Here is a 122,565-nt window from a genome sequence, read left to right as displayed (position 1 = left end):
ATGAAAAACCACATTGAACACATTGCTTCCAATACGCGTAACGCGCGCGCCAGCCTCCAAGGCCGCAAACACGACAACTAGCAGCACACCAGAAAACACCTAGCTCGGCCGGCGGCCATAGACCGTCACAGACACTTTCGACTAACCAGAAACAATGAAAATGTGGGATTACATACCAGCAGAGGCGTTGGTGGCACTGTCCTCGTTCCATGTGCGGGTTCAGTCAAGATGGGTGTCCGTGGATCCGATCTTGAGCTCCATTTCTGCTGAGAAATATAAGGCCTCACTCCAAATCCAAACTGTCACCAAGAGGAGGGACGCTTGCCCGTTGCACACAACGAGTAATGAGTAAGATCCACGGGCTTCTTTTCCTGCTTGCATTTCTCATTTCCATGTGAATCCTAAAGGCGCACGGTGGCATCAAACGAGGCACATATAGCGAAATGAGCGAATTTCAAAAAGCCAGCTTCAAGTGCTATCAACGAGAAAGACCTGTCCACTGTCACTGTCCCACCAAGTCATTTAAACCTCCTCCTCCGCCTCCTTTTTCTTCTTCTCGGTCGGATGGCAAACAACAAAATGGCGCATTTCCGCCCTCTACTGGTAAAGACTGTGGACCGGAATATCTACAACTAACACTTGAACTGAAAAATAAATAAGTAAATATAATTGAATAAATTGAGAAAAAAGTTTGGCATTTTTTTATAAGCTGGGTTTTTTTTGAGGTACTGAAGTTTATAAAATATTTGTCACCGACATGCCACCAACTTTTTATGTGGAGTTTCTCTCCGCATAAATACCTTATTTGGAGCAATTGAGATATCTAGTTCAAAAATATTTTTATTTTTCCAAGTTGATTTGCTGATGGTATTATCCTTGATAAACTGTTATTTAATTCAGAAGGGCTTTTGATGAATTATTCTGAGTTCCTGTCTACCTGTAACCCCAAGAGAATTTTCAATTGTAATGGGTGCAATTCCTAAAGGTGTAATAATGTTCCAAATTCTGATGAACTAAGTAGCCTGAGTCACCTTGTTCTTTTCCATTAAATGAGACAGTGACAAGTAAGTTATTTTCTAGTCCTCCAATCGGGAAGAATAGGGGAGTTCTCTGTTCTAAAAACATATTGCCACTGTTCCACAATTCTTTAACTTTAACTTATTATACAAAAATAAGCTTTTTGTTTAGTATAATTTCTGTGGCTCAGATAAAAAACAGTACCATTTGATTTATCTCCTTATCTTTTTTTTTACTAAATTCCATATTCATAAAATTAAATTTGCATACTGAAAACCAGTCTTCAATCTTTACTTTAGTGAACTGAGGCAGTACATGGAAACCATTAACCCCTTTGAGAATCCCAAAGCCCAGAAGACTCTACAATAATGTTATAATGTTATTTGTATATTTAGATGATCCTTTCATTTTTACCCTATTCTTTGTTTTTACTTGTACCAACCTCTGGTATGTTCATTAGTTTCTAATCTGTAACATTGTCTGTGTTTATAATAAGGCTTAGAAAATTACAACACTAAATGAAATACATATTTAAGTTTTGCACAATTGTACATATTCTACTTTCTGGTCTCAAGTGACGCGATATTTGTTTTGCAAAAATAAACTTTTTTCCTTTTGAATGCAAATCTGTTATAGTCTATTTTAAACATGTTACAAAAGAAATGATATCATCATGTTTAATGTGTTGTAAAGGAAGGGACGGGTCTTGTCTAAATGGAAAAGACGTACAGAGAACATGTATTTATTGTGGGATGTTTGAATTATTCTGACTTAATCATATAACTGCTACCAGTGATCGTTTCCTGGATAAAAACGAGCAACCCGGGTTGACTCCGAAGAAAAATAAGTATAACAACAAATCGGTCTTTTGAACAGCCCTCCGAAAGGAACGGCTCTTTAAACGCCCAAAACCTCATCTCCACAGTCACCGTGAAAAAAAAGCCGACATAAACGTCACTTCCGGTTTGTTGACCGTCAGACTACCGCTGAAGTTCGCAGTTTGACTTGCTATGCCTGATACAGAAAGATAAAAGTGAAAGAAAAACCTATTTGACATTTAAAGGGACGGGGGTGTATCTTGGATAACTCCACGGACGTTGGTACCACTGAGAGTTAAAATGTTTTCGTTCTCTGTCCAGCCACAGGTAAGAGAAAGATAGAAACGTAAGGCCAAGCTAACATTAGCATTGTTGTTGTTTTGGTTAGTAGCTCGTTCATATCAACCTTGTAGCATGCTACCGTTACCTTAGCCTGTTGTCGTATTACGCAGACTGCTGGGGACCTTTAATTGTTGTGTCCTTGATTAAATACACTTTAATTTACATCTCTTGACATATATTCGTTGATCGCACCTCTGCAGTTAGCCGTACTTAACCTGAAAGTGACTGCGGGCCGGTTAGATAACTTTCAGCTAGCTAGCTTGCTAATATTGCTGTTCTGTTAAGTACTCTGTGTGCCTTTAGCTGTCAGACTGGAAACTACAAAAATACAGGACTCATGATGACTTCCACCACTATTCACAAACCTCTGTTCAATATTTTTAATATGCGTAGGATCATATTTACCCAATGGCAGCATCTACTTTCCTTTTATCTGTGACTGACAACAGTCCTTTTGAAATCTGCATTTGGATGACTTCATAAGTGTTGCATCTGCTCTGTAACTATCTCAGGTGACTGTGCCACTCAGCCATCTCATCAATGTTCTCCACTCCATGAAGAGCTCAGTGGGAAGCAGCAGTGTCACCTGCACATCACGAAAACACAAGGAGCATGTCTCAGACTCAGAGCGACACAGCACAGAGGTGCATGTTATTCTGACAAAATCTGTATCTGCTTTACAAAGTGTGATAAAAAAATGATGTATTTGCTTTTTATTTTACTATTTGGTGTAATCACTGTTTGCAGCCCATGTGGAACCTGCGTGAGCTCGGCTTATCAGACCTGGGGGCACACCAGCTGGATGACTTGATGAAAGATGTGTTCCCATGTCTAAGTCCACAGGAGGCGCCACCTCCTCTGGGTGGACAGACTGCATGGAGGACCTCATATATATCTACACACTCCTTTTATTACAATAAGCATGGTGAGGATGCATGTCTGTATTGAAGGTTTTTAGTCCATGCTGTACTGTACTGATCAGAGTTATCAAAATTACCAGAGGATAAACTCTTGAGTCACCATTATTGATCATAAAAAGGACCTAACATGCCAGGATTTGTAGTTTTGTACATGGTGTGTCCTGTTCTGTACGTTCTCCCAGTGAAACTTGTCCAAGTAGCTTAGCTCAGCTTTGTTACCAGTTGACCATAAATTAAGCAGTAAGAGCTGACCCTGATTTTGTAAGATTTCAAAGAGATAGTATTTTTCTCACACTTTGTTTTTTTCCCAGGCTTTTCACATGGTCTGATGCCTGCTTCAGCTCAAGTGTTCTCCAGGCAGCATCCCTCACCTCTTCAGTGTGTCAACACAGAGCTACAATTCTGGCCAGGTAACCGTGGTACAGAAGCTTTAGTTGCGGATCAAAGCTTCCTATTTCAGAAAAGTTTACAGTGTTAGGAACGTCAAAACCATATAATTTGGAACATCAGCTTGCAAACTTTTTTTTTACCCTATGTGCATTTTTAGTGCTGATGCAGAGCAGAGGCTTTAAAACTTTAAGGAGCAAAACCAGACGACTGCAAACAGGCCTTGACCGCCCCCTGGAACCTGAGGGCTTTACACCATCTTTTATGAAGGTAGGGTTACAGACAAACCTGTTTAACCACCATCACATGCTTAATGTAATAAGCATTTTGAAAAATACACCTTTATTGTTTTGACATGCAAGTGTTGCTTTAGCAGCTACAACTTCTCCTAACAAGAGGCCTGTTCAGATTTCTAGATGAAAAGCACACTTTTAATCACTACAGGTTTCACAAAACATAACTAAGGTCAATGATATACAGTTTGGTTGCACCCCACAAGAAGTGGCAGCTGAAGTACGTCAACTGCCAAGTACCTGCTGACCAGTGCAAAAATAAATTCTTACTGAAGCTAATCATTGAAGAGGTATAACTCCATGCTTCACCATCAATGGATTAAAAAACCTGTACTTAAAAAAAAACAGAACCTTGAGTTATCAGACCTACAAAGAGAGCCCAGTGTAATAAACTCAAATAGTCTCCTGAATATGTAAACTCTGCTGACGAGTCTTTAATTGTAACACAGGGCTTTCTGTCACGGGACAAGGGTTTTGAAGTGGAAAGTCTCGACAGCATGTTGAAAACAAAGAACATACCTGATGGACAGCAGGATGCTTTTAAGAGGGGCTTTGCTGAGGGCTTCCTGAAAGCGCAAGCCCTGACACAACGCACACAAGGTACGTTCTGATACGATCACACATTAATAGAACTGTTGGGAATATTTCTTAACCTGGAAACAGTTCTGATGTGAAGTTTTGTTGGTCAGACTCACTCAGGAGGACTCGCCTCATCCTTCTGGTGCTACTTCTTGTGGGGCTCTATGGGATCTCCAAGACCCCTTTCATATCGGGTAAAGGCTCCTTTTCTCCTCTGAAGCTACTTTGTTATTTCATGTAGTGTATAAAATATCAGGCATCATTTTAACATGTTTTAACATTTTTGTAATAATACAGTTGATGCTTGCTTGCTGACTCGTTTGTGCAAATTTAAAGAATAACCCTTATTAGTAAAGAACAAAGCTTGGTGTTAAAGGCAGACAGTAGCAGCCTTTTCTGACCCATAGAGTTTTAACATTAACATGCAGTCTGCTGTGGTTCTCAGATAACTCTCAGTAACAGGCAGCATCTATGTGAGAGCTCATTAACCTAACCATGCAGTGTGATTTCGAACTTTAATCTAACCATTTTGGACAGTGCGGTTCCGAACCACAACAGGCCTGGACTCAGCTGTGGACCCCGTCCAGATGAAAAACGTGACATTTGAACATGTCAAAGGTGTAGAGGAAGCTAAGAATGAGCTGCAGGAGGTGGTGGAGTTCCTGAAAAATCCACAGAAGTTCACTGCTTTGGGAGGAAAGCTGCCAAAAGGTAGAGTGGTTGACATGATGTTATAATGACACAGTTTGATTCAGAGTTTTGTTTGCATTCATCTTTCATTTTACACCTCCGTTTTTACTTCAGGTGTTCTGCTGGTCGGCCCTCCTGGGACTGGAAAGACTCTCCTGGCCAGAGCAGTAGCTGGAGAGGCAGATGTGCCGTTTTACTATGCCTCTGGGTCTGAGTTTGATGAGATGTTTGTTGGAGTGGGAGCCAGCCGCATAAGAAACCTTTTTAGTAAGATAGGATAACATATTTTCAAATATATAAACGGTGCCAAGAGTTTATCAACGCATCAAAATTGATATTTTGTCTCTGCTTTTTTAAAGTTAGTCGAGTTGTGAATAGCTGAATATTGGTATATTGATGTATCACCTGTTTGCCTTTATTTTTTTCCAGGAGAGGCTAAAGCCAACGCTCCCTGTGTGATCTTTATCGATGAGCTTGACAGTGTTGGTGGGAAAAGGATCGAGTCCCCCATGCACCCTTACTCCAGACAAACTATCAACCAACTGCTTGCTGAAATGGACGGGTAAGCTGTCAAGTTATCTTTTTGCACCTGCACTTGACATATGTCTGCAAATATTTGGCCTCCTGGAAGTGTGGAAAGTTTTAGGTGCTTGAGTATGAAAAGGACGTTAAAAGTAGCAACATAAACTGTAATACAACTTAATGAATAAAGTAAAATAAAAAAATAAATCTTAGACATTGCAGAAAAGTTTTCTAACTTGCATATTTTCTGTATTATTTCTGTAGGTTTAAAACAAACGAAGGTGTGATCATTATCGGAGCAACAAACTTCCCAGAAGCTTTGGATAAGTATGTTCTCCCCCTGCATCTCTTATGGCTTCCTATTGCCTGTTCAAATGTCAGTGTTGACTCTGCTCATCTGCAAATACCATGGTTTGCAGTCAGCTCTCACAGTCACATGTGTTTTGATGCTGACTCAGAGTTGTATGATTACACAGTGTCAATATTTTGAACACTATCTGATCCTCTCTCATAGTGCCCTGATCCGCCCAGGACGCTTTGACATGCAGGTGACCGTCCCTAAACCTGATGTAAAGGGACGCACGGAGATCCTCAACTGGTACCTGAAGAAGATCAAAGTGGATCCAAGTATGTTAATGACTACATAGTGTATTATTTTAAACTGTAACTGGTTTGATATTTTCGACACATTGAACACTTTGGCAGAGCACAAAACCACAGAGCACCTGTGTTTTTCTTAAGATGACATCATGAGCTGAATGTGTGCTTTGCTTAACCGGTGGTCCGTTTCTGCCTGTTTTGATAACTCTGGGATATCTTTGTTGATGTTGCGTGTCATGTCTGCAGCTATTGAGGCCAATATTATCGCCAGGGGCACGGTGGGCTTCTCGGGCGCTGACCTGGAAAATCTTGTGAACCAGGCTGCCCTGAAGGCAGCAGTCGATGGTAAAGACATGGTCACCATGAAGGAGCTGGAGTTCGCTAAGGACAAAATCCTCATGGGTGGGTAACCTGAAAGATGTGTAAGAAAAGACCTGTTTATTCCCACTGTTGCCATTATGACTTCTTTATTTCTTCATGATGTTTGTTTTTACCCTTTTTATGTTATCCTTTCACAATGAAACTATTTCATTCCTCCTCCAGGTCCTGAGAGACGGAGTGCAGAAATAGACAAAAAGAACAAGCAGATCACAGCGTACCATGAATCAGGTCACGCCATCGTAGCATACTACACTAAAGACGCCATGCCCATTAACAAGGCCACCATTATGCCCAGAGGCCCCAGTCTGGGACATGTAAGGAAACTTCAACTAATCCCTGTATATCAACACTTTTACATCTTCCCAGCCCATTTATAACCTGCTCTACGTCATCTGCATTGTTTCTCGTTAGGTGTCGATGCTTCCTGAGAATGATCGCTGGAGTGAGACTCGCTCTCAGCTTCTGGCCCAGATGGACGTCAGTATGGGCGGACGTGTAGCAGAGGAGATGATCTTTGGCCACGAATACATCACAACAGGTATGAGAATTCTTAATGAGCCAAAAATGCTTGTGATGTTGGATTCTTCAACTTCACTGAAAACTGGACTTTGAAAAGAATCAAAGTCATGAGTTCTTTCTGCCGTTTAGGTGCATCAAGTGACTTTGACAGCGCCACAAAGATCGCTAGGATGATGGTGACCAGATTTGGAATGTGTGAAAAGGTAAGCTGGCTAAAAAAACTGTCATTAGTATGTTGATTAATGCTGTCGATAATGTTTCATATTTTATTCTCCCTCTCCACAGTTAGGTGTGATGACGTACACTGACATGACAGCGCAGAGCCCAGAGACACAAGCAGCTGTGGAGCATGAAGTCAGAGTCTTGTTGAAGGTTTGTGTCTGTCTTTTTTTAAAATCTGCACAAGGAGAAAATAAATGAACAAAGACTTACATCCATCATTTTCATTCTCCCCTGCTTCTACAGGAGTCTTATGAGCGCGCCAAAGCCCTGCTGAAGTCTCATGCCAAAGAGCACAAGAACTTGGCCGATGCTTTGCTCATGTACGAGACTTTGGATGCCAAAGAGATCCAGCTGGTCCTGGAAGGGAAGACCCTGGACACCAGGTGAAAGTAGCGAGGACACCACCGGTCAGGGGCAGTGCGGGGTCACATTCAAAGAGCTCAGGGGTTGGGTCAGAGAGATGGACTCAGGCTATTAACAGCAAACCAGAGGGGATACTTTCATGCTGTCACCTTTGTGTGTAATCATTAATATCCCCAACAGGTGATTAAATCCTTTTTTCACAGGGTAAAGAACATAACACCTGAATGTAGTTATATAACTCAAATGTCTAAACAGCATCTGGAAAAAAAATATTTTTTTAATTTTGATTGTTAGAAAAAGAGTTGATTATTAGTCAAATTCTTACCTGCCTGGTCCTTTAGGATTGTTAAAGGGAAACACTAAGTGGAATACACCTTTAATCCAAAGACGTTTTGTTTGAAAGACAGTAGGATTTAACTACATTTCAACTCCTTTGCAGAGTTGTTTTCCATTTTTATTTTTCTGATAGCCTTCAGCTTGTGTGTTTCTTGATTAGCACATCACCAGAACTGAGTGCTCCATTTGGACTCCCTCATCTTATTGTTTGGTCTCTCCTGCCGTACCCTTGCCACACATCCCCATTTTTTGTTTTTAAAGGTGGCCTTTTAGGAAATGTACTGTAAGTGTAAAACTATTCTTTTCCATGTAGGAAGTGTTTAAACTTGTGAACTATAATGTCTCAGCACTTTAGGTAAGTGTACAGCCTGAAAATGCACTTTTCAACTCCTTGTGTAATTTATTTCATTTAACCATTAAATTCATACAGATGAATCAGAAGCTGCTGCTCAGTCTCAAAAAGCATGCAAGAAACACACGCTGGGTTTATGTAAGGACAGAGCACTTGAACTTAAAAGAAATGTCAGCATAATTTATTTTAATTGTCTGAATACAGCTCATAAAAAAGTATTTCTTTTCTTGTAAATGAGAGGATTGAAGGATGCTAGAATGCAGTCCTGCTTCTTGTCCTCTCTTTGTTCATCATTTCATTGCAGAAAGGTTACACATTTATCAGTCAGTATCACTGTTTTAACACGTGAAACAGTGCTTTGCTGGATCCACTCTGTTTAAAGGAATTCAAACTTCAACATGTCTCATTTGGAAAAATATCCCCAGGATTCTAAATTTTAAGTTTTTGGCGAATAAAAATTAAATATCTCATGTTCGTAAAATGATAAGTTACAGTATTTATTAGACAAACATGCACTGAAGCATTTTGAGCATTTTGTGCATGGTTTTCATTAAATTGAAGCTCCTTCAAAATGTCAACCAGCACATTTGATACTTCCTGATGTGACTTTTTCAGACACTTGCTTCAACATAAGACACCACTGCTTCTGTTTATCAGACTTATACCATTGTAAAGCTGTATATATGACTGTGATGTAGTGGGAACATTGTATATAGGCCATGCTTTTATGCTGTGAACACATTGAACTGCTGTCTGCTGGCGATTGACAAAGTCTCTCAACAAATGTGATGGCATTGGTTAATGAATGTTTGTGCAGCTGAAATAAATAAAAAAGGAAAAAAAAACAGATCATTGTAAGGTTTGTAAGTTTACCTTTAAAGTGTAGAGTGCACATTACATGAAGTTTGGGCAAAAATACAAGACCTTGAGAAAATAACTGAGGTACATTTTAAATAAAAGTGTCAAAAAAAGAAGAAAAAAAATCTCATAGCCAACTTTATTTTTTTATTGAATGAACAAGATGTATACTTTACTTTAACTTCCAACACGCTCCACACAGTGTAAGAAACACTGGAATAAACACCAAACCATGCAGCAGCCCAAATGTAATCACCAGAAACACAATCTTGAAAAATGTCCGAAAGATGTAACTCCCGGACACGGACAGCACCACCACCCCTAAGATAGTGGACAGTGCTCCTTGCAGTATTGGATATCCTAAGTGAGCCAAAGCTTCCTTAGCTTTCTCATTGACATCACTCTTTGGGCTGGACACCAAAGAGTACGAAATATGAGCAGAGAAATCCACAGAGAAACCGATGCACATGACGAGGTTGATCATAGATATGGAGTCCAGGTTTACACCCCAGAGTGCCATGAACCCTGTCACACCAACAATGACAGAACAAATAGCGAAAGCAACCCAAACAGAACAAAGAGGATTGGGTATCAAGAGCAGTGAGATGACAAGCATCACGATCACAGCGATCAGGATGGTTTGGATGGTGTTGTCCTTGATGATAGTGTACTGGTCATAGTAGATAAAAGCAGGATGGTACACCAGCAGGTCTACGGTGCAGTCCTCTGCAGCTCTCCTCAGTCCTATCATCAGGTCTGTCATTGGGGTTTTATTAAGTGTCTGAATGAAGAAGCGAGATGCCTGAATCTCATCATCTGCCGTCATGTTGATGTCTTGTTTGAACTTGGAGTTGAGCGCTAAGAAATGGTGTAAATGGGTTTGAAACGTTTCTTGTGAGCTTATGTTGAGCTTAGTTGCATCTGTGTATTGTTTGAAGGATAGAAACCAAGCATAGGTGCTGTTCACAAAGTTCAAACCTTCAAAGTTAGAAATGCATTTGCACAGATGCCTCAGTCCCTCTTCATCCCAGTATTTAAAGGGCTGCTTCACTGCTACCATCACATTGCAACTGTACTCAGAAAAGTGTTGCCTTTTATCGTTGTAGTAGTTGATGACATAGGAATCATCCAAAGCCAGGTTTTTGGTATCCAGTCCCTGCTTTAGGGAAAAGCAGCCGTAGATACTAGCAGTCAGATAAAGCACATAAATTACAAATGCACAAACCTTTATCATTTTATGGGTCAGAAATGGGCCATAGAACCGCTCAAAAAACAGACTCATGGACTCAGTCTCCTCCTTTTCCAAGAACCGGTTATAGCTCCCTCCAACACAGCAGACACTGAAGACCCTGGAGTTCTGGGATGATGAGTCTTCAGAGATTTTAGCACAGGTGAACCAGTGCTTGTTCTCTGCTTCCCTTAGTCCGTTCAGAGCCATGCACGCTCCCAGGAAAGTGATGCTGTACAGATAACAGAAGCAGATAGATACCCCTGCGTAGACGCAGAAGGACCTGACTGAACCAAAAGGTGAGCAGCAGCCCAGGAAGAAAGCCAGAGCGTCCGTCAGAGTGGTGATAGTGATGGAGACAGCAGCTTCCTTGTAGGTTTCAGCAAGCCGCTTTGGGACACTATCCAGAACACGGGTCCTCTGCCAGCAGGAGATCATGATGAACATGTCGTCTAATCCAATTCCTGTGAGCCAAACATTAGAGACGCTAGGATTTGAGACAGGAGCATACAACTTTGATCTGTTGTGAGCAGCACTGAGGCAGAAAAATGCCAATAAAAAATGTCTTCAAGAACTTGCCTTAGTAAAATACATTGTCAGTGGAGTTAGTAACTATCTGGTCACTGTTATAAAGGTCCTTCTTCATGGTCTACTCTAAAAGTATATTGTGATTTCAATTGCCTGCTAAAGATTTAAGGTTTTTAAAAGTAGCTATGAAGAACGTATGTGTCTGATGTATATTGTGAAAAACATTGTGCTCCAACAAAAAAACTTTTTATTTTATAGCATAAAATATATATATATTTTTTTTTTCTCTGGCATGGCAGCAGTATGTTTCAGTAAGATTCAGCCTTGGACTGTGAGACCATAACATTTAAAAAGACTTACCTAATATCAGAAAAGGACAGGAGGCAACTGTCATCACAAAGGGTTGATTGAGCAATAACAGCAACCCAAAACCACTCAGGACTGCCAGACCCGTTGAGAACACCCCACAGAAGGCCACCCACACCTTGGTCCTCACATTATCCAACCTAATGGACACAAAGCAGAGATTTAGAAAAAAAAAAAAGCTATGTACGCAAAAGTCAAATGTGCAGCAGATGTTTTACCAACCGCCAACAGGATAGAAGTGAAAATGTGATGGCGATGGCATAAGTGATGGAGAATAAAGAAATAACAGAAGCTGGAGTTTTTTCAAATTCCCACTGCATTGACTCGGAGGTGAAGTATGACACCTGGAAAAATGATAAATGAATTGTAATTATTAAATTAATTTTTATTAATGTTGTTTAGATAGGTGCACATAAAAAGTTGTGCTTACCTGAATTGAAGTCGATGATAAGTTTGAGACCAAATCGATGAAGCTTTTCAACCAAAGGTCACTTTTAGCTTTATTGTCCTCACGCAAATAGTAATAGAGCTGTACAGCCTTAGCACCTACAATGACTGATCTTTCTTGGTGCAAATTCACTCCCCCCAAGCTAACATATAAAGGAAAGCTCTTAAAACCAGAGTAATACCATGGAAATGTCAGATCGACTGCCTCCACATTGTTTGCATTGTATTCTATGATATCCAAAATGTCATTCGAGTAGCAGGATCCCACCACCTGAGCACAAATATCTTCATATTCAAATGACTGGTTGTCATAATGCACTTTTATACTCCTGACTTTAAAATCCAAGTCTAAGATGTGCTGGAGTGACTCCACAGTCAGAATATTGCTGTCACTTGCAGCTATCAAAGTTGCGTAATTCCCATCTGTGCTCAGTCTCATTTGTGAAAACATGGAGTCGTTTCCTGGAAAGGTTTCTTGGATGTATTTCCTCTCCGTCTTGGCAGGTCCGTCCACAGGTGTGAACTGCTCTTCGATGTTGTTTGACATGCTGTCCTTGAGGAAATAAAATCCACTTCCAAGACTCAGGGAGAGTATAAGGGGGGCAGTCAAGAACAACCAGGGATGGGATCCAATAAAATGACCCAGCATCTCACAACAGATACGTAAGGGTCTCTCTATGCAGTCTGTGTGGAATCTGGCCATAGCTGCAAAAACTGTTTTCAATAAAACCCAGGACTCTTATAGAAAAAAAGATGGATAACACACTTTTAGAAGAGTATCAGGGCTGCTCTTTCTCTCACAAATTTCAGACTAACATCTTCGAGTGATCACGACAGCAGTATTTATGGTGCTACAGTCTCTTTAACTCCTGTTTGAGATCAGATTAGCATAATAACAGGGTCAGTCCTCTGTAATGAGCAGAAACAGCAGAGGTTTGAGGAAAGGCTCAGTCAGAGAGCTCATTGAGCTCAAGGACTGTAGATGTAGTATGGCTCACTGGTCTTCAATAGCACAACCCCCAGGTGATTCCTCTTCATGGTTGAGCTAAGGTTAAAATTGTAGGTCCCATAAGACTAGTGGAATGGGGCAAAGACACAGAACAAAGAGGAATTCTAATGTGGATCTTTATTTTAACTCATGACAGTCTTTATTCCTCTATGTGCGATCCACTTCTCTTAAAATGAATAATATTTTATTATGATCTTTTTATGTATCCTCTCTTGTTTTTTTTCTGCAGATCTTGTGGAATACAGGTGCTATCTAGAATATGTTGTCATTGTTTACTAATAGTATACATTTCCCTGCTTTCATATGGATTGTTGTATTTTAATGTTATGATGTATAAATTACACTGTAGAGAAAACTGAATGCGCACAATTCAAATTTTACAGAGGGAACCATGAAATTAATGGCATCATTTGGTACAGTATAGTGTCTTGTCATGTTGTATGTACCTACCTACCATACATCTCAGTTACAGTCGCTAGGCTCTAAAAAAAGTTTTTCTTAAATCACTTTATTTTGTTATTTTTTTTCCACATTACTAAATTGTTTTTTTTATTTTTTACTTTGAAGTCAAAATTCAGACTTTTGAAAATTTGGCAGCCTGGGTGCCAGTCCATCTCTCTCCTTATCTGGTCAAAAATGAAAATGTATCATATTTTGGTTTAATAGAAAAGAAGGATTTAAAAAAAAAAAGACTTTTATCTTTGCAAAATCCTCAAAAATCATGATATGACATGGAAATAGTAAAAAACTTGTATAACAAAATCTACTTGAATGGATTAACATAAGCAAAGGAATCTTTGTAGTTGACAATTCCGTTTGTAATAACCAAAGGAACAACCTTTGGGGGAAAAAGAAAGTGACTCTTCTGTCAAAAAAAAAAAAAAACAAAAAAAAAAAAACAGTGAAATAAAATTTTAAAAAAGAACAGCCCAGACTGCTTTTGAATCACTCCTTCTCCTCATTATTATTATTATTATTATTATTATTATTATTATTATTATTATTATTATTATTATTATCATCATTATTATTATTATTATTATTATTATTATTATTATTATTATTATCATCATTATTGATTTATCTATTTTTACTGATTTTATTGAGATGGACTGAGAGATACAAAAGACACTGTACAGTTAACATATTTAGCTTTAATTATTTAATCCAGTGATTTAATTTATTTTATTTTGAAACCACGTTAACCTCCATGACGTCACGCGTCGCAGGTTGGGCGGAAGTTACGCGAGCAGCAGGTTGTCACCGGAGCCGTTAGCCGCCTGCTCCTCTGAAAACTAGAGAAGTTTATCGATAAAGGTTTGACAACTGATAATCAAACCAGCTCAGCACGTCAACATGGACGAAGACGTGCTGACGACCCTGAAGCTGCTGATTATTGGAGAAAGTGGAGTCGGAAAATCCAGGTTTGTGTGTGTTTGTAGCGAGCTCGTTAGCTAGCCTGTTGTGAATGTTGATGTTCTTCTTGTTATGTAAGTTTAGTTTCCAGCAGCTGCTGCTACAGCTAGCTGGTAATGTTCTTATCTTCGAGTGCAGGGAAGGCACTTACTGTTCCCAGGCGAGTCATGAAGAGAATAACAACGTCAGCTTCATGTACACATCTGTAAAAATTTTAAAGCTACCACTATTTATGACTGCTAAAAAGACAGACTCCATCTATTCATCTACAGCCAGCTGTCAACATTAACAAAGTGCTGTCGGTTTTGATCCTTCAACAGGCAGAGGGACAGTCTTACAGAGTTTTCTGTTACTACAGAGGTCTCTTTGTGTGCCTTTTCCCTGCTTATTTCCATATTATCTTTATTTTCCCTAACAGCCTCCTGCTGAGGTTCACAGAAGATACTTTTGATCCTGAGCAGACAGCAACAATAGGTGAGACATACATACACACGCATTGACAAATAAAGGTACAGTGGGAATCTACTGATCAGTTAATCTGAAATGCCTTTCTCTGCCTTCTTTTATGACTAACCAGGTGTGGATTTCAAAGTTAAAACACTCGCAATAGATGGGAACAAAGCAAAGCTGGCCATATGGGTAAGACTGAAGACATTAAGCTTGACTATTGTTTATGTGTGTTGGCAAGAAAACATGCTGGACTTCAGGGTCTCCCCACTAGATGGCAACATTATGCAGCAAGAAAAACAAAACAGAAACAGATTCTAGTTTCTCTCAAGAGGCAAAACGAGTCAAGATTCTGAAGTGTTATTAAAACACACAGGTCATTATATAGTCTGTCTGTAAGTACTGAACTCCCATGGACTTGATCCATGCCATATGCAGTAGGGTGCCATTACTCAGTGCACTTTGTAAGCACATAACTTTGTTTTAATATATAATTTATATTTTAGAACCAAATTATGCAATTGTTTTGCCTTTTGCATTGTTAAACAAAAAGAACATAAATATCACTACTAGCTCAGAAAATAAAACTTCACAGCGGCATTGTGGTTAGATTTTATGTTTACTTGTTTACTGTATGCAAGTTAATTCTGTTATAAATATGAGCTATTATATACACTTGACACGGTGCAGGAAATTGCCAAGAATTTTAGTCCTTATGCAACAATTTAGCCAAACTGTGTGAGTATCCTGAGACCTTGTAGACTTAAAGTAAAGTATTAGATGTGGATGCAGAAACTTTTCAAATGTACTGCAGGCATTAAATCTTTGTTATGAAGTAATAATTGAACTTCGACTAATCTTAAGTGTCTTTACTTCTTCAGGACACAGCCGGACAGGAGAGGTTTCGCACCCTGACCCCCAGCTACTACCGCGGAGCACAGGGAGTCATACTTGGTAAACAGTTGTTACAACATAAATCCACTCAGCAGTTCTAATAACAGACCAAGACAAGGTTGCTTTTCACTAAAAGAACCGTATCCACTCACTGCTATGTAGCTCTTTTTTTTATCACACAATCCTTTAAAGAATCCAGATGTAAAGGGTTTCAGCCTCATGCTCATAGCTAGCTTCTGTTTTAATGAGAATTTCTCAACAAGAATCAAGCATACTGTAGGGAACAAAGGTTAACCTTCATGGATACACACAAAACATTTACCCGCACTGGAAAGCAGCCATTAGATTAATGAAATTTCATGTTAAATTTCCCATTAGTGAATTTGTGAAGCAGTGCACTCTTGAAATGTTTCCCTTTTAATGTCATGTCTTTGTTTCTGTGGTTTCCACAGTGTATGATGTCACAAAGCGCGACACTTTCACAAAGCTTGAAAACTGGCTGAATGAACTGGAAACCTACACGACACGCAACGATATTGTAAAAATGCTTGTTGGTAACAAAATAGATAAGGTGAGTCATAACCTCAAAGTTTTTAACTCTTTGTCACTAATTAATTAACACAATCCTGTTTGGGATTTAGTGTTGCAACATTTTTTTGCTCTATGTTTTCTTTTCTTCATGTAAAATAAAACAAAAGGATATCTGATTGTTTTCAGGACGACCGCGAAGTGGACAGGAACGAAGGGTTGAAATTTGCCAGGAAACACTCTATGCTTTTTATCGGTAAGTCCTCCTGTTAGAGTGAAATCAGACAAGTTCAGGTAAAAAAATGATTCACGCACAGCCCAAGGTCCATGGTATCTTAAGAAAGAAAGCAGCCAGTTAAAAAAAAAAAAGCATGTTTATTTAACCACAATGTTTTGACAGTCCAGTCTCCCTCAGATGTCAGACAGCTGTTTGAAGAGTGGAAGTCACACCCTAATGTTTAGATTTCCACACAAACGAGAAGCCACACTATGGTTGGTATGGTCTAACCTGCAAAACTCTTCAGGGTGAAAAACATAGACAGTCAGCACAGTCCTGTCATAGTTGGGGGCAGGAAATCTCGTAGAGGAAAACAGTCCTTTCCGCCCATCTGGAAGGATGCAAATGTAACACATTTTGAACTCTGATACTGACGCAAACAAGCTGTCATATCCTTCATTACTGTCAATAATGAAAGAAAGAATGAGACATAAAACTAAACAGAAATGGGTCTGATTATTGTTGAAGTGATAAAAGAATATACCCTGATAAAAGAATCAGGGTATAAAGCTGGATTTTATTCCAGGCTGTTAACGTGTTTTTCTCTGCTTTAACACTCATTTACATACAGCTCTAACAGGATTTTCCTGATTTTTTTGTCAACACTTGGGGAACTGTTTCTTATTTTTCTTTTCTGCATTCACAAAACCCTCAACCAGCTGTTGCTTGATAAAAAAAGAACAAACACCTGGCAAACCAATGAGTACAAAGGTGTGCTGTATTACAAGCACTGAGTAAGCATTCTGGCTTGTCTAGATTTTCTCTCAACCATTTTAACTAATAGAGCCGTAAAATGTCGCTCAGAGTCATGAAAATGACCTGTTTTGTTCTTAAAAGTCAGAGCTGTTATTGCTTCACTGGAAAAAGTCAAGGCCTCCCTCAGTAAATCGTGCGTTCACTTTTTGTTTATACTTGTTTGGCATTTTTGAGTCGTACTGTCAGATGTGAGCGAAAAGATGCAGCCACTCCAGCAGAACTGAATTATGACTAAAATCAAGCGAGCTTTCATTAAACAGATCCATGTCTACACGTGTTCCTGATTCTCATCTCCAATCTGCTGCTCGCTGGGAAATTAGGTTAACATTTCTGTGGAGTTTCCATTTTAGATGGGCTAAATGAAGGGCTTTTCAAAAGGGTTGGGCAAGAAGATGTTGTGGATTTAATCTGCAGTGAGGATGTCTTCATCCCGCTGCCTCTTAAATAAAGTCATTTTATACTTTAAATGCCACGTTTGTCACCACATTGGTGTTTTAAGTGTCTTGTGTTAGTTTTACTGTACTTTAAACTCAACAAGGTTTGGAATGAAGATGCTGATGTGTAGATTTCTGTTTTTTTTTTTGTTTTGTTTTAGAAAGTGCTCTACTTATTTAAAGGTCCCATATTATGCTCCTTTTCTGCAGTTTATTATGGATCATTGACGTCTTCACAAAATGGTAGTCAAATGTTTTGGTCCAAAAGCTAATAAATCAAGCACAGCAGCATTGTTTCCAGGCTCTCATAGCCCCTCTGTTCAGAACGCTCTGATGTAATGGGCGTGGCCTTCATATGTAAATTTACATTCACAAGCACTACTAAGTACAGGTTTTGTCATTAAATATCGTAAAAATCACCTCTAACTCGTGATTTTTCTGGTGCTTTGGTCTTTTGCACAGAGGCCAGTGCAAAAACCAAAGATGGTGTCCAGTGTGCCTTCGAAGAGCTGGTGGAGAAGATCCTCCAGACTCCAGGCCTGTGGGAGAGCGAAAACCAGAGTCCGAGGGTCCGTCTGGGAGACCAGGAGAAAGGCCAGGGCGGAGCATGTGGAGGATACTGTTCCATACCCTGAAACTGCACCGAACCAAAACGCACCAACCTGATAGGAATGACTACGGACCAGAAACAGAACCAGGAAATGAAAGAGCGAGAGGTGGAGCACGATGTGTACTTTTTAAAAGCTGGAGTAGTTCTGTCGGTCAAAAGAACTTTGCTGTTTGCACACTTCATTTTCAACCATCATCTGTCACTTCTTTCTATTTAACACATAAATGAAGCAAAGCACCATGAAGAAAAAGCCTCCTGTTTCAGAAAGTGAAGCGTTTTAATTTGACATAACCATGCCAAGAGTACGTCATATGAGTGTACGTCTGGTTTGAATTGATCTTATCGGCAGCAGTGATTCTGCTGCACATTAAGGCTTCAGGTCAATAGCATAGTGCCTATAACATGAACCAATTTGTAGGTTAGAGTGCGTAGCTTGTCAAACAAAGTGATTCAACATAATCAATAAAGATCACGTTTAAAAAAAAACTCCAAGAAAAGAATAGTTCTCTGACATGTAGCTGCAAATATTGAGTATTCTTTTGAGACATGTTTGTTCCCAGCTCTGTTGCATATAAAACACAGGAACAGGATGGAGCATAGGGCTGGAGGAGACCTGTTATATGTAGTGTGTCTGCTTCTGTTTGAAGTCTGTAATTATGCACCACAACACTGTGAGAGCTCCAAGTATGACATTTCACATCGGACCCCAGTTACTGACTCTGTACTCCTTCCTGTTTGATGAAACTTTCCATTAAGTTCCATGTATGTCTAAAGGCCTTCAAGTGACTCATTTACTGTTATTTTTTTCCTTCATCTCATGTATAAACACCTGAGACAAGTAAAAGTCTGTATTCATGGATTTTTCTGCAACCAAACCTGTTTTTGGTTTTCTTTGCATGTCTAATCTGGACCGTAGCCGCTGCGGGTGACAGGTTTATTATATTGACAGCTACAGCAATAGGAGTGAATCTGAGAGTGTTAGCTTCAAGCTTGAGTTCTCCTCTTTATTTAGCAGATTCTGTGTAGTGTGATCTTTATGACTTGTAATTGACCCTCATCTTGAAGACATTTCTCACACCTAGTATGAGATCATTCCTTGTATTATTTGTTTGTATTCCTTTCATTTCTTCCAGTTAAGTTGACTCTGTCCCCCTTCGTGTCTGTACTTTTTCCTGTTGCTTTTGCTGTGCATCTGTTTGAATTAAAAAAAAAAGCAGAATGGTAAATTGCCTTAACATTGACAGACGTTCATGAGGGTTATGGTCCAGTAACGCGTGTAAGATTTCAAACTCAAATAAATGACAACCTCGAGATGACTAATTATTGTGTAATTGACATCTTTGGTCGTGTAGCAGCTCATTTCAATCAAAATCAAGCAAACGTTGGAAACAGGGGTGAGCGTCTCTTTCCATCATACTTTGTTGATGACTCTTCTTTTATAAGACTGAAAACATACTGAATGTCAGAAAGCAGACCCAAACTGGGACACGAGTGGAAAATTCCTGTTAATCATGTTTTGTAAAATAGTCCCAGTGGCCAGCTGATTACAAGCTTATGTTTGGTGTTAGGATGTCCCCACATGGAACTGGATGCTCCCCACAAGTCTCTGTGCAGAGGCACAGCACCAAACGTTCCCCCGAGGCTTATTGAGTCTCCTTGTTTCCAATAACATTACTTTTCTGGCAGCTGATGCAAAGTTGAGGTTTGGAAATTCCTTAGATCTAATTTGGCACTCACGCTGCGTTTTAACATCAGAAACAGATGACAGTCGTGTTTCTCGTCTCTTCTAATGAGGTTTGCTGTTCAGGGAAATAGAGCAGCAGAAGAATGGTTTGTTCTTCATGCAGACACATTGCAGCTTGTGTTGTTAGAATGGATTCATTCATGTTCAGTTAATTTTCTCCTTTCAGCGTCTGAAAACAAGACATGATGCACACTTTTTTTTTTTAAATACTGAAACACTGTCTGAAACATGATCAAACAGGAGCAGGAAGTAGTGGTGGGCGAATCGAGCCAAATATCCACAATATCAATACCAACGTTGGTTTTGTTATCGAATGATACCAGTGTAAAGATTTATATTCTAGTTCAATTTTGTCTCCTGCATGCACTGACTGCTGCAGTTTTATAAAAGTGGCAACCTGGCTGTGTCTGTGTTTGTGCAGATCAGAGGTCACCAACCTTTCTGAGGCCCAAGGCTACCTTACGGCTAATAAGTGGCTTTCTGAACAAAACTGCCCACATCACTATTTAATGATATTTATCATATTAATAGTACTGGTAATACTATGTGGAGAGACTGCTCAATGTCAATTATTTCACAATTATTATTAATAATACACAACAATGATGGTAGGAAGGAACCCTATTGGGATCAGTGCGGTTTTTTGGAACATGCCTCACGGCACCTTAAGTGTTTCTTGCGGGCACCACGTTGGTGACCCCTGGTGTAGATGCTGCTGTGCCAGAACACGGATCAGCAAGCGCGTGATAATTCTTTACTTTATACATATTCTTTATATACTTTATTATTTAAAACAAAAAAATGAGGGCAGTAATGGGAGAACTTGTATTCATTTTTTTGTATTGTAGTCTTCAACTCTGTACCTTAAAAAAAGATTTTGTTTTAATTTGACCTTAAATTGATAACTTTTTGCACGTTATTTTCTTAAGAAAATAATTCCACATAACAATGTTTTGGGGAAAATTAGTTTCGCTACTGTTGTATTTTTTTCTTAACATGAATATTTATCATCACCAAAAGTATTTTGTAGAAATCTTTAAACTCTGCCCAAAATCTGTCCTGTGTTTTAACAACATAATCAAAAGAACTAAACCACAAAAACACCTTAAGGTCAGCAGTTTGATGATACATCAATCTTAGATATTAAAAAGTATCAGTATCAGTATCGGCGATATTTACTTTGTATCGGGTCGATACCAAAATTCCTAGTATCGCCCACCTCTAGCAGGAAGAAATAATAATAATAATAATAATAATAATAATAATAATAATAATAATAATAATAATAATAATAATAAATTTAATTTGTATTGCCCTTTACATCAAAAGATCTCAAAGGGCTACCAGTTGAAAAGAGAAAAGCAATTAAACAAAAAAAAAATTTAAAAAAATGCCTTATCCAACTTACTCTTCTGTTGATACCCATATGGTTAACTCAGGTTAATACCTTCTTTTTACACATCATAACATTACATTTATCAATCATAAACATACTCAGTAAGTTCGCAATTCCCCATGACATTTGCCTTAAATTACTCTGAGTATAAAAATATTTCAGCACAATTTTTAAACCATTATCCAGACTTCCACACGTTTACTCCACAAACTGAAACACACATCTGCTAAAATGAAGTGAGTGTGTGTGGCCTTTTAAATTTCTATTTCCATCTCTTCCCTTCCTTATAAGATCCAATCACAGTAAAGTTCTGATTTTCAGCTGTTAATCTTTCTCTGGCGTTTTTGGGGTAACAAGGTCTTTAAATTATGGCATGAGCTGCTAACAGGCTATACATTCTCTAGCATCTACCTTCATTTTAGACCTGATTTCTCTTTTCTGTTACATATACAAAAGTGTAGTATGAAAACATGAAGCTCTCATGAGGCCTAAAAGACTATATCCTGCACTGGACCAAGATAAGCACAATAAGTTGAAAAAATTCTGGTATACCAGTTGTCTAATAAATGAGTAATCCATCATGATAACTTGTGTTGAGTTTTTTTTTCTGTAAATAAAATAAATTAAATGTCAAATCGATTAAAATTAGTTGGACTAAACAGTAAGTCCTGAACCTGATGTAGAAACAGTGAATGAGGTCGAAAAGCACAACTAGTGTGACTAAATATGTCAGATCATTATTACCTCTTCCACATACGCACAAACTTTTCATCTTGAGTCTAAATTATTATTAATGCCCAATCTTTGAATCAAGAAACTGAAACCTGTCCCCTGTGAACTGTTCAGTCTAGTGTTTTTTCCCCCTGTGGATCTATTCTCTATTGAAAGACTTAACTCAGTGTCTCCAGCTTGAAACACTGCCTCCCTGCTAAATTTATAATGCCAAGCCTTTGCCTCAACTACAGCCTTTGAAAAGCTATTTGAACAGATATAATGAAACTGGAAGGCCCACATTTACAAGCATGAGAGCGTGCACTAAATACAGCTCTGTGAAACATCTCTGTGCCTCTGCTTCAGCCGCAGCAAACCTTTGATTTAAAACAGACAACTGGTCAAAAGATTTCACATTAAGTTTATTCAAATAGCTGCTGTCAACTTTAGCATTGGATGATGATCCAGTCTCATGAAGTTAATATAACTTACTGCAACAGACGGAGACAGGAAACATTAGAAACATTAGAAACTTTACAAAAACTGTAGAAAAAAATTCAACTGCTGGGTCAGTTTTTCCATTTCAGAACATAAAAAGATGACAATGTCAAAGTTTATCTGCTTTCAAAGATAACAAGGGGCTGTACATGTAATTCAAGGCACTTAAACATCTGGTATTCTTATACAGAGCACTGTTCATAAACCAGATGCTTTGATAAAGTCCCTAAACACTGTTCGGCAGGGCCACGTTGACGGTCTGGACCTCAGAGATGTGAGAGGACTTCTGGATGATGCGGCTGGTGAGAGCTGGCCCAGGGGTGTAGCTATGTGTCAGGGCAGCTGTGGGCCCTGTGATGCATGAGCTGTCTCTGATAGTTGTCCTGCTAAATGAGAAAGGCTCTCTGTTGCAGCTCTGCCCTGTGGCAGCACTTGGCACGGGGACACAGCTCTGGTCTGCAGCGCTGCTGGGACCCTGGGCCAAGTTAGTCAGAGCGACGGCGGCGTGGATCTCTCTCCAGCCCTGATCTGCCCGCTTCTGCTGGACTCGCTCCTGCTGCTGAACACTGTGAAAAGAAAATCAGCTGTACTGTGTATGAGCTTTATTATTACATGTCATGTAAAATTGTAATTTTAGATCCATTTGACCAAAGATTTCACTGACTGCTTCTTGTTTTAGTGACTCCTGGAGCAGAATACAGCACAAAATGCATGTTCACATTTATTGATGTTGGGATTGATCTACAGTGCACAAACCAACACCATTAGAACAGCATTGATGATAAGGTTTGTTTTTGTTGATTATCCACTAAAATACACACCTGATCAAAATTTTAAGACTGGTTGAAAAACTGCACAGATTTACATTTTGCACTGTGGGATCTTGAAATGTTCTCAGTGGAGCTTAAAATGCACAAACAATAAATGAGAGTGAGACAGAAAAAAAATGAGTGAGAAATTTTTTGAAAACAACAATTTAACAATTTCTGGAAAGATCCTGAAGGTTATGAAAAAAGAAGTTAAGTGGTAGACCCAAAAAACTTTCACCTGCACTGAGCCAGAGGATCTGATTGGCTGTCCATCAAGACCAAAGACTGTGTATTGAGTGGACAGCGTGGCTCCACCATTTATCATTGAACGGTTTTGGAGCCAAAATACCTCCGTCACAGGCACGTTCATTTAGCCGTTGTGCAGCCAGAGTTTGTGCAGTAGAGACTGTGAGGGATTCTGGGAGAATCTGAGTGGAGTTGGGTGACAAAAATATTACTTAATTTTTTTTCTTTCGAGAATCTAATCACTTTTTGACTTTACCACCCCGAAAAAATACACAAGAACGGCAGCTGTCAATCATCGTTAAACGTTACGTAAAGCCTTGTTTTTAACCTTGTATAACCAATGAAAACAGAATTTTTCAGAAAAAAGAGGACTTTAATACAAGGCAACCAAATAATATCTTCGACTCACTACAACAGTCGGACATGGGAAACATTTCAACGAGGATTATTCATTTTTTAAAGTTTGACCACAGCCCATCTGGAATGACTGGAAAGACGGATTTTCTGACCGATACTACAGCCAGCCACTAGAGGGAGCAGTTTTTGTGGAGACCTCACTTCTAGCCAAGCAAGCAGACATCCATTTTTTTTACAGTCTATGATCAAGACATGGGATGATAACCCTCAGGTGTCAAAAAATGTCTTCAAAGGCCACGTCTCCTTCAATACCTCAAAATGTCCCGTTTAGACTTGGCACGAGAGCACCAATCATGAAACACTGAAAGGTGAAAGAAAGTTTTATTTTCTTAAGGGAAAAAGTTGAACCTTGATGGTCCTGATGGCTTCTGACGGTACTGCCAGGACAAGGAGATCCTACTTTGCTATTTTCAAAGTGATGTCATGGAGAGGGCGCCATCATGATCTGGGGTGCTTCAATGGAACAACAAAGCTTCAGGTTGGTCGGGGCTGTGAAACAGCGGGTGGCTATGTGGAGATGTTGCAGGATTTTGCATGCATTTTTATGACTGAGGGTCCTTGTCTGTGTCATAATGACCAGATTTTTCAACAGGACAACACTGCAGTGCACAATGGCCGCCTGACAATGGACAGTCCTTCGTGTTCCCCTGATCTAAATCACATTGAGAACATTTGGGGTTGGATGGCAAAGGAAGTTAACAAAAATGGACATCAGTTCCAGACAGTGAGTGGCCTCCATGAAGCCATCTTCACCACTTGGAGCAGTGTCCCCACTAGCCTCCTGGAAACTCTTGCATCATGCATATTTTAAGGAGATCAACAATAATGGTGGAGCTCCTCATTACTGTTGAAAACTTTTATTTCTATTTACGTTTTTTTTTTTAGGTGGTTTAAGCCTGTTTCAGTGTAATTGTTGTTTGCAATTTATTGCTTTTTTTTGTCTCACTCCCATTTCTTCTTGTAGCATTTTGAAACTCCACTTACAACTTTTCAAGATCCAACAGTGCAAAATGTTCCTGACATTTTTATAACTGCTCTTAAAATTTCAATCAGGCATGTATGTGTAAAATCAACCAGCATCAAACATTTATCTTATTATTCATCAGAATTTCTCAAACTGTTGTTTTTACCCCATCAGGGCAACAATTTTAAATCTGAAAATAAAACCTCATGTTAAAAAAAGTCCAGCTCTGTCTTGCATTTCATTTTTGCTCGTTTCTACTCCGTTCTGACTGAATTTGTACTAAATGTTGCTCTGTAATGATCAATTTAGTAAAATGAAAGTTGATTCATTCATTGGTTGAGCTTGTGCCACATACAGCTGAGGTAAAATCATCTGAAGACCATGTTTCAGAAAACTAAAGTAAGAACAAACCTTGATCTGAAGCCAGAGTGACGAATCAGAAATGAATGTTCATTTTCAAGAAGAAAATCCAAAATAGATTGTAAATGGTTTTACTTTTCAGTGTGATGAGAGTTGAAAAGAGAGAACAGCTGATTTGATTTTGAAATAACACCCACCTGTCACATCTGGTTGAGGAATAGTCCATGGCATCTACAGGAGAGAGGGAAAAGACGCATGTGAATATGTAACCCATCAGTTTACTTGATATCTGTGAAATCAGAGTATGTTCAATCAAGGCTGGACTGGGCTTCAAGCTTGTGATGTATTTTAAATTTATGACAGCTTGTGTGTGTGTATCGCTGAGTGTATTGAGTTATTTCATGTCTGTGTGTCTCTTTGGATGTTTCAGAAACCTCTGACTCAGTGAAGTGTCTCCGCTAAGCTACACTTTCCAAAACAAACACAGCGGAGCGTTCTTCTGGAGCTCTTCAGAGGAAAAAAATCTGATATCTGCATCGTGTCATTTGGTCCACGCTGTGTTTCTGTGCTAGCACCTGTTGGGTTCACTGCATGTCACTGCATTTCCAAAAACTGTCCCCACACAACTCCATCATCTTGACATAGGCTTGAAAAGTACTTAGTTAAAGGTCTCGATGAGGGATATCTGGAGGTCTTTCACCCTGAAATGAGTCTACAGTATCTCTGTCTGCATCTTAAGCAGGAGCAGGACTTTCGGGTAATATTATATTGCTTGTGCAATTCCTGTTGTGGTCAGTGCATAAGCGTGCATTATATGTAAAGCATATTTTCCATTTGGGTTTTGGAGTACAGCCTTCATCCATTGGAGCAGATAGAAGCTGGTCAAACTGGATTTTATCTTCAGAGAGCACCAGACGGGGAAATTAAAGGCCCTCAGTGAAACACAGTCTTTCAACGCTAACAGTCCGAAACATCCCCGTCTCACATTTCTTTGGCCCAGCTGGAGCCAAAAGCAACTACTTATTGATAGTAAATCATTTTACTGTCTTATGCTATTTTGCTACTGAGAATTTTTCTCTTTAGCTGCATGAAAATCTGCCAAGAAAGTACTTTGGTACTTCTGTTGTGTTTTTATTACCAAGAAAAAACATTATTCTAACTCTGGTGAGTCTCAAATTTATAGCTGGGAAAAGATTCAACAAAATTTATAAGGCATGATGAGGCCGCCTGTTTCTGATATTAAGGGTTTGATCGTAGTTTGGACATTTGAGACATGCTTTTTCAGAGAGAAAAAGATGAGAAGGTTTCGTGTCTACACACAAACACAACATGCAGCTGGTTAGCCGAGTGTAGCAGGAACAATGAAAATAGAGGAACAAAGTTAGCCTGCCTCCTTTTCTGTCCTGCCAACAACTTCAGATATTACTAAGCAAAGGTTTTGTTTCATTGTTGAACAGCAGTCAATAAAAAGTCCAGTACATAACTCTTTATAAAACTGCAGCTTGTTATCATTATACTTTTTTTTCTGGATGGACTCAACAAGCCAGATATGATGTGACAGTTGGTAAACTTGACATGCTCACAAGGAAACATTTTTACCTTCAGACTTTGCCAGACAAGCTGTTTTACTTTATAAAAATATTTCTAGTCCCAACACCAAACTAAAGGCTGGCACATGTTAAACTCTTCAGTGATTTTAAAATCATGAGATGTCTCACACATGATGAAAAACGATGACAGGTTTCACACATGTGTGTGGTAAACAGCATCAAGGTAAACACAGCACATCACACACAACACCAGATCCCTTCTCCCCAGGAACCAGAGTCAGGACAGGAGAGTCCCTGTGTTCCCACACTTCTAACACTTCCCACATTTCAAAGATTTGTTTCCTGTATCTGTTTTTGTTTCTCTGTCTTAAGGAAATGAAATCAAGGGTTCGGCATCTATAAGCTCTGCTTCAGCTAAAATCCTTTACTACCAGATTTCTGCTGCTGGTCTCATTCATTTATTAATTCACTTGCTATAAAGTGTTTCCAAAAATCTTGTGGGAGGATAGGCATCAAATTGAAGTGAAATGTATAAATGTGAGACCTGATTTTGAAAGTATCTTAGAAATACAGGAACACAGGGCTGACCTGGTCCCAGCCAGCACATCTCAACTTATGAGTACATTAACATTGTAGACTACATGAGCTAGCTGTTTCTTCTTCTAAGCTACTGCAGTAACTCCTCTCATTGTCAGTTTGATTGCAGTGTATTTCACCTAACACAGTGTGTTAACACTCATGTTGTTGCCAGAAATCAACGAGTGGGTTCTTTACTTCTGAAGCTTCATCTAAAGTTGTGCGTAAAGTCCCTGTTTTCAAAAGATTGCGTTTTCACTGAAAACGCAACGTGGTCTCATCTAAACGGAAGGCCAAAACGCAACAAAATGTTTGCGGAATTGCCGTTTTCGGCGTCATGTAAACGGGGCCTAAGTCAGGGGTGGCCAACCTGTGGCTCGCGAGCCACATGTGGCTTTATGCCTTTTGGTGTGTGGCTCTTTGATCCATTCCATATATATATATATATATATATATATATATATATATATATATATATATATATAAATAAATATACTGTTTTGAGTTGTGGTGTGCCAATCAATCTAAAATATTGATATATTGATGCCAATGTTGGGATCAGTATTGATCAATACTTGGATGAATAGATTGATACTTAAGTTTCAGTTTCTGTTCTCTACATGTGCTCCTCTCAATCACTCATATGCTTATATGCTCATATGCTCATAGCTATCTATCTATCTATCTATCTATCTATCTATCTATCTATCTATCTATCTATCTATCTATCTATCTATCTATCTATCTATCTAGATAGATAGATAGATAGATAGATAGATAGATAGATAGATAGATAGATAGATAGATAGATAGATGGAACTTTGTCTCTTCTGCAGTAAAAACAGAAATTACTCTTTGACACGGTTCCAAATACAAATTTAAACACACTTACACACACAATAAATCTCGCATTAAAAATTGGGAATGTATTGATTTTCATTTTATTTCATATGTGCGAGAGGTAGTGCATTTCTAAGACCACCTGTGTGATGTGGCTCTTTGTAGTACCATGGTAATTTTTGTGGCTCTTAGTCTCTGACTGGTTGGCCACCCCCGTTCTGAGTGATCTTAAAAAAGTCTCATCTTTATACATATGCCTGTTCATAATCTGCAACATAAACAGAGATTTTCAGTGCCAAAATAGGTTATTTATAAATTCTAGTTCCAGTATCTGTGGTTGGGTTGTCCAGGACTGGAGTAATTTACGGCATGAGAAAGTCCCTTTGACGACACTTTGCCAGCCGTCAAAGTTTAGCAATCAGGAGCAAGATCTGTGTTTTTCTCTGCTGAAAAGAATTTCTCTGGTTTATTTTGTAGTGATGGTGGACACTGGAGCTGGACTGTCAAAAAGAAAAAGGACAGAAGAGCAGAAGAAAGCTAAACAGGAGAGAGATAGAGCACGGGCGAAAACATGGGCTAAGTTGTTTGTGATAATGTTTATTCCAACCCACAGTCAGCAGTTATTCTGCAGTGGTCTGTTCAAACTTGAGAGTCTATCAATAAAGTAAAGAGTGAGGTCACGTTAGCTCTGCTTGGTGGGGTTGGAGTTGGTAGATGAGCTCTGGTAGGACAGAACTAGGATTCACTAATGCTAAAAGTTACATACATGTCACTGCGTTACTGGGTTTCTATACTATGCAACAATGTGAGTTTACAAAGTTTGATTGTTATAACGTTTCAAACAATAGCGCTACATAACGAAAAATAAATGTAATGAATAGCCTCATCGCTTTGGATCCTGGAAAAAATTGTCTTAAATAAAGAGAAGTAGATTTAAAAAGATCTAATCTCCATTCATCTGCTTCAAAACAAACACACGCCTATAGAAGAGTCATGTCCTCACAACAACGGGTCTATATCCCAGAAAACCCGTTTTTTTGGGGGGGGGGATTGTACTCACAGCCCCTTTAACATCCTAAATTGTCATCATTGCACATGTTATGCCAACAGGAGTTGCCAAAACTAACAGAATCCTTGATTCCAAATAGAAGCTTTGAATGAAGGATTAGGGATTTAATCTGTCATGTACAGATTGATGGGCGCCAAAAATACTTAACATAACGTTGCAGTTTAGTATGATAGGAGGCCCACTATTACCCAGAGTCAGTGATATTCAGGCATCAAGATCAGCACAAGGAAAGAAGTCTATAGAGAGGAATATTGTAACTCGTTACTTCCTCCACAGAGAGGCGTGTTTGTGATGAAGTGAGTCCCCTCTGAGCATGCTTGTTTTTCTTTGAAACACAATGCAGTGAGGTGTTTTCCAGATATGTTTTCCGCTGCTTTGCGTCCAATAAAACACATTTCTGGTCCCATTTATGGCTCTCCAGACTTTCAGAGGAAACACTGAAATGTGAAGCAGATCCCATGTATACATATGTTATATGTACCACTTCACATTTCTGTACATTGACTGGTCGTTTAACCAACATGTACTATTCCATTACACTTTTACTGCCTGAGGCGGTCGGGCTGATATGTTTAAAGTTTCCTGTGTTGTGGCATCACTTATTGGTCCATCAGTGCTACTTTAGTGACTGCTAAAGTCGTCTCCCGGGCGGTGTTCAAACGTGTTAATAGTGTCAGTGCCTGTGATGAATCTGGCAGCTCGACTTTCCACTTCACCTCCACCGAGCAGCCGGGGTGGGTCACAAACACCCCTAATATGACCATCAGGGAGATATTAAAGGTTTGAACAAACATCTCAACACTGTGTGCTGCCCACGAGGAGTGATGATGACATCAAGAGAGCTTCAAGTTCTCCAAAAGAAATAATAGGAAGTGAGAGACTAATAACATGTCAGGAGGACAAGTAAAACATTTTGGGAAGTGTGTGGATTTGCTTTCTTTTGCCGAGAAGATGCCAAGACTGATACCTCTGATACCTCAAGGCTACATCCTGAATAAGAGGCAAAAGCTAGCGGACGTTTCTCTTTGGCCTTTAGGGAAACAGCTTACTTGGATTGATGTAAAGGAAAGAAATGAGGCTAAATCAATCAAACACCTCAAAGGGAAATTATCAGAAATAAGTTCCACTTGTTGGATCTAACTACTGAAGTAGAGCCAGATAACAAAAGGCAAAAATCCTCAACTTCTCCAGAAATATTCGGAAATATTCAGTGGTTTACTTTGAAATGCTTCTTTGCTCAGTCTCCCTGTCTGTAATGAGACACGGCCGCCCAACACTTTAATTGTCTTCAACTGCATGAAGGTGCAAGATGGAGGCATCTGTGGAAGGTGATCAGCCTTTTATTTAAAAAAAAAACCCACTCTAAGCCAATGCATGAATTAACTTTTAAATTCAAACTACAATAAATACTTATTATACTCCATTTTTACCAAGTCTGTTTGGCTAAATGCTGCTTAACACGACTCACTGTGCCTTTAAACACATAGCAAAAAACAAATCAGCTGAAGATGTTTCTAAATCTGCCATAGAGATGCTGGGCAAATGCATCATTCAGATAGCTTTTTAAGCACAAAGCTAATCCAATAGTTGTAGATCTAGATGGTTGACACAGAAGATATTAGTTATCTTAGCTAGCTTGCTTTCAGACAGTAACAAAGTTCACATTTCTGGAATTATGAAGTCAGTCAGTAAAAATAATTCATGCATCAATTACATTTTCTGTTTAAAACATAGACTCAATCTCAGTGATATCACCAACCATTTCCAAAGAATACTTATGAAGCCAAATGATGATATTCACCACATTAAAAATGCTGACTCATCTTTAGGTTCATCTAAAAATTAGCAAAGAGATGGAACTGAGGTGGGCTTCTGGCCTCCTCTCTGCATCTTCAGTGCTTCTCCTGTCAGCCAGCACAGCCTCTAATGCCTCTAATGATGTAAATTATACCTAGTCTTGATGTCATCAAAACAAGTGAGATAAAAAATTATTTCCTCAGTTTGTGAGTATTAAAACAAGCCTGCGTTATGTATCAGCTGTAAAGATGTTTGTTGAGTTGTTAGGAAAATACAGGCATCTTAAAGGTCCCATACTATGCAAAAATCACTTTAAGTCTTTTAGTGAAATTTGTGGGTCTTTGGCTTTCCTCCCAGCCCACAAAATGTGATATTTAATGAAAATACCTGTACTTAGTAGTGCTTGTGAATGTAAAATCCTGACCTAAAACGAGCTGTTTGGATTTTGGGGATTTGCTGACGTCAGCGATTCTCTTTTTTGACCAATCAGGAGCAAGTCTGACCTGATTGGTCCACCGGAGACAGAAGTAAATAAAACAAGTGAATAAAACCCCCGCTTCCAGCAGCAGGGAGGAGAATGCTGAAGTTGAAAGGCCACCACTGCTCTGTTTTTGGCTGTAAACAGCCACATAGTTCCATGCACAAACTTCCCATCTTGGAAGAAGACAAGACTAAGTGGCTAGAGTTCATTTATCAAGGAAATGTGCCTGCTACACTCAGTAAAACTGTGCATGTGTGTACTAGTCATTTCATGGCCGAGTGCTTTTCCAACTTTGGACAGTACAGCAGAGGGTCAGCGAATAGACAGGTCCTGAATCCAGGCGCATTACCAACCATCCACCAACAAACCTCAGACCCTGGAAATGTGAGTATTTTAAATGCTGTGTGCTGTGGAGCAGATGTAAGAGCTTTTCCTCAGTGTCCCCCCTGTCTCTGTGTTAGCTTCAGGATGCTAACTTTAGCTGTGGTTAGCCTGTTGTTTTAGCCTATAATGTTACGGTAAACGAGCTTTGCTATTTTCTAAACATTGTGCTCTTGGAGCTCATGACGCTGCTCTCATTGACGTGTAAGAGCAGGGCGGTATCAGCGGTGGCTCATTTACATATGAAGGTCACGCCCACTAAATCAGAGCGTTCTGAACAGAGGGGCTATGAGAGCCTGGAAACAATGCTGCTGTGCTAGATATTTTGGCTTTTTGGACCAAAACATGTTACTATCATTTCATGAAGACATCAATGATCCATCTTAAACTGCAGAAAAGGAGCATAATAGGGGACCTTTAACACATATTTTTCCAACACAGAAATGTGATCCCTCAAAAATGTAAACATAAAAAATGTGATGATATGCGCTCTACATATGAAGTGATGCTAACAACCTCAGTCTGGATCATGATGTTTTTGTTGTTTCTATTTCAGAAAGAAACAGCTCCCCAGGAGATGCAGAAAATTCAATATAAAAGTTTCACTTCCCAGATTTTATTTGCAAAAAGAATAACCAATGTTATCTCTTATCTCTTATCTGGTTTCAAATCTACCAGCAATCAAAACTTGATATGCAGAACAGAGTGCCAGTGCTCCACTTGGCTTTATAGGGGTAAAGGATGACCTCATCAATTCAGCAAGTCTCATGAGGATGTCGTGCAATTTTAAGAACAGAAAATTTTGAGTATTTCATGCACAGATTTAGGGAATTCCACAACATACCTATATGAAGGTGTTTGGAAAACCTGCACAGATTTGATACAGACATTCAGCATTGATACTTAATATCCATGTTAAAAATATGGAAAGGCATAAAATCCCCTCTTCAGCATTTTCACTAATTAAAGTTTGACTTGCGAGTCTCCCCAATAGAACCTAAAGTTTGTTACAGGTTATAAAAATATAGATTAACTAACCATAAGACTGACCAGAATTGAACACTTGTCTGGAAAGTGGTTGTGAAATAAAAAACTTTATGCACACATTTGTTTTATAACTGGAGGGAGAAATTTATCAGCTATGCTAAAGAGTAAAGTCAGCCCCAAAAATCTTTTCACAGCTCTTATGACATAATGTAAATTTAGACTGATTTCCAGTCGCAGCGTTACACTTGGGAGTATCCGGCTGCCAAAGCACACCAGTGAAGGGAGCAAAGCCTCAAAGCCTCAGCCTCAGATGGATACTAGAGATCTCGCTCTGTGTTTCCTCACAGCTGAGTGGCAGCTCTGACACTCCCTCTATACGAGACGTCTTCAGCGCTGCACTGACAGGCTGCTCCATTTCTACGTTTGGCTGAGGTTCCCTCTTCTCACCCGGGGAAGAATAAAGTCTCAGACATTCTGTAATTGTCCTTGAGACTGGACTGGACATTTCCACCATGGCAAGAAGCTGAAGCGGAACAAATGGCACACTCTCGTATATGGAAATGATATTTGCGGTGAGCAGCGGCAGCCAGCATGAGCTCTATCCAATTTTAAAATGAGGGATTTCAGCGTCTGCATGGGTCTCTATTAGTAATGTTTGTAAAGGTTTGGCTCCTATACCTGAGTGGATCTGAGGGATGACAGCGAGCTGAGCTCCCTGTAGGTCTGAGAGGGCACCCAGGTGTCAAGTTTAGCTGTAACTTTATAATTGAATCTCGCTTAGCTCCTGACTTCCAGTGTAGTGCCAGAGATTTATTAATGTCAGGGAGCTCTGAGGAGCCATGTGGAAGTTTCTGTACAGTCTGTTCTTCTTTAAGTGTACACTGCGGTGTGTTAAAAATGAACGAACGGGAAGCAGGGTAGTTAAAGTGTCATTTTAGCTAACATTCAACATAAATCTGCAATTAACAAGGAAGCTGCTTTCATGATGTCTGTGGACAGAGGGTGCTGTCATCTATCTGCCTCCACGTTTTCCCTCCATGTTGTATTTACATTACCTGATGTTCATTTAGACACAGTAACAGTGTTTGTTCATGTTTCCCTGATACTGTTTTGAAAGTACACTTAGTGTAAAAGCAGCATTTTAAACCCAAATTTGTTTACAATGTGTCGTACAACCAATGTTTCTCACCCATGTGGTAGACGAAGTTGGCCTCTGTTTCGTACGAAGACGCCGGGGAAACAACATCTCGGTCACATTCGTTGGAGCTGAAGGACTCAGAGTGGCTCCGCCCCCTGCAGGCCGAGGTTACACAGCCAGTCTTGGCTGCCATCATGTGTCGCAGGCTGTCGTTCAGGTACCTGTTCAGTAAGCTGCTCTTGTACTTGGATGGAGGCGACGTGCTGTCATCGCTGTTGGCCGAGTCCGCCATGGCGATGACGTTGCCCTGTTTCTGGAGCACACCTTTGTGGGAGGACGACCTGCCAAACTCTGATTGGCTGATGGGAGCTTGCGAGGGACACTCTTCATCTGCAGCAGGGGTAAAGAAAAATGCATGAACAATGTAATTGTCAGCTTTTAGTCCACTCAAACACAAACAAATATTTACTTGAGTGCAGAGAAGAATGACATGCTGTACCCTCTGAATGTGTCTCATCACTGCACACGCTCAGCCTCTCAGCGTTTCCCTGGATGTATTTATTGTAGAGTTTGATCCTCAGGGCCCAGCTCAGGTCTGGCTGCCTCACTGTGTTCTTCAGCCTCCGCCGTGCATTTGCAAACCAGTTTGACACCTGAGCACATGCATCTTGTTATTGTCATTTAACCAGTAACAAATCCAATATCAAGCATTCCTTACTTTTAACCAGTATAAAGACTTCAAAATAAAGTCAAAGATCTCAAATGTGAAATAAGATCTAAAATTCATCTGTCGCACCGCCACAGCTTTGAGTTCAGCTCACCTGGACCAGTGTCATGTGTGAGCCCAGAGCCAGCAGCACCTTTTCTGTCTTGGTTGGATACGGATTGTCCCGATGTTTGTACAGCCAATGTTTGAGCGGTCGAGCCATGTCCTGCAGCACCTGTCTCTTATGGCGAACTTTGACCCCAGCCAGACGAGACCTGGAGGAATCAGAAGCCGTCTGATAGAGTCACAAAGATGGCTTACAAATACTTTAACACAAAATAACGTGATGCTGAAACACTGTCTCATGTGTCCTGAAGAATAAAGATATTATTCCCCTTAAAAAAGCAAACTAGCTTAAACTGAAAAGTACATTCGAAACAGCAGTTTTTTGTCTTAGTGACACTCTGGTTTTTGAACCCCTCTGGACTCTTCTGGACCCATGAATAGATATTTGGTGTGTGGTGAGCTTGTTTTGAGCTAGGCGTATTATTTTTGGATGATACAAAAAAATAGTGCAAAAGTCTTACCAGATGTGTTTTGTCTTATTTCTAGACAAAATAAAGCCAGTAAAAAGCACATTTATCTGATAAGAAAATTAGATTGAATAAGTTTATTTTAACAAGATGTGGTGTGTTATTTCAAGAAACTTCTGAACGAACACATTTGAATTGCTGGCAGCTACTTTTACTCAGCCATTTAAGCCTTATTTTCTGGCTTTTCCCTTGCAGTTTCTTGAAAAAAAAAAACACAAAATCTAGAGATGTAAGATAGATGTGGCCTTAGATCAATTAAAAAAGATAATATTTTGGTAAATCTGTCAAATAAAGACTTGTTAGAATCCAAGTTTTTCAGCAGAGCACAGTATAAATCAATTTAATTACAGATTAAAGTTTTTCTACACACAAAAACATCAAATCTGTAGTATTTTTTCATTTAAATATCAAAGGAGGAAACTGCTCACCCATATCTTCTGTACTTGATGGTGGAGCTGTTTTCAGAGTTGTCGTTGCATCGCAGCAGGTCTCTGCTCTGTCCGTCTGTAAAACTGCTCTGAGGTCCACAGCTCAGCCTGCTCCTCTCCTCTGCTCTCCTCTCATCCTTCAAATGCAGCACAGCACCGGACCTCACCGCAGCTACTTTGTTCATTGTTAAACACAGGAGGTTTTCTAAATCAACAGGTGCATCAGTCCAACAAGACTGAAGTAACACATTTCCATCCTGGATGAATTTGAAGCAAAAATGTTTAAAGGTTGTTTTCAAACGTGATCCTTGTGCTCTTTGGGAGAGAATAATGTTAGAAAAGTTAGAAGATGTTGTCTGGTTGTGTTGAGCTGTGTGAGGAGAGTTCAAATAACCTGCTGCTCTGCCTACCATTGGCTTTCCCATCGTCCAATCATATCTCTCCAGAGCTGTGCGAGGGAAACCTTTCAGAGCTTCTGGAGCACCATTACACTCTGCTTCTGGACAGTCTGCACATGTTGGAATATCAGATGTGGTTGAGTGATTTGCTCATGCATTTTTTTCTTTAAATTTGGTGTTTTTGTAGCCTGTGCTTAGAAGTTTCATATTTTCAACATGAGGCATATAAAATTCTTCAGCGGTTTCACAAAAAAAATCATGTCAGCAAATAATGCCTTTTACCAGGGGGATTTTGCAAATTTATGGTGTAATTACACGGTTGCTAATAACCAGCAAAACCACCAAACTGTGCCTCGCATTAAACACTGAATCCTGCTGAGCAGATATGGTTCTCAGTACAAACTGGCTCCTTATAAACTCAATACAAAAAGTGGAAAATGTAATAGATCTATGCTGAGCGTTTCACAGATTTAAATGTGCTAGCATGTGCATCTAAGCATCAGAATTGCACATCCTACTCTGTCTGCAGTTTAAGCTTGGATAATCCAGCTCTAATGCTCACATTTGTCAGTGTTTGCGTCTATTTTGGAGAAACTGCGGCTGTGAACTATTAGGGAAATAAGGTCTGACAGAAGCTTAGCATCGTCATTGTCTATACGACAGCGTGCGGGCAGTGGGCCCAGTTTAAGAGGACTCTGAGTCAACTGTCATCCACCACTGTTTTTCCTCCTGTCATCCAAACACTCTTATGCAACACTGTTTGGTTCCACTGTAACGACTTTAATGCACAATAACTTAATAATCTTGCCAACATAAATGGATGTTTCTTGTCAGGAGTGGAAGCTGTAAATGTTTTGGCTGAAGTTGGTGCGGCACTTGTTCACTCGTTGAACATATTAGAGGAGTCCATAACTCTGCTCTCTGTTCATAACTCAGCTGTATCAGTGGGGAGGTTCAGTTACGAAGGTTTCAAAGCTGAAAAACACATGGAGCAGAAGCATCCCCGTTAGGTGCAGTAAATTCCTTGCTCACATTCCTCTGCAGCAGTCAGAGAATGCTACATGCTATCACACACCATTTAGCGCTGTCCCTCAGTGATACGTTCACCGGTTCAACTGTTGATATTAGCTGAAACACACCCTCATTCAGCAGCCAGGAGAGCCGTAAAAAACACAGAGAGAGGACATATATCTCCTCTTGTTTGGATTGTTCGGCTCTCCTATGTGTGTGTGTTTGTGTGTGTATGTAGGTTCACAGACTCAAGGTCTATGTTGAGAGCCAAGTAAGTGTGTGATGGAAAAATGATGTTTTCCAAATCCTGGTACATGTTGCTGCTGTATGCAAAAAAAAGTCTGCTGGACAAAGAAAACTGTGACTAATGTGTTTCAGTTAAACGTCCTTCTTTTCATTCTCTTTATACTGGCTCTGGGTCAAATTATAAAAACCCACCAACTCTATCCTGAGGTATTTTAAGCAAATTTACCATCTCTTGTCTGTTTTGGTTTCACAGTCTAAAATACCTACTGTTCCCTATCTTTTTTTTTTTTTAATACTTTTTATTGTCATCATGTTTTACCTTCAATACAAATCTTTTTAAATTCAACCAAAGGATGAAAATATTTTCCATTTTTGTAATTGCTATGGTGTCGAATAAAAACGTTTTCCCCCACTGTGACAATAAATAAATTGGTACATAAATAAGACAATAATAAAAAAAAAAAAGACGCAGCAACAACAGCAACAAAAAGGGAGAGAGAGAAAGAAGAAAAAGAAAAAAAAGATGCATTAATAATACAGAATACAACGATACATGCATTACCGCTATTCAAAATAGCATAACTAGAAGTAATATTCAAGTATCATGGCTCCGTGTTACTAAAGAAAAAAATAAAATGAAATAAAAAACAGAAAAATTTCATCATTTTTTTTCCTTCACCAAGATCCTCTTCCTTTTCCCTAAAGTATTTGATATCTTGCAGAAAAACAAGAAATTTAGTTTTAAACATTGAAATAAGGTAAGACTGGAAGGAAAGGCAAGATGAGTCAAATTAGGAAGAAGTAAAAAAAATAAAAACAAAGAAGGAAAGAAACAAGCAAGAAAGACAAAAATACAAAACAGAACAGAAATTAACCTATTTACAGTCTGTTCGAGAAACAGCTCCTGTCTAAATTGGTAATTTCACTATCAACCCCCACAGTAATTTTTTTTTAACCAGACAGCTTCGAGGATGGTAAGATCCCGAGCTTGCCCAATCAGAGGCACAGCTCAGCTCACGTGACTGATGGGCACCCAAAAGCTGTACTCAAAGCCCCCGTCACTGCCAATATGGCAGCACAGCCATAGCCGATCTGCTTCAAAAATCTGTTTGAGAAACAGACAGGTGACGTTGGGGGGACTACCTAACTGCAACATTATTTAAATTCAGACTATGATCCTGTGATAAGCTGTACTAAATAAATTGTGCTGTTTAGAATTGTATTTCAATTATTTAATTAATTATTATTTTTATTTTTCACATTATTGTGTTAAGTTGCGTATATTTCCCCTTGTGGGGAAAATTTAAGGTCTTATCTTATTTTCTTATCTTATTAATGACTGATTTTGGGAGTGTTTTCTTTTTTTAAGATGAGTTAGTTGGTCAAAATGTAATCTTCTGTTTTAACAACTAGAAGATCAGTCAACTCTGGACATTCATAGTGTCTTCAGTTGTGGTAACATCCATAGTGTCAAGAGGAGGAGAAGGACGAGAGGGAGATGACCTGACTGACAGGCTGGGCACTATAGCTGTTAGCAGGAGGCTCAAAGCCCCCCCTCAACTCTGCCTCTTTATCCCAAACTGACTTACATTAGGCTGAGTTTAGCTTTTTCAATATGGCTTCTGACAACGGTGGGCTCTAAAACCCCACTTCAGGAACACATGGTGATGTCACAGAGCATACATCCATGTATTACTCTGTCTATGGTCTGCACAGGCCTCTGGTTACAGGTGATTTTTCTTAAATGAAGTGGTCAATAAGTTTACTAGTTATCATACGACCCTAAAAGATAAACTACTTGAATAGAAACATAGAACAGAAAATAAGGATATTCATATGTTTGGTGGTTTATTTCCTTTTTTTTTGTAAGAAGGCTTCTTGGAACTAAATGTTTTGCTGTTGTAAAGCTGGTTTATTTACCTTTTAAATGAAGCCACAGTTGTAAGGAATATGCATTTGTTGAAAGAGCAGAAGAGCTGAGTATGTGGGTTGAGCCCATGAAAAATTAGCCACATCCTCTCTGCCAATACAAAACAGCTCATTCTGCCATTAGCTAAGACTTTCTACGTTCAGTAAGGAAAGAATATGAGATAGAGTCATTGCTGGAAAAAATGCAGATTTTTAAACCAAAGACTCCTACAGTGGTAAAATAAGACACCTTGAGCTTCTGTTCACACCAAACCATAAGAGGCTGCACCGACAAAATGCCTGAGTGCACTGAAATGAACAAAGATGTATTCGGTTAGTTATAAATGAAGGCTTGTATCAGTTAGATGGAGACACTCTTTCTGTGGCACGTGTTCTGGCTTTTATGCGTCAATATCAGATTATAGGGGTTATTTAATGATCCTTTTGTTTTACAGTGCTCTGTAAAAAGCTGTAAATTTTTCCCCTCTCCTGCTTCAGGTTTGTATAATCCTGTCGTATACTGTCAGCATGTGGTTCACTGTATGGGCTGTTTAAGTTATGGCTATCTCATGCAAAGATGAAGCTATCGTTAAACGCAGGTCATATTTGTTTTTACATCCTTCAGATAGACAGGTACATGATCGAGCCAAATTATCCAAGAGCAATTGACATCATGCTCCTGTGTAATGTTTGAAGCGGGAGCTGCAGCGAACATAAAACGTGGGGTTTTCATGGAAGCACTCTGGTGTCTTAAATGGCATGGTTATGATCTCAGAGGGCGCCTGCAGATTCTCAGCGGTGTGATGAAATTATACTGCCACACTTTGGCAGAGCTGGGACTTCAAGCCTGGCAGAAGTGTGACTGCTGTCCTGACTGTCTGGACTTTACGTTTTATAGCACAGGAGACATGTAGACACACAAATGACTGCATCTGCACTCATCCATTTGTGTGTGGATCTGTCGGGTCTGTGTAAGCGGTTCTGTTTGACGCTGACAATAAGCCTGTTAAAGTGAAATGAAACAAACCAAAGGGCATGCTCTCTATCCCTGCAGCCTCATTCACCGCCACAGCCTCGTTGTGCTTTTACAGTAAGCTTTTATGTGTGCTCGTAAGTCTCTCCCCGACCGTCTGCAAAGGCTGAAAAATCCCTGGAAAGCCATTACTGTCTCCCCACATCATGCAGTTCCCACTTCCCCCCAAACACGACATGATAGACACATTAACACTCCTTCACACCCAATTGAGCACAGCGTCCAACGAGAGGAAGGAAACGGTATGAATGTAGAGGAATGCAACCGATCAGAAGAATCAGACTGAGCTGCTTGTGCAGAGCAGATTCTTCATCCAGCACTAAAATATAACAATGAGTGTTGCTAATAGAAAGCTTCTTTCAATTATTTTTAATTTTCCTTTAAGTATAATTGATTTAAAGGTGATCCAACAGGTTGTTAATGCCCCGAAAACCAGCAGAAACTGAGTTCCTGCAGTGTCTACCTTACAGTAAATAAATCAAACACTTGTTAAAACATCCTTGTCTTCTATACGTTCACAATCCAGACACACACGCCATGGAACAGGTTTTCCTCCTCCTTCCTCTCAGTCTTAATCGACCGTTATCTTCTGTCTGTCCTTATTTTGTTCAGCTTGTTGTTGGCAGCGTGTCTCTCTGGCTGCTACTAATAATATTTCTCTGGTGTACATTACAGTTAATTGAAGTGCAGCAGCTGTCAGAATAATTACATGCTGATGTTTGCGACTTGGCAAGGAAGGATTACACTCAGCCACAAGCTCTGGAGAGTTTCCTTTTTTTCCTTCCTTCTTCTTCTCCCGTCCTGCGAGCCGACGTTATTGCAGCCTGATGCCAACAGAGAAGCTGGCTCTGAGACAGACAGAGGAAGACAGGGGAGATGGATTCTGTTCGCCTAATTAGATACACACTGGGGGACACTGTGGAAAACTGTGGTCGTCACAGGACTCATTTACAAGTGGAAAATAAAATCTGTTAATGAAAATAATGTAGACATTATTTTGTTATTCTTTCTCTTCTTTCTTCTTTTCTCTGCTTTGTTTTCTTCTGGCTCGGAGTTCAAATCCAGCCGTCCAGATAACCGCAGCTTCTCCGTGCTTGTGTTGGAGAGGCAGGACAAATCCACTCTGCAGGAATCCACTGGACTTCTGCCTCTTCAACCTTCTTGAGGTCGGCTTTCAGCTCCCTAAACGCCACGGTGATATCTCCGTTAACAATCACTTTGTCAAACAAGTGACCGCACTGGCTCTCCATGGTCTCAGCTGAGGCGATCATGTCCTCAAAATCCTCCTCCTGTGACAAAAAAGGGATGGATGAGATATAATGAGAGCATCCACTGACCTGTGTCATTTATTAATGTGGGTATTCCTTACTTTAACAAGCAAAAGATGTGGTTATATTCAGACTGTGATCATGTTCCCATGTGTTTTGTGCTCACTTCCTGTTTCATTTTGTAATCCTGTTGTTTTTGTGTAATCCAGTGTTACTGTCTTCCTTTTCACCCGTGCCTCTTTTGCTAATCACCTGTGGACCTTTAATTCCTCTGTTTCCTTATCTTTCTTTCTAACCTTTGGAGCTCTGGTTTCTGATTTTGTGGATTAGCCTTTGCTTGATTTGTCTGCCTTCTCTGATTTAACAGTTGTGTCGGGTAAGGAACCTCATCTTCTGAACTATATTATGTGTCCTGGACTTTTCTCTTTCCCTAAGTCCAAGTTTTGTCCTGAATCATCAGTGACACAGATGAACAACTTAACTCAGAACACTTTTTTTATTGATAGCTACTAAATGTAACACATTGCTTTTCACAAATCCCACTCAGAGCCCTGTGTAAACGTATGGATTCTGCACTGATGCTACACTGTAATGTCTAACACGGTAATTCGTGCTTAATACTTGTGTGCTGTGTGTTTGATTCGCTGTGCAGGCAGTATGTTCAGTGTAATCCTCCAGCAATGTTTTCAGCTTTCTTTTATCATGATTCCAAGCAGATTATGTTTAAATTGTGTATCAAGTATTGTTACAAGGACAGCAGAGAGGAGACATCGAAGGCAATGAAATGTGTCGCCGATGAGCTGTGATTGTGCAGCCCAGCGATCAATCATAGGGCTTATGGTCATTGTTACGACTCAGTTTCAATCTGATGCTGAAGTATAAACCAAATTGTCTTATTGCCTCATTGTTATTAGTTTTCCTCACGTCTTCCTTGTTCTTTGTTAGTCTTGTGTGTGTTTTCCATGTGAAGTCTTTGGTTTGTTCCTGTTTTACTTTGTAGTTCTTGCTCAGTGTGTGTTTTGTTTTACCTCCTGCACTTGTGTATGTTCCTTCTTTATTAAAGACACCCTGATTATTTTCATCTCCTGTCACACCTGAGTTGAATAACCCTCTGGTTATTTAGTCTCTGTGTTTTTTTCCCTGTTGTATGATGTATGTTTCTAATGAGTCATCAAGTGTCCCTCCTGTGGATTTTGTTGAAGTAAGTTTTTGTTCAGTTTTGGCTTCAGCTTTGCTTTTGATATTGAACCCTTCTTTAAAGCTACATTTCAGGTCCTCCATCTTTGTTATTTGCCTTATCCATGACACAATGCTGTAATGGGGTTTTGAAATCCCCCACTGGGACACTATTATTACACTAAATGCTGGCAGAATTTTGTTGCTGTTGCAGAACTGGAATGAGCAGGAGGCTCTTGTTCTCTTTACTGTTGATCAACTTATAAAATATGTTCAGATTCATTGTGAAATTGTGAAAAAATGTAGGTACAAAGTTTCTATATTCTCCATTTTTTCTTGTACTTTTTCACACTTTCTGGTGAAGGATAAGGAGCATGTATAGTGGGGGAAATAAGTATTGAATGCGTCAACTTTTTTCTTATTTCATTTAGTTCCAAAGCTGCAATTCAAAGGAAATTTCTTCCAGACATTGGTATTAACTCAAATAATCCACACATGAAAAGAAATCATGACATTCAGGTCCATAAATAAAGATTATGTGGAATTAAGTACGATAACACAGGAAAAAAGTATTGAACACACCAAAGGCTGTATACTTTGGCAAGGAAATGCACCATACTGCCTGAAATCTGTCAGCAATTATTACTTGAACTTCCAATTAGTGCAAACCAACATCAGCTGGGCTAGAGCAAATTGATGGTCCTATAAAAAAGGTTGTTTTTCACCAAGCAGTTAAATACGACACACCTCATGATGGGTAAAGGCAAAGAGCTCTCTGAAGACATTCACAACCTGATTGTTGCTCAGCATCAGAATGGAACTGGTTACAGACTTATATCAAAGCACCTGAATATTCCTGTCAGCACCGTTGGGGCCATTATTCACAAGTGGAAGAAGCACCACCTTACCGTCAACAGGCCATGCACAGGAGCTCCTTGCAAGATTTCTGACCAGGGAGTCAGAAAGATAGTCAGAAGAGTACTCAACAAGCCAAGAAAAGTGCTCCAAAAAGACTTGGAGGCAGCAGGTACAATTGTTACAGAGAAAACAATAGGCAATGCACTCCACCGCCATGGCCTCTATGGACGCTCAGCCTGCAAGACTCCGTTCCTCAAGAAAAGGCATGTTGAAGCTTGTTTAAAGTTTGTTAAACAGCATCTTGACAAGCCTGTAGAATACTGGGAGAATGTTGTCTGGTCAGATGAGACCAAAATTAAACTTTTGGGCTGTCATACTACATACCATGTTTGGAGGAGAAATGGCTCTGCACATCACCAAAAAACACTACACCAACAGAGAAGTTTGGAGGTGGAAGCATCATGGCATGGGGTTGTTTCTCATCTCATGGTACTGACAAACTTCATAAAATTGACAGAGCAATGAATGGAGCCATGTATGGGGAAATTCTCTATATGAATCTGCTGCCATCCACCAGGATGATGAAGATGAGACGTGGCTGGACCTTCCAGCAGGACAACGATCCAAAGCACACGGCATAGTTGATTCTCAAATAGTTTTAAAAAAAGAAAATCAATCTGTTAGAATGGCCAAGTCAATCACCTGACCAATTGAACATTTGTGGAAAGAAAAGGGTTCACCAGAGGGCACCAAAGAATATTCAAGATTTAAAGACAATCAGTGCAGAGGAATGGGCCAAAATCACACCTGAGCAGTGTGGGCGATTAGTTAAAACACACAAGAAGCGTCCGGAAGCTGTCATTGCAAACAAAGGCTTCTCCACCAGGTATTAGATGAGTCTCAGTTAGCGTGTTTAATACTTTTTCCTGTGTTATCGCACTTGATTCCACATAATCATTATTTATGCACCTGAATGTCATGATTTCTTTTCATGTGTGGATTATTTGAGTTTTCTGGTAGAAATTTCATTTGAATTGCATCTTTGGAAATACATGCAATGAGAAAACTGTTGACACATTCAATACTTATTTTTCCCACTGTAGCTTCATTAAAGTAGCTTTCGAGGGAAAAGTCTGTATAAAGTATGGGGTGATTTGGCTGTTTATGTTCACAGCTCACTCACATGATGTAGGGAAATATTCAGGAGTGCAGTGCATGTGTGAAAAAGGCTGAGCAGTCCTCCTGACACATCGCTAACAGAGTGGCTAAGGTCTTACCTCAACAGTCTCTTTATGATGATGTGCACATACTGTATCGTAACAGGACATGGAACGGCTTCCCACGACCGTTCAACTGCACAGACCGAGGCGTAACACACGTCATTACACGCTCAGAGTCAAGGAGAAGAGGCCGTTTCACACCAGCTGTAGTACATGTTTAAGAAAAGCCTGAACTATCAGTGGCGCTCAAACTCCATCCAGGCTGAGACACAGGTGTGTGACCTGGTGGGTTTAATAAGGGCAGCACAAGCAGCCAGGGTCAGACTACGAGTGTGAAGCCAGATGGAGATCAGGACCTGGCATCTTTTCATCAGGTCTGAAACACTTCAACCATCAAACTTACAAACTGTTACTTTGAGACACCTGAACAGGATATTCCCCTTAATCCATCGCAAATACAGGCAATCAAAGTCTTCACCTGCAGCTGTCCAAAAGTACAGACACATAAATGAGTTGGTCTAAAGAATTAAAAAGGATTATAAAAGTGGGTTATATCTGGTAAGCCAGTCTTTGTTTCTCTCTGGATTAAACCTCCAGTTTGTTTTGTTCACTACTTAAGAGAAGATGAAGATCACTTTGAAAAATAATTTAAGATTTATACAATTTTCACAAGACTTTACCTGGATCTGTGTCTAGTTCAGCTCTATTTGAAAAACTGAGACAAAAATGAGACATATTATCTGATCCTGGATTTCCAGATCCTAATCTCTCTGATCCAAACTAAACTTTCTGAATGATGGAGCCCTGGTGGAAACGTTTCCCCTCGTACAATTGTGGAACAAGAAGCCACCCACAGAGCAGCTTGTAACTCCCCTCGCCTCTTAAACTCCTCTCAAATGTAAACCTAAGGGTCAGCCATTGGGTGTGTTGAGGCCACGGTGTTTGACCTCACTCCGCCCCGCATGTTACAAGACATGGAACAAGCACCTGTCCTCACACGTGTCCCCAGTATGCTCTGTGTGTTTGTTCCTCTTACCGAGAAGATCCTCACTGAGTTCTTGTCCTCTTCGTCGCAGATGAACTTAGCTCTCCGCCTGGTGAGGCGGAGCTCCTCGATGCGTGGGGGCTTCACGAACACCACGTATGGTTTAAATTCAGACGTGTAAACATACTTTATTTTCTGTGGAGTACAAGAAAGAGAGGAAGCAAGTCCCTTTTTATGGTAAAATAAACTATCAAAACAACATTTTGGAAAATGATTTCACAAGATGGAAAAACAAAATACTAAAGGATATCCCTTGAGATTTAGGAATGATACAGACCTTTTTCTCCTATAGATATTTGTTGTTGTAATATCAAAAAATAGCATACAAGAGCACTTCATGTACCAAATATCAAAAGTGATTTTTAGCACAACATCCATCACTGCAAAATACTTTAAGGTAGGCTCTGCAGAATTCTCCTGAAAAAAAAGCCAACTTTTACATGAATAATCCTGCTCACTTGTCACTTTCTGGGCCTCTATACATGTGTGTCAGTGTCTGTGTCTGCCTCAACCCTCTCCTCAGCCTGTAAGTTGATGTGCTGGTTGTATCGGGACGTTTCTGGCCGGGGTGTTAGCGTGGTTACATCAGCCAATCACAGAGCGCCAAGTGCGCAAGTGACTTTGCATGTTGATGATTATTTTTACAGAAAAGCTCTTATTTTATGATTTTACCTTATTTTTATCTATTTTATCTGGATTTTATTCTCTTTGCTCTAACTGAGTTCACAAGTCTCTCCTACAAAGAAACCTGATGCTACAGGTGGTTGCTGGGCTAGTGAGTGTATTCAGGTAGCTACAGTCAGAGGTTGTGGGTGTGCGCTGCTGCTGGCACTGATTCAAGGAGGGGGAGCCCAGTTTTAATCTATGTTTAATAACGACAAGTGAAAATTCTTGTGAACTCTACCTTTTAAAAAATAAAGGAAAAAAGTAACTGATAACATGTTGCTGTTTCCTTATTTTTTCAGTTATTCATCGGTTTCACCGACAAAAATAAGTCCCACATCCTTTACTGCTGCTGGATTTCCCTTCAAGCAGCTCAAACATTTTCACCCAAATCTTCTCCAGTTTTATCTTCCAGATTTTAGAAACTGAGCATGCTCAACCTTTCAAGATTAAAAACCCTCTGGTGTAATGTTTATAAACTGTAACCAGAGCACTGGGCTGCGGAGGAGTGATACATGAAGTGAAAAGTCCCGTGCTGTTGTCCTGTAAATCACCCCTAATGAATGTGTCCTGTCCAATCAGATTAGGAGGTTAGAGTCAAATGATCAACAGAGTTCAGATAAACTCAAATGTTGCAGCTGACTGATGAACATAGAGGACGAGTGAAACTGGCTGAAAGAAGTTTTCATATTTTGAACCATGATGCATTACTTTCCAAGCTGTCTAATAATATTCAGACTGTAATGTGCAGCAGATTACGAGACCACAGAAATATTATTTTAATTCTACTTTGTTTTTCATTTTATCCCCTTTTTCCTCTCGATTTGTGACTGTCACTAATTCCCACTGTCGAAGGAACACTCAGTGCCTCATATCAAACACATGGGATTAGTTTCCACTGTTGGCGTAACTGGTTGTATTAAACGATTTTTATAAAGCTTGGACAGCTTAAAACTGCATAAAATGTAATTTCTGATGATCAGATCCAAGTCATATTTTGATGTGTTTGAAATGTGTGTCCAGTTGGATTAAAACAGATGTCCCTGATCTGAATCAAAGACTGAATAAGAGATGGATAACATGACAGCTCTCCAAAAGTGAAGCTAAACATTTGGAGCTTTTCTTATGGACAGGCTGTGATTTAGGTCACAAAGCACGCCTTCTCCTTTCTAACAGGAAGGACAATCTGTGGGCATCAATTTAACAGAGTGCAGGAAGAACAATGTGAGGAAATGTAGTGACCACTCAAACTACAGTAAGTGAACTCGTTTTTTTAAGTGTTGGTTTAATGCAGCAGGTAAATCATGCACACCATATAATACTACTACTACTACTACTACTACTACTACTACTACTACTACGACTACTGCTGCTTCTCTGACTTCGTTTTTTTCTGGTACTGAAACCTGACTCAAAAAAAACTTGGAGAAATCTTCAGATAATGGTTTTCCCTGTTGAAAAGCTGCAAAAACAAGCCTTTGGGGTGACTGACACTTGTATCTTTACGACATAAACCAGCACAGAGAGGTTAAAATCTGGGCAAAGAAAGTCAACCAGTTTCCTCACAAAGGCCCTAATTTATCAAATGTGTGTACGCCTGAAAAATGGTGTACGCTCCTTTCCACGCACAGATCGACATTTATGTATCTGAACGTAGGCGTAGGGTACGCTCAAATCCCATGCCAGGTCTGAGTTCGTGTACGCAAGTTTCATGTCAGTGGGCAGCGAGGGAAATTCGTCTGTTGAAGAGACTTTTAAGATCATATGAGCACAAAATATTTTCAGAAATAAACACTGATGTTCTTAGATTAATATTTAGATCCTTGAATTAGAAATGACACTAAGAATGTTTCTAACATTTCACTGTTCTTCCGCCAATCTATAAAATACTTTGCTATGAAAGAGCAGCGCGAGCTGTCAGCTGATTTCTCCCCATAAAAAAACATGTTTCATAGATTTTTTTAAGGAAGCTGTATTGATTACAGGATTCACTGTGAAGATTATAATTTCCCTTCTCATGTTGTCATATAAATGTGAACTGTGTGCGAAAAAGTGACTGTTTCATAACAAAAGACTTTCATTTACATGAGATCATAACCTGTGCTCGTCTTGTGGTACAAATAATCATAAAACTCCGGTCTACCCGTGCATAACTGCGCACGATCGACACACTTCAGCTCCACTCTCTCCTCAGTCTGTGACAGGTTCAGGCTGGAGTCTGCAGCTTCTTTCAGAGCTCAAACACATTTTAAAGACAACTTTCCATGTTTCTGAAACTGAACGAAAACAATTGATAATATTGTAGCTTCTAATGGTCAAATATCACAGATGAATTAATCAAGATATAAACTAAGGATGTGTAAATTAAATGTTTAAAACTCTGCTGTATTTTACTTTTTCACATCCACGCTGCTGAATAACTGAAGTGATTTCCGTGCAGTTGAGTTTTTTTCTGATTCGCTCTACTTTTCCGACTGCCAAACAACACGCTGTCATTTCCTCTCTACCTCTGTTGCTATGGCGTTGTCGATTACCAGCATGGAGAAGTTTGCGTCCCTGCATGTAGTAAATTCTGTGGGTTTGGCCAGCCGAACCTTGAATAATTAAATAAATGGATTGAACCTCCCATCTTCAATTTCATTGTACTTGTTACAATGACAATAAAGTTCTATTCAATTCTATTCTATTCTATTCTTTTCTATTCTATTGTAATATTTAGGGGCGTGTTATGTAAATTACAATTGTTTTCAGGCGCCACATTTATCAGCACTTGATCAGGCATACGCCGTGATTGGCCCTGGTACACGTTTCATACGTTGTCGTAGGATCATTTTTACACCCAGATCTGTGCCAATTCCCATGCAAGATTGATAAATGAGGGCCAAAGTCACTATGAAGACCGTCTCTTCTGAAGGTACAGTTAAAGTGTGAGGTCTGATACAATCCACCCAGAGCCATGAAGTCACCACCACCAGTCTTACCTTTAAATCACAGACCTCATTTTAAAAAGCGAAACAGTTGCTATCCATCCTCACACAGTCAGTTGAACAGACGAGAAGCATGCAATCCTTCATCAGCTTCCCACACAAACACACACACACACACACACACACACACACACACACACACACACACACACACACACACACACACACACACACACACACACACACACACACACACACACACACACACACACACACACAATCTGCCAGTCCAGTGTTCAATGCAGTGCCTGGCCAAGTGAGAAAACTGCTGCCAGGAACTTAACACTGCAGTAGTGACACACAGCGGCCCTCAGAAACTCAGCTTTTATTATTTCAACATTCACAAGTCGTCGATAAAAACGATTAAGTTTCACTGTGGCCTTTTTGGTGCTGTATGAAGCACCAGCTTGAATGATTTAACAGGGACATGTGAATAGTTCTGGCTCTAAAGTACCCTCATTGGTCACTCATCCAAAATTAGTCAGCTACATAAAAACGAATCTAATTATCGTCTTTTATGGAATAATACTTACACTAGGATGCACATCCAGGAGGCAAACCTTGCCCTCAGCCATCACTTTGTGCACAGAGTCCAGACTGGTCCCATAGTAGTGTCCTCTGTGTCTCCCATACTCTATAAACCTGGAGGCAGAAAGACACAGACAGGAAAGACGACATCAAATGGCACTCAGACTCTGCTTTTCTGTTAGAAAAGGAGGACATTAATCTCATAAAAACTGAGAGAGAGGAAGAGTGAGTGAACAGATCACCAGAGGGACTATTTTAAACATCCTGGGAATGGAAACCTCAGAAACACTACCTCTGGTTGAGGATATCCTCTTCAAACATGTGAATAGACACAAAGTGATAATCCACTCCTTCGTTTTCCTGCCTCCTCTTCTCACGTGTGGTGTCTGAAACAGAAAAAAGAAGGGCTTGAAAAGATGAGAAACCCTAACTGGAAGGACAGGTGATGCTTTTACATGTCTGTCTTACAGGGCACAGTGACGCCATAGTGGTCAGGGTCGGATATGAGCAGCCTCCTCTTCAGTTCGGTTACGCCGACGCCGCTGGGCCCTGGGGACAGAGATTAGAATCACAAACATTTTCCTTTAAGATCAAATAAGCTCAGTGACCTGGTAACACATCTGTCTGTGTCATTAGGGACGGAGAAGGAGGGTCAGACAGACAGAGCTCTGATTTCATTGTGATTTCAGCCTAAAAATGATTCTCTTGAACCTGAAACGCTCCCATACCCTCTGGAAAATCCATAGCATCACATCTAAATGTGACATCTGCAAAGCCACACAGTATCAGTGTCATTTAGTGTAGGATGCACAGGATGGAGCAACAACACACACAGACAGACAGACACACACATACACACATACAGCAGCATCTGGGATTTTCTTTCAGGGCAGTTTTCTGCACCATGAGATTGCATCAGCCTCTAATGGAGCGCTGTCTGAAAGTAGGATTCCTGACATACCTGCCTTTTCCATCACAGAGCTGCATGAGCTCAATACATTACAAAATATCAAGTTTATTGACTCCCCGCTCCTACACCGCTGATGTCTTCCACAGCTGCTCCACAGACCCAGAGAGGAGCATCATTGGGCTTTTTGGATACTCTCTGCTGACCTTTATTTTTTCTAAAGCTACATGATCTGCATGGCTTACAGAGCCTGGCAGTCACTATACCAGCATTTTCTGGGGCATAAAGGTCTTTTTGTTTCAGCTGGTGAAAAAGAAAATGCTTAATTTCCAACCTGGTCAAACCTTATAGTGCTGCTCCTGCTTAAGCTATCAGCATTTCAGTTTCTCTGTCTCCAATGATCACTGCCAACACGCTATAGAGTATATTCCTAATGATGAACTCTGGTCAATAAAGAGCCGTCGCAGCAGACAGTTAAACGTAATCCAGAGTCAGGGTGAGCTCAAACTCAATTAGGGAGCTTTAAATGTAAATCCAAGCTGTCTTTACTGTTCTAGTTTGATGATGGAGAACTTGGCTGACATTACAAGAGATCTTTTCCACAATCCTCTCGTCCCTTTCGTTCTCTTCATCTATCATTTATCTCTTCGCTATCTGAGCTTATTTTGAAACACTCCAGTTTAATGTCTCTCCCTCTCTCATGTGCCTCCCACTTTCAGTTTTATTTCTTACATCTCTTCTTGTTATTTATCGGTTCCCTTCAGTCGCAGATGATCTACATTCACATCATAATCTGACATTAAAAAGACTCAATGCAGAACTCCTCAGGGAGAGATATAGCTCAGAAATACATAGAGCAGGCCTGCAGGGTTGGCAGAGGAATGAATCTAGGGTGGGCCGCTTGGTAACTTAAGAGAAGACGATATATTCTGACTCTGAGTTTTCTGACAGTGTTTACGTGGTTCTGATGGTAGATGATTGTTCTTGAACTTAAAAGTTGGGACATAAATCTTCATCAATGGGTTATTTTTTGCTTTTGATCAGCAGCTGCTTCAATAATGTCCCGTGTTTGAACGGGATCAGATTGTTCTGATTTTTTAAGCAGACAAGGAAAACAGTGCGTTAACATAAAGCAGAATACAACCGAACAAAACATGCAATCCTGTACATATCACAACCGCATGTTTGACAGTGTGTGCTTTTGATAGTTTCAGCACTGTGCTCTCAAACCAGCCTTCCCACATGAGATGAGATTTTTTATTCCACAAGTTGAGCTCATACGTACCCACCAGAACGACCAGACGGTGTTTGTCTGTGGGGTTTCTGTGGTAGGGGATCACCTCGATGTAGGTAGGGGCAGTTAATGTGTTGTAGACACCTGCGCTCCACCTCCTGGATCGAGCCGCTTCCCTGGTTCTGCTGCTCTTTCTCCCCAGTCGGAAACTTCTTCTTAAACCGGCTAATAAAAAAAGAAGAGAAAAATTTGAACATTTGATACTGAAAACCAACCAGAGAGGATTCTTCTGTTAACAGGCTGATACCTGAGTTAATTTTTCAGCTTAAGGCGTATTTAAGCAGAAGGTCCAGGAACTTTTTGTCTCTAGTAAAACATTCCTAAGGTCGAAGACCAAGGTAGATCTTCCAAATCAGGCCATGAAAGTATGGAGAAAAAAATAAAAGGAATTGCAATACACCTCCAGACCAGTAGGGGACAGTTAGCCATTAACAAAAGCTATCTACAAAAATGACACCATAGAAGGTGAAGACAAGTCTCATGTGTAGAACGGCAGTTTGCCTTTAAGCATGAAGGAGTTTCAGCCTGAGCTGATTTTGATTGTGCTTTATTGCACTGCAGATGGATTAGTTGAATCAACAAAAGTCATTTCAAAAAAGCCTGAGTCAGTTTTGGGCGGTGAAAAACTGGACAAATCCTCAATCTAAAGCATAGAACAACAGAAAATCTCAGGCGGGGTTTTGACTCGAACCTATTTCTACTTGATCTTGTTTTGGTTTTATAAGAAGACCCGGGACATGTAAAGGACACAACTACTGGGATATTTCAACAACCCCAATCCCCCAAATTGGGAGGCTGTGTAAAATAGTGAAAAAAAAAGATGGTTTGCAAATCATTTCAACAAATAAGTTCAAATCTACCAGTTCTGCTAAATTCCACTCAAACACCATCATGTGCAATGTTGATGGATTGTTTGCCAGAAACAGGAAGTTGTTTTTTTGAAGTAAATAAAATACTTGTAGAGTCAGATGTTAGACGTTTTATAATAGCTCAACAATAGGTGGGGCTTAATGGGTCATTAAGCCCCGCCCAGCCATCCAAATTCAGGTTCAACTTAGGATCATCATGATGAGACCTATGAAAAAGTTTCTTAGTATTAACATAAAACCAGGAGTCTTTGATTTTTAGTGTCTGTTAATCTTCTGAAAATGTTACAAACCAAAATTTTAACTTTTTGCCAAAAATGTAACAACTTGTATAATAGATTTTTGATTCATTACATTTTTTAATTACATTTTGGGCACAGAACTTTTGTTACATTATCGGCCAATTATTACATTTCAGGCTTTATTACTTTTTTTTTTAAATAAAATTGTGGGTCGTTGTTACGCTGTTTGGTCTCTAACAGGGCCTGCTCATCACCACTTGGGGTTTTAATTTGGCTGCAAAAAACAAGTGATAAAAGACCAGACACAGACTATGACATGCGAAGAACAGTAGAGTACAACACCATTTGAAAAAACATCAACACCCAAACTCTGGTGAAAATCTCACGCTGAACAACTCGAATCTCAAATCAGTCTGTCATGCAACACTTGTAGGCTGTCTGACAGAAACTGACTGCCATGCGACTGTGGTCTGGCCTGGTCTGGTAGTCTCCTTCTCTTTTATGATGTTAACTGCTGCTAAGTGTTGGTGCCAGGCTTTCTTTGACGTCAGCTGTAATTTCACTTTGTAAGCGTATCTGTCCATTTCCTCCCCAGGCTCATTCAAAGACACAGGGCAGCTTGAGTGCAGATTAAAAGCTTTTGTTTACATGGGAGTTAAAGTGATGATTTCACTCAGAAAAAAGGTAATACCACTTTAAGAAACCAATGTTACACAGTTAAGGAAAAATCCTCCTTTCTTCCATGAAATGAGGTCTGGAGGAAAACATTGTCAGTCTTGAGTAATTCTGGCAGCAAGGTGCTCTCCTCTCTCACTCTGCTCTCATCCATAAAACCAGTTCTCTTTTTGGAGACGCTACAACAGATTTCTGTCTCACAGGAGTGTATGAAGTCAGAGCAAGATGTGAGATAAAACTGACATGAGAGCAATAACATGCAGCATAAAAAGGACCTAAACACGTCATGTTAAGATATAAGATATGAGACATAGAAGTCAGTTGTCAGCAAGAACGTCCTCCATGAATTCATCACGAGTTTAAAAAGATCAAGTCTCTCATAAAAAAAAACCTGACAAAAGAAAAAAAAACAGATTCCTCTCCAACTTTATGTGATACACTTTAAATGTGACCACTTTTGTGTTTGAATCCATCTTTTTATGTATACAACGTACTTTTTGGTTAGCGACTGAAGAAATGTCTACGCAGAAGACAGTATTGATGTAATTGTGCAGTTTTGATTTTGTAAAATACTCTTAATTAGAGTGTAAGCTCAGGTGGAACTTTTGGCGCTGGAACAGTTGTGCTGGGGTCGTTTGTGGGGAGCGCTTCTGGCCACAGCTCAGACTGTATTTCATAGGTTTGTATTTTGTTTAAACTTCACAAATTTTAATCCTCGAAACACTGAGAGGAATTTCAAATTGTTTTCTGTCCAATTTGGAAGTTGTTTCGAATATTTACGGAGTTACTGAAAGTTAAAAACTAGATCGCTACACTAAACATTTACTCACAGGTGAAGAAGTGTTTTTTGAATTACTTCATCTTGAAATATGGACTGCATTTTCAACATTAGGATTTTTTTTTTCATATTACAAAAGACAATGGGCCCTAAAAAGTAGCTGACCAGCCCTGGCTAAATTGTGATTGTAATCCTGTAGGTTGACTTTATTTCCCCTCTTTCTTTCTCAGCACTCTGAGTTCTCTGCATGAAGTCATTTTGTTGAACAGCATCAATAAGGGTTTGAATGTCAGACAAAGAGGAAACACAAAGTCTGTACTGCATCCTCAGGTGGAAGCTGACCTCAGATAAAATAAAACGTATTATTGAAAGCACATGAGTTTGAACTGATATAATGCAACATTGGTAATTACCTTGTCTTGAATAGAGAAAAAAAGCTGTTTTACAATCAGTCTGAGGTGCACGCTCTCATGTGAACATCCTGCACTGCTCATGTGCACATACATCATATCCAGTCTCTAAGATCAAAACAAATAAAATAAACGGGGAAGCTAAAACCACATTTGCTGGTCCGGTTTCTGTCCCAGAAATCTGCAGCCCATAAAACATCATCATAAGGACTAGTTCATACTGTAAATATATCTAGTCCCCTTTTTAGCTGTTTTGAACCTCTTAGGTTAAAGAAATGCTGTATTTTTACTATATGTGTGTTTTGGGCTGTAGAGTCAGATTTTACTGCCTTGAATCCAGACGATGTCTTTACATGCATAGATGGAAATGGATTTAACTAGTCAAACATCTTACCAATGTGGAACCCTGTGATAGCTCTATAGTCCACATCCTCCATGACTGAAAAAAGGAAGAGAAAAGAGAAAAAAGTGAGGAGATTGTGGACGCTAACCACAACGTGTGCTGTGCCCATACTGTAGATTCTGTACCACAGGTTTCTGCAACTGTCCAAATTTGCACAGGAAAATTTAATAACAGTTTTATTTTAACATGATATCCACATTTTAAATAATAACTACCCACTGTACTCTAAAGGGGGATTTTTAGTCAAATCTACCATACAGCAGAAGGTCAGATCCCTTAAACCTGCTTGGATGTAACAAAGGAACATTTAACAGAGACCTGTCAGTTTTGGAAATGTGATGCATGTGAGGAAATACACGATTATTATTTCTGGACAACACACCTCCTTAAATCTTTAAAAACCCCAAACCAAAGCTTCAAATATGCATGTGTTTCATAAAATCTGAATTATGCTGAAGGTAAGTTTTCCAGTACCTTCCCCCTCATCTGTGCAGCATGTGGAGAAAACAACAGCAGTGAGTACAACAGCAGGGCAGCAGAACTCAAGCATGACCGTGATCTTCAGACATGACCTGTCACCTCTCAGCTCAGCACTAAAGGACCCCAAATGTGTTTATTGGCATGTGTTAAAAGCTTTTATTCTTTTCAGGTGGGCTGATTTTATTGGTTTGCTCATCACCTGGTGGTTTGACTCGTCGAGGCTTGAACAGGGCTTTAGGTCGCTGCAGTGCGACTCTCCTGCCGACAGACAAAAAGAACAAAACTAATCCAAAAACAGCTTATGTAAAACAGTTTAAAGTTATGTATAAGTGAGATTAACCACCTCTCATGAAGCTGCTTGGAGGGAATGAGTCCTGCCCGAGTGCTGCTGTCCCCGAGGTGACAGGCCTGCCACCAGGTGTCGTCCTCCATGCTGACAATCTGCAGGATGTCGCCTCTCTGGAAAGCTACAGCTGCATCCCTACAGGGAGCAGCAGGATCCTCTTTTGGGTCGTAGTCAAACAGAGCCCGCAAAAACAGCTGAAAGGAGGAAGAGCTTACTGCTTCTGCTCTCGGCTGACAAAGAAAAACACAGTTTTATCTGTTGATCCAGCCTCCACTTTGTAAACCTCGTCTCTGCCTGGCGATGGACATAACATTTCTGTCCAGTGCATTTTAACATATGCTGGTGTCATAAATGAGAAATGAGCACAGTGAAAGAGATAATTTGTCATAATCACTTTCAAATGCTCCCTGCACAAACTGTTCCCAACATCTTGGACATCCACTTCATGTTTGTCATGGAGCTGTCCTAAACAAAGAGGATTATGGGACGTGGATGTTTCCACATGAGGTGAATAGTTTGACTGTTGCTGTTGAGTTGCCAAACGTGATCTGCATGTAGGTTAAAACATACCTTTAGATTATAAAATGATTCAAACTGTACTGTTTGAGTTTACTGCTCTACATCATGTTGTTGTAATGACTGCCTTGTGGCAAACACATGAAAAACCACTGATTTCATCTCCATGTGAGCAGACTTCCACATACTTACATTAACTGTACCCAGCACACAGTAAACACTGACTTTACCTTCTTCCTCTTTGGTGACATGTCCTTCTTGAAGGAGGCTGGGATGATTTTGAACTTCACTTCCCCGCGAGAATGAGCCTGCATGAGGATGATACGAGGAAGAGCTTTTGGAAAAAAATATTTACTTCACACTTTCTTTTGGTGATAGTTTGATGAACAGAAGGATACACAAAATGAAAGCTTAGCTTCAACATATAGCTGTTTTAAGAAATGGTTTGCTTGGTTTGGTTCTAGGGCAGGGGTGGCCCACCAGTCAGAGACCAAGAGCCATAAAAATTACCGTGGTAATACAGAGAGCCACATCACACACGGGATCTTGCAAACACACTTCCTCTCACACATAAATGAAATGACATAAAATGAAAATCAATAAATTTTCAATTTTCAAAGCAAGGTTTATTGTGTTTGTAAGTGTGTTTAAATTTGTCCTCGAGAAGAGAAACTGAAAATTAAGTATCAATCTGTACACCCAATTATTGATCAACATTGAACCCAACGTTGGCATCAGTATATCAACATTTTAGATTGATTGTCACACCACTACTCTTATCTATATATATCTATATATATCTATATATATCTATATATATCTATATATATCTATATATATGTGGTGGAAAACTATATATATATATATATATATATATATATATATATATAAATATATATATATATATATATATATATATATATATATATATATATATATATATATATATATATATATATATATATATATATATATATATATATATATATATATATATATATAACTGTTCATTTGCTTTACCTATTTTCCAATTGATATGTTCACCTGGGCATTGTCTGACTCCAACCTCAAATTGCTGCACATGATGAAATGTTTTTTGGTTGTTTTTTCTTTTTCTTTTTCATAGCATAAATTCAAATTAAATTTTTAATTTGATTTTACCCACAAGCCCACCCTGGGCAGCCAAATGTGGAGATGTTACTGCATCACACTAGTGTTAAAACAACAACAAACATTTAGCTAATTACTACACATTTGCGCTGACCCATACAGCTGAAATGTTGATTAATGAGCTTTGTCCTCATTAAATCAGTTTACTCAAACTGAAAACATATATTTTATTACTAGCAAAGGGATAATGGAAAATTATGAAATCTTGTTATCTGTTTATTATCTCTTCTCAGGTTTAAAAGGAGCAAAATCAGGCTGGTTGGAGCTGTAGGTGCTGAGGTGATGTGACCTGATGTGATTTTATGGGCCCAAAACCTTCTAGCTGCCCCTGTAGGTTAGTGCAACCTCTGGTCCTTATTTTCGGGAATGAGGAGCAGGTTTCATATCTATTTGAAAGTTAAAGTTTCAAGTTTACAATCAGTTTAAGTCATTTTGATGGCACGCAGTATGGTGATTTTAAATTTGATTTTTTTTTTTATTTTTTTATTTCACAAAAGAAAAACGTAAATCAACATCCTGTCAAAATCATGTGATTGAATGTAAGAGGTGCCACTGACCAGTAAAGGAAGGATTTCTTTTGGCTTCTTGTGCTCCAGAGAGACACCATTCAGCTCTTTAAGCTCATCTCCTTCATGGATCAGGCCTGAATAGAAATTTAACAGACGGTTAAGACTTCATCAGAAAATAAAGGAAAGTGGACACGACAATAATGACAAAGTTTATTAACTCACCGCTTTTATGAGCTGCGCCTCCTCTCATGATTCTCGCCACGACAATGGCTCCAGTGGATTTATCCTTCTTAATCGTTGCCCCCTTGGGGATGGAGGTTGTTGAATGAAAGATTGATAAACAAACAGAGAAAAGTGAGTTGAAGTTATGGTCAGTAAAAATAACATGTTGAACGCATTACAGTCCAGACATCCAGAGTCACTTCAGTCCAGAGAAGCTTATTTGTATCAGGACGGGACCGTTCAGCCAGCTGCCTTCATGTAAAACACAAAGTGCTGGAAAAGGTTAACCAAATCAGCATTATTTTCAACAGATGTTATTGATGTGAGGCAAATCGCAATGGAAAGAGCATCTTATGTAGAGGAGTACAATCAGCTCACGCTCGAGTGTTACTCTGTTGTCTGGAAAACTGGAGCATGCTGGATCAATCAGAGAGACCGTGTCAGAAAAAGGTCAGCACGCTGTCCAATCTAGTTTTGGGATCAATACAAAAGTATGTTCTCCATTATTGGTCCTGTGCACAATCCCCTCTAAAAGCCCAAACACTGACACACAAGCATATACGTCCCAGCACTGAGTTAATTACGCTCATATTCTATTAAATCATATTCTAGGTAATGAAGATGAAACTCATCTTGCTGCGGGGCTTATGGTGGTCTCCCTCTGTGAGCAGGATATCTCTGAAATTTCAGTTGAATGTGGTGGAAAACTGAGGTCACATGCAGAGAAATGCATGCTTACACTGTTGATGTGGGTCCAGGAATAAAGGAATTGTAACTTTGTGCGTGAGGGCATTTCTGATTATTTCTGATATATTCTAATGAACTGGACCTGCTCGAGTGGAAAACGGTCTGTCATGAGCCTCACATCTGTCCATCACGACATGAATTTAATGGACACCTTGATCCAGATGCAGGTCAACATATCTTCAAAGTTTTTTTTTTTATTGAAATAGCAAATTTAAGGATTTAGCTCCCTTGGCAGAAGTATATAGCCTTTGTACTTTGATAAGTTTCCAGCCCAGTTTCTGGTGATCCAGGAAATTTGAAGAAATAAGGGACAGTGGCCCAAATTAAGGTGGAATCAGACAAATCAGTCAGGTAGTATCAAGAAAATGAGAGATGATTTATGACCTTTAAATCAAACGGATTTACATATGAAACAGTAGAGAAATTATCTCAATCCATTTTAATGTGATGGATGTACGCGCACACACCCACACACCCACACACACACACACACACACACACACACACACACAAACGCACACAACAATGATGAAACTATGCTGTGCTTTAAAACAGATATACAGCATCAAAGCTGTGGAAGAATTGACTCTGTAAATTCTTGAGGAAAGAGCGCAGCAGTCCAGGCACAGAGGTGATCCAGGCTGCTGCAGGCTGCTGCCTTTCTTATGTTTCGTGTCAGTTCAAGAGCAGCAGAGCTGCAACACTTTGGCAGACATGACTCAAGCAGTCACGCTCTTTGACAGCATGACATAAATCCAACCAAGAGAGCAAGAAAACCAACAAGATATGTTTACTGCTTTGAGCTGCCTGTGCGTGTCATGGACTGTGGCAGGACAAATTGCACATATCAGTGCAGTTGCCTTGTTACATGGTTGTCATACCCCAAATAACTGCATTCATGTATGTTACATGCACATTACAGAACAAGGTAGACTGGATGAGAAACAGACTTACATGAAGTCAAACACAGTTGTAGTTCTTAACATGTTGTCTTTATCTACAAAGTTGAAAATGAAGTTGATGTGGAAAAGCCAAACCCTCAGTTTCTCAATAGTCCTGGGGCTGGCTCCTTAGCTGTTTAGTCCCATGATGAAAACAGTTTCTATATAAAAAAAAAAAACATTCGATAGCCTGATATAAAGGTTTGGGGTATGTAGCTTATTTATTTATTCAAGGATGCTGAGAAAGAAGGAGGTTTTACTTTGTTGAGGTGTTTCTAATAAAGACTAAGAGTGAATTCATTCATTTGTTTTATATATCGTTTTAATGTCCAATCAGTGACACAGCTGATTGGCACGCTGTAGCTGTTAGAAAGGAAACTCACAGCCAGCGTCATATCAAACATGGCTGCGTCTGCGGATTGGCTTCATTTCACTGTTTCAGGAACAGATGGGTGACGTTGTGGAGACTAAGTCCATGTTTTATACAGTCTATGTGCAGTACCCATCCTTAACATACAGTTTGTAATTCATTCATTCATTCAATCAATCAACCTTTATTTAATCTCGAAAAAATCATTGAGGGTGTTCCCTCATTTTCATTGCTGTCGAGAGTACAGACAACAACAATAGAACAACACAGTTAAAAACAGTTACATTCAAAAGCAGCGTAATTCATTATCAGTGTTCTAAACTGACCAAAAGAAACAAGTTCTTGCAGTTTAAATGTTTGTTGTAAGATGTTCCAGGTGAAAGCAGCAGAAAAGCTGAAAGCAGTTCTTCCAAATAAAGTGTTTACCCGTGGAACTTCAAGCATCAGAAGGCCACTGGATCTTGTTGGATATTGATTATAACATTGATTTAATAGAGATGTTATGTATGATGGCATTTTACCAAGTACGGCTTTATAAACACATAAAAACCAGTGCCTGTCATGTCTTACATTCAGGGGTGCCCAGCCCACTTTTTCATAGAAAGTGCAATGGTGGGTGGAGTAACTGTCACCAGTGATGAATCTGAGAGCTGAGTGATAAATGGAGTCCAGGGGTTTAAGAATAGAGAAAGAGGCATTTCTATAAACAACATCACCATAATCTAAAACAGATAAAAAGACAGCTTCATTAACACGCTTTCTACTTCGCAGTGGGAAGTTAGTTTTGTTCTTGTAGAATAACCCAATTTTTTGTCTTAGTTTGCGGGCCAGGGAATTAATATGAAATTTGAAGGTCTGTCAATGCTGTGTCCTGTGAGCGTGGTGATGTGAAAACTACTGTCAGTGATGTCTGTGGCTTTGGAGAATACCATGTATTTAGTTTTACTTGGATTGAGAACCAGTCTTATGTCAAACAGAGCATGTTGTAGTTGATCAAAACTTTGCTGAAGGGTTTGAATGGCTGATTGGGCAGTATTGGCAAAACAGTATAGAACTGTATCATCAGCATAAAAGTGGGAGTTATAATCTGTTATGCATGATGTGATATTGCTAATATAGAAAGTGAATAAGAGAGGACCAAGTATTGAACCTTGTGATACCCCTTTTGATAGAGGCAAACACACAGAAGAAATGTCTAATGTCAGGTATACCGGAATAAAAGCCAATCAAGATGTAAGCTGACTTAAGTAACAGATAAGAGGAGAAAAAAACAAATAAGTTTGCTCTCACTGGACCTTTTTAAATATTAGTTGAGTACCCCTGCCTTACACAGTTAGAGTAGTGCACTGGCTGTTTTACAGGACAGGGTTGGACTAGGAAAAAAACATTGAAGTTTGATGTTCTCTTTACATAGAATAAATGACATGAAACCCTTAAAACAAAAAGACCTGAAACTGAAAGACTTCTAGGTGATGCTACACTACGTAGAAGTAGCTAAAACTGTCCTACCTAATTTATTCATTTATTTTATCAAATTGATTTAATAATGTTTGTGGTTGATTCTGACAATTTTAGCTGTTTCATTTGATTGTTCACATTTTAACCCCACTGTGGTCATGTTCTTGCAGTTTGTCGTATTATTACTGCTCTTGTTTTTTAGAAATTGTATTAACTGTGCTGCTTGTCTTGGAAATAAAACTTTTGTAGACGGGATGTGGGCGCAATCTGAAGAGATCTGACCTCAATGAGCTTTTAAACAAAAAGTCTTTTGATGCTAATTTCTCAAACAGAAAACAATAGTACTGTGTCAAACTTATCTTTAAACTCTCTGAAATTACACACTGAAGTTTCTAAATTTTTAAACATTAATTTATCAAAAAACAAGGGGGCATTTTATTTCGTAAATTTAGAACAAAAGAAATGTTCACTAACCAGGGGCTCTTTGGTTTTGACCAAGCTGACAATTTTGACGGTGTCTTCATCGCTGTCCAGGATGTCTTCAGGCACGGGTGGCAGAGTGGGCTCATAGTCTCTCTGAGCAACAGCATCATGGACTAACAGGAGACTCTGTGAAGACAGCAGGAGTACAATGTTAAAGTCAGTCTATGTTCAGGTAGGAATGATAATATCCTCACATGCATCTGACTCTGAACCCTAGGGTGAGAGGGAAAGTCCAACAATTTATTTACCATACAGGAATAATCAAAGGTAATACAAAAATGATGAATGAGATGGTGTCTGGTATGTGTTTTAACCCAATACAGAGACTGAATCCAAACACAGCACTTTCTTCATAAAAAGAAAAAATCAACTTCTTCCTGCGCCAACATGCCAAACTCAATTCAGTTTCAAATGTTCTGCCAGCCTGTGGGCCACCTGAAAGCAACCCCCCACACTCCTGCCTCGCCTGTCTGCAGTCTCACTGGCTCGGCTCAAACATCGCACACGTTTGAGAGAAATATTCTCCTCTAAAGCGTGGCTGTGAAGTGATATATGACTCACTATCACTGCCCAGACAGTTCATCTAAGTTCGGCATTTGTTAGCTTTGGCAGAGTGGACTACAGGTTTGTTTGCAGAAAAACAATATGCTAGATATCTTGCCGAGAGCCTGGAGAAAAGTACAATTTGGAAAAAGAGAATTTACTGTAATAAAAAAAACGCACGAGACGAAGGAGGGGAACATCTGCTCATCAAAGTAATTTTAACAATCAGCCAATCCATCTGTCAGTTAGTCTACTTGTTATCCCCCTGTCCGTCAACAGTTGATCTACTTAAGAGCTGCCAGCGCGTGAGCCATGTGTCTCTGGCCACTTTTAGAGACAGATTTTCAAAAACAAACATTCATTTACAGATATTAAACCTGGAGACTCTCATAAGTATGTGTGAGCTCCTGCACCAGGGCCAAGAACAAACAGGTCGTTAAAACTGTTTAAACAAACCTGTTGGTTCTCGGCGGGCCTCCGCTCCTCATTAAGAAACCCTAACGCTCACTGGAAAACCCTTCAATGTGTGTGTGTTTGTGTGTGTGTGTGTGTGTGTGTGTGTGTGTGTGTGTGTGTGTGTGTGTGTGGGTGTGTGTGTCTAAAATATGACTGTCAGCAGATGAGAAAAAAAGGAAACCTGTGAGTAGTCTGGGCCTCTGCATGAGTGAACACTAATAAACAGAACCAGGGAGTAGATTAGCTTTAGTGCCAGTGTGGTTAAAAGATGTCAGCACCTCTCAGCGGGCAGAGTGATGAGGTGAAATCAATTTGAATAAAATTTACACTTGAATAAACTTGTCGCTTTGTGTGACCCATATACAAGCCTAAATGTAGGAAACAGAAGACTACGAGACATTTGATGTGTGTTTGAGCCCCAGTGTTCAGTCGCCTTAACAGCCTCAGAATAACTCAGATGAAGCATGACTGCATGGAAATCAGCTCCTCGGATTACAGTTCCAGTGTTAGCTATGTGAAAAAGAATGGCTGAACATGTTACCACACCATTCATGAGGTACTTTTTACATTATAATGATCTGCTTAGGCAATGAAGGAGAAGGAACCCAAATAACAATCTTCCGAGTGGATTACATTTTTGCTTCATAAATGATCCATGTGAACCACAACCATTTGATCTGCTTCAGTGACACAAGCTGTGCAGTGCAGCTGTGTCAGGCAAAAAGTGGGGACTTTATGCCTGTTTGTGTGGCTATATTAGAGAAATTGGGGGTAGAGGAAACGTTGAAATGTGCTTATATGCGTTGTTCCTAAGAGATGTGGATTGCGTGCAGTACCTGTAAAAGTCTGTGTGGTTAGCTTGAAGGAAGAGTGTGGTATTTCCTAAAAAAATAAATTGTCAACTTTTACAGGAATAATCCTGCTTAATTGTCGCTTCTTGGCCTCTATGTGTGTCAGTGCTTGTGTCTGCCCCAAACCCCCTCCTCATCCAGTATATTGATGTTTTGGTTGTGTCGGAACCTGTCGGAACATTTCTGTGCGGAGAGTAGACATGGCTGCCTCAGTCAATCACAGTGCGCCCAATGTGTGATGATTAGTGAAGCCATTCTGAGCAGCTATGATAGTGGATGTAGCACAGAGAAAGAAAAACACAACCAAAGTAAAACATACTGCCAAACAGATTAAGTTTTTTCTGAGGGTGAGGCTAAGTTCCACTTTGGGGAACTTGGAGAGCAGCATGGGACGAAGAGTGAGTTGGCCTTCAGCTAACCAGGTATGTGTCAAATACCTATGAATAGCTTGTGCTAATGCGCAAAGTCAGGTGCACTTCACTGCTCTTGTGTCTCTCCAACGTAGACACCCGATGCTACAGGGGGGTTGCTGGGCTAGTGCGTATGTTCATGTAGCTTTGGTTGGAGGCTGTGGGTGTGTGCTGCTGTTGGCACTGATCCAACGAGGAGGAGCCCATTTTGAATGCTGTGTTTACAAACAAGTAACGAAAACTCCTGCAGACCCTACCTTTAAGCTGTGTAGAAAAAAAGGCTGAAGGTGGTCAAAAAACAGAAAGAACAAATTAAACAAGATGAAACTTTTGATCTGAATTGTGCTTTTACAATGAATTGGAGTAATAGTTTTAAAACTTATGAGTTTTGCCCATATAAGGGCATGGCTGATTAGACTGAAATGTGGGCACATGACTGTAGCTGTCTGCAAAGACTTGCCTTTTAACCTCAACCTCACTTGAACAAAGTTAGGCTCAGTTCAGCATTTCCAGTTTGGCCTGGCCCACAATGGGCTTCAAAACTCTGTTTTAGAAACAAGTGGGTGACATCACACACACTATGTCCAGTTATTATTACATTACATTACATTTTGTTACACTCCAATATTTCCCTTTGGAATAAATAAAGTATTTTTTATTTCATTTCATTTCATTTCATTTCATTTCATCATACAGTGTATACATGGAGCTCACGTGTCAGTCATGTCAGCCACGCCGTTTTATGGACAAAATTTCTAAGTTTAACAATTCTGAAAATAACCAGTTGTAAAAAACTTCATTCCATGTTTGGTTTGTGCCAATGGCGAAATTAATTATCCAACTGTTCTTTGAACCAGGCTGTAAACGTGTTTTCTTTTAATGTAAAAATCGTCTTTTTGGCTTGTTGTGTATGTGTTTTTTGTGTTTTTGCAGCCTTCCTCAAGTGAAAACTTGAGGAACTACAGTTTTAAGCACATCTGCACCAGTTTCATATTTTAGACTGGAGGTCACTGCTTCATGTAAATTATAGATGTTTTAGTGAAGGAGTGGCCAACCAGTCAGAGACCAAGAGCCATGGAAATGACTGTGGTACTACAGAGGGCCACATCACACCTGTAGTCTTACAAACACACTTCCTCTCACGCATAAATGAAATGACATAATGAAAATCAAAACATTTCCAATCTTCAAAATGAGATTTACTGTGTTTCTTGGTGTGTTTAAATTTCGTACTACAGAAGTGAAACTGAAACTTAATTATCAATCTGTACACCGAAACATTTATTAACACTGATCCCAACGTTGGCATTAGCATATCAATATTTTGGATGGATCAGCACACTGCTACTTATAGCTTTATATATGTTTTTATGAATGGATCGAAGAGCCACACACTGAAAGGCAAAGAGCCACATGTGGCTTGTGAGCCACAGGTTGGCCACCCCTGTTTTAGTGGGTCACCACAGCAGTCAGGGAGCCTTGTTAATCCTCGGTAGTCCTCTTGATTTGTCCATGGAAATCAAAAGCCATTTTGTATCAGGCAGTGAACAAGTTTTTTTGTTGTATAAATTGACTTTGGGGCAAAAATTAATTTTCCTCATTAACTTCAGAGCCAGCCTCAAGTGGACACTCCAAGAACTACATCGGGGGCATTGCTCAACATTGTGGCTGCTGCTTGATTTAGACCATTTCAACAAAAATAATTTTATTTGGATAAAAAACAACACCGAATTGTTAAACCTTAAGAAACTCACTGGCTGTAGCGTTGTGTTTGTTATACAGACATGTGAGTGGTATGAATCTATTCTGCTAACTTTAAAGAGGCAAACCTGCATTTAGCCCAAAATACAAAACCACTTTTCTTGATGGCTATATTCGTTAGAAATGATTGATTTTAACTGGACATGGACAGGACTTGGCTTCAAGGTTAGTACACGTGTGTGCTGCAGGAACACGTAACCATGGAGGGAAATAACACTTTTCACCTTAAAATGAGGCTTGGAGAAGAGGTCAACCAGTTCTTTGACTTCATCAATCCAGCTTTGGTATATCAGCTCTTCAGCCAACTGGAAGCAGAGAAAAAGAGGAAAGACAGCTCTATTTTCGATAATTAGAGGTATACATTTTTATCATGGCCTGAGCGAGGTTCACAGTGGACTACACTGTTCTGGCCAACAGAGATGGAGAAACAAGTGGAGACTAAAAGAGAAAAAAAAGGGAAATTTAACTTCAACCGCCATGACACGTCATTGCTTCTGACTTTATTTCCATACTTTACATCAGCCTGTTCACCTCACTTGTAGTTTACTGTCTGTCCGTGTTACTTATTTGTGTTACATGGTGCCTCCTTTGTTTCCTGACTCTTAACCACCATCGGAAAAAAAGCTCCTGAATGTTCAAGGCTTCTCGACAGCTGCTGCAACGGCTGAAACAGAGCAGCCTTGACCGTCAGTATGGAGTGAGGAGGCGGAGAATGACCGTGTGCAGTCGCCCATCTTGTCAAGCATATTACTGTAATGACTTCTACTGCTTCAAGATGTGGAGGCACACTCCAGAGACACAATGCATGAAGGTCATTAGTTTCCACTGCTAGCAAACAGAAGCCTCTCTGAGGGGAAACAGACCCATGGTTTGGCCCTACCAGCAGGTCCTGATGATTTAAGCCAGGCGGAGAGTTGCTGTCGGACCAAATCTGATGCAAGGGAGGAAAAGGCAAGGAGGTGGAGAAGAGAGGACAGATAGACTGTGTGGAAACATGGCAAGATGAATTAATCAGAAGGGGTGGACCTGTCCTACACTGCCAAATCAGGCCTCCTAACTACCTCAGTCCAACCCCAAAATAAATGATAAAAAGTTACCATGTTTAAAAGTGTCACTAATAATATCTGTTATATTTTCTGCCTTTAGAGTCACTACCTTTAATGAGTGAAGTCATGCATGGCTAACAGCAGCTCAATCCTTGGTACGCTTATTGCAGTTCATTATTTGATAAGGTTATTATCCCAATAGTTTAGTTATGTTTTTGGTTTGCACAGAACTGCAGATCAAACAAGTTTTAGGGGCTTCAATCAGAGCCGATCAAAGCATGGACATTGCCAGAGCTGTCCTCAGCACTTCTCAATGTTTTGTTTCTTCCATTGGCTTCATTTTTTTTAACCTTTTTTCACTTTTTAATTTTTCTTAGCAGATGATGCAGCAGCTGTTTGGCTTATTTCCTGTGGTGACAGGCCTACAGAGATGAGATGACCACCCTGAAGCAGTGGAGCCAGACAATCACCTCAATGTGGATTACACTCACCGTCAGTAAGAGAGAAGTGGAGGTAGTGAACGGTTTAAAATATCTGTAAATTATCATAGACAAGAACCTAACATGTCATCTACACTGCTGTGGCGGATTTAAAGCCCCAGCAAGAACTGGATGGACACATGGCCTAAGGCTCTGAATCCTCAAGGACTTCACCAGGGCACTACAGAGATCCTCCTGACAGGCTGCTGCACCACCTGGTTAAGAAGCTGCACTGCCAAAGACTACTAGTCACTGAAGAGTAGGGATAAGTCATGATTTTTAAACATTTAAATAATAACAAAAAAAGTTCATGTGACTATTATCTTGTATTAATGTGTTTTTTTCTGGTGATATTACTGCCCATTGGTTTTATTATGTTTTTTTATGTTAAGTTTTATTATGATCACTACTTTGTATGACTCATTTGTTGGTCATGGACACCAAACTTTTTGTGGTTTCAGTGATATTTTTGCAACTTTTTCTCCTGTGTTTGTCTGGAGATCCTACATGTAACCATGGCTGCATTGTTTACATGTGAACTCAGCTGTTAGCAGCCTGTAGCATGTCAATGCTAACTGGTGCAAGGCCTGATGTCTTCCCACAAGGAGAGAAAAAAGAGGTGAGGACGACATGCTGGTTCTCAGGTGTGAGCTAAGAAGTGACGACTTGGACCTGTCCTTCCATCCATCGTTATTGGGAATGTAAGATCTATCTCCAATAAGATGGACAAGCTAGCTGTGCTAACCCAGCAACAGAGGGATTACCAGAGGGTAGAATAGCATCATGCTATTCACAGACATGGCTAACGGAGCTAACATCAGACACCAACGCCACATTGGAAGAACTTCACCTGCTGTGAGCAGACAGGATCCAGGAGACAGAGACTGAACAGACTGCTGAAGAAGCTCAGTCCTGGACCCGGTGGAGGTGGAGGCTGGCTGAACTGGACAATGATGGACAAGCTGTCATCATCTATTTTCTTATGGACCTCTATACACTTTCTTACTTTTGTTTTCCTGATTGCTGCTGTGACTTCAATTTCGTTGCACTTATTACAGCGATATTAAAGTTCTATTCTATTCTATTAATGTGATGTAACCACTAATGTAAATACCCAAAATATCCATAACACAAAAAAAATTCAAATCACACGAGTGAGTATCAGAGCCAGTTGCTGGCAAACTGGAGTGGCACTGTGAAGTACAGAACTGCAGAAAAACACAGAGACTACTGCAGCACAAGCAGTACAAGCAAACTTTGCAGAGTTAAGTAAAAATATATTTATATCCAGCTAGCCAACAACAAGTCTGCACATCCATTAAATGGATCTCTATCTCCTTGTGTCTGCAGGGGGGATGGGAAACTACTGGACAAGTGATGGAATAGTATCTCTGCACTTGCTGCCCAACCTGCAGGAACTGTGCATCCAGATGTGCTCGAGGACATCCCTGAGGGTCATTAAGTTAACATTTCACCCTCACAAAAACCTGCTCTCAGTGCAGGGGATCATCTATACAAGATTTCAGATTAACACAGCAGCAGGCTATTCAGATTTTTACTGCTGCTTATGTCATCACTTTTTTTGTGATACCTTATTTAGTTAAATTTTAAGTCTTTCAGTCTTAATATTTAAACTTTTAAATGAAACCAACCCACAAAAAAATTCACATTTCTATATTTACATAATAAAAATACATCTTCTTGAACTATCATCTTTTACCTTAAAACTGCAAAATTTCTAAAGAAAAAGATAATCAAAAGACATTTTGTTCTTTTCAAAAGAAAATAATTTCTCTAAGACCAATTAAGCTGACTGCATGGATAGCACACAAAATGTTAATTTTCTTTTTTGCCTTTCTTTCTTTCTTTCTTTCTTTCTTTGAAATTTTTATTTATCATTATTATTTAGTTTTTTACATTTTCAGGCTTTTCAAAATTGGTTTTTAATGTTTTTAAAAGTAAAGAGTTAAAGGAAAGCTAAATCAAAGATCTGGGACAGGACATGGAGGAAAGGGGACTGAGGAGATAATGAACCCTGAGGTTGATGAAAACATGGAAGTACAGAGTAAGGGAAAAAGCAACACCATGTTTTCTTTACCAGTCTTCACAGGAACAAGAGGGGAAAACTCAGGAAATAAATATGGAACAAAAATGCCAGAAAGAAGCCAGTGGGAGAAAATGGGAATAAAGAAGGGACATGTTAGTTAGAGAAATGATGAAGACTGGCAAATGAAATTTGATGCACATCTGATAGAAATGAAGACTGGTCTGGAGTCGCAGCATCAGCTGGAGTACTCTTTGTCACTTCATTTTAAATGTGACATTAATTCTATTCCTTCAGCCCTCAACATTCGACTACAAAGAAGATTATTTAAGCAGCCTTCTGCTTGGCTCCTCTCAGCTGGCACAGAAATACATCTTCCTAAAATGCTACCTCTCAAACTGTTAGACCCAATGTGACAGAGATTTGAGATAAAATTTCATAATTCAGTACACATGAGATCAGATGTATGTTCCACTTGTGATTCTGTGTGACAGGAAAGTCATCAGTTTATCAGAGGAAACAACTTCAATGTTGAAAAACCCTCCCTGCATCTTCTGCTGTCAAGCTGTCATCCTCGTCTTTAAGTAAAAGATGTATGGAGAGAGACCCTTACATCTGAGGCCAGACTTGATGCATTATCCTGAACGGGGGCAGGGCTACGCTCCTCGAAGTGCTTCAGACGCTCATGGATCTGTCAAGTCGAGAAAGCAGCACAATAAAAATCTTGCCTGTGGCAAAAACATGGTAAAGAAAAAAAACATAGTGGGAAAAAATGTTTTTTGCTTCTTAGGTTAATAAAAAAATTGTTAATTTTGCAAATTTTAATGACATCGTTAATGTGTTAAAAAAATAGAATGTCTTGAAACACTACACTTGAGCATACCTGAGAAGCTTTTCAAAATAAAGGTTATAATATTAAAGGTTACACCTTAACCCTAACTACAATAAGACAATTGATTTTTCTTTCTTTAACAACAGCACATTAAATCAGAGGTGTCCAATCTATTTTCCAAGAGGGCCACATTTGATTCTGTACAACAATAAAGGACCAGCAGCTCTTACTTACATATTTATTTACACTCAGAGTAGCACATTAATGTTCTATTTGTTAACTTTGTCTGTTAGTGATTTCTGTGAAGAAAACAGTCACTAAGTGTGGCAATCACAATCACTACAACAGCAAACTCTGCTTCTTCCTAAAGAAAATGTTCTCCCTTAGGGGGCGATAATGGGGGAAACTTGTCAAGATTTTTTATGGCAGGATTAGGATCTGGATTTTTCTGGACTGTTTTATTTCGTTTTTTGAAACACTATTTTGACATGAAAACAAGATATTTGGCCCCCAAAATGTCATATCATATATCATGAACATGATAAATACATCCATTTAAAGATGTCAGCTGTAAGAGTTTGTGAGTTTATGCAGAACGGACAGAGGTTGAGCTTTATGCAAGTAGACTATGCACAGTTTAGCAAGACATTGTAGACTGGATCAGCACCTCAGTACATCTCAGACCTTTTAAACATTTACACCCCCTTGCGGTCCCTGAGGTCTGCTGATCACTTTCACCTTGTGGTCCCTAAAACCCGTTTAAAGACCCAAGGTGATCGAGCCTTTTTCGGTGGTGGCTCCCAAATTGTGGAATGATCTGCCACTCAAAATAAAAACATCCCCGACCCTAACAACTTTTAAATCGCGTCTCACTTTTATTCTTTGGCTTTTAATTCAGCATGATAGTTGTGTGATCTGTGTCCTTTTATGTCTTTTATGGTCTTAACCTCTTATTTTAAATTGATTTCATTTCTTTTATTGATGTTCTTATATGTTATTTTAACTGTGCAGCACTTTGGTAAACTTAAATGTTTTTTAAAATGTGCTATATAAATAAAGTGGATTGGATCGGATTGACTTTGAACATGCTTGGTGTAAAGTATCTGAACATTTTCACTCAACAACATTTATTTGAGAGTTGTTGTTGTTGCCATGTTTGTCAGCACAGATGAAGTTCATCAAGAAAACTGTTTCCTCAATCTTTTCCCCACCATCAGCAAACTGACATCAATTTAACTCGACTTCTTATTGTGCTGTGACTTGATAACAGAAGCCTTCCAGAGTCTAATCAAGCAGCAACCCTAGACAGGCTGCTTTAAGTAGCAATAGTCCACCCAATCAAAAAACTGTACTAAACACAGCCTTATGAAATTAAATCATCACACATCATGATAATACTCAAGAGCGTATAGGAACCATTTCGTCCTAAAACACATTTCATTATGACAATGCTGCTTATTATCTTCATAATATTATGAAATTCTGTTCTCCAAAAGGCAGTTCAGAATATCCACTGTGTGTTTTGATTATCTTCTACCAGCAGACAAAGGTTTACATCAAAAAAATGAACTGAAATCAGTAAAAGTGAAAAAGAAGCCTAGCTGTGTGTTAACCTTAAAGAGCAGATGGAGTTTCTTCTCCATCAGCGTGCTGTGAAGGAACCTGTAGTCCTCCTCTCTGTCTGACTGAGACTCTGTTTCAGACATCACTGCTTCACCTGGCCTGCACACGCCTGGAGGAAGAGGAGGAGGAGGAGGGCACAAACACACACGAATACATCACATACAGACACTTGCTGTGCATCACACTGTACTTGTTAATGATTCATAGAGCCTGTTTGTAAGGTGAAAGAGTGAGAGACAGAGAGGTCAAAGGTTAAATGGATGGTGTGATGAAGACAGCGCCACCATGGGGAAGCCACTGTGTTTCAGTTTGGTGTTATTTTTCACTTCATGGCAGAGAAAAGTTCAAACTTTTACCTGCTACGGTTTGGAAGAACGTCTGTGTTTTACACAACTCGGCATCTCACACATTCAGAAAAATAAAAGAAATAATCAGAGAAATACTGGAAGCTGCAAAACATAAATCATAATCCTATAATGTGTTGGGGTTTTCTCTGCTTTAAACAACCACGACTGTAACCAGAGCCTGACTGCAGAAGGACATCAAGGTACTGTAAAAGAAGCTTCTCATGAGATTTTACTGCCACCTAATGCTGGTATGAAAAACTTCAACACACACATTTCTAAGCTATCTCTATACAGGACTGAATAAACTATGTTTGCCACAAATTATAAAATGTATTTCATTTAATTTCAGTTAATGACAACAAAACATTCATACTTGTATGTTTGATTGGTCATTGCTGCCAACTTCAAATTTTAGTGAACCAAATTTGACAACATAATACACTTCAGAATTAAAATTAAATTTGCCATGCAAAAACAATATGAAGTTAAGCTTTCCAGGACATTTTTACTTTAATTAACACATCAAGCTGATTTAAGCATGGTTTAAAAATACATAGTGTGTTTTTTTACGAAAATGACATTCAGTTAACAGATGCATTTAGAAGAATATGCTGATAGACAAATACTCACAAACTTCCCTCCGTGAGGATGATGACACAATCATCACTACGATATTTGTTTTTCAGACTTATTTGCTGTTATTAATAAAGACTGCTGAACAATGAAAAAGGCCGGTGCTGTAGCACATTACAGTAAATTTGAGAAGAGAAATAGTTGCCTTAGAAAACGTTTATATTACTCACCAAAAGCTGTCTGCTCCATCAGATGAAGTTAAGCCAGTTCACATCACTTAATATCAGAAAACATGAGCAGAGATCAAATATTCCCTCACACAGAGAGGCTACACAGTGGTCCCCCGATTAGACTGTGGATCTGTCTATTTCATTTAGTCAATATGAGTCCAGGCTGACCCAAATTGAGCCAGTAGTTAATCAATATTGCAATCAACGGCTTTAATTTATCTATGCAAGTTTAATCTCATCTCAAAGGGTCAGTGGTTTCATCCTGTATTTACCGCTTTCCTTCCTTTAGTCAACTACAGTGCCACTGAATTTAAAGTTGTTCTAAGCTTTACATGACTCTTCATACATGAAGGATCTTACATTTGTTTTCAACAAGATCACTTTGGCCCTCTGAAGCAGGAGTCCCCAAACTTCTATTCACTTCTTCTATTCTATTGGCCCGTATTTACAAAAATAACAGTGCATGGCAACCCCCTGCCATGTGAATTCACTAATAGGCCAATCCAAAAAGAAACAAACAAAAGAAAATCAATTTAGCTTATCTGTTGCAATGAGTGAACATATCTTTCCTTAATCAATCTGTCTCCATGATAACACCATTATCCTGGCTCAGTGCAAATTGGGGTCTTGAAGCAACTAAGAAATATGGGAATTAAACAACTTTTGTTTGTTTGTTTGTTTGTTTTTTGTTGACTCTAAAACACTATTTTTTTAAAATTTCAGTAATGGATGAAACATGCAATTATTTTTCAGAGGTATTATCTCACTTTAGGGTTTAAACATATCACTTAATATGTACCACACAAGCACAGGTGGGGGACTTTTAAATTTCCTGCCCTGGAATACTGACTGAGTGGCTCATCTCTCAATATTCTAAAATTGATTTGATTTTCCTTCCTTCTTTTTTTTTTTTTTAAATCTGGCTTTTTAGTTGTAGTAATATTTATATTTTATGGCCTTAAAGTTTTTCAGTAGTTTCATTTTGTATATAACTTTTTAGGGTAGGCTATTAAAATTTTATTAACTCAATCCAACCTGTTTCTGTTGTTTCTCGTTTCTATTTTTGTGGAGTAGACTTTGGGCTACTAATTTTATAAATAAATGGACCTAATTAAGTTCAGTTGAGTTTACACAGGATGGGGAATTATGTTAAACTGTTAATCTAAATATCTTCATCTTATTTCATGAAATTTTATTCACACATTCAATGTGCAAAGAAATGAAACTATCAGGACTACCTAGCTTACCACACATACCTATGCAACGGCTACTCACCTCAAACCAGGGGATTTTCATAGGTATAAGCCACACTACTTACCCACAATATCCAAGTCAATATCTGGGGACACACATTCTGAATCAACGTGCACCTGAAAACGAGAATTTCTGGTGATAAATTTTGGAAAACAGCAAACCAGACGAGCAGTCAGACTGTGGGTGTGTCCCATATAAAGGCCAGCCAACGAGATGTGGACCGGGAGGAGGAGTCGGCTGCAACAAGGAGCTTCGTTTTCAGCTGCGTCACGTTATCCATAGACAGCCAGGCTAAACCGGAAATGAAGCTGCCCTCTTCAAAGTAACACACGCCCACCTTCAAGAGGAGTGACATTTTTTTAAAACTTTGTTTGCATGCTAAAAACTTTGTTTATCCAAAATCCAAATCTAATATCCACCCTCACCCCTTTAGAACAGGTCCATTTCTGTCATTTTCCCTAATACCCCAGATTTATAGCAGTATTCTTGCCTACATGATTGTACAAATCATTATAACTTTCAAGGCAAAAACACAAAATGCACATATTGCACATATGCACATAAGATATTTCTAAAAAATGTATCTAAATATGAACAAATAAACTGCATGCATGCATTAATGTAAAACCTTTTGTGGGGACAAAACATACACTCAGTCAGTTGCATTGCCTTTGTATGGTCTTTTTTGTTTCGGTTTAACGACAGTTATTTAGATATCCTAATTTTATAAAACTTTATTGGCGATAGTACTTTGGATTGCACACACTTCCCCGCAGCCGGTTTTCTGTCTGCGTTTTATGTGTATGTATTCTTAATCTGAAAGGACAAAGCGGAAGTGCCATTTATCTAGCTAAACATTAACGAGCAGTTCGTCTTCTCCGCTTCCTCCTGACTCTGCTTCTTTTCGATGAGCTACATCGGGCAAGCCAACCGCATATCGTAACTACATGTCAGATGATGCACTGAGGGTGGTTTTTATCAAAGACCAGCCGCTATGCAGTGCTGGTACTCGGTGCAGGGTTTGTAGGTGTCTGTTTGTCCGCATAGACTAAGAGTAGATACCAGAATAGAGAACTGTGAGAGCAGACAGTCAGGAGGCCACGGTTCCCCCTCACACACATACATACATCACCACGGCCTTGATGGTGATGTATGCAAGGAAACCAACAAGAGTCAGCGATGGGTAAATCAAGCACAAACCTCAACATATAGATGTATAAATACAGGGTTAACCATTGTTTTAGAAAGCTGGATTGTTGAGTTAGCGTGTAACCGTTAGCTGTCGATGTTAGCAGCTAGCTTTGACAGTCTGCAATTAGCCGTCAGTATTTCCTGTAGCTAGCTAGCTTTGTTAGCTCACGAAGAAGTTGGTTTTAAACACCACTTAGATTGAGTATTTTAAGTTGGGAATATTCTCAATGATATAAACCATATTCAACAATTGGCATTTTGAGTAAACAGAAGTTCTTAATATTGCAAATGAGCTTACTTAGCTAACGGCTAATTAGCTTTAGATGTATCATAAAGTGTCACAGCCGTTAAGAAACGTTAAATGCTAACTGCATGTTTGTTTTGTTTTTTCTCTAAAGGTGCAACGACAGAAGGGATTCTCAATCCTATCAGGTATGTAGTGACCGATCAGTAATAACCAGTAATGGTTGCAAATCAAATGATTAGTATTACTTTAAAGGCCAACCTCGAAACTTAATGGTAATAATGCAGATGCAGAAGTTTGCCCAAACGTATAAATGTCCTGATGCCTCTTAAATGAGGAAGGGAGAACCAAACGGTTTACTTAAAGTTTTCAAAATAGTGGCACTCAACAACAATGTCGTACCATTGAAACACTTACGACTTATATTAGTGCTGTAGGTCAATGTTGTATGGATTAATTTAGAGTAGAGGAGTAGCCAAACCAAATACTACCCCAATCCTACCGCTATATTTCTTGTAGGAGCTGCATCTAATGACATCATCACCATGAATCAAATCATCTTTAGTGTATGAGTCATAAGATGTTACATTTAGCCAGTCTGCTCTGAGATGCAGTTTATCTGTGAGGAAATGTTTATCAATGCTTGTAGGATGCATGGTTATAAGATTATCTGGTCTACATGGGCTTGGAAAAGATGCTTTGCCATTGAATGCAAGTGGAAAATGGCAACAGAGTGTACACTTGAACACATCTTACTTCTTTGTTGGATACAGACCCATAAAACTCAGCCAAAGAGCCAGTCCAGCAGCCTTCACCGTTATGACAAGGTGCGTGATGGTTCCTCAGACCCCACACCCCCTTACAAGATGCTGCGACGTTCAGATGAAAGCCCTGTCAGCAGGCATGGGGATGGAGCAGGACACGCCAAGGCAAAAACTACTCACGCCGTCAGAGGTAAAAATGGTAAGTTGGACTTTTTATCGTGAAGGATGGGAGTTTATCCCAGAGGAAAAGGCAGCATCTCAGTAGTACCAGAGCTTCTTATAAATAGATTACATCAGATGCTTGTGGCTTCAGACCTGCCCATGACTCTCTATCTCGTCTTACTGTGAAAAATAAGATCACCTAACTGAATATGTTGTCTGAGCATGTCAGTGACTCAAATTTTTGTGTTGAATTCTTGACATCCTCTGTTATCATATTTCTTATAAATTCACAACAACACCCATCGGGAGCAAGGTTCAGTTTGCAGAGAAGCCAAATCTTAATCTAGAAACTGTGATAAAAGGCACAATGAAGTTGTAAAATACTTTGTCACAGTCCATCAGATCATAGTTAAATTAATAGCTCTCTGAACTGTTTAAATGTTTGTACTTTAAGCTTAAAACAGTCACAAGTGAATGCTTTTGTAGCCGTCACATAGAATCTATTCCTCTGCAGATCACTGTGTTATATCCTGACTCCTGATAAATGGCTTTGTTGCAGGGACCAGTGGCTCTCCTCAGGAGAACTCTCACAACAACAGTACCCACCACAGCTCCGACTCGCATGCGACTCAGAGCAAGCCTGCAGACAGGGTAAGATGTTGTCCCCTGTTATCTGATGATATACCCTCAGGATTTCCTGTAGAATTGCTGTCACGCTTGTTTGGAGCATGGTATGTGAGGCATAATATAGAGGCATCTCTCCCTCTCTCTTTGCAGACAGTTTTTTTTCTCAACAGCAGGGCATGATGAAAACATCAGATTTTTCTGGTACACTCTCTGGAAAGAGCAGTTGCTCTGAATAGACTCCAGACTTGTAAATTAACTTTGGTGCATTAGACTCACTTTTTTTTTTCCTTTTGTGTTATGTAAAATGTGGTCTGTGCCCGATGCACGAGTGTGTCCAGTAAACCAGTATGAAATGCAGGCAGAGGTGTTCCTTGTGTGTTACAGTATTTAACCTAGGAGATGAATGAGGTTGCAGCTGCACAAAGCATGCATCATGTACATAGCCAGTCTAACTTTCAGTTCCATCACAAACATCCTTTTCCCTCATTATTTCATAACCATGCATTTATAGAAAACAATTGTTTACCATAAAGTAAATAATCATTCTGGTGTTTTGATAAAAAAAGACTGTAAAATGGGCTTGCCCCAGTCTCTTGTTAATTGGCCTGATTATACTTCACAACTTTCAACAATACTGCAGGCTGAGCTCAGTTACTGCATATGTTGCTGTCAATGCATTAATAACACCATTAAAGATCAACTGAGTTTTATATACAACACTTTGATTCAGACAGGTTTAGACTGACTGATTAACACCAGCCCCATCAAACAAATAAACTTGATATATTGTGGGTTGTTGCATTTGAGATGTATGAAATGATTATATGCTGACTATGGAGAGCAAGTTGTCACATAAATGTTTTTAGACATGTGTATGTAATTCACTTAAACTTCCTTCACTCTCTGCTGGTGCTTCTCTTACAGCGAGCAGCACACTACCCTGACCACCAAGAAAACTCCCCTGTGCATGCATGTTTTTCTATTAGGAGAGGAGGGAAAAAAGAGTTGCTTGCATATATCAATGTATATCAATATGTATATCCTACGTTGTGTATAGCAATATAGCTTGAAAATATTGAGATACTGTTTTTAGGCCATATCATGCAGCCCTGTCTTACAGTGTTATTAACCCTAACCATCAGGTTAAGTGTGACACTTTGGGCAACAGTTTTTGGACCGTTGAGCTGAAGGGAGGATAGAGAATAAAGATTATATTAACCCAGTTAATGATTGGAAACCTCTTCTCTTCTGCTCCGCTTTTGAAGTCCCAGAGGTACAGGGAACAATAGCTCTCCATATGTAGATGACCTGATCTTGACTGTATGATCAATGTCATACCTGCGCATTAATTGAAAGCTGAGCCTACACCCTTTCTCATAGATAGTGAAATCAAGGACGTCTTACTTCTTAGGATAATCCAGTTTTGTGCATACTTAGTTCACACTAAGTGATTTGTTTTTTCTCTTCCTCATGTTAGGACGATTCATTTACTACACAGTTATCCTAGAGATAACATCTCTAATATCACTTTTATCTGTACACCATTGTGGCATTAGGCCACAGACTTTTCCAGACTTTGTTGTGGTGTTGCACCTGTTCAATATGTAATTATTAACATCCATCTTGTCCATGTAGTGTGATCCAAAAGGGTGAAGTTAAGGCAGTAATGTGAATTGTTAAATTGTGTGTATTCTTGCATTCCCTTTGAACAAAGCTCAGGCCCTGTTAATGGAAGTGTTTAAGTGTTCCCCTGCTTCCCTTTTAACTGCAAAAGTGAATACTTTGCCATAGACATTAAAATAACTCCATAGAAAGACTTGTTTTAGCTGATGGCCTTCTTGCATTTTTAAGGTCATATGGAGCCACTGGTATTAAATATAGACGGTTACATAACCAGTTAAATTCTCCTCACAGAAGGTTTAAATTAGTCAGACTTGAGGATATTTGAACTTATTACCCCATCGCAGAGATTATAAAGTGAACTGTCAGGTCTCATCTCTGTGAGCCTACTTTTTTTGGACTCATCATAACTTCTTTTTTAATCCCTGACATCTTGTGTCCTCTCTCTATTGGCACCAGGACCCCGCAGATGACTGGACAGAACACATCAGCTCCTCTGGGAAGAAGTACTACTACAACTGTAGAACTGAAGTCTCCCAATGGGAGAAGCCCAAGGACCTGTTGGAAAGGTGAGCACATGTACACTAAGGATCAACAAGTATACTCAGAGACATTAAAAGATAGGAATATAAATTATCTTATTTCTGTGTCAGAGTTATGGATGCCAAAGTCAAGCAATACACAAGTCCTAACAGAATAGAGAAGCTCAGGGAGCAGGGTTAAAATACAGGCTCCATCCGGCACATCTTAACTGTTGCTTTTTGTGTATTTTGCCTCAGGGAACAACGACAGAAAGACTCAGTCAAGATGGCGGCGAACAGTTTCCCCAGGGACATGGACTACAGACAAGAGGCCTTGCAGGACAAAGCCGCAACAAGTAAATATGGCATATTTGTTGAATCCTAAACAATGAGGTTTTGTTTTGACTTTAACTACTTGATTTACATTTTGATAAGTGTCTCTGAATCCATCTATGATAAAATGTTTAACCTACAGAGAAAGCTTTTTACTACAATAATGTTCATCTGTCTTTTGTACAAAATTAACTTTATAATTAATAACAGAAGCTGGAGTGTAAAGCTGTGTTCTTCTCTGCTACTTTCTCTCAGAGACCACATCAGCAGACCAGTCTACTGCATCCAACTCCGGCCATTCCTCCTCCTCCACTTCTTCTCAGAGCCTGAACTCTGCTGCAGGTGCACTGAGTTCCACCCCCTCCACCATGTCCTCATCCTCCTCCTCTTCATCTGGGCAGGTGCCTCAGTCTATCCAGTCCCCGTCACCAGCCCTGCTGCAGGACCCAGCTCTCCTACATCAGCTCCTCCCTGCGCTGCAGGCAACTTTGCAGATGAACAATGGCAGTATGGACATGGCCAAACTCAATGAAGGTGAGGGCACACTCTACCCTTCCCTCTGTGTTGTGATTGTGCAGCTCATCTCCCCATGGTTATCCATTTTGGGTTTTTGTTGGTTGAAAAAATGCTCTTGCTGGCTGTTGTCCAGTTTTTACTTGTTTATGCTAACAGTTCAAACATCATCAGGTAAACTTTTTGGTGACTGTAATATAGTTAAGCTTTCAGGGATAGAAAAAAAGCTTAAGGTTACACAGTCAGTGATGCCATGCAGGAAATTTGTTTTCTCTTCCATTGTCCGTAATACTTGCTCCATGACAACAGGTTCTTTGTTACTAGCTGTTCCCATTCACTGAATGTATAAAATCAAATCGAACATTGCCTCTAATCTAATGAATAAAACTTCAATCTGCCTTTTTAATAATCCAGGTACAGCAGAACAGTTTTATCAAAGGTAGTGTTGAACAAGGTGAACAGGACTTTGGCAGGAATCATTTGACGCCACTCTCTTCAGTAAACTTGCATTCTCAGAGTTTTGTGGTTGGTACTCTTTTTGAATATAAATGAGACACTTTTATCATGCTGCTATTTACGTGACCGCTTGTAGTTTAATTGACTTTGTGGTGACCAGAAACTGAAACTGGGTTTATTCTTCTGTTATGAATTCATGCTACGAAGACTTCTTCAGCCTTGTGGTTGGTCTGCCAGTCAGCATTACATTTCCTGCATTTACTGTATTTCTAGAATGGCCGTACATCAGCCATGAAATTTGATCTATTACCACATCAAATCTAGTTTGGAATAACTGCTGTATGATCAACTCCAATTTCACCATTAATCACCAGTGGTCCCTGTAGACAAGACAAGCAAGCAGAAAACATAAGGGGAATTCTAAAAGCTGATCAAACCAGCATCTGAAATCACACTGCCTATGACACATTGATGCAGTTGAAGTATGTCGTGTTTGAGTCTTTATCTATCTATCTATCTATCTATCTATCTATCTATCTATCTATCTATCTATCTATCTATCTATCTATCTATCTATCTATATATACATATGTATATATATATATATATATATATATATATATATATATATATATATATATATATATATATATATATATATATATATATATATATATATATATATATATATACAGACACACATACACACACACGGTGTCATACACACATATGGCCTGAGTGCTGTGGCGGAGGGTGTGCTCCACATTAAACACAGCTCCTACCTCATATGCAGTAGCCTATGACCCATACGTCTGAGTTCTCCAACCCCATGGCTTCAGACTTCATTTTTCGTTTACAACCACTCTGGTCTCCCAAACTCTCCATGGTGACAGCCGGTAGCATGCCCTACATCCTCTTTAAAGAGGGCTGTTTACTCGTCTTATCAATTGCCCATGTAGTCGTAGTAGATCACCTGCAACATGCTCACTAATAAGAAAAGTAAAGTAGATGTCCCTGTTTAATTTATCTTAAGTAGTTGTGTGATGTTCTTTAGTACATATGTCATGTTTAACCTCTCACAAAAAAATAAACAAAGTCAAAAATAACCTCCTGACGTTTTCACAACTCACTTATGAGTAATGGGGCATTTAAGATTGACAAAATACTTACTTGATTTATATCATGATAAATATTGATATCGACTGATATGAAAAAAAATATTGGGATAAGACTTTTTCTCATATCCCAAAGCCCTACCTGGATTGCAGATCTGGACTATGGTTGGATGCATTTGTTGAGCAGACATGAGTTACTGTGGCCACATATTATGATGAAAAGGAGAAAAGATGACTGCAGGCAGACACACAGATCACTTAGAAGTCTGACTCTTGGGTTTTTGTCAGTTTTTTCTTTTGTTGAATTTTATAGGGATAAATGCTTTAGCGATGAGGACTCAGTTTGTCTCTTGATAGATGTATTTAAAGAAACTTTTTCACAGGTTAAGTTCAATGTGTGGGAGCTTCTTCTCATAAACAGGTTGTGTATGATGGCTGGGCTTTGATCCGGTCAGTATTGTGGCTCTTTCCTGATGCATGTGTGTGTGTGCGTGATGTGATTTTGTTTCAGTGTGTCGTTGCTCTGGAGACATGACATTTACACAACCCATGTGAAAATATCAATCTGCCTTCTGACGTTATTATCCTGACTTTGTTTTTCTGACCTAACCATGCGCGTGTGTCAATGCCACTCACCTGTTGTGTGTCCTTGCTAACTCACCTGTGTGTACGCGCGTGTGTGTACATTTCCTCTTTCCTCCCTCCAGTCTTGGCAGCTGCTGTCACCCAAGCTTCCTTGCGGTCTGTGCTTCATAAGCTCCTCACTGCTGGACCTGCTTTCAACGTCACTGCTCTGCTCTCAGCTGCTCAGCACTCCAACCAAGGTATGGCCTCCTCGCTGTTTCTCACCATCTGCTACCAACGCTAATACCTCCTCTTTTTTTTTTTTTTGTTCCAAAATATCCTGTCTCCTATGTCCCTGCAAATTTTGTCACTGACCTTTGATAAATTCAGGTTTGCAGCAAGAACTGCTCTAGTGTATCAGAGGTGAAAAGTTCCATATTGATAAATACTGATGTTTGTTAAAATGTGTTGTCAGTTTTAAAGGCCATGAACGGTAGTTCTTAATATTTAAGACAGAGTTACTGGATGAATTATGCTCTTAAAGGTAGGATCTGCAGGAATTTATGTTAGTGTTTAGTGAGCACAACATTCGATCAGAGCTCACACCCATTGCCTCCGACCGAAGTTAACTGAACACATTTACTAGCCCAGCAAACACCTGTAGCATCACGTTTCTACGTGGGAGGGGCTTGGGAGCTGTGCGCCTGACATGGCGTGATAGCAAAAGCTAATCATGTGTATTTGACACGTACCTGGTTAGCAGAAAGCCAGCTTGTGTCACTCTTTGTCCAGTGCTGCTCTCCAAGTGCCCAGAAGCGAGTAGAAGTCAATCCAAGCTTCACCCTCGTTTAGTAAAGAGCTTTATTTGTTCAGTGTTTTGTTTCACTTTGGTTGCGTTTTTCTTTACGTCCACTATGGTAGCCTCCAAGGATAGCTTCTTCCACTCCCTATTGTGATTGGTGAGATAGTTGACATTCTCTTTTTTTCGTAAAATCCTGCAGACCCTACCTTTAAGTGGGTCATGCACAATTTTAAAGCTGGAGTTTAGACTAAAATGAAAGAAGTTATAATAATTATAATAATAATCATATTTGTGCTCTTCAACCGACATATAACCCAAGAGACTATGAGATGGACCATAAGTTCAGATTATTTTTTACTCCTAGAGTGACCTGTCTCAGGATCTCTAATGGTATTGAAATAAGGATCAGAAGTCCCCGTCTCTCTATATCACTTAGACAGAATGTCAGGTGAGGGTCTGAGAGCTGAGCTCTCTGAGTTTAGCATAATGAATGCAGATTTACCATATTTTGACAATCGACTTTAGGTAGCAACAGAAATTGATCTTTTCAGTCGGAGTGCACTTCTTTAGGTGTCTACTCTGAAAAACTGCTCACTTATCAGCTGTTGTAGTGTTTCTTCTCCCTGATGCAGCTGTGCCAGGTAAAAGTCAAAGTTTATTCTTCTTATGGCTGTATTAGGTTTATTGAGATTTCCCTTTCTCGAATACTTAAATCATGCCCTTGTATGTTCCATCTAATAGTAGTTTGTGCAACAAGTTAGGCAGATAAAGACCTGAAAGTACTCCTCATATAGATTTATAGCATTTTATTTTGCTGGTTTGTCTTGCTGCTATTTTACCAAACAACTTCTCTCAAAAGTGCCATCTTAAACCCTTAGAGATTCCTACAGGACCTGCGTTTTCACAAGTATCAAATTTGCACTTGTTGATATATTTTGCTATTTAGTTCAAGACTATCATTAGGTTTTTGTCCACGACGGTTCACTGAAAGTGAAACTAAGTGCTAATCCTCTTGTTTTCCTGCTTCAGCCCAGCACTCCAGTCAGTCCCCCGTCTCTCTGACATCAGATGCATCATCACCGCGGCCGTACGTCTCGCCACGGAACGGCACACCACAGAGCAACCAGAAACCCTTTATGGGTGTGCACCAAGGCAGCATCACATCCTCACAAACAAGGGTGAGTCTAACCAGAACCACCAGAAACAAAAAGAAGCTAATCCTCCAGAATGAAGAATTCCTTTTTCTCGCTCATGACTCACAGACCTCACACTCTGCTTTTCTCTGCTCAATGCTGTCGTCTGTGACATGTTATTTTATTGTTCTTCATTTCTTAAATTCTTTTTTTTTCTTGCTCATTTGTCTTTAGGGCAGCATGTCTTCAGGTAAACAAGGATCAGTACCGCTGTCTCAGATGGCAGAGAAGCGCCCAGAGGACCCCAGAACTCTCCAGCAGAGAAGGTAGAAATATGAAGAAACTGTTTAACACTCAAATTTGTTTATAGAATAATTGGGTGCAGGAAGTGCATTTTGCATAAAATTTTGTTCATTACATTAAAATGTTTTCAAACACTCAGAGGAGTGATTTATTGCTGCACAACTCCACACTGTCCTCACCTCATTTTTCATTTACCTAGACTAGAAACACAAACTTGAAGGGTCCCATTTCAACTTTTAAAATCAGCACTTCAATTCAGAGATGAAGTTTGCTGCTCACACAAATTCAAACTAATGTGAGAAGTAGTTTCTGCGTCAAACAATGACAAAAAGATGAGGTGGATGGAGGAATTATGGTGAGAAACCTTAAGAAATCTGCTGCCGTGTCTTTTTCTAACGAGCTGTCTCACTCCAGCAGCCAGGAGATTCTGTGCACGGGAACAAACCTTCCTGGTGCCACTTTGCCACATGTCCCCTCCAGCAGCGCCAGTCAGACGCTGGCAGACACCCCCGGCTCCTTCACCCCCACCCTGGCAGCTCATTTTGATGAGAACCTCATCAGACATATCCAAGGTTGGCCTTCAGAAAACACTGAGAAACAGGTACAGTCCAACACTACAAGGTCACGCATGTCACAGAGGAATTGAGTCTTTTTAGCCTGTTTTTTAAAATTTGATAAACATAATTTTGTGCGTTAAAATTTCCTCCAATAAAAGGGGTCTGCAAAACTATGATTCTTAATCATTTCAGCAGTTTTGAGTTGTGTATAGCTCCCAATTTGAAGTTAAGTTATCCACTGTTTCTCTAATCTACAAGACTCGTTTCTCCTCAACCTCTTTCTGTCAGGCGGCTCGGTTGCGTGAGGACATCCACAACATGGGCAGTTTGTACATGTCAGAGATCTGCACCGAGATGAAAAACCTGCGCTCCCTGGTCAGAGTGTGTGAAATACAGGCTACACTGAGGGAACAGAGGTGAGAAAACAGCTCTGCTATCAGTGAGACCCACATACTGGACCAGGACAGCCACATTAATCTACTTGTTTTCTCTTCAATGCAGAATCCTGTTTCTGAGGCAGCAAAGCAAAGAGCTGGACAAGCTGAAGAACCAGAACTCCTACATGGTTTGAGGAGCACACCAGATATGAAAGGACTAGGATGAATGGATAACAGCGATTAAAAAAGAGGAATAGACATGGACAGCAAGCTATAGCCTGTTTATTCTCCAAACAAGAGCAACTGAGAAGAGCTGTCAGAAAGAAACCAGACAGTGGCTGAGACGGTGACGCTCCATCATCCTGAACATGTCTTGTTTTCTTTCTTTTGTTTAAGAATTTCATTTTCCAGTGTCCACACACATACACATCTCGCCGAGTTGGATTCTGCCCGACGGACACAGAGGACCTGAGGCTCTTTAAGACAGCACCTTCTCAGACTGTGAACCTTGGATTGTGTGTATCGTTTTGGGTTAACTTGTTTTCTGGTGTGTTTTTTGATGTGTAGTGGTCAGGAAAAGATTACAATTCATTTTTGGGAAATCAACTAAAACAAACCATCTCATAATAATCAGTGTGACGCAGTTTTTCAGCCGGTGGGTGCATCAGAACAACCAATTTGCTCTCTGATCTTCTTTAATGGACTTTGTCATGCATTGAAATGTATGGTTCAATGGCAGTGATGTTACTAATGTTCTTTTTTTATTCACTATAATTGTCAGTGGTTGCTCAGACCAGCGTGTCTTCGAGCTGGTTGGTTTTACTTGTCAAGAGATTAGCAAAGACCTTTGGCCAGAACTTTGAAAATACTTCAACGTGCTTCAGTGATTTGTTCCAGCTAATGGGAATCTGTGAGGCTTTTCCAGTGGTACAAATGTACTGATGCATTTGTGGCTCGTTCACACTCCAGATGTTTCAAAGCCATTTTTGAAAACTATTATTGGACCTAGATTGGCTGCTAGTACACATGAGGTTATATTCATTTGTAGCCCTGCTGGCTCTTCTCTCTCTTCTCTTTTTCCCTTCAGCTATTTGTCTGTTTTCTTTGTATGATTGTCAATTTCTGTTTCTGTCCCAACTCTGATTTGGGACATTTTTCATTCCTTTTGTGCAGCTTAGCAAGAGATTGTGTAAAAGAGTAGAAAAGTGACTGAACTCCCAGTCATGTAAAGCTAAATTATTGTTGCACACGATTACGTCCTCGTAGTCAAAATGGAAAACCAACAAAAAAAAAAGAAAAGAAAAAAAAGAAATCCATGGAAAGACGATTTATTTTTACAATAAGGAGACTCATGTTAAGTTTGGTTGTTTGTGTTCAGCTGTCGTAGCTGCGGCCCTTTTATGAACTGACTCTAGCCACATCTGGCTACTTTTTTAAAGGGTTCACTCATGATGAGAGGGTATACTTTTTATACATTAAACTGCAGTCGTACACTTCTACACACAAAGCAACTTTCTTTGTCTCTTGGCTATTCTTTTCTGTGTCCTTGAATAGTTTCCACCACATCTGATGTGCACACTTTTTGGGGCGGGGGGTTTGGGTGGGATGGGGGGGCTTTGTATTCCATAAAATATGAGAATAAAATATTATACCACATCCATGCCTGACTTTCCCTTTCTGTCCAGACTCTGATTAAAGCTCTGTACGTGTGTGTGAGATGGAAGTTGTGTGTATGCTGTATAGCTTGGGTGTACTTCCTGCTGAATTATGCAGTTTGTAATTTTGCTACATTAGAGTGTAATTATTCAGGTACAGGACGGTTGGTGTGACAGCTCTGGGAAATGTAATGTGCACCTTGTCAATGACTCAGCAGGTGTGTGTGTGTGTTTGTGTGTGTCTCCACAGCCTGCTTTCATTTACTCAGATGCACAGCTCATCAATATTTGTGTTGACCTGCAGCTCAACGTCTGGCCACATGATGGAGACAGAGAGCAAGCCTGATTTGAATCTGGTTCTGCTTATGTGCGCATTTTCCCTCCATCAGATTAAAAACCTATTACTGTACATGTCACGAGTAAAATGTAGTCTAAACAAAAGCAGGCGCCTGGATAACCTCTGAGTTTAGTTGACCTGTGTCATGATTCTGGGCCAACACACACACACACACACACACACATAGGTTCACAGATGATTGATGGTAATTGAACAGAGCTGCCGATTGACAGGGCAATAGCATGATAAAAACTGTTAAATTGTGGGTTCAAGTGTCAAAGTATTTCTGCAGAGTGGTGTATCTATGATGACAGTGAACTTGGCCTCCTGTTTGAACACATCAGCAGCTTTTACTGCTTGCACAGCTCTACGGTGTGCAAGAGAATCTTCTTTATCACCTCTAAACTGGTGTCAACTCTTGGCAAACAGTTTCCCAAAGGTCCGACCTGATCCACTACACCAGGAGAACAATATATATAAAAAAAATTTCCTCCCAGTTGCAGTTCACAAGCCATCTCCAACAAAATTTAATTTTAACTTGGACAACATAAATGAGAGAGAATTCTCAGTAGATACAAGTACAGCTACAGAGATGGTAAACACAGATCAATCACGCCCTAGATCTATGGGAGTCCAGGGGTGTGATGGAAATGACAGCCAGTATAATGTTGTTTTTAAACTAGCTAACATCTACAAGGTGCCCTCCTGTCAGTTAAGTCAGTTATGCCTTTAAATTGGAAAAACTCACAAGTTTGACATTTTCAGGAATCAAAAGTTGTGAAAACAACTTTTTTTTTTAACAACCCTGGGCTTATTGTGCTTAACTGGAGCTGATTCATGACACCATTTATCAAACAGCAAATATGATACAAAAGAAACAAAAGAAGATTAAATATATGGTTGTAAAGTGTAAAGTGATTCTTAAGATATAGTTAATGCAGATGATACAATGGCACCACTTGGTTCAAAACGCACCAATCACAGGGCTTGAAGCCCACATCACTCTAAATTACAGTAATATTTGAGAGGAGGTGCACATCAGGCAATGTGTTGGCTTGTACATTCAAAGAAATGGTTATGCAGACCCTTGGTGTCGGCTCAACCTCCATTTGTCACAGAAGTACAAATAAGGCAGTTATTTAAGTCTGATAGTAACAGACTAAAGTAAACTTTTAGGCGTAGCGCTATAGCCAAGCGCTGAATGTTGTTTCTTGGTTTTGTGTAGACCCTAGATGGTGACGTCACCCATCTGTTCCTGAAACTGTGAAATAAAACCAATCTGGGGCACAGCCACATTTGCTATGACACTGAGGTGCGTCACTGATTGGACAATCAAACGATCCTAAGAACTTCTAAACCGCCGAGTTAGAAAAATTCATTTTGAACCAGGCAGTTAATTTTTATTTCAATGCAGTAAAAGTCTGTTTTTTTTTTTTGTTTTTTTTTTGGCTTGGTGTGTATGTGACTCCTGGTCTTTCAGCAGCCAGCCTCAAGCAGATTCTCACTGAACAGCAACTTTTAGCACTTCCGCATAGGCTTTATTTTTACTAACCGGATGTTGCCCCTTGGTGTAGATGCTGGGAAACAGTTTGAGTTCTTAAGCGTCATAGCTAAATGACAGAGGTTTATTCTAATTGGCTGGTATGAGTTTCATGTATGGAAAACACTGCCAAATATGGGTTTGGCATGCTTCGAGCTCCATTTAACGACAGGTTTCCATGTAGATGAAAGTATTTTTGAAAACGAATGAAACAATATTCATATTTGAAAATGCCCGGCTATGTGTGTACAAGCCCTAAAATGGGTAGTTTTATCACACAGCACAATGCAAGTTGCAAGTTTTGAGGGAGCGTTCAATTGGCATGTTGACTGCAACCAGGGCCCGATTAATTTACAGCGAGTAAAAGTCCGCATGACAACACCACGCCAGCTGACAAAGTTTAGCAGTGCTGAAAATTATTTCTCTCAGTTATTTTGTAATGGTGGACACTGGAGCTGAACTGTCAAAAAAAGGACAGAAGAGTGATAGAGCACAGGCTCAAACATGGGTTAAGCTGTTTGTAATAATGTTCATTCAGCGCACGTGCTCTGCTTTGCGAGGCTGGAGTTTGTAGATGAGCTCTGCTAGAATATAACTAGGATTGTCTAACCTTACAATGAAACATCTCAGACCACTGGGCTGTGAACTACTAAACTACGGCACAAACTGAGATTCCAAAGTTTTTGTCACATTTCAGACAAAAGCTAATGTGTATCTACAAATAAATACATTACTTCATTGCTTTGCATCCTGGGAAAAGTTTACTTCAACAAAGAAAATTAGTGTCAAAAAGAAGATCTCTCCTTCATTCTACAACAACTACAAGTTGTGCATTTGTTGACATTGCTTCAAAACAAAATGCACGCCCTGGCAAGAGTCATATTCATATGTGTGGGTGCAAGTGCTCATGGGAAATGAAGTCTTTATACCACTACAGATCCAGGGAAGTCCTTACAGTCTCTTTAACAAATTGCACATTTAATTAGATAGTGTAAATCATAACAAACAGTTTGGCAAGTGATAGCAGTTAATATAAAAGTAATTTTTACATCCTTTGGAAACTTCAAAGAGATGAGACACTAACACTATTGCTGCATGCCTGCATTAGTTAATGTAGATATTGCTGACCTGGGGAGTGTCTGTTTTTCTGTTTTAGTTAACTGAATAAATAAAAACAATTTAGCTCAGATGAAGGATTGAGTGTGTTTCATGTGTTTTACTTATATTTAATATGATGGCATGCTCAGACCCTTCAGGTTCAATGATCTATAGAAAAGCATTAGCAGAGTGTCAGTTTTGGTTTATTTGAGGAATACTATACTGTTTTGCTTTGGGGAAAGTTAAGTGCTCCACAGCCAACACAGCAACAGCTCTCTGTACTTTTTCACCAATCAGCAATGGCCTCTTTTTCACTCTGAGACAGTTCATCCTCTATTTCTCTGTCAAGCAACCAAAGGCCCTTTTTAAAATCTTTCTTCTTTCTTACTAATTTTCCTTCACCTGAAGTTGTTTTCAGGTGATGCTGAAGCAGCTCTTTATGCAAACACAAACTGTGTTCTCTCTGTTTTCTTTTGCTGAAGCTGCTTCATTTGTTCTCATATACAGTATCATCAGAGGGCCGGCAGAAATTGCAGAGCGACACTCTCATTACAAACCAATCTGTAACCATCTCTGGTTTCTATTACAGCTTCATCTCAGACGCAGCAGCAAACACAATTAACTTTGCATCACTTCATTACGTGATCTATGACTCAGAATAGACCCATTAGTTTGAGGATTCAGGATATCAGGACTGTTTATCTCATTTTATTTTACCCTGCTGCCATAAAAATGATGTGATCAAACAGAAGTTAAGACTGCTGAGGCCTCTACAAAGTAATGAGAACAGGCTTTGGGGTTTGTTATCATTTCAACAATCATTAACAACAAAGACAAAGCATGTTTGCATAATCCCATTGGCTCCAAATAAGTCAACAACAGTTACACTCATCTCCTTAATCTAGCCATCTATTAACTTTTGACCTTTTGTGACGTGTGACGTCTCAGTGTCCAATCAGGAAAAAGGATGTTACTAACTTGATGCTGGTGCAGAAAAATTGGCAGCTGTTGACACCACTACTTCTGATGTACACTGGAGTGAGTGAGCGACATCATTGTAGACATCTGCGGTCATGGGATAAAGTCTATCCCAGCTGTCACTGGGTGAGAGGCAGGGGGCACCCTGAACAGCCTCACCAGTCAATCACAGGGCAACACATACAGGCAAACAATCATCAATATCAGTTTCCTTTTATTTGAATAAGATTTTGAAGTGAACTGACCTGGATGTGTTGTCTTTATGTCATCTTTTGTGTCACAGAATCAGCTACTTTTCCTCCATCAAGAAAAGAGTTTCAATCAAATTCTCAGTAATGCTTTATATTAAGCTCCTGTAATAAGCATTAATAAGACCTTTGTAAGTACTTATAAGCTGCTTATCAACATTATTATTTGTTTATAAGACTATGTAACTGCTTAATAAGTGTTTAATAAGGTCATTGTAATAGTTGATACAAGACAACTTAATCTATAAGGTAAATGGAACCTAACCCTAACCCTCTTTGCTTTGTCCTCTGCTTTTGTCTCTCACGAACCCTACCCCAGCCCTTCCCCTAAACCTAACCTCTGGGACCTCACGCCTAACCCTTACAATGACCTTATTAAACACTTATTAAAGGGCAACTCCGTTTTTTTGACACCTGGACCTTATTTATAGGTGTGTGCATGCTCATATACTCACTGAGACAAACATAGCGCAGCTCGGAGTCCTTCAGAAGTTATTTAGATCCAACCAATTTTAGACGCACTTAGCGGGGGCCACGACAAGGGAGCTTCAGCGCGAGACATAATCTCTGCAAAATCGCTCATTTCGGCTATATTTTTTCATCCATCGCCAGTGTTATATTAAAGTCAGCTCGTCTACTGTCTTCAGGTTGGTCAGCTGACCCAGAGCACAATTTCAGAATTTCAGAATTTCATGCAGATAGATGTTTCCTCTGTCAGACACCCTGGACGAGATATTGCCTGTGAGACAGCTCAGAAACATTGCACCCCATCATTCTTTAACCCCTGATAGGCTTGATCACTGTCACCTTATATAACAGCCAATATATCTCCAGTCCAGATGATTGATAGATCTCATCTCTCCTGCCTTCGATTCTTTGGTGGCACCTCCGAACAGCGCAGGTTAAAGGTCATCTTCATCTACTCTTTCCTCCTCCATGTTTAGTTTCTTCTCCCCTGGGGATTTTTATAACATTTCACGCACTGGACCTCAATCAGCCGCTCATCAGTCAGGCTGTGAGTGAACCTAGGCAGTCCTGAGTCCCACAGCCACTGTCTCCAGCATGTGTCCTTGGGGAACATGGGGAACTGTGCTGATGACCTGCCATACCATATTTATTGCTGTCACACATTTATTTATGAGTCCCTATGATCCAAGTGAGCCAGCTGTGGGCTCAGCCATTAGCCCTGTTTCTCTATGCACATTCCCCACTCCCTTCTGCTCTTCAATTAGCCGTCTCTCTTTTTATCTCACCCTCCTGACTTCTCTCCTCATCTCACCCTTTTGCTTTTTGTTTTTCTGACCCTCTCTTCAGCCCTCCTTCTTTGTCATTTTCCTCACCTCTCCTCAACGGCCTCTAACGCTCCCAACGACATCCTCCTCCTTTCCCAGCATCTCTGCCAGTGGCGGGTTGGGGGGGATACATCACAGTGACCGATCTCTCCATGAACTGAAGTCAGCTTGGAAGGGGGGAAAAGCCTTGGTCGACTTTGTAAAACTTTTGATGAATGACAGAGCTGATGGCCAGTGCTTTTTAAAGCTCAGGTTGTATTAACCTTGAGACGTGATGTTTTGCAGACTTTAAATGTAAAGCTTTTAGTACACACCCACGGTCATTATGATGCTCCCACTTATGGATTTACGGTTGGATGAGGGTACTGGAAGACTGGAAATGTGTTGTGGAGCTATAAACGCTGTGATTTAAACATATCAGGTCTTCTGTGAACCAGGAGCCACCTGAGCGTGAAATGTAACAGCAGTCATGGACAAGTGGACAATTTCTTAATGATTCTGTGTTCACCAAAGTCCCATGGCCTTGTTAAAGGGCCTTCTGTATTTTCACAGCAATAGACTGCAGAAAAAGATGAATGATGTGACAGCTCCCTGAAAGTGAAGCCAAACTGTTTTGAGACTTTGGCTCTCCTGTACTGACTCGTTGCAGTTAGTCATAAAGACTGCCTCCTCCATGCTGACAGGCAGAACAGGGTTCAACTATAAAATCTGTTAACTAATGCTACATAGTGCAGCTCCAAATGTAGCCCCTACAACGCTGAGTTCATTGTGCTAGCAGTGTGTAGCTTCCAAAGACAATAGAATCAGTTGTGCTGTACAATGACAGCTTGAGGGATTTTTGCCAGTTTTATTGATGATGTGTGGTTTTTGTGACGTCCTCACCACCAGTTGTTCTCCAAAGCGCAGAGTGTAGATTAACATCACCAACACTTGATCTCACTCTCTGGGATTCTTTGGCATTCATTTATAACAAGAGCAGGCGATGACTGCCCCATCACCAACACAAGGCCAAACCTAAGACTGGCTCAAAATGTTAACAAGCTGAGGTAAAATGACTTATCCAACTTTTAAGAAGTCAGAGCATTTAATGTTTTCTTTCTTTGTAACTAACTAGTTTGTTTAAATTAACGTGTTACTACTGATTTACATTAATGCAAAATCATTTTACCTAAATGGTAAACACATGAGATATTGGTGCATTGCATTTGCACTTGGATGTCTGAATTTTTGAGTTCTTGGAAGAATTGGAAGTCAGATCGCCCACACCACCCCCAAAGTTCCCAGTTTCCAGAAGGGAATTCCGAGTTCATGGCAAGGTTATAATAGTTAACTAAAACAAAAACTAAAAACAAAAACTAAAATCTAAAATACATTGCAGTTAACTCAAACTAATAAAAACTAGAAAAGAAAACAAAACAGATAAGTAAACTAAAACTGTATCATGTGTTTACAAAACTAACTGAAACTAACCAAAATTATAACCAAAATTTCCTTATAGTTTTTGACAATATAAATAGCCTTTAGGATTTAAATTAATCCAACACAGTTTCCCATCCAATTTTACGTCAGTTTTAGGCAGTTGTCAGTGCCGTGCGGCACCATCATAGCAACTTACTGGGACGTGCTTGTTTACTGCACTGACTGGCTGTGCGCTGTGCTGCAACAAAAGGTAGTGGAGCAATGAATCAGAGCATCTGTAATAGTTTAATTTCATGTGAGTCTGACTTTAATTGTATTTGAGTCTGGTTTTATTGTTACAGAGTCCAAGTTTCTAATTATTGAAGTTCATATTATATTGTTTTATATAATGTATGTTTATATTATTTTTATTTAATTTATGTTAACATTATTTTTACATAATTTATGTTTATATTTTTTAATATTAAGTTTATATTTTTTTCTTGTGTTTAAGGCAGCAGCCAACAGTTCAGTATCAGCATTGACTGAGTAGTGAGCAGTATTACAGAATATTTACTCTGACCTTTTTGAATCCTGCACCTGGTTTCTAAGATATTTAAAAAAAAAAACTAAAACTAAACTGAAACTAAACTGAAACTCAACTAAAACTAAGCCTTGTTGCAAAAATCAAAACTAAATAAAAACTAGAATGCCTGCTCTAAAACTAATTAAAACTAAAATGTTATGGAAAAAAATGTCCAAACTAACTAAAACTAAACTAAAATGACAAATCCAAAACTATTATAACCTTGGTTCATGGGTAAACAGTAATTAAGCTCCTGTTAGATGCTTTTTATTTTAGCAGTGCTTCTTACAATAAATCAGCGGTACAAATACTAATTTGATGTTTATAAACAGAAATACTGGTGTTACATATGTACAGGACAATGTATGGTTAGTTGGTAGTTACAGGATATAGAAGCCTGAGTGTGTGATAAGACCCCTACAGGAAGTGATGTAACATCGACCATCCTCATTCAGCTCTATGTCTCTGAGCGCTGCAGTTTAACATACTTGAAAAACAAACAAACAAGACAGGTGTTACAACTTTTACCACTGCTGCTATCACCGCCACCGCTGATTGTTTGAGATTTTTTGCTATAATAGATTTTTTATGACTTTAACTTTTTTTAATATTAGTTGAATACCCCTGGTCTATGGTGTGTCTGTAGCCACCATATTGGACCAAATTCATCCTTTTAAAACCCTCATCCACTTCTCATGTCTTATGTCTCTAAACGGGAAAGATCAGTTGTTTATTCTGATTTATCTGCATTTTTAACTCACTGAAGTCACTGTTTGGTTGGGTTCATGTTCATTTGCAGTTCTGTTGGTAGAAATCATGTCTCTAGATGGAAAATCATTTTTCAGAAATGTTGCCTGGTCATCATATCTTTGATCGAGACTCTCCATGAATCAGCCAACTCCTTAAAGGTTTTTTTTTTTTTTTTTTTTTTTTTTACAGCTTTTTGACATCTGTTTTCTTAGCAGCCAACACAACGTTTTCATTTTAGGTCAACAACAGCAACCACACAGTTTCCTCTTTCCTGAATGTTTCTGTTTCTATTTCTTCTCTCTCCGCTAGCCCTGTAACTCCCTCACACCAGGTCATGCTTGCTTTGATCACTGTCACTGTTTGTCATACACTCTTCCAATGGTTCAGCCTGTGTGACAGGCAGAGGATTTTCTGAATGAATGACTGAAGATAAGTCGTCATTGACACACATGGGAAGCAAAAGGTGAGAGGTTCATCTGAGCAGTTTCTGTCAGAGAATGTAACAGCACAGACTCACCACAGGGGGGTGCTGTAAGTCAGTAGCCAGACCTTCTGATGAAGTTAGCAGAAGAAGGGCTCCTGATAGACTTCTGTTATCCAACTGAGAGTCGAATGAGCAAATTACTGCCTGGCATGCTTCCAGGGAGAAAATTAATGTTCAAACCACATTGTAAAAATACAAGTAAGGCAGAATAATCAAACTGTTTCCAGCTGATTTCTTGGTATAAGTTTTTGGGTAAGTCTAATACTCCATGTTTTAAAAGAGGAGAAAATTAGACTTTAAAAGAAGGACCGAAGCTTGGTTGTATTGATATTCTGGCGGACTCTGAATAAAAGAGGAGGGGCAAAGGAGGCTTAGTTTTTCCTCAGACAGCAGACAGATGTGAACGGTGACACTTGGCAGTGTGAAGCTCTCAGGAGGTGCTGTCGGTCTTTAAAGATCTGAATCACAGCTATTATCACCTCACTCACACGGGAAGATTCATGACTCATCCTGATGGCAGGCAGCTCATTAAGATGTACAAATTATAGACGATTGGAGGTCACTGAAAGCCAAAAACAGACTAGATTGGCTCTGATTTCCAAGTGAGCATTCTCTTGTTGATTAGATGTTGACAAAAACAGCCATGCCCACCTCTGAAAGAAGTTCAAAGAAGGTCAAAAACTGAACGCTGTCCACCAAATAATCATAGACATTGATTAAATGTTAAATCTTCGACCATATTCCACTGAGAAACTTGTTTTGGTAACAAGTGTCATTTGTTCCCACACAAATTAACTTTAAAGTTGCATTATACAACTGAGCAAGCTAAGTGATTGTTTAAGAACTAGTGGATCACAGTCCCTGGTGGGGGAAAAACATCTTTTTAACATAACAAGCCTCATATCATAGTTGTTGAATTTAGAGCTGTTTTCTGACCTGCTTTTCTTGTAAAAGTTTGAATTTAGGTTTTGACCTTAGCTTAACCTGTTTTCTGACACATTTTAACATTAAATTTCACCTGATCCTCATAAAATTAGGGTGAGCACAATGCAAAACGAAGCATGAGAACATTTCCCCATTATGCAGGGATCTGGTTTGTTCTACTAAGATGGCCAATGACATGGAGCTGGCTAAAGGCTCCACTTTTTAACACCTTTTCTGATGTTTTCACATATGTTTGTTTTGAATCAAATGTGTTTTAGTAAGTCAGACAAACCAGAAGAAACTGTAGCCAGATGCTGGGTGAATGTAGCTGCAGAGGGATGCATGTTTCGATCTGAAGTCACCAACTTTCTTCCCTTTCTACACCTTCTCTATAGCAGTGTTTCTCTAAGTGGGGACCCAGGGCCCCTAGGGTCCGTGGACCATAGCTTAGACCAATAAAAGCAGCTATTTTTCTAATACTCCCGCTCAATTTAGTTTTGGGGATCGATCGTGACATGTCTATCACTTCATAGTGTGCAACAATAGAAAAAAAAAAACAAACAAACAAAAAAACAAAACAAAACAAAAAAAAAACCTTGCTGCAGTGGTGTGCACAGACTTTTTAAAGGGCAGATACATACACTGTGTTTTTACCACCCAAAAGGGCAGTTAATCATATTTAAACCACCAAAGAAGGCAGTTAAGTGTGTTTTGTCAACCAGAACACTTTTTTGCATGTTTTGGCTCTCAAGAGGTCACCTCAGTTCGTGCGGGTCGCAAGGGAAGTGACCCACCCCCAACCCCCCTCTGTGCACACCACTGCCTTGGGGGTAACATTTCCTCAAAGTTTACAAAAGAAATTACTTGGAAAGTATAAATGTACCCTAATTCTACCCTTGCAAAATACTACATAGTATATTATAATTGCACAGTATTCATATTAAGCTAACCACGTTACAATAATGAGGGGGTCCTTGGAAAAATGTCTAACCTAAAAGGGGCCCAAGCCTTCATCATCAACCCCTCATCAGGAAGCCATGACTTCCGATGTACGCTTTTGAAAGCTGTTGAAGTTTGTTTTTAAGGTCTACATGACCATGCCGGTATAATAAAGGCATTTTAATAGTATTTAGAGAGTGCCTTGGGGTCCCTTTTTTTGTTTCTAAAAGTATAAACCTGTTAACAGCTTTGTCTGGATAGCTCATCTCTCTAACGGCACACAGTGCACAGGGACACATTTTCTTAAAGCCTGTGAAGCTTAGTACAAATTTAATTTGGAAGACTGTCTGTGTGCTCACACTCTTATGTTTCCTTCCCTCACTCTTTCCAGCCTCTTGCTATCAGCTGCCCGGGGATGTGTCAACTTTTCTTTCTATCCAATCACATCATCGCAGATTCATTCCTAAGCCAATCATCACACACTGGCTGTCAACGTTTAAATCCTTCTCTACTGCTGTAATCTGGTTTTCAGGCTCACGCCATGACCCTCCTCCTACAGCTTTCATCACTCAGTTCCCTGCTCTTCAGCCTCGCAGTCCCCACAAAGCAGTCAAGATCCAGCTACTCACGACCCCTGACATTCATCATTCTAAATGCTTGACGGGGAAAACCCCCAAAACTTTCAATCTTGCATTTATTTCAATAAATCTTTTCATAATTCTAACTGGTGTCTCTCCTGATTGAAATAAGTTGGGAAGAGTTCAAAGATAGGAGAGTAAGAAAATGTAGTTGTTAAGTTTCCTGACTTTATTCTTATTTCAAGAAACTTGACAAGTAAGTTTTACTGCATTTAGGGCCAAGTGAACATTTGCAATCTGTGAGGAAATTGTTTGATAACTTTGGACTACTAAGATTTTCTTTTGCAAAAACTGCCACTAATATCTGTATTTTAACATCTTTTCAACAAATATCTCAATTATTCCAATTATTCCATTATTCTGTCATTGTACGTTTCCTGATTCAATCTTATCTGTTCATTTTCAATGGGTTTTTAATCAAGGTTAGTTTTTGGATTACTTTGAAGGATGCATGTTTTGGCTTAAAAGGAGCATAGCTTTCACAGTTTTTCTCAAATTTCAAGGTTTTATTTTCTTCCTATAAAAACACTTTGCAAATAATCACAATCCAAAGCATGCCTCTGCTACAGCTATTTGAATTTTTTTCCTTAAATCATTTCAGTTTCAGTGTCAAAAACTGCCCTTAAAGAATGTTACTGGTACAAACATGTTGGAAAACATACACACATGAAGTCTGGAGTGAACCACACATGTGGTTATTACACACTGAAGTGAAAATTTATGACATTATTACATATTTGGGCGTATGATAATGTGGCGTTACACTCCTGGTGATTAATGTCCAATCCCATGACACATCCCGGGGCAGATCCAGAACCACACAGCAGGCGATGAGATGGAGTCCAGCTTATCTCAGCAGTAAGAGAAACAAATTGTACATCTGAGAGATGTTGTTGATGAAAGCCATGGCGGTAAAACACTTGTGACCACCAAGAATAAAAGAGCTCTGGATTCCCTACTGCTGGTCCTGTGGCTGCATCACAATCATCACAGGCTCTTCTTTATGGTGCCTTGATCCTAAAAGCCTCCTCTAACACCTCATTGTGTTCAGTCAAGTTTGTGAAGTTAACAGACTTCTTCCTCTGACTCTAACCTGCATGTTAAGAGAGCATGTGAGCACAGTTAAGCAAAGAGACTTTATGCTCCTTGCTCCCAAAGGTGTCTGCCTCGGTTGCTCTCCACTCACAGTCCGACCATGCCAGTCTCCACCTTTTACCGATCAGCACTGAAACAAGATTGCATCCTGCTCCATGCTGACTCAGAAAAATATGTTCACATTCAAATTCTGGAGGTTGGAAAATTATTTTCCATCTGCTATACAGAACAGAACTTTGCTGTAGATGACTCAGACAGCAGAAGAGAAATGTGAAGGACCACAGAGCAAATCTACAACCAAATAGGAGACCCCTGCTTTTCTCTAATGCAGGCATGCTCACAAATAAACATGCATGTAAAAATGTGAATCCAGCCAACAGATGCATGGTGAAATAAACTTCTCAAGAGACCCCCAAAAATTGGCAGTTGAGGCTTTCAAGGGGTCCCTTGTGTCAATTAAGGGGGCCGAGACCCCCTAGACCCTCATAATTCCCACACTGGGCATGCTTCGGACTTGTAATGTGAGCAGTAACTGTCTCATTGTTCCCGCCTTCCTATCCTTGAGAGAAATTATACTGCCCTGCGCTGTTTTCAAAATCCACTTGGCTTGCATACTCTGTTGTCAGTGCAAGGATCAGTAGGGTCAGACGCATTGTGTCACTGTTTCAGGATTAGTGAGCAACAGTTTGTTGTGGCATGGATTAATTCGGACAAAGAAGTGAACAACTGGAGATAAAAATCGTTTCCCCGCTGGAGAGTATAGGCAGTGGTCCTGCTACTCCAATATGAACCAGACCTAAGGAACATGGATGAGCCACCCACGTGATCATAAAGCATCTGTTAACTCAAAGCATCAGACACAGCACAATGAGACACACAGAGCTCTGCTACAACTTTAGAGACTCTCTGGCTTATGTAATGTCGTTTTGCCTTCTGACAGCCCAATTAAAGAATGATTGACGGTCATTCATACATCATAGATCATACCTCATGTCCCCATGCTTGTGCATGAAGTGTATCCTGCTGAAGCACTCCTCTCTGCCAAAGCAGAGAAGTGAACTGTACTCAAGAGTGGCACACTTGCAGTCACACTGGACAATCAACTTGACTCTAGGGCTGAAGCGTGCTTAAGCACGCTACAGTTTGCCACACCCCAACAGGACCTGGTCTTTTGTTCTCTCCTTTTTGCTGTTTGTTGCCCTGCAGGTCACTAGTGGGCAGGGTGTCACTGCACACAGGGTTCCTGACCTGTCTCCAAGATATTTAAGATCAGACAGTCAACCTGCTACCCCTCCTTCTTTACACACACACACACACACACACACACACGCACACACACACACACACACACACACACACACACACACACACACACACACACACACACACACACACACACACACACACACACACACACACACACACACACACTCCATTACTCTGTGACCATTAGGTTTTTCTTAAGCTGTCTTAGTAGTTTATTTTTACACTTTGAAACACCACACATCACCCCCTCGCCCTACAGACAACTTGCCAATAGGAGTTGGATAAACTCATCCTCTTACCACAGTTTCAGGTTGACGTAATAACCTTTTGCATTTTTGCCTGAACTCTTCCTGTCTTTTGAGCTGTGTAATGGCAGCCATTGACTGTATAATTAAGAAGGACCTGCCTCCATCTCGGAGGCAGGTCCTTCTTAATTATAGGGAAGAAAGAAATAAAAAAAAGTTAAAAAAAAACAAAACGAAACAATGGGCTGTGATGAGTGCTGACAAAAAGACATGCACAGGACACTGACACTGTCCTCTGCTAATTACACACTCTAGTTACCAATAAAAGAACAGGGATCCCTCAAGTTTTCCAACTTTATCGTTTTCATGTGAACATCATATCCCACGCAATCCAATCAATAAAAGCAAAAAAAAGGAAAGAATTTGGTTTATCGATGTTGTTAAAATACATAAACACACACACACACACACGCACACACGCACGCACGCACGCACACACACACACACACACACACACACACACACATATATATATATATATATATATATATATATATATATATATATATATATATATATATATATATATATATATATATATATATTTACAGGCCTATTGCTCTTGCTAGTGTGGTATAGGTCCTGGAAGGGGTTCTCTTGGGGCGCATTTCCAAATATATTAATTATTCTGACAACCAGTTTGGCTTTAAAGTGGAGCATGGTACAGATTTTTGTATTTATGCTCTGAAAGAGGCTGTTGATGTATAAAGAAGGAAAAATTCTTCTGTTATTGTAGGTTTTATTGATGCATCAAAAGCATTTGATCGTGTAAATCACAAGAAGCTGTTTATTAAATTATTACATAAAGGAGTGCCTTTTTTTTGCATGTTCGAAATAAATTCATTCATTCATTCATTCATTCAATATATTGTTAGAATATTGTCGTATTGGTATGCTAATCAGAGTATGCAAGTTAAATGGGGAGACACAATGTCATCCCTGTTTGGTGTTAGCAATGGGGTAAGACAGGGGGGGGGTTGCTTTCTCCTGCACTTTTTAACCTATACATGGATGAATTGTCTCAGCAACTGAATGGGTGTAAAATTGGTTGTGTGTTAGGAAACAAAATAACTAATCATCTCATATATGCTGATGATTTTGTCATCTTTTCCCCTAGCAGTGCTAGGTTTCAGCAGCTACTTAATATTTGTTCAGAATATGGAGTTAAATACGATGTGCTTTATAGTGCCAAAAAAAAGTACTGTACTTATTTTTAGATGTAAAGAAGACAGGGACCTCAATTTCCCAAATTTTTGGTTGTCAGGGCAAAAGCTTAGTCTTAAGAACAAAATAAAATATCTTGGGCATTTTACTACTGATAATATGTGTGACGATGAGGACCTGCATCGACAGTGCCGTATGCTTTATGCTCAGGCTAACACTTTGGTGTGCCAATTCTCTCAGTGCTCTGATAGTGTGAAGACAACTTTCTTTAGGATGTATTGTACTCCTCTTTATACTGCCCCTCTGTGGATGAGATATAAAAAGGCTAGCATTCAGAGGCTAAATGTAGCTTACAATGATGCATTTAGGATTTTATTGAAGAAATCAAGGTGGACTAGAGCAAATGAACTTTTTTGTAATGCTGGGCTTTACTCTCTTAATGCTCTGTTGAGAAATCTGATGTATAAATTTATGTGTAGATTGACAGACTCTCAGAACTCTATAGTGGAGCTGCTGACTAATCCCCAGCTTAGCTCCATTCAATACCAGTCTCCCTGGTGGAGACACTGGTACAGATGTCTTTTATAATTAATGTCTATTTTGTGTCGATAAATGTCTATTTTTCTTGCATTTGTTGTTGTGTTTATGGACTTCGAGTCTGGCAACAAAGTATGTATCTATGTATCTATGTATCTATGTATGTATCTATCTATCTATCTATCTATCTATCTATCTATCTATCTATCTATCTATCTATCTATATATACATATATACATATATATATATATATATATATATATATATATATATATATATATATATATATATATATATATATATATATATATATATATATATATGTGTGTGTGTGTGTGTGTGTGTGTGTGTGTGTGTGTGTGTGTGTGTGTGTGTGTGTGTGTTTTTTTTTTCCATCTTTAAGTCTGGATGAAGACTTTCTGATCATAACCCACAACTTAAAATGAGATTATCAGCATCAAAATAGGTTATTTATCTGAAGAAAACATTGGTGAATGTGGAAAGTAAATTGTCCCCCTTTTTTGAATTATTACCCATTGATGAAATGACCCAAAACTTCTTAGTGAAATGAACACTGGGACATAAAGCGGTAAAAAAAAAAAGACAAAGTGCTCCCCCTTGTGTCCAGCTGGGGTCGTTAGTACTTTTGCTTTAGTTCTGGGGAGCTGTTGTGTTGTTTTTCTCTTTAATATGATCTTTTTTGCAGCCCATATCAGCCAGGTTTTGTGAAAGGAACAAAACTCTGAAAAAAGGCTACTGTTCACATTTACATATTCACACATTTTTATCCACCGAGTGCCAAGGAGTAAAATAACTTGTTTAAAGATCTAAAAAACATATTCAGTCATATTCCTCCTTTTTATGTGAGCTCTGAGCCTTTAATGAGCGCATGTGAGGTTCCTTTCCAACAAACACCTCAGTGAAGTTAAGTCAGGGTGATAAACTTTAGTCCTCATCTTTGGTATTTTCGTGACCTTTCAGAGGTTTCATGGAAGGATCTTTGTGTTATGTTTTGTTTTTAATAATTGTTTAACATTATTTTGTACATACACTGACTTCCACACTAGATACATGGCCTGTGTATTCAATTAGAAGTTAAGTCCACTTCCTTTTTTGTAGTTTATCCAGAACCTAAGTACTGTGATTAAAGCATTAAATGTAGTGTAAAGTATCTGTTCAGTAACTGTTGACCCATTCAAAACTCTACCAGGACCAATAAAGTCTTTCCGCTCTGGGCAGAGAGGAAGTGTTGAAGCTGTTTAAAAAAAGTCCTGAGCTGACAATATTCAGCAGAGGTATGTTAATGGAGCTGAAAATGCCACAGCACTGTCCCCCACAGCTGGACTGTAAATGTTAACGCTTAATAATAATAAATAGCTGGGAGATCCTCAGACAGCTTGGAGCAGTGTTAGACTGGACCAATTAGCCTTCTGAGTACAATGGCCAATTAGCTGGAGGATAATTGCTCTGCAAAACTGTTATTGTTTCAAATAGTTACAGCACTTTGGTTCAGCTCGCGGGGCTCCAAGCAGCTCAGTGTGACAAAGAATGGCTTCGCTTTTGGAGAAGCTTAATTAAGTGCTTCAACAGCAAAGAGTTTGTGGCCTCACCGTGAGACCCTTCTTAACTTTAAGATTTGTGAAGGGAGCAATGCAACACACCTGGCTGGTTATAGGAGGATAAAAAATGCTGAAGTGTATTTAACATCAACTGCAGAAAGACTCAAAATAGCAGGGAGTCTGCAAAGTCAGCAGTAAACACACCGTGCTTGGTTGGAGAAATGAGTAATAATGGCCTGGTTTGCACTTTGAAGTGCCCTGTCAATAGTTTAACATATTTATTCATAGAGGCAACCTGCAGTTCCTAAAGTGCTCACTAGGGCAAGCCCCAAAGTGAGTCAGTGCTCACATTAAAACACCCACTTCTAATGAAGACATTAACAGGCTCAATACCTCATACAGAATTTAGTCACATGGGGGATTTTAACTCACGTTACTTGACTTCATTATGCCTAAGCATGACTCTGAGGCAGGTGTGGTGGTACACCTGATTCTTTTTATTTTCATACAAATACAACATCATTACACTTACTTCTAAATATTGTCAGCCTGACAAAAGTTTTATACTAAGGAGCCAAGAAAGATGACTGATGTGAATTATTGACTGGATTAAAGTTTTTCTCCTTTGGTTTGGCTCATTTATTGAAACAGAAATTACATTCTTCTTATAGATCAGATCTCAGCATTTTTACCACTAGAATGATAAACTTTGGAAAAATACAATCATGGTGATGTAGTTCAGGAATTTTGGTCACCCCTGATTTTAGGTATGGAGGGTTATTTTGGAGGAAACCACTGATGGGGTTTCCAATCCTAAGTCTGTGTACTGAAGGGCCAGGTAGACCTTGGGATTTTGGATAGCTGTAGTCTGTATGTGTATACAAACCAAAAATGAATAGAACAAAAATCCCATGATAATTCCATTCTCTCATATTATATTTTTAACTTAAAAACAAAATCAAAACAGAGAAAAACAAGATGTTATTTGTTTCCCGATTTTTGATTTGAAAACGAGAAATGAAACAAGTCATTATCCATTTTCCGATTTTGGAATCTAAAACGGGTGTGTAATGAACAAATGATACACTGATACTAAAGGTCAATACACAAGATCAAAAAATCATGCAGAGGTATCCTAAACGGCAGGCAAAAAACTGGGTCAAAGTCCAAATTTGGCTCAATAACTAACAAGATAACAGTAGGAACGGAAGTTGCTCTATGTAGACGGCGAGACAAACTGGCAAGAAACACAAGGGAAAGAGAGACAGTACACACACCGGTGGAACAGACGTGGGAGACAGGCAGGAGGAGGCGACCTGAAACGACACACAAGGGAACAGGAAGCACAAGACAAGACACAATGCAGATAGAATACAAAATCAGAAAGTTAACAAAACCTGTGGACATGACATGGCTGATATTCAGACCTCATTTGCTACAGTCTTTTGGAAGGAAACAGGTTGTTTGGTAAACAGAAACTAAATACTTTTGTACACAAGTTTCAGGTTCAGGTTCGATGCTGTTGCTGACCAACAGCTCCTCTACATCCCTGAAGCATCATTCAGTACCTAGAGAACTGTTCAGTGTTTGTCAGTGTCCAGAAGTCAGAGGTGGTCAGTCTTCACTGTGTTGGCTACTTGGTCTCTCAGGTGAACATGCCACATTAGTTTGCTAAAGCTAGCTAATAGTGATTCATGAGCCTATTAGTTCAGGACTTGTTGCATTTCCATCAAGTCTTTTGGTAACTGTAGCCCACTAATGTGGTCATGTGTGATGCTCTCTCTTGCCCTTTTTTTTGTATCTTTAACCCACGCACAATCTGGGTGCATGTTTTTACCCTACATGTCAGATCTTAACATTGATTTAAACTCAACCTCTTTTTGTCCTGACCTCGCCTCAGCTCAGTAGAATTAAAAAAAATATTTCACTGCCACCGTCTGACCCTCAGTGTTCCACGTGTACTATTGGATGAAGTACTTTGGCTTTGTCCTTCAGCACAGTCCGATGTAGTTTAAGAGATTTCAGAGAGGACAGATCAGAAACGACATGTTTTAAGGTTGAGTCGATAAACACCTTGTTCAGAGGCTCAACTCACACTTGGGCGGCTGTGCTCTTCCTTTTTGCTTCTTCATCCAAATTTCCTGAACTTAATCTCTACCTGGGAACAAATGTGAGCTGATTTAGCGTTATAAAAGGACAAAGCTCCCACTTTAATTCCCTCTTAGTCATTGTTTCCTACTTGTGTTTAATGTAACAGATATATTTCCTTGAGAGAAACAAAACCTGTTATTATGGAATATAACTCTTGAAAGACTTGGCAAATGTTGAGTGTAAGCTGGCCAGGAGTCTGAGCAGGCTGTAATGATGATACACTGCTCTCGGCTAAAGAATCATTGGTCCTGCTGGCAAACATGCACCTTTGTGATTTATACTCTTGCAAGGCTGAACCGAGGCCACTGGTGGGAATAGAAAGAAAAGCACTAAACAATTATCTCTCCATTTTTCTTTCTCTTCTTTTCTGTTGTGTGTGTGTGTGTGTGTGTGTGTGTGTGTGTGTGTGTGTGTGTGTGTGTGTGTGTGTCTGCACTTTAGGTCATTTGAGAAAGACGATAAATGCTGAGTGTGAGGCTGAAACAGCAGCAGTCCAACTCAGGGTGAGATGGATTAGCATGCAGGGCTAATGCCAAATCAAGAGCTACCAACACAACAGTCTGATGAAGTGTGATTGATTCTAAGAAACACTTAGTAGATCAGCTTAACTTTCATTATAATGTGGAGCGATTTGGTGCACTCTGACCTCTGACCTGCCAGTGTCCCAATGACTGGATGAAGCCAGTGTATGGACACTTACAGGGTCTGTCACATGTTCTGGTGCTGACCATAGGTCACATTATAGAAATACTACCAGGATTTGACTTTTTTGAACTGTAGCAGAAAATTCTGGAAGCTGTGCATTATTTAAACTTTTTTCTTACCACAGCATGTGAGTGGAGCAAGCAATTGGGGATGTCCCATTCCACCACATCCCAAAGATGCTCTATTGGTTTGAGATCTGGGGACTGTGGAGGACATTTGAGTACAGTGAACTCATTGTCATGTTGAAGAAACCAGTCTGAGATGATTCCAGCTTTATGACATGGAGCGTTATCCTGCTAGAAGTAGCCATCAGAAGATGGGTACACTGTGCTCATAAAGGGATGGACATGGTCAGCAACAATACTCAGGTAGGCTGTGGACTTTAAACCATGATCAGTTGGTACTAAGGGGCCCAAAGTGAGCCAAGAAAATATCCCCCACACCATTACACCAGCAGCAGCAGCCTGAAGCGTTGATACAAGGCAGGATGGATCCATGCTTTCATGTTGTTGACGCCAAATTCTGACCCTACCATCCGAATGTGGAGCAGAAATCCAGACTCATCAGACCAGACAACGTTTTTCCAATCTTCTATTGTCCAGTTTTGGTGTTGCTGTGTGAATTGTAGCCTCAGTTTCCTGTTCTTAGCTGACAGGAGGGTCACCCGGTGTGGTTTTCTGCTGCTGTAGCTCATCTGCCTCAAGGTTGGACGTGTTGTACGTTCAGAGATGCTCTTCTGCAGACCTCGGTTGTAACCAGTGGTTATTTGAGTTACTGTTGCCTTTCTATCAGCTACAACCAGTCTGTCACTGAATATTTTCTCTTTTTGGGACCATTCTCTGTAAACCCTAGAGATGGTTGTGTGTTAAAATCCCAGTAGATCAGCAGTTTCTGAAAAACTTAGACCAGCCCGTCCGGCACCAACAACCATGCCACATTCAAAGTCTCTTAAATCACCTTTCTTCCCTGTTCTGATGCTCGGTTTGAACTGCAACAGATCGTTTGAACCATGTCTACATGCCTAAATGCATTGATTGCTTTCTGGAGGTCCTGCAACAGAGCCAACTCCGTACCAGAGACGCATCTGGTGGATTCCCGGCTTTGGAGTTATACTGTTCTGTTTGTGAGTAGCGTCAAGACCAAACTGACTTAAATTCCTTGAGCTGGAGATCATACAATCGACCAATCACACTTCACCTGCTGTTCTTGTTTCTGTATGAACAGTTTAAAGTTCAATCTCTGTGTTTTAGGAGCTGACAGATGCTGTAAATGCATGATCAGCAATCACATTTAAAGTCCACCCAAAACCATCAAAGCACTTCATGTATTTTCTAAATTCTATGAGCTTTTTAATGGATACACAGATGTTCTGAGCAGATGCCCTATTCCAGCGTTTATCAGGCAGTGTTCCCAATTTTACACATGTGGCACTAAAACATGACAATGACATGTACCAGGCAACCCCTACAGTCCTTAAACTATCAGTGGAAAAAAAAAGTCACACCACAGAAAAACAAAAACGGAGCAGGGAAAGAGATTTTTTTGGATTTTTAAAAAGTTGCATTGAAATGAACCACTGATAATCAAATTTGTAGTTTGTGCTTTAAAAAATGGCTGAATGCTCAACTAAATTAAGTATTGATTTCCCCTGAGCTGGACAAAAGCACATGTGTACAGTGGTGAAGGAGAGGAATAAAAAAAGAGGGAGGACAAAGAGGAAGTAGAGATTGCTGTCCCATGTGTTTTGGTTTTCTTTCTTTTCCATTTCCCCCCAGTTGATTGGCTCCCTCTTGGTTGTACACTTCATCACTACCAGAGTGATGCCTAAAGATGGAGAGGCAGTCTTCCACAGAACAGCTGAACAGGGATTTCCCTTCCAGTGCAATTTTCCCAAATAATCCATTTTGATGACATGAACAGAACATCGATGTCCCGCCACTTGAAATGTCAGATGGTGTAAAAAACACCTTAAGTCCGTCCTTTTTCACACTGAAGTCATCATTCATCTTGTGTTGTGAACACAAGAGCTGAAGTGGGAACTCAAGATAAAATCCTCTAAATTTACTGTCTCACACACACACACACACACACACACACACACACACACACACACACACACACACACACACACACACACACACACACACACACACACACACACACACACACACACACACACACACACACACACTAACAGAAATGTGGCTCAATAACCAAACTTAGACATGATCACATCCTCCCCTTCCTGCAGACTCTGCAGACTTCATTTCATACAAGCACAGAGATGCAGCTTCTGAGAATCAGGGACAGGAAACATGTATGAAACATGTGCTGCACCCACTGAGCTACTACTGAAATGCAGGTGTAAGGCGTAAGGGCCTTGTACTCTCTATTAATACTGAACCAAGGACCAGATCTCTGACATGGACCGAGAGACAGGTTGGCAAACTGAGATTCTTCAGTCACATCAAAGTTGGGTACATATGGAGAGGTTTCCAAACTGTGAGTTAAAAGGCAAAGTTCAAAAAACACACAGAGATCAGACAAGCAGTTGGGGACAGTTTGTACTTGTGACGAATGGAAAAAAAAAAAAAAAAAAAAAGAAAGAAGGATTAGTGGTTTGCATGAGCCAGGTTAACGGCCCAAAAGAGTGTTAAATTTAATGTAGGTATACCCCACCATTAAAGGAACTAATGACAGGACTACAGTGCCTGTTCAGCTGTTTAAAGGCTCACTGTAAAAAATAAATCCTAATTTCAAATAAATAACCTTAAATTTTAAAGTAGTTTTTTTTTAATTCTACTCTTCAAAACTGTACAATTACAGATATTATCTGTGCAAAAAAAAAAAACAAAAAACAAAAAACAACCCCCCCCCCCCCCCCCCCCCGAAAAAAAACAACCTTGATGTTTCATATATATATATATATATATATATATATATATATATATATATATATATATATAAATATATATATATTTGTGTAGCCATACAAAAAATCTAGGTTTAGGAGGCACAACATTTTATCAGTGAACAGATGAGATAAAGGAGGCAATCAAAGTCTCAAACTGACAAGGCTCACTGCCTTCAGTTTTACAAGTTTGATTCTCTCTTTGCTTTTAAACGTCTGCGTCCTTTGAAGATGTGTGTAGTGAAACGTTGGACTTCATAAACTGCTTTAAGAGTTGTTCATTGAAGTACTGGGGCTTCACTGCAGCGCTTAATCCGCTAAGCAGCTTTGATATTTGCTTTTTATTTTTTGAGGTTTTCTACTGTGCACTCAGAAACACCACACACATTTACATTTCACCTGAGCTTTCATGCACATCTTTTCTTCCTTAGTGTGTGTCTCTCTAGTTCTAACTTGCTATCTTTCTTTTGACTTCCTTCCTTCTTTTCTTTCTTTCCCAATTTGGGTCTTTTCTATTCTATTTGCCATTTTATCTTCAACACTGTTCCTCCTTTCAATTATCCCTTGATCAATCTTAGTTAAAAAAATAAATAAATAATAATAATAATCATCTTTTGTCTGACTTTTGTACGTTTGCCTGTTTTTGAATCTGTCTGCCTCCCCCTTGTTAAAGGAAACTTTCTGTGGTTCTGTTGTAACCTTAAGTAGTCTTACTGTGAATTTTTTTGAAAACTGAAAACTCCCAAATGAATTCAAGGAACTCTTCAGAAAATGAAACATTTTAACATTGGAGCATTTTTGAAAACTTTTGTCCATCAGTTTTCTGAAATATTCAAAGGCAACGTTCTTAATACTCAGTAGAAGCCTCAATTTGCGGCAAACTTTCAAAATAAAAGCATTTCAAACATTTTTGAACAATTTTACTTGTTAACACACTTTTTGTGATAAAAAAAATAAAATATATTTATAAAATTGAAACTGGAATCATTTGTTATCACCTGAAAGTTACTGCAACAATTCACTGCATACCACAATAAATGACAATTTATGATTAGACAATCCTCCGTTAAAGACAAATTTGAGGGAGCACAGTTTTTCTCTGTAACTCTTTCTCAAACATTCAAGGACATGACTCAAAAAGTTAAAAATGTAGGAGAGCCACAGGAAAGGTCTGATTTAACCGCAGGAATTTCCACTAGTGTAAAGATATCTGTGTTAAACAGTGTTTTCCTGACACACTTCATCCTTTACTCTGAGACCTGAGGAGAAATAAGTCTCATCTCCTCATCCAGGCCACATTGCTGTTGAATAAATAATAAAGGACATCATAGTGAGGAATGAATTACTCTGTCCACCTCTGGTTTGTGTCCCTACAGGTCCTCATTAGAACTGAATCTGTCAGAGGCTGTTGGTGGAAGACGAGCGTAGTCGTACTTGGCTTTAATTGCACTGAGATCTCTTCTGTATCCTCCAGCCAAACGTCGATATCTTTAAAACACATCAAACTCCATGAGGGGTACCATGGAGGCTTACCATGGGGTAAGTTGTTTGTTGAGGGCAACGTGGCTGAAGAGAGAAGACGAGTGTTTGCAGGGAGTGGACTTCTGTTCATTTCTTATTCTTGTCTATGATCAAATAAAGCTGTATCATAATAATATCCACATTATGGTGTTTTCATTATAATTATAGCAAACAGTGATAAGAAGTAGTAATAAGAAAAAAAGGTACACAGGATTGAAAACTTTAATTATAAGGTACATTTAAATTAATTATGGGCTACAGTGGTGTAATTACATTTAATGAACACTTAGGAAATTGGTCTGCTGGGTGAGCTGAGTATAATGTGGTCAGATTGAAGGAGCAGCACCTGTCAAAGAAGCAGTGCCCTGTGCCTGGAACTGTAAAGTAAAGTCTTACTGCTTGTTCCTGTCATGTATGGGCAGTATGTGAAGGAAGGCAGTGAATAACATCATAGACATTCTTGTAAGCACAACACATTATCTATTGTTCTTTATGGATGTCTAAAAGTTGCATTTACAATTTTTTTTTTCAAAGCAATCTTAATGCATGTTTTTTTCTATTTAAAGTTTACCAATTTGGTTTTTCAGTGCTGAAAAAACCAGTGTGAAATATTTACCCTCCAATTTTTCACCTGTTTCCTGAAGTGCACCTTTAACACTTGTATCTCAAAATGGTGCCAGCCTGAACTGACACATTCTTTGATTTTTTTCATGATGCAATAAAAGTATGGACTTAGCTTTGCAGACTGTCATTCAAATGATGTAAGATCCACAGAAGTGTCAGTATTGTGGATTGGACCAGACACTGATTTTTTTTTTTTTTTTTTTTGAATGGAGGAAAGCTTCAGCCACATGAAGAAAACTACTGAAATCATAAACAATGAAAGCTGGAACACTGTGTGAGAGACAACTCTCTCTGAAGAGACAATTTATTGTAAATCAAATCACGATAATCAAATTTTATAAAACCTGTGCGGTTTAATGGCCTCTATGGAGACATGTGGCTCTACATGTGAATATACACAGTCATGTCACTTAGATCCGGGATGACCAGACGCACGTTTTTTGCCAGGACATGTCCTCCTTTTTGGTTGTAAAGCCCAGGGTTGTTTTACAAAGTCTCCTAAAATTTCCAGATTATGCTGGATACCAGTTTGTTCTGGCCCACCTGCCCTACTCCACTGAGCCCACCACCTCAGATCGTTTTCCTTACAATAGTCTCTGATCCAGTCTTCAATATTCTGTCTGACTTTTTTGGATACTGGAAATACCCAGTCTGACAGAGTAGGCTGCCCTTTTTTGGAGGTTTTCAGAATACAGTCGCCCCTTGAGCCGCGTTTCTACCAAGCAGTCCGGTTTGGTTCAGTACAGTTTGGCACAGTTTGGTACGGTTGAGCCCAATCCCATTTGCGTTTCTACAGCAAACTGTGCCCTCTCATGGTAGGCGGCGTGTATGCTGGATGCCGATAGCCGCAGCACTTTGTGATTGGCATGTAGCTCTTTGATACAAAGTGCAATTAAGCTTAGTTTCAGAGAGGACTGTATGACGCCAGGAGAAACGCAGCTGCTGTCGGGTTAAGTGACGATTCTTTTGACCAATCAGTTAGTCAGCAGTTAGTTGCTCCACCTTCCGAGAGCAGATCGGTTTAGTCTGGCCAAAGGGTCCCAAAAAGTGGGACGGCTTTACTTGGTTATTTGGGGATCTGTCCCGGGATAAGTCAGTGGACACGCCGTAAAATGTGCGCCGTACCACGACAAACCAAACCGGTCTGCTTGGTGGAAACGCGGCTTTAGATCATTTAAATGTTTTGTGAACAACCATCCCAGGTCCACTCAAAACAATGCATTTATTTGTCTGAAGAATTAACTTTTCAGGGATGCAAGTCAATAAGGTAGTCGCAATGCATCGTGGGTAATCATTGCCACTGTATGTTTTGCCTGAACAGTCATCCATTGAGTAGGAAAGTGAAGCCAGTTCAGAAGTGCAAAACAAACAAACAAACAAGCCTGCAGTTCCTCAAGTGTCCACTTGAGGCTGGCTCGAAAAGCCAATGAACCCTCATTAGATGTGAAGTTAAAACACCATTTTTACAGCATAAAGCACAGGGTAATTATCAGTGAGTTTATTTTAACTAGCATATTTTACAGAAGACAGGGGGAGAGACAGGGGGAGGAGGGCTGCAGGCTTTCACAGCACTGCTCAGATCATTTCTCACACAGCTGAAAAGAAAGAGAGGAGCAGCTTCAACCCCATTTAATGATCACAGTAGTTACACAGTATCACCTTTGACCCTCTTTATTCAAAGTGCCATGCTTTACTTCTCTGTGATGTATTACCACAAATCACAACAGTGAATAAAAGCCATCCATCTTGCAGGCCTTTTCACATGGGAAGCAGAGTGAATAAAAAAGCTTACTGGATAAGAGTCTGAATAAGCTTACGCACCAAAATCTCTTATGCAGCACAGACAAATAAGAGATGGGTTGATGAATCGACCCTGAATGATTCTGACCTGCCTCTTGACTAATTATGTGGGATATTTAATTACACATGAATGCATGGCTGGCTCAATAATCAATTGTCTCTCCTGGCAGGATGTGATCAACTGATTTTGATGCTGCTGTGGCAACAATGAGGCATTGCTTCCTAGATTTAGCTACTGTGTCTCACTAAACAGTCCTGCTTTATATGGTGTGGTGACATCACTGCCGGATATCAGGCTAAGGTTCCTCTCCCCGCTGCTGGAGAGATTTCTCCGAGAGGCGTTTGATGCCCTGAACGCGTCGGACACCCCATACGCGCTGGCCACAATGAATCTGCGTCTAAACGCGTCTTTGCATTGACTTTGAGTGTAATCTTGATACGCGTCTTTGCAAATTTGCGTCTGGTGTGGCCGTGGCATGAGACTACCTCCAGGATTTATGAGTGGAGCGGATGGGATGGTCTGCCTGCAGTCCTGAACTCAACCTCACCAAACACTTGAGGGATCAGCTTGAGCCAGAGTGACCAACACGACCACACTGGATGACTTGAGTCAGTGACAGGACAAGCTGTTTTTTGGCATTAGCAGAAAATATTTGGCCTTCTTTTTCCTGGGCACAACCTACAAACTCAGCTCTGCTGCTCATCCCACAAGTGTTCCTACAAATATGGCTCCAATTAAAGTGAAGTGAATGGGTTTTACAACAGTATAAAGTTTATTTTATGAACAAATATATATATATTTTCCTTCGTATTTCACTTAATGAAATTGTTGTTGAGCAATTTAAGTATATATTGATGATATAACTTACGGACAGGTCTGAGTTCTGGTTAGTACCCTGTGAGTTACATCAGCCTCTCTCATCGTACAGATCCCCTCACACACAGCAGTCTAACTGTCCACGGCTCCTGTTATTCTATGCGCTCAGTGATGGTGTGGAGGGGCAAATGTGTTTTTTTAACTAATGACTTGGGGCCTCCTGTGTGGCAGTAATGAATGAAGCTGAAAGTCTTCGCCTTGGTTTTAGGATTATCACAGCAGTCAGAGGACAGGAGAGCCAAAGTCAGCTGAGATACGTTTAAGCATGTGCTCCTGTGGTGAACCCTGCATGGTCCTTTAGGCTTTCTCACCCCTGTATGTGCACTGTGCAAACATGGCAACCAGCAAGGTTATCCTCACATGACAGGGTCAGAGATTTTAGTCCAAGTTAACTGAAACTCTACTCAGTCATTACCAGGGTCAGAGTGTGTCGTGATGCCAGATAAACTGATCCTTGTGTTACCTAACAGCCCTTTAAATGTGTATAAATTATCAAGAGGAGCACTGCACAGTTGAGAGAACAGCAGAGCATAAGTCAAAGGCCACTCTCAACCTCTGCCAAAACCCTGTCCTGCCAGTGGCTGAAGCCTTTTGTGCACTGCCAGAGAGTCACGATGCGGACAGACTCAGTCCGTCTCTTCTTTTTACTCCGGCTCATTATGCTGACCTGCCCATCACAGGATCTGTAACCTTAAGCAATCCAATTAGAGAAGCGCTCTTTTGTTGCATTCCTCATAAACTTTTGTTCTGTACAACTTCTAACACTCTGCCCCAGAGAGAAGAAGGAAACAGATGTCATAGATGCAGAAGAAATAAATGTCATACCAGGATTCTCCTTGGAGGTTTCAGATTTAATGCTGACATACTGTTAGCTTATGTTAAGACTTACAGTAATGACCCTGTAGAAACACAGGACCTTTTCAGGGAGACAAGTACTGTAGTTTTCTGCATTTTAAGCCCATTTAATAGGCTGCGTGATTTAAACTGGGCCATACTTCTGCCCAGAAGTTTCACTTCCAAATTTGGTATTCCAACAACACTTCTGTGTTACAAGTAGTAGCAGCTGGCCAATGGAGGGCACCGGGGTGCTGCTCTCTCTAGTAGAGTAGGGGTGGGCGAATCGATCCAAATATCAATAATATCGATACCAACATTGGTATCGATATCGAATGAAACCAGATTGATACTGTAGTTTATTTTTTTCTCCTGCATGCACTGACTGCTGTGGCACCAGGGAAACAAGCAAAATGAAAATAAGGAAACAGAAAGATATATTTAGAAAGGTGTTACCATAAAGATTATGAACAGAAACATTGATCTCCAAGAAATTTTTACACAACCATACAGGTATAAAATATGTACAAACTAATAACATAAAGCTTTAAAAAAAAAAAAAAAAACTTCCTGAAATTGAAACCGTTATACCGAAAATCATATAAGTCAGACTTGATTGGATATAATTCATATATTTTTTGATAGCATTTGTTTTAGTGTAAAATTTTGTTATACTTTATTATTATTATAAAAAATAAACAGCTAAATAATGGGAGAACTTTTTTGTATATAATAATAATTTTACCTTAAAGTGATAATTGTTTGAACTTTATTTTCTTAAGAACAGAATTCCACACACAAAAATATTTTGGGAAAAAAATGTTTTTTACTCTTTTATTGTTTCTAAACATAAATGTTTATCATGACACTAAAGTATTTTGTAGTCACCTTTGAAGTTTGCCCAAATTCTGTCTTAGGTTTTAACAACACAATCAAAAAAAAACAAAAAAAAAACAAAAAAAACCCCCTGAAGGTCAGCAGTGTGATGATACATCAGCCTTCAATATTAAAAAGTATCGGTATCAGTATCGGTATCGGTAATACTAACCCTGTATTTACTTGGTATCAAATTGATACCAAAACTCCCAGTATCGCCCACCTCTAGTAGAGAGCATAGACTGTGTTTTTGAGATGATCTGAGCTTTGTGACATGAAATATTACCCTGCTGGAAGTAGCCATCAGAAGGTGGGAACACTTTGGTCATAAAGGGATGGACATGGTCAGTAACAATACTCAGGTAGGATGTGGTGTTTAAAACATGCTCAGTACTAAGGGGTCCAAGGTGTGCCAAGAAAATCTTCTCCACACCATAATACCAAATACAGCAGCAGCAGGCTGAGACAATGATAGCTATAAATTTCACTATGAAGATACAGATGATTCATGATTTCTGTTGGAAAAGTCTGAACCATCAACTGTTTGGGCTGCTCTTCCACATACAACCTTCACATACTGACATTTTTCCATTATTGCATGTTTATAGGGCTATATTTGTGCTCTGTTGTGCATTTCTGGCCAATGTGTGTTTCATGTTCAATTACAGGAGTGTAAAAATTGAATTTCTCCTCTGGGTTTAATAGAGTATGCCTTCGTCTTCACTCTGGAAAAAGCTGATCTGCAGCAAATAATTGCTGCATGTAATAAAACAGGTGTCTTGCTGTGAAAAACGCCATTGAATTTAGATAGACTTCATAAAGTGCCCACTCGTTTGAAAAGCAGAACACAAGAAACAGAAAATAAGATTCCACATGGTTCAGTATAAACATATAAATTGTGAATACAATGGGAATTTATCCAGTGTTCATCAGAGAGAAAAACCTGACTGTCAGGAGATGTTACAGGACAGGATGACTTTATAAACCAGACAACCTTTGACTAGCTTGATAGTAGTTCATAAGGTACTCATAAAGTTTACTGTCTGTATTCCTCTCACTTCACAGGTGAAATCACATATTGACACTCAGGACCACCTGGTCACAGGAGTCTAAAAGTCCAAGTGCTGCCTGAGGCCCATTGAGTCAGGACTGCTGCCATGCTGACTCTCAGTCAGGGAGATTGTGCTTTGTTGTTGTCGTTAATTTTGATCAATTTAGTTCTTACTTTCTTCAAGGGTTTAGTTAAATTTTGGCTGATTTATTATGAATCTTGTGCCTTGTAAGTTGTAAGCTTAGAATATCCAAAGTGAATTTGCCCCATTTGCTGTAACAACAGGATTCCATCAGATAAGTGTTTCCAGTTAACAGGGTCACTCTTTAGACCTTAACACCAGTCGATCAGATCTTTCCCGTCTCAGTAAAGCAGTTAAGGTGTACAAGTCCTTTCCTACGCTAACATTGGCACATAACATGCAGGACCTAAAGGAAATTGATTTAATTGATCAGTAGAATCAATTCTGTGGCTGGAATCATTAAAATCTCACCAATTCCAATCCCTGCTCCTTGTAGGTCAAATATCAACCTGAACCTCCAAACAGAGCCAAATCGCTCCTTTCTGTACATCTACTTTCCTTAATGTTGCTTCTGTCACTGAAAATATAATAACCTTATTTTTTCTGAATGTGATAACTATGGCTGATGGAAAACCAAATCCAGTATGACAGATCTCTTAAATGAAATGAGAAAAGTTAATATTGTGAACTCATTGTGCCACACTTGAACCTGCGAATGAACTAGAAACACCTGCAAACATTCTTTAAATGGCCTGTAAGTCTGGGCTGTCAGCTGCCAGTGCTAGTCCAATGTGTTTTATGAAGACCACAGTCAATTAAACGTTTACCAGGAGGTGTTCTGCACCTCATGCTTCCTCCTGCTGACAAGCTTTATGGAGACTTAATTTCTCAGCAGGACTTGGCTTCTGCCGACACTGCCAAATGTACCAAAAGCTGATTAAATGGCCATGATATTCAATGCTTGATTGACTGCCACACTTGACCTGAAACCCATTGAGAATCCATATAGTTTTGTCAAGAGGAAGATGAGAGACAACAAGACTCTTAACACAGACGGCTGAAGGTCTTTATCAAAGCAACCTGAGCTTCCACAAAACCTCAGCAGAGCTACAGGCCAACCGCTCCATGTTGAACCTGTGGCTGCCAACCTGTCAACTGAGAGGTCCTAGTGCCCATAGTGTAAAGCTGGCCATTCAGGCAGGCAGCCACACACACTGCGTGTTGCTCAGAGAGAAGGGAGCAACAGAGAGAAGTCGTAAAAAAGTTGCTAGATTTGTCGCTTTTCTCTCTCTAATTTTCTCGCTAGGGGGGGGCCCAGAAAGTCACTGAAAATAGCAACAACACTGCTAAGTTGGCAACACTGCCTCCACCGGAGCATCTTCTTGGTTGCTCTAGAGGCTTTACTGATCCCCAGCTAGTTTACTTTTCTTAAAAATGAGGAGTGTTGAGAGAACACTGGTAAAACCCCTGGAAAAAACACCTGGTTGCTACGACAGGGTCACAGATCATTTTCTTGAAAAGGAACAGAGGGTAGAACTTATGTTTAAAGAAATAAACAAACTTGTGATGTAGGCCGCAAAAAAACAATGAGCTTCCTCTCCTTGACTGACCAGCAGCTGCCACTGTTTCCAAGAAAGTCTAATAATTATTGCCAAATCAATGAAATAATTTATTCTGTGTATTAAAAGTTTTCAAAAGTTTTACTAAACTTTACAACAGACCTTCATTGTACAGTATTTTTTCTTGGTGCGACATTTTGCAAACTTATTAAATCTTTTTAATCTGCAGCGGTTTTCTATTTCCTTCCAAAGTTACATGAAAAATTGTGCAACACAGGAAGTCAACCCCAGCACAAATTTAATCAAAGACTTTCCTTCTCTCTCTCTCCCTCTTTTTTTTCTCATCGTCCTTGTGTTCTGTATTATGTAAGGCTCATTCAGCATTAATGTGATTCCTTTGGAGGTATTTTTTAATCACAGCCAGGTATAATTTGTTTCCCAGGACCAGACAGCCTCATGCTGATGAAGCTATTTTTGTTTAGACTGCAGCCGCTCTGTGCGGAGGCTGAAACTGTGCAGCGCTATAAATATCCAGCTAAATCAGAAGCCGTAGTTCATCACCTGCTCCTGAAGCTTCCTGCCCGTCTTATCCACAGCAGCGGCATTAACACTTCCTCATAATGAAGTATTGACTCGGAGTAAAATGATTTATAAATACGACATTGAGATGCTCAGGGCAAAGTCATCTCTCTTTAATGACCTCCTCATATCACGCTGCATTCACAGGTACGTCACCTCATGTACCGCATCATTACCCGTCTAATTGATTCATGTCATTGTCCTTGCATTGATTTGTGGGTAATGGTGTAATTGTCTTTTTTTTTGGCATGTTCCTTGTCATTGTATATTTCCAGTGACTAATGCTGCTACAGGGTGAAGCACATGGTAGCTTCATGCAGAACAAAGAGTGATTTATGAGAAAGCAAAAGCAAAGATTAAGTCGTGGACAAGGTCTCACTGCTGTGACATTTATCAGAGAGACGGTGTACATTAACAGGGAGGACAAAACTGCATAAACATTGGCTTATCTGCGACAAAGGCGCCAATAAGCAAAGATGTGACCCTCTCATTTTCATCCACAATGGAGCATTTAATGGATGGTTTTAAGAGAAGACAACCTCTGACGTCAGACGTGTCACAGGAAACCCGCTGAAAGAAAGATGATACAGATCCAAGAGCACTGATACGAAGACTTTATTCCTCCTCTGAAAGGTTTGACGCTCTCCAGGACCCCAGCCTGGTCGGCAATGTTAATAAAAATCACCACATTTTAAGTGTTATTTTCTACCTCTCAGGCTGGTTGTCCGGCTATCTGATGTAGTGATCCGGTTCAGTGTCCTGGATTTAAGAGAGTCGGGCGGCGAGCGCAGGACCCAGAGGCTTTCCGTGACGTGTTGTGTAAGTAGCCGGGGCCTTTGATGGATGACTCTTATTTTCTTGTCCACCTCAGACTACTTTTATGTTTATCTTGATATCTCCTTGATGGGCTTTCATTTGTCCAGTACAGACTGGACAGGACAGGAAGTGAAGAGGGAGGGAGGGGGAGAAAGAGGGGGAGAGGGAGTCAATCAACAGATAGAACATTGCACTCAGAGACAAGCTAAGGCAGGAAGACAGCAAGGAAGAGTAAATGAGGCAGCGTAGAAAGACACAAGATAGTTAATCGAACATTAATTCAGGTACTAATTATTATTGATCCAATTACATCTCGAAAAATACCTCAGGAAACTGGCTTTTGGAAATCATATTTCACAAAACCCTAATAAAAATTGTAAAAAATGAATCAGTAAGTTACATTACTGTTATTCCCAAAGTAGTGTGAGAAATACTGAAATGGTTGTAGATTTTTTGATTGTGATACTTCTGGAACAGTCTTCTAACTGAGCTTTCCTGCTTACCCAAGATTTTATGATCTACTAACATACAGAAAAGGTTAAACTGTATAATTGATTGTATGTTGCACACACATCCACACGTTGCTAGGCGCTGCCCTGTTGGCGATGGCTGCCTTTTTGCAGCAGCTCTCTCTTCTTTGTCCGTTTCTTGTAATTTTTTGTCTCTTTTTCGTAATCTTTGTATTTGGAGTGGATCATTACTTTGTTTGGCTCGTTTGTTGGTCAT

General features: G+C 39.6%; 6 protein-coding genes across 8 annotated transcripts; 3 read left to right on the top strand and 3 right to left on the bottom strand.

Annotated features, from left to right (window-relative positions):
• Positions 1 to 1,956: 1,956 nt before the first annotated feature.
• yme1l1b (YME1-like 1b) lies at positions 1,957 to 8,757 on the top strand. Of its 2 annotated transcripts, none has more exons than XM_074689359.1 (18): positions 1,957 to 2,162; positions 2,690 to 2,821; positions 2,925 to 3,102; positions 3,409 to 3,507; positions 3,645 to 3,754; positions 4,227 to 4,377; positions 4,467 to 4,550; positions 4,915 to 5,067; positions 5,161 to 5,313; positions 5,476 to 5,608; positions 5,833 to 5,895; positions 6,083 to 6,195; positions 6,415 to 6,570; positions 6,712 to 6,863; positions 6,961 to 7,087; positions 7,198 to 7,271; positions 7,354 to 7,440; positions 7,534 to 8,757. In XM_074689359.1, the coding sequence occupies exons 1-18, from the start codon at positions 2,136 to 2,138 to the stop codon at positions 7,675 to 7,677; spliced, it is 2,136 nt and encodes a 711-aa protein (XP_074545460.1). In that variant the 5' UTR covers positions 1,957 to 2,135; the 3' UTR covers positions 7,678 to 8,757. The 2 variants fall into 2 exon arrangements, with proteins under 2 accessions (XP_074545460.1, XP_074545459.1); XM_074689358.1 differs by having other exon boundaries at positions 4,894 to 5,067.
• A 614-nt stretch (positions 8,758 to 9,371) lies between these two features.
• On the bottom strand, positions 9,372 to 12,471 carry ptchd3b (patched domain containing 3b). The gene is made up of 4 exons (XM_074688613.1): positions 11,752 to 12,471; positions 11,544 to 11,665; positions 11,316 to 11,461; positions 9,372 to 10,891 (listed from the first exon to the last, which is right to left on the bottom strand). Exons 1-4 carry the CDS (start codon positions 12,469 to 12,471, stop codon positions 9,372 to 9,374), a joined length of 2,508 nt encoding a protein of 835 aa, XP_074544714.1.
• Positions 12,472 to 14,003: 1,532 nt separating this feature from the next.
• LOC141804873 (ras-related protein Rab-18-B) lies at positions 14,004 to 19,530 on the top strand. Its single transcript, XM_074689525.1, has 7 exons — positions 14,004 to 14,201; positions 14,612 to 14,667; positions 14,771 to 14,832; positions 15,522 to 15,594; positions 15,987 to 16,105; positions 16,252 to 16,318; positions 17,992 to 19,530. The coding sequence occupies exons 1-7, from the start codon at positions 14,134 to 14,136 to the stop codon at positions 18,162 to 18,164; spliced, it is 618 nt and encodes a 205-aa protein (XP_074545626.1). The 5' UTR covers positions 14,004 to 14,133; the 3' UTR covers positions 18,165 to 19,530.
• Positions 19,531 to 22,638: 3,108 nt separating this feature from the next.
• LOC141804711 (homeobox protein Mohawk-like) lies at positions 22,639 to 36,275 on the bottom strand. The gene is made up of 6 exons (XM_074689313.1): positions 35,831 to 36,275; positions 34,925 to 35,084; positions 34,603 to 34,756; positions 34,155 to 34,493; positions 25,482 to 25,515; positions 22,639 to 23,054 (listed from the first exon to the last, which is right to left on the bottom strand). Exons 1-6 carry the CDS (start codon positions 36,253 to 36,255, stop codon positions 22,715 to 22,717), a joined length of 1,452 nt encoding a protein of 483 aa, XP_074545414.1. The 5' UTR covers positions 36,256 to 36,275; the 3' UTR covers positions 22,639 to 22,714.
• Positions 36,276 to 38,199: 1,924 nt separating this feature from the next.
• Positions 38,200 to 75,676, bottom strand: LOC141803922 (MAGUK p55 subfamily member 7-like). Its single transcript, XM_074688010.1, has 18 exons — positions 74,184 to 75,676; positions 73,024 to 73,142; positions 71,192 to 71,269; positions 67,234 to 67,314; positions 62,980 to 63,114; positions 58,990 to 59,071; positions 58,816 to 58,901; positions 57,319 to 57,396; positions 56,570 to 56,766; positions 56,426 to 56,484; positions 56,221 to 56,232; positions 55,738 to 55,782; positions 52,364 to 52,537; positions 50,640 to 50,720; positions 50,464 to 50,557; positions 50,177 to 50,285; positions 45,985 to 46,128; positions 38,200 to 41,715 (listed from the first exon to the last, which is right to left on the bottom strand). Exons 1-18 carry the CDS (start codon positions 74,200 to 74,202, stop codon positions 41,482 to 41,484), a joined length of 1,827 nt encoding a protein of 608 aa, XP_074544111.1. The 5' UTR covers positions 74,203 to 75,676; the 3' UTR covers positions 38,200 to 41,481.
• Positions 75,677 to 76,292: 616 nt separating this feature from the next.
• LOC141803924 (WW domain-containing adapter protein with coiled-coil-like) lies at positions 76,293 to 88,358 on the top strand. 2 transcript variants are annotated; one of them, XM_074688018.1, is made up of 13 exons: positions 76,293 to 76,620; positions 77,027 to 77,060; positions 77,646 to 77,835; positions 78,358 to 78,449; positions 80,505 to 80,614; positions 80,825 to 80,922; positions 81,155 to 81,433; positions 83,691 to 83,807; positions 85,379 to 85,527; positions 85,717 to 85,808; positions 86,203 to 86,386; positions 86,631 to 86,758; positions 86,844 to 88,358. In XM_074688018.1, exons 1-13 carry the CDS (start codon positions 76,580 to 76,582, stop codon positions 86,911 to 86,913), a joined length of 1,584 nt encoding a protein of 527 aa, XP_074544119.1. In that variant the 5' UTR covers positions 76,293 to 76,579; the 3' UTR covers positions 86,914 to 88,358. The 2 variants fall into 2 exon arrangements, with proteins under 2 accessions (XP_074544119.1, XP_074544118.1); XM_074688017.1 differs by having other exon boundaries at positions 86,200 to 86,386.
• Positions 88,359 to 122,565: the final 34,207 nt, after the last annotated feature.

Source organism: Halichoeres trimaculatus, unplaced genomic scaffold (genome assembly GCF_033239565.1).
Source record: "Halichoeres trimaculatus isolate MK-OKI-2021-1 unplaced genomic scaffold, fHalTri1.1 fHalTri1_scaffold_15, whole genome shotgun sequence".
In the NCBI taxonomy this organism is placed as follows: Eukaryota; Metazoa; Chordata; class Actinopteri; order Labriformes; family Labridae; genus Halichoeres; species Halichoeres trimaculatus.
Note: the sequence above shows the minus strand (reverse complement) of the source record. Positions and strands in the feature narration are given on the sequence as shown.

What these genes read in the sequence shown, in the direction of transcription:
- yme1l1b (XM_074689358.1), top strand. Translation starts at nt 2,136, where the DNA reads ATGTTTTCGTTCTCTGTCCAGCCACAG. An exon ending in CGTTCTCTGTCCAGCCACAG is followed by an intron (nt 2,163 to 2,689) that starts GTAAGAGAAAGA and finishes TAACTATCTCAG; the next exon opens with GTGACTGTGCCACTCAGCCA. An exon ending in CTGCTTGCTGAAATGGACGG is followed by an intron (nt 5,609 to 5,832) that starts GTAAGCTGTCAA and finishes TTATTTCTGTAG; the next exon opens with GTTTAAAACAAACGAAGGTG.
- ptchd3b (XM_074688613.1), bottom strand. Translation starts at nt 12,471, where the DNA reads ATGGCCAGATTCCACACAGACTGCATAGAGAGACCCTTACGTATCTGT. An exon ending in TATCATCGACTTCAATTCAG is followed by an intron (nt 11,666 to 11,751) that starts GTAAGCACAACT and finishes TCATTTTTCCAG; the next exon opens with GTGTCATACTTCACCTCCGA. An exon ending in TCACTTCTATCCTGTTGGCG is followed by an intron (nt 11,462 to 11,543) that starts GTTGGTAAAACA and finishes TGTGTCCATTAG; the next exon opens with GTTGGATAATGTGAGGACCA.
- LOC141804873 (XM_074689525.1), top strand. Translation starts at nt 14,134, where the DNA reads ATGGACGAAGACGTGCTGACGACCCTGAAGCTGCTGATTATTGGAGAA. An exon ending in AGTGGAGTCGGAAAATCCAG is followed by an intron (nt 14,202 to 14,611) that starts GTTTGTGTGTGT and finishes TTTCCCTAACAG; the next exon opens with CCTCCTGCTGAGGTTCACAG. An exon ending in TGAGCAGACAGCAACAATAG is followed by an intron (nt 14,668 to 14,770) that starts GTGAGACATACA and finishes ATGACTAACCAG; the next exon opens with GTGTGGATTTCAAAGTTAAA.
- LOC141804711 (XM_074689313.1), bottom strand. Translation starts at nt 36,255, where the DNA reads ATGGGAAAGCCAATGGTAGGCAGAGCAGCAGGTTATTTGAACTCTCCT. An exon ending in CACACATGACACTGGTCCAG is followed by an intron (nt 34,757 to 34,924) that starts GTGAGCTGAACT and finishes GCATGTGCTCAG; the next exon opens with GTGTCAAACTGGTTTGCAAA. An exon ending in CAACTTCGTCTACCACATGG is followed by an intron (nt 25,516 to 34,154) that starts GTGAGAAACATT and finishes TCTCTCCTGTAG; the next exon opens with ATGCCATGGACTATTCCTCA.
- LOC141803922 (XM_074688010.1), bottom strand. An exon ending in AACTCCATCTGCTCTTTAAG is followed by an intron (nt 71,270 to 73,023) that starts GTTAACACACAG and finishes TCGACTTGACAG; the next exon opens with ATCCATGAGCGTCTGAAGCA. An exon ending in AGGCGCAGCTCATAAAAGCG is followed by an intron (nt 58,902 to 58,989) that starts GTGAGTTAATAA and finishes ATTTCTATTCAG; the next exon opens with GCCTGATCCATGAAGGAGAT.
- LOC141803924 (XM_074688017.1), top strand. Translation starts at nt 76,580, where the DNA reads ATGGTGATGTATGCAAGGAAACCAACAAGAGTCAGCGATGG. An exon ending in GGGATTCTCAATCCTATCAG is followed by an intron (nt 77,061 to 77,645) that starts GTATGTAGTGAC and finishes TGTTGGATACAG; the next exon opens with ACCCATAAAACTCAGCCAAA. An exon ending in GCAGGACAAAGCCGCAACAA is followed by an intron (nt 80,923 to 81,154) that starts GTAAATATGGCA and finishes ACTTTCTCTCAG; the next exon opens with AGACCACATCAGCAGACCAG.